General features: G+C 42.1%; 6 protein-coding genes and 1 long non-coding RNA gene across 8 annotated transcripts in view; 3 read left to right on the top strand and 4 right to left on the bottom strand.

Annotated features, from left to right (window-relative positions):
* The window catches only part of chchd7 (coiled-coil-helix-coiled-coil-helix domain containing 7), a 4,095-nt gene extending 2,096 nt beyond the window's left edge, over nucleotides 1–1,999 (top strand). For both annotated transcript variants that reach the window (XM_076158381.1, XM_076158382.1), the window contains 3 exons: nucleotides 551–610; nucleotides 690–788; nucleotides 1,622–1,999. In XM_076158381.1, the coding sequence (XP_076014496.1) occupies nucleotides 557–610; nucleotides 690–788; nucleotides 1,622–1,726 (258 nt within the window). In that variant the 5' untranslated portion in view covers nucleotides 551–556 and the 3' untranslated portion in view covers nucleotides 1,727–1,999. The remainder of the gene's footprint in view (nucleotides 1–550; nucleotides 611–689; nucleotides 789–1,621) is intronic.
* Nucleotides 2,000–34,251: 32,252 nt separating this feature from the next.
* Nucleotides 34,252–76,372, top strand: LOC143006997 (rho guanine nucleotide exchange factor 4-like). The gene is made up of 13 exons (XM_076158376.1): nucleotides 34,252–38,535; nucleotides 40,395–40,673; nucleotides 40,976–41,093; nucleotides 62,627–62,778; nucleotides 70,843–71,022; nucleotides 71,134–71,334; nucleotides 71,601–71,780; nucleotides 71,956–72,188; nucleotides 73,243–73,372; nucleotides 73,895–74,026; nucleotides 74,128–74,371; nucleotides 74,980–75,057; nucleotides 75,350–76,372. Exons 1-13 carry the CDS (start codon nucleotides 36,973–36,975, stop codon nucleotides 75,505–75,507), a joined length of 3,648 nt encoding a protein of 1,215 aa, XP_076014491.1. The 5' UTR covers nucleotides 34,252–36,972; the 3' UTR covers nucleotides 75,508–76,372.
* A 1,567-nt stretch (nucleotides 76,373–77,939) lies between these two features.
* On the bottom strand, nucleotides 77,940–81,638 carry LOC143006962 (CBY1-interacting BAR domain-containing protein 2-like). Its single transcript, XM_076158341.1, has 9 exons — nucleotides 81,616–81,638; nucleotides 80,388–80,622; nucleotides 80,248–80,316; nucleotides 79,831–79,932; nucleotides 79,433–79,438; nucleotides 79,150–79,254; nucleotides 78,946–79,059; nucleotides 78,233–78,439; nucleotides 77,940–78,110 (listed from the first exon to the last, which is right to left on the bottom strand). Exons 1-9 carry the CDS (start codon nucleotides 81,636–81,638, stop codon nucleotides 77,940–77,942), a joined length of 1,032 nt encoding a protein of 343 aa, XP_076014456.1.
* Nucleotides 81,639–104,469: 22,831 nt separating this feature from the next.
* palmdb (palmdelphin b) lies at nucleotides 104,470–114,301 on the bottom strand. The gene is made up of 6 exons (XM_076158356.1): nucleotides 114,257–114,301; nucleotides 111,386–111,466; nucleotides 110,819–110,949; nucleotides 109,506–109,620; nucleotides 108,553–108,577; nucleotides 104,470–105,689 (listed from the first exon to the last, which is right to left on the bottom strand). The coding sequence occupies exons 1-6, from the start codon at nucleotides 114,299–114,301 to the stop codon at nucleotides 104,470–104,472; spliced, it is 1,617 nt and encodes a 538-aa protein (XP_076014471.1).
* A 17,898-nt stretch (nucleotides 114,302–132,199) lies between these two features.
* Nucleotides 132,200–134,647, top strand: LOC143006900 (C-type isolectin Sp-CL4-like). The gene is made up of 6 exons (XM_076158248.1): nucleotides 132,200–132,313; nucleotides 133,059–133,155; nucleotides 133,233–133,375; nucleotides 133,499–133,630; nucleotides 133,767–133,884; nucleotides 134,507–134,647. The coding sequence occupies exons 2-6, from the start codon at nucleotides 133,095–133,097 to the stop codon at nucleotides 134,572–134,574; spliced, it is 522 nt and encodes a 173-aa protein (XP_076014363.1). The 5' UTR covers nucleotides 132,200–132,313; nucleotides 133,059–133,094; the 3' UTR covers nucleotides 134,575–134,647.
* Nucleotides 134,648–137,477: 2,830 nt separating this feature from the next.
* Nucleotides 137,478–139,787, bottom strand: LOC143006920 (C-type isolectin Sp-CL4-like). Its single transcript, XM_076158281.1, has 6 exons — nucleotides 139,681–139,787; nucleotides 138,754–138,850; nucleotides 138,534–138,676; nucleotides 138,286–138,417; nucleotides 138,034–138,142; nucleotides 137,478–137,621 (listed from the first exon to the last, which is right to left on the bottom strand). The coding sequence occupies exons 2-6, from the start codon at nucleotides 138,812–138,814 to the stop codon at nucleotides 137,554–137,556; spliced, it is 513 nt and encodes a 170-aa protein (XP_076014396.1). The 5' UTR covers nucleotides 138,815–138,850; nucleotides 139,681–139,787; the 3' UTR covers nucleotides 137,478–137,553.
* A 3,280-nt stretch (nucleotides 139,788–143,067) lies between these two features.
* LOC143007009 (uncharacterized) overlaps nucleotides 143,068–144,179 on the bottom strand; it is a 1,199-nt gene continuing 87 nt past the window's right edge. Inside the window, exons 2-3 of the long non-coding RNA XR_012964341.1 lie at nucleotides 143,283–143,379; nucleotides 143,068–143,205 (exon numbers count right to left, since the gene is read on the bottom strand). This is a non-coding gene — a long non-coding RNA (uncharacterized LOC143007009). The remainder of the gene's footprint in view (nucleotides 143,206–143,282; nucleotides 143,380–144,179) is intronic.

Below are 144,179 nucleotides of genomic sequence, written 5' to 3'. Positions count from 1 at the left end.
GCTCTCAGTGCTGAGCTGTTGACAGGCCATGCACATGGAGGTCTGGGCGGTCTTGCTCACACTGGACCCTGCAGCGTCTTGACTTCCGTGTTACTGGTTTGATACATTCTACAAATGAAAACGTGTTCTGTGCTTTCTGAAGTATTTGAATAAAACTCTCATGATGTACACATTCATGGACAAAGTTAGTTTTTCTGCAGATCTGAAGCCTTTTAGAAGAATTCCACACTAAAACTTATTCTTTGCTATTTTCATTGGTAATTTGCTGACTTGTTGAATGATTATCAGGAAAATGAAATGTGTCAGGAGCCCTTCTAACACAAACAAACTGACAGTTGGAAATGCGTGAAATGATAAGGAAAGAAAATACTGGTCCAGGTTACATGTGTCTTCCTCTTTTGTGATTGTCTCCTTGACTGATGGTGTTCAGTTACATTACAGGATTTGTCTTTTTATTTTGGGGGACATGGCTTCAATGTTCACCACATTTATGCTCATGTCTTCTTAAACCAAATAACTGATCCTGTTCATGTTGTCCATCTACCCACAGATCCACATGGCTAAAAATGCACGAAGAGTTCGGAATTTGGACACCAACCCCTGCATAGAAGTAAGCAAAACACACACCGACTGGAACATCTGCTGCTGGTGTGAAGCCTTTCTCATGTTGTTCTGCTTTTCTTCTGCAGGAAACTGACGCATCTCAGAGGTGTTTAGATGCCCACAACTATGATAAGGCCATGTGCACCGTTTATTTCCAGAACTATAAGAGCTGCAGAAAATACTGGGTGAGTGTGATCTTCATTATGTGCACTGGACTTCAATGGATCATATAGTAGATACAAAGAACAAAAGTGATGTAGCTCCAAACACACTGGCAGCTGATCCAGCACACATCCATGAGTGACGTCAGGTTTGTAAGGTTTCTGGATGTCATGTGTGTGGTTTCCATGGTTCTACGTTATTAGACATATGTGCCTTTGACTTACCAGATCTGTAGGCTTTTGGTGTGGACCCTTACTGTACTTAACATCGCTAAAAGCCACTAAAAGTTCATCTACATTGGCTTTGAATTTTAGTTAGATCCATTTCTGTTCAATGTGGCCTCAGCATGACATGTTACACCCAAAAGCCTGTATTCTTTTACTTGAAGCAGCTGAGAGAATGTTGAAATGTTAAAAACTACGTCTCCCAAAGACAATGAATTGGACAAGGCGTAACATCATTATACAGTAGCATAACACAGTTCTATGGGGCAATCCAGGATATACATCAACTTTTATTGTGGTGTTCATAACCTCTGATCTTTCCACTGTTGAAATAATTGCACATGGTTCTATAAAAGTCCATTCAAAGTCTGTAGACTTGGTAACACATACCTTCAGAAAGCTAATACTTACAAACGATGAAGAGCTGCAGCATGAACCTCAGGAGCACTGAGCTCTGCGTACTATATCTACCATCTCTCCATAGGTGTGGTCACTTGATGGAACAGTGGTACATTCCAGATCCCGACTAGTTAAACACACCTGGTTTAGCTCGTTAGGTTTGTTTCGAGCAGGAAGAGCACGAAGTATGAAATCAAATCGTGGCCTTAGTCTCCTGTATTGTCTCCTTGCAGCATAAGATCATGGTACAGAGAAGGGGAGACGGTGTGAAGCCTGACATGCCCACAGCTGCAGAGAGACAGCAAATGCTCGCTGCTGCCGGAGGGAAGCCGTACTGAGGATCAAACCGTCCAAAGAGATGCTCTGATGACGCGCAGGACAGGACACTGTTCTCTGCTTTAGACGTACAGCAGCACCTGTGCAGTCCTGATCCCAGATGATGTACACTGGAACTGGTCCTGATTGATGATGATGATGCAAACACAAATACATAGAAAGATGGACACAGTACAAACTGGGCAGTACAGTATGATGGACTTTAAGTGTTTTTATTTAATGAAATAAACGTGGATTGTTGTATTTTCTGAAATAAAAGTCATGATTGAAGATCATTATAGTGTTATCTTTTGGTTTTGTCATTCATAGTCAAAAACAAGCACAGACTGACACTCTATATCTAGAGTGACACGCAAAACAAGCTGACAGGGTTTAAACGGTCAAGATCAAAATGTATTATCTCGGTGAATGCTGCTTGTTATTGCTGCAATTACTGACATTAGGAAGTCTGTAGCAGTACAGTGCCAGACAAATTGGAGTACAGTGCCAGTGCCAGTCTTTAAAATCAAGTTTTAAAGACATAAATAACATCAATCGGTGTCTATGATTGGACTATGAACTGGTGCAGTCGAAACCAGGTCCAGATACCTGCAGGGTTAGGTGATCTTACATGGCCCTCTAGTTTCTATAGTCATCTATAAGCAGCCAGTGCATTTTCTGCTCCACAAGTATTTGCAACCAAAATTAAATCAACATGTACATCACTTACTAAGGCATCTCCCGGTGGATTGATGTCTCTCAAAACATGGTAGCCGACCCAATCTAACAACGATGAGACCAAACAAAGTGCTTGTTAATCTGTTCCAGCATGTTTCCATGTCCACTTGTAGATGGTAGCAATGTTACAACATACAAATAGGGATATGATCTGATGAGTTTGAATAGATTCTCAAAACTTGCAGCTAACCTGTGTATCTTTGTGGGAACTGCAGCTTAGAGATGTGTAGAGTTAATTGTGCAAGTGGAGGCATTTGATACTTCAAGAAAATGCAGGATTGCTGTGGCAGCCATCTGAAAGCAAAAATGTGTTGTCCGTGACGCGTGCGCAAAACTGGTTCCGGGTTTAATATCGTCCCCCCTGTAACCCCTCTGTAACCCCTCTGTAACCAGAGGGGTTACAGGGGGCGCCAGACCCACTGGTGCTTTCGGACGTTGGTCCCGGTGGCCGGAAATAATATAAAAGCAAAAACGTGTTGTCCGTGTTCCCGTCGCTCGCGCGCGCAAAACCGGTGCCGGGTTTTCTATCCCAGGGGGCACTTACACTTGCAAGTGTCCCCCCCCCCCCAGACAGCAGCTGTTTAACATGAAGTGAAGCTTTGGTTGAAGGATACATCCCTTAAGAGCAGTGGTTCTCAAACTATTTCTTTTGCGTCCCCCTTTTTTTTGTTTTAATGCATCGTTTGTTTTAATGATCAATAATCTATTGTAGTATGATCAGAGTCATTGCCAAACAGTATATTAAAAAACACATTATATAGGTAGGTACACTTTGCTTTTTATAATTGTACTAATTTCTTTATGCTCAGTTAGTTTCATGGTGTGGTCTTGTTTCCACCTCAGAGGTCTGAATGGTTGATCCAGCACAGGGTGAGTAACAAACTATTGATTCAAAACTCTTTCAACTTGTGTAAGCAAAATGAATGTCATCAATGAAAGTCATAGTTGTATGGATTAGCTAGACAGTTGTGACATTAACAAACATTTTCTCATCTGGATAATGTATTTGGATATAGATCACATATTAGCATGAGGAGTAAATATGGCCTAGTTACACACTTGCTACTGGATACCATGGATTTGATTTCTTTCGCACTGAGCTCTGCGTACTATATCTACCATCTCTCCATAGGTGTGGTCACTTGATGGAACAGTGGTACATTCCAGATCCCGACTAGTTAAACACACCTGGTTTAGCTCGTTAGGTTTGTTTCGAGCAGGAAGAGCACGAAGTATGAAATCAAATCGTGGCCTTAGTCTCCTGTATTGTCTCCTTGCAGCATAAGATCATGGTACAGAGAAGGGGAGACGGTGTGAAGCCTGACATGCCCACAGCTGCAGAGAGACAGCAAATGCTCGCTGCTGCCGGAGGGAAGCCGTACTGAGGATCAAACCGTCCAAAGAGATGCTCTGATGACGCGCAGGACAGGACACTGTTCTCTGCTTTAGACGTACAGCAGCACCTGTGCAGTCCTGATCCCAGATGATGTACACTGGAACTGGTCCTGATTGATGATGATGATGCAAACACAAATACATAGAAAGATGGACACAGTACAAACTGGGCAGTACAGTATGATGGACTTTAAGTGTCTTTATTTAATGAAATAAACGTGGATTGTTGTATTTTCTGAAATAAAAGTCATGATTGAAGATCATTATAGTGTTAACATCTCAAACTTCTGTCTCTAAAAATCCCCATGAGACAAACATCCATCTCACAGCCAGTTAATTTAGTTAATGACTCTCATGGACAAATTTTGTTTGTAGGTTCTCAGACCTGTTCACCCTCCACCATGGAGGACTATGCTGATCTGTGCAGGTCCTTTGGGTAAGATCATGCTTTTATCTTTTGATCAGTTGCAGCATTTATTCCTATATGGAGACAGACACACATCTATTATGAAAGATGCCTGAAAACTATGCTATGATGGATAACTCATGAAGTCACGTACTTAATCTCAAAAGTCCCCTGAAGAGTCAGAAATGACAAGACAACCAAGCACAGTGAAGACAGAGTTGATACCAAACTACAACTAATTGCAACTGCTAGCTAACTAGGTCGACCTTACAAATTAGAGCACACATCAAGTATGTTATGGCATTTTGGTAGCATTTGGTAGAGCAGAGCTAGCTATCAGTGACTCACTGAGGTTATTAGATTAGATTAGTACTTTATTTTCATTGTGCAGAGTACAGGTACAAGCCAATCAAATGCAGTTAGCATCCAACCAGAAGTGCAAACATTTACTATATTATACACAGACTCATCGTCACAATGCCAGGCAATTGTTTTAGTAACACATGGTTATCAGCTGAAAGATGATAGATTTTGACCTTTTCCACCTCATCATCATCATGGTTACTCTCATTGTGGACACATTTCACATTTCATTTGTTGGGTAGGGAATAGTTCCACTGATGGTACTTGAAAGATATGAATATCTCAACATATCCTCCAGGCTCACTGTTGTTTTGAACACTTATCAATGATGTCTTCATAAAATCATCCATGGGGTAAGGTGATCAGTTCACTCACTGCAAAAATGTCCCCTCCTCTTAGACTTCCTGTCTGGATAGCGTCGTTGCTCCATAGCGCCAAGCGTCTGAGGAGAGACCATGCCCGCCGCAAGAAGGTCTACAGGCTCCTGCAGAGGAAGCTGGTTGGTATATGTTTGTGTTTGTGTGTGTGAGGCACTGCATGGATTTCAATGCACACTCCTGTGTTACAACAAGAGTTTCTGTTTATTTGTGCTTTTCTCCATCTTATATTCGTGCTGCATCCACTGTCTTCTAATGTCTGGATGTAGTACAGATATATATGTTGTGCATTTCTTCAGCAACTTTAGCAACTAGACATGGGTGGTCAAATAACGTGTGAACACAGAATGGCAGAGACACATTAATTGTGACCATGCATGTACAGATGTGGCTGTATAAAAGCTGAATCATTGATGAGAAGATTAAAGACACCTGTGATACTAATTAAAGAAAAGAATCCTCTTGAAATATTGCTGCAATCCAATGATTTATTATGACTTCTAAGGGGTATCAATAATTTTGTCCAGGCCATTTTCCCTGTTTTATCATTTAAATATTCTGTATGTTACCTGGAAAATCTAAATCAAAGTGTTCTATAGCTAAGTTATATTACACTTGGAATAAAGTATGATGGATCCCAATTACTTTTGTCAGTTTCATGTAAGGGGAGAAGGAGTTGAAGGAACAGTCGTGGAAGTGTCCAAAACCTTAGAATCCTCTACATTTATATATTTTTAGTGGGATGAGTAGGAAAGCAGAGGGTTAACAAGGTGTATGTTGGCTATTCAGGTAGTGATTACTAGTGGTGTGGTTTAAATGTGGTCGCAAAATTAACTATTTAACCTAATTACTGGATAGACACAGCTCAGTGTGGTCTTTAACAGCGGATTCATGCGGGACCTGATCTGACTCAGATCTCATCTCAGCTCTTCAATCCACCCTGTGACCTTTGTTCTTTTATCTCCAGATGTTTCATCAGATTGGGGTAAAGGAGGGGAACCCGGGCTGTCCCACCTACGTTTATCCTGCTGAGGTCAAGATGCTGGTACGTTCGGTGTTCCCACAGGATGTCAGTGACCACCCGGACCCCTGCCATGAACAGGTCGGAATGTTGGTCCGGAATCAGGACAGTCAGAGTCTAAAGAGGAAGTATAAAATGTAGATAAAACTTTGTAAACACAGTTATAACTTTTTATAGCCTATTATATAGAGACCACAACATAACAAGGCCACCACAAGACACTGTAAACACCATCTCAGTATCTGGAACTGTTAAAATTATGCAGTTGTGGTGGTTTGTAGGCTCAATCCATAAAACTGGTATAAAATAGTACACAAACCAACACATACACATGGATAAACATCCCTTAAATTGTGTTTTAAATGGTGTTTTATAAAAGGGACAAATAGTTTGTAAAAATGGTCATGTGACCAGCCTGAAGGCCGGTTTTGGGGATAAGCGAACTACAAGTAGCAAAGTTGGAATAGTTCAGTTATTGTAATGTAATTGACACTGCTGAAAGAAATACACCTTTTCAGATTAATTTTAACAAAAATATTTCATAGTAGCTTCACTGTAGTTAGTAACTTGTAGCTTGACAGGCTAGTATTCCAGAGTAGCGTCCTAAACACTGCTGAAAGTTACTCTCTTCCTGATCCCTTCATGAGGCTCCTGTGTCTTTCCAGGTGGTCTACGTCACTGTGGAGGACCTGCACAGTGTTCAGCTCTCTCAATTTCCTTAATCTACATTCTCAGTGTTTGCTCACAGTTTACACTGAATTGTCTCCATAGTCTTCGTTTTTTGAAGTGATTCCTTAGCACTTTTCCAAGCTTTGTTGCCAGTTGGTTTTCCATATGTTTGACTTTTCAGGGGGCCTGTCACTTCACATGAGCAAAAAAACAAGTAGTTGTTGTACTTTGTTGTTCAGTTTGACAAGTACTGAATATTATATCATCTGACGTAAGCTTCAATATTTAATATTCACATTTATTTTCACTATATCTATCATTTATCATTGAGCTCTATTTGTAAGTGCACAGGGATCCTTTTACAGTTTTCAATAAAATGTTACATACTATGTTTCACTTTGTCTGATTTGACTTTAAGCAATGACATCATAGTAGTGCATTGAATTAGTACAAATATCAGAGAAATACTGGCCCTTAAGTAACAAGATCAAAATATCAAAGAGACCCTGATCAGATTTGATCCTACATGATAACCATGCTGGGTGTTAATTAACAACAGAGTGATTCTGGAATGATTCTGGGTGTTAATAGTAAACATACAGGAGCTGTGTGTGGGACGTGTGTCTTCCACTAGATGGAGCCAGAGGATTTGACGTCAGGAACACTTGCGTTAATTACACTTACTTTAACTTAAATTAGCTCCTTTTCAGTGTCAGCTATATCTACCACTATTATGTTATTCTGTAATAATAGTGAACAAAGCGCCACAGGAGATACACTTTAATTTATTTTCTCCCTGGTTTATATATCATAACTTCTGGCAACAAAATAAAACACCAACCAACCAGTGAAAATTGAAAACGCTTGTAGATAAAATGTACAAACATAAAACATTCACCAAAATACGGAAATTATACAGACTATGTAGTGATAAAGTAAACTGATAGACTCCCGAGGCGTTGTCTTAGAAGTGTGCCTCATTAGACTTTTATTTTGAAAAATCAAACCAGTCCACGCTGGAAGTGAGTGCGGGGCTGAGAGAAGTTTTGCGGGTCAAACCCACGGCACGCGCGTACGCACGGCAGCAGTTTATCTCGTGCTTGGAGAAAAACGCAGCTTCGCTCACTGACATCATGACAAAGCGCGGTTATAGTTCGGGGAGCCACAGGAGGAACAGGAGCCGGAGTTAGTGACAGGTGAGCGGGGGGAAGTTCCACCAGCGGCTCTCCGTGGATCATCATGGACCGCGGCGGCGCTCAGCCTGCCGGGGACAGCGACGGCTCCGGACGCACGCAGCTGCGCATGTATCTGACCTGCTTACCGGAGCGGTACCGGACCGCTAAGTTCACCCTGGCGGCCTATGTGGTGTGCTGGGCTCTGCTGCGGTGGTACCAGGTAAGAAACACCTCCGTGCCTTGTTCACATTTGACCTGAAACTTCTATTACACACACTACAAATACTACCAAAACAGATTGTTTCTGTGGAGAAACAATCTGACACAAGTGAAATCAATAGAAACTCTTATTGTCAACCAATTATTCCCCAAATAAAATATTTTTTCATGAAGAAATCTTTAGTTATCTTGTCATAATTACAGTTATTGTTGGATGTTTTGGTTCCTCAGGTCATTAACTCTCTAAGTAAATACAGACAAGTCACAAGTCAAACCTGACAAGTGTAAATCAGTCCTAAACTTTGAGCTTTGAGTCCTAAACTAGCCATAATGAGATCAATCAAACTTAATGTCATAATTTGTTAATTTAATGCATAATGTTTAATCTTTGTGGTTTAATATTATTTTTGAGTTTAAATGCTTTGCTTTACAGAATGGACACAAAATCAAACACAATAATGAAATTGCAAGTTACAATTAAGACAAATCCTGCACATTAAGGCATTCACAGTGGGTGGGCACTATGGAAGTGTTGAATGAAAAGTTGATTTATGTTTTGACTTGAGTCTTGGGAGGGTTGAGCACTTATGGAGGTGCTGGTCTAGCGCATTCCACAGGTTGGTTTCTGTGGCATTCATAGAGGACAGGGAGGTGTAGGGAACGGATTGTAGGCCAGCTTTAAAACACTGGAGTCCGAGTGAAATCACAGGTCATTGGTGTTAAGTCGTGTTAGATTGTGTCACGTAGAGTCTGGTTTGATTGTATTTATGATGATGTTGTAACCACTAGCATTGTGCAATGAGTGATAAAGTAGCACCTGTGACGTCATGTGGAAAAGGTCTTCAATCGGATTCCATCAAAAACATCTAAAACCAAGTGTAAGGCTGGAAATCTAACAGCATAAAAGATTAGAGATTTGCATGTTGACAACGGAAAGCCTTTAGATTTAATGAGATATTTCCGGAGCTGAGACTGAATAATGAGTAGGTGATGTCATTGTGGAAGGTCATGAAAAGTTTTTCTTGATTCAGGGCACAGTAGGGATCTTCTTAAAGAGAGGGCGTTCCAGGGAGAGGGGATTTCAGTTCATGGATCCCTCAGGTGAGAGTAATCCACGGTATCTGATTGTAGCCTGTCGGGCTTGCAGCCTGCAGTAACAAGAGGAGTCATGCCGTGAACCTGCCTGCAGGCTTGGCTCTGCTCAGCACATCAGGAAGTTCAGGCTCAGATCCAGCGTCTTAGGCTGCCGCGCTTACTTCATGGAAGTGGAGGCCAGCAGCTTTTATGCTCATCTGCTTTCATATTGAAGCTCGTCAGTGCAGCTGAGTGGAGCCACATGCAGCTGGACTCAACTTTACGTAAATGAGATTGTCAAGAATTATGCCGGCATGAAGCCAAACAGTAGCGTAACATAAACATGTGTGGTTATGGGCAGGTTTGCGTTCCAAGCATGTTTTCCTTTCACGGTTTCTAAGCCAACTTGTCAGGAATGTGGAATTACTATTATTCCAAATTTCAAAAATCATTTTCCAAAACAATTTCCAGGCCTGGAAAACACATTTTCATCTGCCAAATTGCTTTCCCAGCATTTTTGTGACCACAGACCCAAGCTAGACTTCCCTAAATGTTAGTGCAGGGTTAAAGATAACCTTGGGCTGTTAGAAGAGGAATGATGGAGGTCAGGCTTTGTGGGATTTACAGGCCTCAAGCTGGCCAGGGGTCAAAGTAAAACACCTAATATCATTAACAACTGCTGCTCTCATTAGGTCATTGTTTCTCCTCCCCTCACTCTCTTTCCTTCGTTTTATCACAGTTTGACTCCAGTATGGACGCTTTAGTAAACAGTAGCTTTCAGGGCGGCCTCATGTAGATGTAATTCATTTATTGGTAGTTTAACTGTTTATTTCCTGTGACTACCCTCACTTTGATGTCCTTCATGTGCAACACTGTGTGCACCACAGCACTACAAACACAATCAATCAATCAAGCTAAATAAATAATGTGCCATGGGCGAATACACATACAGTAGTTGGATAATGGAAGCACTGATCCAAACTAACCCACTGAGCATTTTCTTTGACGTGTGACCAATTTTTTGATCTGTTGATTTTCTCTTCGCAGAAACTCAGATGCCAGTCTGCTCCTCTCCAGGTAAGAACATCCATTCTCTTCACTTTTGTGTCTGTGCTTGAGAGGAAATCCAGGTGAAACTGTAATATTACCTCCTTTTCTTTGATTCTACCGTGGCGGGGAGCACACACTGTATAAACTACACTTGTAAGCCTCTATTCTTTATGAAATAACTGGTAAATCCTGTGTGAACATAGTTTAAACTTTAGAGGAACAGATCAGAAGGAATCTGTATCTGTTTAGCCAAGCCATCTGTATGTCTTCCCAAACGTGCCCAGATTACCCACAGGGTGAGTGGGGCTGCCTCTCATCAAAGCCACTTGTAGATGCATTTATAGCATTTGGCTTATTTCAGAAACAATACTTGTCAAATGGAATGAAATCCAAAATGAAATAAGGGTCAGAAACACACACACACACACACACACACACACACACACACACACACACACACACACACACTGATCCCAGTACACGTTTGTACCTGTACTCATGATATTCCTGAAGGCCCCAGTGTTCAGGGTCGGATGGGAATGTCAGAGACCTCTTGGTTTCATATTATAAAGATGTTTACTCATCAATTTAGTATGTATTATTCTATTAGTACTGTGATTCAATGTGAAGAATCAATTGTTTTGTCTTTGCCCAAGTCAAAAGTCACCAATGGCTTAAACTCTACTGACCTTTGTCCACATGTTCCCATCCTCCCTTCACTAGGCTCTTGTGCAGAGATTCTCATTGTTGTCTGTTAACACAACACAAAGCTGACTAATTAGATATATCAGTGTTTGACACAGGGACTTGCAATATGTGAAAGCTACTCAGACTGTAAAACACAATGTATTTTAGTCACATACAGCATTTAGGATGGATGAAACATCCTTGATTGCATCTCTGACAGGTTGCTACTTGCTTACCTCATAAATGTTGTGTGAGCTCCAGAGGAGGAGGAGCACGTTTGGCAGCAGATGCTAAAGCTAATGGTTTCACATGGAGTTGTGGGATTGGGCCAGACTGTGAGACTTTATTGAAGCCTTTGCTCACCTTTTACCTGCTTTAATGTGTATGGTTCGTTGCTAATACCCCCTTTATATGAGTCTTAAGGGCTCACATGACTCAAGCTACCAGCCGAGTAGTCGAAACCATATGTGGGCTTTTCATACTGTAATGGTGCTTATGGGGTTAATGTGATACTCCTACAGTAAATTAAGAGGAATTAACTGGCTTATAGCTTTCTGATGTGTGAATTAACCCTTTAAGGAGATCAGGGAAAACCAAACTTGCCTCATATTACTTGACTTCAAATGTAAAGTCGAGAGAAATTGGCTCTCTAAACCTTGACAATCCCCCGGTGACCCTTGTCTTTGTTGTCAGGGCACCTTCACAGCAACACGCACGGCAACAGAATCACTTCCAGTACCGTGACCCAAACATGACCCTGAAATCTGGTCTGTCAGCGGTCTGCCTGGTGGTTTCCCGGGGGACGGAGCTTATTGTGTCAGAAAGCGAGCCTCGTCCCTCACTGTGAAGACGCAGTGTAAGGAAATGTCCTCGCTGTAATTTACAAGGAGTTCAGTCTGGTTTACTGTGGAACTCACCAACCGCAGAACTCTGCAGTAATAGAAATGTTGGCGGCTGTGTCGACCTGCCAACAGTAACTCAATACTTTTACTCAGATACGGTGCTTGAGGGTCAGAGATGCTGATACTTTCTTATTTTCATTCTGGAGACTTCTTTACTTTTCCTTTCACCAGTAGTAGCATTGAAAGTGGTCAAAGCGGTCAGTGGGAGCAGCAATCATGGTTTCTGACTCCCTGACATGGTAGCCTGCCAGGACCTTTTACTCCCATCCATTCATGTTGGTCTGGTTCTGGGTGTTGATGTTGTCTTTGAAATCATTTGTGCCCCCCAATAGCGTGCTTTGGTAGTGTTAGGGTAATGCTCCTGCCATTGCCATTGCCCTTGACCAAGCCTGTAGACTGTAGACTGCACTGTGGCCGCCCACTGCTCCTAATAATTACAATGAGTTAAATGCGTTAAGTGATATTACCTCATGCACATGTTTCTACACATTGTCCCAAAAGTTAACCTGTTATCATCTGATGGTGAAATTCATCAGTGTGTGTCATGTGGGTGATGCTTTGCTTTTCGCGTTAATGGTCAGTACATTTGATAGCTAAGCTTTCTCAGTTGATTATTCTGCTCATTTAAATGGAATGTTTTGATCTGATCTCGCACACATTCTAGGACATGAACTGCTTCTATCTTGCTACCAAGGCACTTCCTCCAGCACCAATCATGCACATGCACACACTGCACACACTGCACACACTGCACACACTGCACACACACAAAGATCTTGCAGCTAATTGGACATACGATGCAACAAGAAATTAATGTGCATCTTCCTCATTTAGATTTCATGGGATGTAATAAAGTTCTCTTAGTTTGTTCTATACTAAATGTATTGAACACATAATAGCCTCAGTGTTTTAAGTTCACTGGAAGAAATCAGGGTGTGAGTTCCCACAGTTCTTTTTCTTTTCTTTTTTAAGAATGGCTGCTTGATGCTGAAATAGTTTGGTATGAAAGAAGCACAAACCTAGCAACTGTGCGGCCTCTCCAGAAGTCTGCTCAGTGGGTCCGCGTTCTCCTGGTGACTGTACGTCTTCTTTTCAAGCCTGTATTCAGAGCACTTGCAGGCATCTCAAAGGGTTTTTGAATCTGCCAGGACCACACAGTGCCAGCGACTAACTGCTGCCTCCTCTGTGGGCCATTTAACAGGCAAGTGCGAGCCTTTTACTGGCAGAGGAGGGACACGGTCAACATGGGCCTGTGTGCTTCCGTCTGCATCCATCCACGGCGTGTTACAGCAGCATTATAAGTGGCTGCACCAGCGTTGGATTTAGTCAGACATCTCACGTTAACGTCCATGCAACTAGCCAGTGAGGACAAGCTTCATTTAAAGAGCACGGACATTTTGTATTGGGTTGTGTAATCAAATTGTGAACGTGGACAGTACATGCTCCAAAATTTAATCCTATAAATTAGTTAAATGAATGGCTGCATGTGAAGCTTCAACCAAGATGTTATAACTCACATTTTTATTTGTTTACTAGTAGGATTCCTCATATTCACGCATAAATAGAATGAATCTTGACTTTCATTCATTTATGGTGCCAATGCAAACTTGTCCTGGAAATGAATCCTTGATGTTGGGAGGATTGCTTAATTAATTAATAAGGCCTATATTATTGATGTAATGCTGCCGTTTGCTGCACATATAAAAAAACTACTGAAGGCTGCCAAATTTTCCATTACTCACAAAATACACAAATAATAGGAACCTGGAAATGGACTGTAGCTGTCAGCATTTACCTTACAACTGATTTGCAGTCTTAACCCTTCTGCTTGGTATTCATTCTTTGAGGAGAGGTCATGACATGGCTCAGTCTGACAGTGTGAAGGCAGTTAGGAAAAACTTGCCTCTTTTTCTTTAGTTTTTTGAGGAATCTAGCACTGCAATGCTGATGATTGCGTCAAAACTGTGAAGCAACCGCTGGGTGTGTCAAAGATGAGCTCCGCAGGCCTGGATTTAATTTATAGAAAACACTCACAATGCAAATCTTAGTCAGAGTCCTGATGATATTCACCACAAGACTGTGAAGCTATGAAATGCATGTTCATGTGTTTGTAATGCATCAGCACACACGTGAAGCAGAGCTGGCCTGAATTCCACAGCCAGCTTTGTGACATGGAGTCCTGCCTCCTCCCCTCTACCCGTCCAGTTCTCCACGCCATTTCCACCTAACATTCAAATGTATCCAGATATGTGGGTTAAATGGGTTCTCCCTGCTTTCTGATTGGACCTCAGTACACAGGTTGTTATGTGGCTCATGTTTCCTCCTTGCTCCTTTGGGCGATCTTTCATTTACTTTTAATATAACAAATAAGTTTAATACTGTTGGCAACTCCTGATGCATATTGTTGGAAGTCAAGGTGGGTTGACGTTTTCTGTAGGTATCCCAGCTGTATCGATTGGATTCATACCTGCATGGGTATAGGGGCGGCAGTAGCTCAGTCCGCTGGGCCGGACAGCTGGGAACCGGAGGGTCGCCGGTTCAAGTCCCCCGTGTGGACCAAGTAAGCAGACTAGTAGCTAGTGAGTTGCCAGTTTGCCTCCAGAGCACTGCCGAGGTGCACATGAGCAAGGCACCGAACCCCCAACTGCTCCACGGGCGCCGAAAAATGGCTGCCCTGCACCCCCTCTGTAGTGCATGTGTTTGTGTGTGTGATATGTAGGGGTTGCAAGACAAATTTCAATTGTGTGTGATTGCTGTCAGTTGCATGCAAAATGACTTAAATAAACTATCTTATCTTATCTTATCTTATAGTCGTGATTGTGATCTGATTACAATGTGAGTCAGATCACACACACTTGTGCAGCATCTTTCCTGAGAATGTCGCATTCATATTTCCCACAACAGCTGTGACCTTCTTCATTTTTCTACATTCTTTCTTTCTTGTCTGTCTTCATCAAACAGCTTGTCTGCTTACACACACGCACACACTCAGTAAATCAATGTCCAGAGGCTTGGATCACATTCCTGTCATGGGGCTGGGGATGGGTGGTGGGGGCGATGGGCTACCATCCAAACTTTCACACAGAGTTGACACAAGAGAGACACTGAGGAATCCGGATGGGCTGTGGGGAGCGAACACTCTGCTGTCCCATTTCCCCCATCATCCTTACTGTGTCTACGGCTATTCTCTTTTCACTTCCTGAGTCGACATCATTTCTGCGGAATCGATAATAAAAACCTGGCCCAGATCAGTTTGGATTTTGCCCCGAGCCAAGTGTGGGTGCAGGTCAGAGGTCATAAGGACCTTATTACACAAGATTTGTAACCATCTGGCTCACCGAAGCTGGCAGTTTACAAAGCCTGTTAGTACTTACCACAGCAGTCATACATCAGCTCCTTATCAATCCTTTTATCTGACTCCTTGTCCATGAAAACCTTTTCCACAGTAACTTGGATGATCTCTCTATCTTAATTAGGTCAATGATAATCAATAATGTCTGAGCTGTTCTGGATGGAGCTCTGTAGCTATTGAAAACTGAATCGGCTCCATGTGAACTAGATGATAGTGGTAGCTGCATATTTGTAGCCCTGCTTGGCACTCAACTCTGGCTTTCTGATCCTGATCCAGATCCTACTGATCCAGATCCAGTGGTATCCAGTGTTTTGGTTTGATGGCTGGCTGTAACGACCTTAGTCTCTGCTATCATCCAGTGGTAACCTCGCCGTAACAAAGGGCCAAGCAGTCTGAATGGTTGTTTATGGCCTAAAAAGAATGGGGTAATTCGGGTCAGTACCCAGGTCAGTAATGGCAGTTGGCCCCATCTCCCATTGCTCGACTCCTAATTCTAATTTGGGCTTCACAGTCCTGTAGGTCCAGCACAAAACTGGCACCTCAAATAAGAAAAGCAGATGTGAAGGTGCAGCCAGACCACAGTTTGCCCACAGTAGCCGGCCTTTTCCTGTCTTTTGTTGTTATTTTGTGCATTTGCTATTTTAGTCGCCTGGATGTTAATGAATCCAAGCAGCAGCAGTGTAACCACAGGGCGGCACTTCCTCCGCTTAGTTCTCCCATACGACTTTAAAAAGCAATTGTCACAAATTCCTCCATTCTCCCACAACTTGCGGGGACTTAAACTCTAATAAATACAAGGCAGACAGAACCGTGACTGCTGTGTTCCGGGGTGTTTGCTGGTGTCTCTGTGTGTGGTGGGTTGTGCTTTTCCCCAGTGAGTGGGTTTGGATAGTTGACAGGATGAATTTCAACATTTCACAAGAGGAAAATCACTTCACAATCTGTCTGTTGTGTTCCATACAGTCTGGTTTGGTAGCAACGGTCATAGCACATCGTGTCAGAAGACCTATGAAGTTTTATATACAGTGTGTGTTGCAAGCCCACACCTGGACAGTTGCGACAGAAGTCCGAGCACAATGTGACCTGAACAGCTTCACTCCGTTTTCACTGAGGCTGTAATATTTAAGTTGTCTTCCTGAAAGCAGAATCCGTATAGTTGTAGCTATGCAGTGTGGCATTTTGCATCGAACCATAGCTATTTAATATTCTGCACTTCCTGGGGTTGAAGCCTTTACTCTGCAGCCCGTGGTGGAACCTGTTTAAGTGTGAGACACAGTACACCCGATCCTTGTGCCAGTGGGGGCCGAGCCTCATTGTTGAGGTTTTCAGGTTGTGTGAGAGTTTTTTCTGTGGGTGGCCTAGTTTCAGCTCAGGAGCCTTTGACTCTCTTATAGTTCCACGGATCTTTGTTCTGCAGACAGACCATAGCCAGCTTTAGGCCACAGACGTAACTGTGTTATGTCACGACACGGCAGCTGGAAACATCAGATCGAATATTCATCCATTCATCCTTTCATCTAGCCTCCATCCATTCATCCATCCATGTGATCTCCTCACAGAAATAAGCCAGGGATGGCATGGGACACGAACACAGGAACTTACATGTTTGGAGCATCAGAATTTGGTCAGTTGTACCTAGAGGTGTAAATTTGTCCGGACCAAAGACAGTGGACATCTTTTGGGTCTGTCACAATACACTCCTCAGTCTATCAGTCTATCTATTGTATGTTGAGGTATCTCTCAGCCCCGGTTGGAGGTCCTCTCTATGTAAGCCATAGACTTGGGGGGATGTCAACAGGCTGCCATGATTTTGTTTGTGTGATCCACTCAACCAAGACATTCATGACATCACTTGTTTGTGTCAGTGTAAGCTGGGGCTTCGGAGTTGGACCGGGTCACTTTGATCCTCCTCTAACCCAAATTCCTCCCCGTCCGCTGAAAATAGGGAGGAAGAGAAACTGGTCGGAAGGCCCAGTAGGCAAACAGAAAGGGGAGAGGAGGGCCAAAGAAAGCATTCCTTCCAAAACGAGCCAGAGGGACGGTAATGACTGACTGACTGCTTTTCTTTTTCTGGACTTGTGGTTTGTCTGCATGCTCATTAGGTTTCTCTGGCCTCCAGGCTGCGTGTGTGTGCGTGCGTGCGTGAGACAGCAGATGATCATCTTTTGTATTATTTTGCAAAGTTGTTCACTAGTTTTCTGAGGATGTTTCTGTGCACTGAGTCAACCGAAAGATGAGTTTAGAGACCCTTTGTCTCTTGGGGACTGAATTGAGTGGATCTTACTGTCCTTCAATGCAGTAAATGAATGTCTAAAGGCAAAATTCAAAGTTCAAATAAGGAGATTTATTCATATAAGAAGTCAAAATTAACTGTTATTTGAGTTAAATTAAATTAACTCAAATGCAGGCCCTAAGAATCTGTAGCCACTAATCAGACACATGATCTTCTACTGTGTGAGCACCTTCATCTTAGCCTGGAGAGTGTGTCCTGCCTCTAGGACAGGTTGGGGTTTTTCAGGTCTGCAGAGGCTATAAACAGACGAATACACAAAAAGATTACTTTCAGCTTTAACACACCAGCATGTATGATATGTTAAGCAGAATACGATTACCAAATATGGATTTAAACCCTTCAGGAAGCCTGTGTGGTTGCTAAATACTTGATGTGGTGAGTCCAGTAGATTTCTGGATCAGCCTCCTCAAGCAGCAGACACACTTTGGTAGGTGGGCATTAAAGAAGCATTTCCTTTGGGGTGCAAACCTCAGGTTAAGCAATGACATCCCAGCCATCCAACCTGGAGATTTCACTTCACATAGTTACTGATTCCTATTGTTATGCAAATCTGCTCATATTTTAATTGATCTAAATTGAAAGTTAATTGGCCAGAAACCCTCTGCATCATTTAAAGGCTCAGTTCGCACAATCTAGAAAGACAGTCTTACCCTGCAGACAGTATAGATTTTCTGTAGAAAGTGTTGAGATGTCACTGCTGCCTGTCAAATCATGTTCCATTGACACAAGGTTATGTGGTCACTTTAAATAGATTCACATCACTCTTTGTCCCTGACGGTGGGAAAGCAAAACATTGTCCAGTACAGTACAGTACGGTCGCTATAAAGTCTTTTTTTTGCACAGAAAGGCGGTGGAAACGTTTTGGAATTTACATTTCTGTGTCATGCAGACCCGCCGATTCTTTTCCTGTTTACGGCGCTCTGCTAGGTTGTTTAACTCTTTTCTGTCGGCTCCAGATTCTGGGAGAAATGAGCAGCATCTTGGCTCACAGTCTTGATTTGGTGTTGCCAGATTATTTGGGGGAGGAAATACAACAAGCAGCTGACAGGAAGAAAGCAGACAGAAGATATATAGGCTTTAGAAGCATCATATTCTGGAAATCATGCTACATTAGCCAACATGCAGAGTTTAGTGGAGCTGATTTGCATGTTTCTCATCAATAATTCAATCCAGGCAAACAAAGCGGAGTGTTAAGTGGCTACTTGTTTGGAGCGGAAGGGGTGGAGGGGCTACATGGCTCTTTGCATGGTGTTGGCTCGGGCCTCTGGAGCATTTGTTATGCAAATGAAGGAAAGGATGCATGATGATTTCCCCTTGTAACTGTTGGTTACCCAGGAAATATGGAGGGTCCGCTATCTTTCAGGCACTGCCATGGAGAAAACAGACTAGCACAACTGTTAAGTCTGGTGTTTATGTTCATGGCGGAGCTTTAAACAAAGTTCTTTACTCTGTTTCATGAAATCTCTGTCTCTCTCTGAGATACATGTGCTCTTATCCTGTGTGATCTCTACAAGTAGAGCCACATTATAGTCATTATCAGCAGATCTGTGACCCAAACTATTTGAAGAATTTGATTGTAAAATGCAGGGATTTTATGGTCATGAAATCCAGTGCCTCGCCTGAAGAGTCACGGCCTTTGTTTTTGACGGGGGGAGTAAAGATGAAGGTTCAAGTGTTTTTCCCAGGCTCTCTGTGCTCCACTGGGGTTCTCCTCCTCACAAGAGAGCAGCTATTGGAAGTAAAAGGCCCCATTTATACCTCACATTCAAATCTGCCTCCAGATTTGGGAAAATGCTTGTTAACCCTTTTATACCGAGTACATTGCCGACACAATTTACACATGTTTTATATCTCTGGCTCTTAAATCTAAATCATAACAGATAGGATTGTTATTTTTTTCTAATCCAAGGAAGTCAGCCTTTCTTGTTAATAGACCCAGTGTAGGACTCTCGTGCCCAGTCCTATGAGGGCCTCTATCCTGCCATTACATTAATTGCTTTCACTTTGTATACCAAGTTCTCAGGTGTGCTCTCAGGTACTTAGTATATTATAATCCAGATAATTTTTGGGATATAGAAATGACTTTTTAATGTTGTCTAATGCTGCCAAATGTCCCAGTGTGGTCTATGTCCTGCTTCACTTGTTGGGCTTTCAGCACAGAATCGTTGTACGTGTGAGCTTAGCATGTTGCAGCAGCACAGGCATTGTGATGCATATGTGGAGGCCACCATCTTGTGTGCCAATCAGAGATGTTCTAGAACCTTCCCCTCTCTCTCCCATTGGCAGGCCTTGTCAATACAGTGAAAGACACGATGGCCTCCCGAGGCCTTACAGCCTGCATGCCTGCAACAGCAAGCTATGAAGCTAAAACTATGATGGCATGTGTTTACAGTCTCCAGAGCTTTGTGTAGAGGTTCGACCTCTGACCCCAGAGGCCGGGTTGTGTTTCAGATTGCACCTTGTTAGGGAATATTTTCAGAGGAATGCCTCACAAACAGGTGGTTCTCTTTGGTCACGCAGTTTGAAGTTTAGATTTAACACCACACTGTTGTAGTTGGTGAGCAGCGTCCTCAGCATTTCATGTGTTCTCACAGGAAGCAAATAGATGAGATGAGATGAGATGAAGCTACTGCTGCTTACAATGAAGGCTAATTATTTGTGTTTGGCACGGAGGAAGCTTTCAGGCCGATTGCTCCAAAGTGAAACGAAGAAATACGCGTCTGAGTTACTCACAAATACGTGCATACGCTTTGGTAGGATATGTTAGATTAGAGCCAGCTGGCAGTGGCACTCGCTCTGGTTTTCAAAATGCTTGAAAATGTAGTTTTATTAAGGCCTGGTTATCTGCTGGAAGTATAACTGATGGATGTGCTGGGTGTAACCGGAAGTTTGTTATTCTTAAAGTTGCATTCTCTTACTTCTCTCAACTCATTCTAAGTTTGTACAACAGTTTTGAACACAACCTTGTAAGGTAAATCAAGCTCAATATTCATCAGCATGATGACAACAAGGAGTGTGGACACATGCTGAAACTTTGAAGTGACTACCAGTCACTGTTGCTCTTCTGTTTTGTCTATCTCATCCTCTTCCTCGGCTCCCGAAGCACATCAGAGTTTTTGTGCCTCTGTAATCCCGACAGCAGCCAGAGAGCAGACATTTATTTCAGGCCTTCTAGGAAGAGAGGCGCTTGCTGCCAGAGAACTGCGTGAGCCACCGCTGCTTCTCTGTGCTCACTTTGGTTTGATGAGAGACACCAAGCCGTTCTTGAACGTAGTCCATTGATGACCTGAAGCAAATCAAAGGGACGCTTTGAAAAGGAGGCGATGTACCAAGCTTGGCTAACATGTCTGAAGACAGCACATCTTCTTCACATCACACAAAGCAACATGTGGCTTTCTAGGCTTTAGGGTATATTCAGAGTTGCCAACATAAGCAGGTGGTGAAGTGGGACGGCTTGAATCAAAAGATCTGCATGGAAAGTTACACATTTTCAGAGTTGAGCTGAGTGGGCGTATAACTTTATTTCTGGGCGGAGTGTTCACAGTCCACACCTCTGAGATCTCCAGTATCGGCTTGTGTTCAGCTCTCTGGGAATGAGGTTTCCATTTGTTTTTGCTGAATATTTATATTGAAGAAAGTTATGAAAACATTTTAGTGATTGATTGTATACATAAAGAGAGAGAGAAGGGTTAAATGAATTACGTCAAAAAGGAAACCTAGCAACAGCCTGTAGAGTTTACACAGAATCATGGGAAAAACAAAAAAAAGCGGAGCTACCTTGCAGATGAGAGAGGTCAAAGGTGGATGGCAGGACTGGCTTCACGCTGACAGGAAGGCCTCAGTATCTCAGATTACCACATCCACAATCTTAGAACAACAGCAGAAGACCATATGGGATTCCTCTCCTGTCAGCCAACAGCAGAAGTCTGAGGCTGCACTGAGCACCACCAGGAAAGGATTGGAAAAACGTCACCTGGTCTGACGAATCTCCATTTCTGCTGCCAAATTCAGATAGTAGAGCCAGAATTTGCTGTCAGTTGCATGAATCCATGGGGTCAATCTGTTTGACTTGCTTACAGAGAGGTTTAGCAAATTTGCACTCTAGTTGCACTAGATTGAAGGTCCAGGTTCTCTTAAAATTGACGTATTGTGTTTGTTGTTTGGGATGTGTGTGAGTCTATCATGTTAATGCATTCTGCTTCCTCAATAAATGTTCAATTCAAGGCATCCACCTGCATGTGGCTGCACTGGGAAAGCTACCATAGACCCCCACTCCCTCCTCCCATTCCCCCTGTCTGTTCAAAAAAGCAACAGCTCTCTTCCTCTGAGAAAGCTGAGTGATGATGTTCCTTCATAAGTTTTTTAAAGGTAAAACTCAGCAGTTTCTTCTGCTCTGCTTAGTTTGACTTCACCGCATGTCAGCAAGAGTTTTTCTGTGCCGTGCAGCTGTAGCTCTCACTTAGTTTGGTTTACAGTCCACCCCGTCGTCCATCCTCAGCTGCTATTGTGGCATTTTATTTTGCCAAGGTAGACAATTGTGATGTGAGTTTCAGTAATAATTCATACGGCTGGAACTGTGTGCTGTTTTTTTCTGAGGAAGTATTGCAATGCCCAGCCACCAAGCCTCCAGCCTTTTCTGTGTCATTGGAACTTATGCAGCTCATCTCCTACACTCAGAAGCTATAAGTAGATGATGTACTCGATGATATAATACTGATTCCACGCCAAGATGAATACGATATTGCATCACTGCTTTAATCCCCACCGGCAGTGTTTTTAGATTGCGATGTTCAAGGAACCAATCAATCACACTGAGGGTAGGCGGTGCATCAACAGTGTTATGTGCTGTCATCGCATGGAGCAGGTTTATTTTTGGTTTAATATTTCTTTGTTTAATATTTTTTATTGAGCTTTGGGCTGGGTCGGGAATGTTCCTGATGTTGTTGCTCTTTAAAGTCGGTTGAGACGTTGTATGTGACATTTGGCTATACAAATAACATCGACTTGACTTAACTACATAATAAGTAGCTCGGATTTGTAGTAGACGCTCACGTCATTAGTAGAGATTAGATCGAGATGAGCAGGTTTGATCAGCCACACACACACAATATATAATTTAAGACTATCCAAGCCATTTCTGGCACCACAGTGCTATTGCGACGTCAGTTGCGTGCTGTGGCATGCAGCCAGTCTGGATAGAAAGATATGTTTTCTATTTATTTTGTGTGTGTGTGGAACAGGTGAAATTATAGGTGTATTATAAAAGTTACATTTTACAACTTTCACGCTGTTCCACACAATCCACTCTGTGTGTGTTTCAAAATTAGAAAATGACAGTGTTTAGTTTCAGCCTCTTAGGTCTGAACTGGTTTGAATGAAACTTGTGTAAATGTAGGTGTTGACTTGTGCGTCCTGTGGACACAATTGGCCATGTGCGTAGGTGGGAAGCTGGCAGAGTGATGTTCTTTTTCTTGTCAATAGGTGCAATATATTTATGGTATTATATTTCTAATCCTTATGACAAATAAAGCAGTTGGAGTCCTGTTATTCTAGTTCTTTGTGTAGTCCTGTTGGTGTGAGGTCAGGACCAACGATGCCTTGCCAAGCCTTGGTGGGGGTTTGTGCTCTAATAAGTGCCAATCTTGTTACGGATGGAAAATCTTGATAAGTGTATAAACTGGATGTTTGGGACAGTGTGACAGTATGATTCAGGCCAGAGGCATGCGAGTGGATTCCTGGGAGTGATCCACACCCTCTTCTTCAGTCCACAGGGAGCTGAGCCTTCACGCTGCAGCTCTGCTGGAGAGGAAGCACAGGGGCACACACCACTGCATCACTAACACACAACAGTACACACGTACAATAGACACAATGCAACTTCCACTTGTTTCTCTTCCTCCTCTTGACTTTATTTGTCGAGGGAAATACAGTTGTATCTAATGCTATATGTCTTTATTTACTTGTTATTGTTAGGGATCAGCTCAGTCTGCTTATCTAACAGTATCAACAGTTTGCAGAGAAGGTGGACGTTGCACATTGTTTTGGATCCGACAGGGCTGTAGCATTAATGGAACCCGTCAACATTTTGGTAAATATTCCGGTTTGGTGAGAAGACAAACACACAGTATTACACATATTTATATTTTTCAGGTGTCATATGAAGACTTAATGGGAGCAATTCTTAAACCCCCTCCCAAAACATGGAACTATTCAGCACCATGCTTAATATGTGCTATGATCTTTTCAGCTCATTCATAAAAGATTACCATTACGTTGTTGTAAGCAGAGTGAAAGTTGAAAGCCAATGAAATCAACGTGTGAACGAGCTGCTGTCAAAGCTAAATGGACAAATGTCAAATCAACAAAGGAAAGTCAAACTCGCTGCTGTAGCACTCTGAGAGACGTGGTCTGTCAGTCCTGCAGCATCTGGGCTGTGTGTGTGTCTGTGTGTATAAAACAGAGAGGTGCAGAGTGGAGAGGCAGGGAAGAGTGAAGATCTACTTAAATATGCAAGAGATCAGATCGAAATCCACCACTTGGATAAACTTATAAATCAACTGAATGGGCTGTTCTTTATTGATCGCATCATCGTAAACTTAAGAGCCAAAAACAGCTTCCAATCTTTAAATGAATGGCTTATTACTAACATTTATGTCCACATATCAAACGGGTCAGAAGCACAGTGTCTCGCTGTCGGCCAGGCTTCTCCCTTCTACTCACATTGTCCCACGGATCCATAAATGAACAAAGACTTGTTTCACAGATTAATCTGACTCCACATACTTTGCTGTAATCCGTCCTGTTCCACAACTAGGACCAGTAATCTCACAGGGAAAGAAGGCTCGTCTTCCTAATTCAGAACAGCCACAGTGGACCCCAACGCCAAAGCTGCTACCGTTTCTGGCGCCACATTCGACATGTTACAACTTTGATCAGACTCAGATTACATTACAATACTTTTATTCGATTTTTTTAAAGCTGAGAAACCATAACTCGATAGATATTGTCTGATATTGCAGCCACTATCTGCTGTAAATTGATAGGACACAATGTGACTCATGCATTAGGCTTGGCTGAGTTGCGCAATGCTTTGGCTACACACACATACACACAACAAACACTCTGAATAGCTTTAATTGCTCCTAATTGGAGGTCCGGGAAACCATCTGTGAAATGAGGGGAATAAAACTGTCCCGATCAGAGCATCAGGGAGTTTAGGTGGCATCTTTGCATTGCTAGCCGTCTCATTTATGTTCTTAATGGTTTGGCGGTGAGAGTAGGTCAGGAGGCCAGCGCTCTCTCAGACTCGCCCAGACTCAGGGCCAGCTCAGTCGTCAAGGCGACTAATTTTTCTTGACCGACATTCTGCTCTCACACCAGTTATTAAATCTTGCCTTCATTGTACTTGTCAGGAGGTGGATAATGAAACCATCAGCGTTGTGAGGTTCACACCGTCCTCATTGTTCACAGTGACTGATTAAAAACTCCCAGCAGGCTCCAGGGTGTCTAATGGTTTCTGGCAAATCTCCAGTGGTTCCTATGGTCCAGGTTTGGCTCTCAGGTTGCTTATTGTGTATCAGCGTAGCGTCTTAAACACAACTGTCCCAGAGTAACAAGTGATCTCAAAGGTCAAACTGGACCATGACCCCAAATCTGTGTGTGTTGTTTCAAAAAAGAACTTAATTTATCGTAGAGACATTTGTGTTTCTTCATTGCTCCACGGACCGTCACCTTATTTTTTTACTCGGATGCTCGATGCAAACACTGCCTGATGATGTAGTTGCACCGCCAGAGGTAGGATAGGAATCAGATCCCCCCCCGCCCCCCTCAACCAACCCACCCACCGACACTACAAGGGGTGCTGGCAGCTCCAGGGTCGTTCTCATTCTGGGTGGAACAATCGCATGGATCTGTGTTATGAAGAAGCAATTGTTAGGACAAGCAGCTGCCACAGGGTGTCACCAAATACTTCAAAAGGCTTGAAACTTAAAAAGGAAAGTCTTGACCTAATTCTAGTGCTACCACTTGGCTACTTTCACGTCAGCCTAAAATGCTGGTAAAACTAAGGAGTGTTGTACTTGGATTATGGAGTATTATTATCTTCAATGGAGTCATTGGAGGTTTTATGCATGATAAGAATATTCCCACAATAAGGGCTACATCACGTTCTTTGTACTGGAATTTGTTGATAATTAATTGTAATAGTGTACTTTTTCCACAAATGTCCATGTGAAGTGACAGTGTGTGAAGCTGTGTTGTTGGCATGTGGCAGCAGGAAACCAGCAGAGATAATGAACTCTGCAGGGAATCGCATGCAGTTATTGGATTCTTCTTTCCCACACTTGGTTATTAGTATTCCAGCCCTGATCCCTGCTCGTTTTCACTCGGCCCCTTTTGTGCTGCGTTTTCTTTGTCGCTTCATTTTCATTGGAGGGTCTTCTCTGGAGGACACACACACTGGATCAAGTGAAACAAGTGAAAGGACTGCATGTGTTTTTATCATATTTTGAATGTTTACAAAGTGTTAGAAGTATTAGATTGTTACAGAATGGGGAAGCACAAGGGAGGTGGACATGCAAATCAAAGAGGACATTATTCACTACGAGTACACACACACACACGCACACACACACACACACACACACACACGCACACTCTCACTATCTCTCTATTGCACACAAGCACACTTTATTTACACAGAAAACCAGGAGTCGTCATGATTTGTAGAATGTTTCAACATCAGCAATGTCGTCATTATGTTTCACACTCCCTTCTGATTGGTAGGCTTGCACAAGTGGGTCATCAATGCTGTCTCTCTGTGAGATTTTGGCCTCGTCACTGTCAGCATTTGGTCACAGGCATAATTTCTCCCTAAACATGTATCTTTCATGTCATTACGAAAGGAATAGAAAGTGGAAATGAGATTTGTGCGGTGCTTTCTGCTGAATGGTTTAGATGGCCAGGCTGGTTCTTCACAGAGAAATGCTGTATTCTGACATTTAGAATCACTGGCTTGCTGCTCATTAGCTATGCTTTTTGTTCGGCTCTCAAAGGGACAGAGAGAATATTGGCCCTTTAGCGTTGTGTAAGTTGTGAATGGATGTCTTTGTTAGCCGCTTGAGTGCTCTGTTTTCATTGCAAGCTGTGGAAAGTTAGCACAGCAGCCTTACTCAGGCTGATTCAATGGTAAATGTTGACCTTTTGCTGGCTGACATCAGTTCGACCCACAAATCATGAGAAAAGCCTCACTGTCTGTTTACAGATTTAAAATGAGCATTCAAGCTCATTCTCTTTTGTTGTGAAGCAAGACCAGAGTCCGTTTAAAAAGGGAGGAGGTGTAAATGTGTTCACTGTCAGAACAGTGGACATCTTAACCTGCATTAGCATCACACACATTACTGTTTGGTTGCTGGGATGTTGCTGTGAAAGAAGCTTTTCCTGTATTGTCCTGATACCTTTTTGTTTTACAATGCATCAATTTGTAGTTTTAATCATTTGAATCATACTTGCACAAGTTAAATTCAATGCAATTCAGATGTCCAGTAGCTCTAGATCTAACAGGCCAAGCACAGAGAGAAGTCCTTTGGCTTCAGTTCTGACAGCCAAATATGAAAATAACCCTCAATAAAACCGTTCTAATCAAACTTGCAGCCGCCGCTTGTGGTCTTTTTTTCTCTCTCTTGTCTGGGATGTGAGCGCCATCATTTGCGTGGTTTTCTCCTCATGAATAATTGAGCGGCTGATGTAAACAGAGACAGCTGGCTGTTGTAACTATAGACCCTATTCCCTCCATTAGGTCAGTCCTCCTTTCCTGTGTGGCACCACTTCCCTTCACTCTATGCTATCCGCCACCGCTCCGTATCTCTTTTGACACAGATCCAGTATCTGCTGGCTTCTTCCAGTGATGAGGCCCAGGCCCTGAGGGACCCTGAAATAGTGCTGCACCTTCATTTGAATGCAATGAGAAGCTGCTGCATCGAGCTGATAAAGTATAATTTGTACAAAACTGAAACATTGTGACTTTCTTGAACTATCTGACACCACTAGTAAGCCTTGTTATTGTGAAAAAGTGAATTGTCAAAGTGGATTGATTCTCTTTGGAAACCATGACGACCATCACTACTGTAAAGTATGTGCAGGTCGATCAATAGCATGAGCTGGAATCCTCTTTTTTTATTTGTTATTAGATCCATAGCAGCACAAAGCGTCGGCAGGTTTGTGTACAAATCAGCAGAACCAGTTTCACAATTAGTAAAATAAGTTTCCGAGTAATAAATACCATTGCAACTATAGACTGAACACAGAGATCTGCTTACTGTGGTAGTAGTGTCAGGTGACATTGTGATATCTGAAGTCCCCAAGCTGTTATATCAGATTAACTGTCTATAACAGTGAGCCAGACAAACTCACAGACTTCTCCAGTTTAAGTTACCTTCACCTAAGAGGCTATGTTGTTCTCATCAAAATCTGTTTGTTTGTATGTCAGCAGGATTAATGGAAAAGCCCTGAACATGATGGCACTCAGTAGCCATGCCTTAGGGAACAACTCTCCATTCTGATACAGATTCAGGAATTCAAGATCCCTTGACAGTGGGAAATGTGAGAATCAGAAGAAGATTGTTTATCATCATCTTATCTTTCTCTTCAGAACAGTTTGTTGTTAGAAAAATACACATTTAGTCTGTATTTGTGACCTTCTAGTTGAATCATAATCAGCCCTCCCACATACTGCATATATAATGTCAGTTTATCAGCAAAGAACCCTCTATCAAAGGTTCTTGATTGACCAAGACTTTCCCGTATTGGTGGAACCTTAGAGTACAATACTAGATCACGTTCGACTCCTGGGACCCCCGCCTCCCCCTTTACTCCAAGTCATTTCCACAACGAGATCAAGTTCCTCTATCTTTTTCTGCCAATATCCAGGACAGTAAGGCAGCGATTTGGGGATGACCTCAGATGATGAAGCAGACGGGGGTGGAGGCAGAGTAGGGCAGCGGTAGCGGGGGTGGGGAGGCGGGGGGGGGGGGCGTTTGTGTAGATGGAGGCGAGACAGAAGGAGAGGAAAGTGAGAAGGGAAGACGAGCGCTCAGTCTGCCTTTACAATCTCGGCACAGTGTCAGCTGCTTCTAGAGGTGAGTTCTCCTTTCAATAACCGAGGCTTAATGCATGGCAGGCACCTGCTTTGGTCTCTGCAACAGAAAGGAAACATGGAGCAGAGAGTTTGACCATTTATAGCTGCAAATGTCTGAATGTAGGATCTGCAGTTTTATCTTGCATGTGTTTGTGTTGATACTTTTATTTTGGAAAAGATTGTGTGTTCAGGGGATGTTCTTGTGATTTATAATCCAATATGTCAGCACAGTTGCATATAAGTAAGATGAACAAACACAGAACCAACATTCACTAAAGGAAGAAGAAACGACATTGGTATTTGCATGAGCAATATACAGTACGAGGTGACATTTCAGTGTGTGTGTGCGCGCCTGTGGTGGCAGAATGAAGAATATTGTATCTTGGAGCTGAAAGAGATGAGCCTTGTTCTTGTGTGTGTGTGGGTGTGGATGTGTGTGTATTCATTCATATGTATGCGGTTGTGGTGTGTGTGTGTTGGTGAGTTCGGTGTAGTCCTGCTGGTACAATAGCCAGCTGTCCCAGGAGCTCTGCCACAGCACCCGGGGCTGCAGCACCCACGTCCACATTCCCTCCATGCTGGCTGTGGGTGTCTCCGTGTGGTGACGAGGAGCTGCTGGCTCTGGGAGGCAGCAGGGTGAGGTGATCGCTCCACCGTATCTGCAAAGCTAAAGAGAAGGAGACAGAGAACAGCGGCTACAAGAGAGAAAAGCTCAAATAGATCATGTGCTCACCAAACAGCAGGTACCCTGTGCGTGTCTGTCTGTGTGTGTGTGTTGTCTTTACCCTGGCTGAGCCTGATCGGAGTTCATCCTCAGTTCATCTTAAAGGGCAATGCCACTGGTTTTCTTCTTCACATTTGATTTCTGTGGTTAAACTGAACAGTTATGATGGAAAAATGACTCCTTGTACTAAAACAAAGGGCTGTTTTTGTCTGGGGGTGGGCTGTGATACATGAACGGATGTGAACGTGAATGTCAACGATTTGCTACTCGCCCTGTATGATTTGTTCAAAACTATCAAATTATGATTATTGCAACACATAGGCGTTTGTACTGGGCTTGTTTTGTAGTAGTATCTTGCTGATAGGAGCCTTGACACAGTAAAAAGTGTGTGTCTAAAGTATATATTGTATATATTATGTTGACAGTATTGAGGTCCCTTGTGCACGGTCCCTAACTGAGACAGGCAGATTTCCAAGCCGTAGTGATACCAGTTCAGTCTGCATTCTTGTCGAACTATACTAATGAAAATGTGTCAGTGATTGTTGGTTCCATGTCAGCAGAGATAAGACGAAGACACTGCAATGATTTTAAAGGATCTGACGACTTCAGGTCAAAGGTACGCTTTCTTCAGGCGAAACACACATTTGGGAGCGACTGACTTTACTGAATTTAACTCAGCTTGAAGGGTTCAAGGGTCAGTTGCAGGCCGTACATTTTTTTGGTCACCCCCCTTCTAATGTGATGGCTGGAACTGCTTCTCGTTAGTGCGGCGTGTGATGTCAGCTGGTATTGATGAGGTTGCTGCTGCCCGCAACTGCTTTTCCAGGTTTGCGCGGGTCAGCCTGGACTCTTTGTTCAGCTCTGAGAGGTACTTGGTAAAGTCCACCATGACTGCTAGATCACACAGCCACTTAATATCGCTGCGGTCCTGGTTTTGCCGTCTTTGCCAGGTTTTGCTGCATGAGAGTGTTCCCAGGACTCGGTCACCGCATTTCCCTATGACGAGATCAATGAACTCTGAGTCAAGATCATTGAGTCACTCCTTAAGCTGGCAGCTGTTTAGCCTTCTGCTTGCATTTATGGATTTCCTGGCAGACCGGAGCAAACGGTCTGATATGGCACGTGGGCTGGACGTTCCCTCACCTCTGATTTAAATTAAAGTCCCAGAATGGAGTTTGGCTTTGAGTGGAAGCCATCTTACCTCACTGTCAAACAATACACCAGTAGTTGTAACTCTTCCCATCTGAATATGAGGAGGGTGAGCTGCAAAACATTCCCAATATCACATAGTAAATAAAGATTTTACAAAGATTTCATTTTCACAGCTGTAGATCACTGCCATCGCCTGTGACGAGCTGAATTTGATCGGCTGGTAATAAAGTGCCTCCACGCAGAATATCCGATCTTGTCAAACTGCGATGAAGGACAGTCTTTGTTCACTCTATGTTTCACAGATCGTAATGATGTGACGGCACACAGTGTGATCACCTGACGAGAGTAGTGCGAAGAATTCTCACACGTTTGTTTGTTCTGCCTCTCAGGTGACACTCGCTCCGTTGTCTCTCTCTGAGCGGCCACAAAGCACCAATACACCACTTCTCCAGTCCATTTGATTGAATTTCCATTTCCTCCTTCCATATTTTTGAGGTCCTACATGTGCATTGACCCAAAGCAGTGTTCCTGCAAATCCTCAGTGTGCCCCCTGAGTAAAGATGGGAGATTTTGTCTGACATATTTAAACCTTGAAGCGCCTGCACATTCAATTCAAGTTTGCCCCTTTGGGTGTTGTCACTGGGTATTAATGTTTGTGTCTGTCTGTGTATGTGTATGTGTCTGTGTGTGTGTGTACAGTTTCCCAGTTTCCTTAACGTGTCTGAGTCACGTCATGAAATTCACACTCGGCTGCCAGGACTCCATGGCAACCGTGTTTCACCACAAATACAGATTAAAGATGACACCCACTCTGTGTCATCTGCTGTTATGATTTTTAATAACAACACAATGCTGTGTGTGCATGCTTGTGCTCATAGAACAGTGGCTTTGCAGGCGGTCAGTTGTGTGGCATGTGTCACCACTTCTTCCTTGCGCACACACAGACACACACACACAATCACTTGCAGTCGGTCAATGCTGAGGTTATCTTCACGTCATTCTTAGCACAAACTGTTGCCATGGAGACTTGGACACATCATGGTATTGTATGATGAATCTTCTTCTACATGCAGCCTAAACATTAAAGACGAGAGGAAGAATGCAAAAATATGGAAATAGAAAGAAAATTAATTATTTAATAAAGATAACAAATATGGGTTTTTATCCTGCTTTGTAGATTTGAATTTTTTTTATTTACCCTTAATTAATACAGGTAATCTCATTGGGTCTCATTCTTAAAAGAGACCTGGTCAGATTGGAACAGCAATGCAGACAAAGTTACAACACAGACGATCAATGCCAATCAATTCATGGTGGGTGGGTGCTTGTTTTTTTAGAACCGAGCTGGTTTTCATTTTAATGCTTCATGGTCACAAGTAAGCCCTCCTCCTGCTGTGTCACCAGGGGAAATAAGCAGTGTTCTGTGTGTTTGTGTAGTTGGGGTGAAGAGTTAGGGGAGTTGTCCCTATCAGCCTGGAAGCTCTGCTAAGCTGTTAAGCTACTCTAAGACAACTCTGTGTCCAGTATGTGTGACATGGACAGTTTCTGGATTACACAATGGTTGGACTGAGAGGGTGGGGGTCGTGCTGGAGTCTGCAAATCAGCCTTTCTGAAGGGAGTATCTGGTTGTTTTATCTCCATATGAAATAGGACCTGATCATGAAAGCAGCCACCATATTATTGATTGTATCCATATTTAGAACTTTATTGTGTATTACAGTTTTTAAAAATGTAACAAACTGTAGTGTCACAGCATTTTTCAACTTCATGGTTTGTTGAAATGTGAAGCTGGAAATTGGAACATAAACTTTTAGTGTCACTTATGAAGAGCTGATGACTGTGTCGAGGCATTTTTTACAGGGTTTACTCTGTGGCGACCCAAGTTAACGTTTCTTGAAATGAGCAGATAAAAGAGAGGAGAAAATGGGAAAATACACCTTAACAACATTAACATTAATGTGTGTATTCATGTGCAATATATATACATATTTACAGTGTGCTTGTGGTCGGTACATAATCTGAGCCAACTACATGATTTAATGATTAAATTAGATGCTTATCGCATTTGCTTAGTTTAGTTTAGCAAGCCATGCAGATATTCATGAAGGTACAATTATAATTTCCCACTATTGATCCAGATCCAGATTAGAATGTATGCCGGGATATTGTTATTGTATCAAGTTACATGAACAAATAAGCAGCTACCTCCAGTTTGTAGCTAAAATAAGGATTGTAAGCGTGGCCCACCACATGGAGGTCCCACTTAAAACCGCTTTATAAAGAGCACTTGTCACAAGGGGGCAGCATTTTAAATGGTTGAATGCGTCTCTAAGCAGCGTCCCTTTGATTTAAATGGTTAATTTCCCCCACTTTTACCTGGATCAGTGCCTTCACTCACTCCCTGTGGGGGAGGAGCTCCTTGTTCGCGGCTTTGTTTGACACTGACCCCGGTAATGAAAGTCTGAACTTCTTATATAACATGTTCACGTATAAAAAAAATTTGACCCTTAAAGGCCACCAAGGAAGCTTTCTGCATGTGTGAATGGGAGCAGTTTACAGGTGTTGCTGAGGATGTTAGCTTTTTGCTATGTAATGTTGTGTTTACCTCTCCTTGGTGTGGTGCTGAAGGTGCTGCTGTGTATTTATAGCAGCGCTTCTAACACAGAGATCAGCGTGGATAGATTAAGCCTCGGCTGTGAGGAAGCAACACACTTTACGCGATCCTCTCCTCTCGCTGGGAGGCTTCAGGTGACTGCCGTTCACTCAGGGTAGACGAGGCTCCTGTGGAGAAAGGCGTGGAACTGCAATTTGATACTTTTATTACACACTACAAGCTTTCCCCCCTCATGGAGCTCTGGCTTAGCAAGGATGGCTGGTGATCATGGAAGACAAAACAAAGGGAGAAAGGAGGAAGAGTAAAGTGCAAAGTTGCGGCCACCCAGTGCCAGTGAAAGGGAGATCCCACGTCTGCGCGCAACAATGTGGTTATTTGTGTGAGAGTGTGTGTGGGGGACGCCATGGGAGTCGTGCTCAGCTGGTGTACCGGTGCCTTGATTTGGGTTAGAGGTGCTCCACTGAAACACTGCAGAGTAAGTAGGTACTGACTCTGAAGGGTTATGCTTAAGAACTGTGTGTGTGTGTTGTGTGTGTGTGTGTGTGTTAGTGTGTAAGTGTGCGTGGTTATGTGCACGTGCGTGTGTGTGTGAGAGTAAATAACCTGTTGCAGAGGGGAACATTTCTTTTAGTAATAATCATGATCTCGAAAAGTCAAGTTTAAACCTGAGAAGGGAAAACAATGAACTCCGTCTTGTGGTTCCGTCTTCTCACTCGTCACAATGCAGTTGTGTAACACTTGGTTATAACCCAAAGAGTATATATTATGGCCAACAGAAGATTGTTTTACTGATTACACCATGGAGAAGTTAATGGGAAGTTGTTGTATTTGATTAACAAATAAATGTTTAAACCCTGGTGCTCAGGACTCAGTCTGGAAATACAAACTAGCAGGAGCCAGGGTCCTGCAGCAAAGAGGCCCTGGAACCGCTTTTATCAGAGAATTATGTTTAAATGTCTTTATATATATAAAATATAAAGAAGGACAGTTGTAAAATAATTTATTGGAGTACTGAACACAACAATCACAGGAGGAAATCTCACTTTACCCAATCTGCTGACTATTCATTGTGCTTCTTATGTCACTAGTTGAGCATCAGAATCAAGCAGCAGCATTATGCAGATCTGCCCATCCCCTGTTGTTTTTTTGTCATTGATCTGTATCTCACCCTCCTCTTCCTCGCTCTCTCCACAGCCTCAGGAAGCCCTCGAAGACTCCCCCCGTGATGGATTTGTCTTAGACGAGGGGGATTTGAGTGCCGACCCCTTGGAATGGCACGAGAGAAGCACAGGTGGGGGCGACACATCCGATGAGTATTTTGACTCCTGCTCATGGAACAGTGACACCCTGTCAGATTGGAGTCCAGACAGGGGCGACTCTCCAGACATTTTGTCGGGCCTTGGGGACACCTGTGCTGCTCAGCGAGCCTCAGGGGGCTGCTTCCACACCGGGCAGAGTAAACCCAGGAGGAGGGAGGCCACAGCCGAGGAGGCCCACAGAGACACTACAGGGACGTATGTAAGACGAGGCAGCTGTAACAGGAGGAAAAGTCCAGTCAACCATGTGGATTTACTACACAGCGCTGATATCCAATCACAGAGCAGCAACGGAGAACTGTGCTCAATCAAGATCCCACCCCGCCAGAGTACAGACCACCTAAAACCAGGCTTCCACCGGGAACAGTCCGGCCTACAGGCTGGTTTCACGCAAACACAAATCGGCACAGAGACAAACTGTTTACACGCGCAAAGCCAATTCAGCACAGACATCCGTGAGACGAAGGTAAATGAGCACGCAGACACTCAGGAAGCCAAAACACAGCCCAGAGAAAATGAGGACAAAACTGTGGAGGGACATGATTGTACAAGGTCACACACAGGAAGCACAGACAGAGATATATTACAAAAATGTGGCCTTCGGGGTGTAGAAGTAGAGAATATAGGTCTGCTCAGCGTAAAACAGGGCGAGAGTTCAGAACGTCAAAATGCAATTGGTGAAAATGGGGACGTACAAGTGAGTTGTGACGACAAAACAGATTTATGCAAGAGTCTGTTTCATGATAAAACCCATCACAAAATAGAGAATAGGATATGCAGCACTAACACACATTCCTCAGATGTAATAGATACACAAACATCTAAGTCACTTTGTACACGTTTTACAAACAAGACAAAGCACACAGACTCGCATGTATTTACAGAAATTGTTGTAACAAATCCAAGTATCGCAGAAGACACTCAGACAAACAGAGTGCCACATATTTCATCAGAGGTTGGAGAGTCGTTCCATGCAGGAATAGAGGATATTTGGTGTTCAGAAAGTCAGTGTGAGGAAACCATCAGCAGAGAGGCACAAGCTCATGTCTGTACGAGTGCAACAAAGCTCCAAGAGGAGGTGTCAGGTGTCCAATCAGAGCATTGCGGGTGTGTTGGCATTAACTCACCCGGGACAGTAAATGAAATCTGGTCCTCCTCAGACAGCACAGCATGTTTCCCTCTGGATGCCTGTGGTGCTCCGACATTTCCCCCCCTTGTCTCACCTGTCCCTGAGACAGGCCCAGACAGGGAGGAGCTCACACAGAGGCAACCAGATCCAACACAACCCCACAGAGCAAGGTCACGGCCAGGTCATAGCCAGGATTTAATCCCTTATCACTTAGAGTGTGCTTGGACAGAAATACCAGGCCACAAACAGGTCCAGTCTGAGGCCAAGTCAGGTTGTTTAGAAGCAGGCCCAGTCTTAACTCAAACCTACTCTGACACTGGTAAGGGTTCTGAGGGACATCTGTCTCCTCACCCTTTCACTGCCTGTCCACTTTTTCCCCCCAACTACCCAGAAGAACAGGATTCCTCCCTTCTGTTATCAGAGAAGCTGGGAGGAGAGAGGGGGAGGGCAGGATCACCCTGCTGTCTCCCCTGGCAAAGCACAGAGCAGGAGCGGGAGGAGGGTGCCCATGTTTACCTCCACCAGAGGGAAGTAGTAGAAGTAGTAAGCAGAGTCAATCTCACAATTTCGCACACTGGCACAACACCGTCTGAGAACAGCGAGCTGAGAGTCGTTCCCAGGTCGCTCCCCAGTGATACAGATTCTTCCTCTACTCAGCGTGTGTCGGGTGAAATAGGAAAAACAACAGGCCCCACCGCTGCAAATACAATTTCCAGACTTGGTAAGGAAATCAGGCCAGAGTTGGAGATCCCTCAACCTCCCTGCGGCGTGGAGTCTCCTTCTCTGCTGTCGGACTCCAACAATAACACTAAGGCAAGTGCAGAGGGGACAGGGAGAGGACAGAGCACAGGCAGCTCACAAAGCAATGAGAAAACAATTTGCACCCCAGTTGAGACATTAACACAGACAACCTCTGACCTCTTGGATGACACAGACGGGCCTCAGGAAAATTCCCTCGACTCACTGGACTGGAGCAGTGAGGGCTCAGCTGTGTCTGGACTAGGGGACGACCTCCACAGCCACTCTCTTTCAAGCGTGGCTGAGGTGGATATTAAAGATGGTGCTTTTTGTACACAAGTTGACAAATTTTGCAAAAATGCTCAAGAAAATTATGTTTCATTTAACTCAGTCACACATAGAAATGAAGGCCTTGAACCTTTATTAACATATTTAGAGAACAAAGGCCTGTTAGTGGAGAGTGAATACAAAGAAGACAGGCAGTTAAGTAATCAGTCACATGATCACAGCACGCCTTACACAAAAAGATGCAGCTCGCACTCATTTGCAGAGCATAAAGTGTTTGAGGTGGGTAGAGAGCTCACACAGAGGTGCACAGTGAGGTGCTCACACTCTGATGTCGGCCTTCACCTGCTTTCTATAAGTAGTTTAGAGCCAATTCTGGAGGCTGAGCGTTCACAGGAAAGCCCAGGCACAGCAGAGGACGATCTAGAAATAGAGGCAAAGAAAGACCAGGAGATCATGAGGCCTTCTGTGGAAGACAGGGGTGTTGGTAACTTTTCAGGGGACATCCGTCGTTCTAAAAGTCCCAACTTCCAACCTGCGCACGAAGACGAAACACTAACCGGTGCTGAGTCAGAACCTGAGCTAAACCCAAGTTTAACAGAGTCTGTTGAATTCAGGACCCCGCCGGTGCTACGAAGCAGTTCTGACAGGCCCTGCAGGCCCATGACTGTGGCCTATGATAATGTGTCTTATGCAGTTAACAGCTCCTGTGATGAGACTGAAGAGACAAAGACTAAGAGGAGCAAAATGAAAGGCAGTCAGACAGGAAACAAAGGCTCGAAATTTTCTGTCTTTGCTAAGATGCCTTCTTTCAGGAAGGCTAAAGGTTTGAAAAGTGCCAAGGGCGAGGAGTCACCCAAGGAGTCATCTGGGAGTGAGTTCCTTCCATGCAGTTCACCTCTGCCTGAACATGGACTTCAAGGGGACAACTCAGACGATGAGGTTTTCCTCAAAAGCAACATCCTCAACCAGTTCTTTCCCTCAGAGACAGAAGAAGAGGAATATGGCTTATTCCCTTCTTCGCCACACACTCGCCATGTTTGCCAGCTCTACAGTCAAGGGGGTAGTGGGCATGGAGGACTTAGCCATGAAAACCCCCTACTTAGGCAGGTACACTTACCTGATGGACAGGCCTACAAAAGGAGCAAGAGTAATGACAGCCTGAATATACGCATGCGCTTTGCCCAAGCCCACAAGTCCCTCTCTAGCCTATTTGAGTCTCGATCTCTGGATAAGGACAATGAGGATCAGGCCAATATGGGAACTGACGGGGATTTTAGTAAAGCCAAACAGTCATGGAAGAAGTTTAAAAAGACTAAGGAGGCTGAGCTCCTCAGGAGGACTCTCTCAGTGCCTGATGAGGAATGTAGTAGTGGAACCGAGCAGGACTTCCCAACCTCTTCACTACTTAATAGACTTAGCAATCCAGGGTCACCATGTTCTCTCAGGGCCCTTCGCCACACTGATCCCATCTCCAAGCGGGGGGTTCCCCAAGGGAGTGGGACGGACAAACCTCACGGGTGCAAATCTGAGGGCCAGAGGAGGAAGCATTCACCTAATGGCCTACCTGGAACACTTCATGAGTCTGGACTGCCTTCATCCTCAGATGAATCTCTTGTCCCTCCACTCAATGACTCTAGCCCTCATTCACCTTTGAGCCCAAGTTCATTGGCCACTCATACCCATCCGCATTCACCGTCCTCAGCCAGGTCTCCTCCTGTGGTCAGTGAGGGGATTACAGAGACCCCTCTACGTCCAATGAGCCCCAAGCCCAACAGCCCGAGGCCCGCTGCACAACGCAAGGTTTTCCGCTACCCTCACTCAATAAGGTCCGGTTCTCTCTCTCTCCTGGGCCAGTCGGTCAGTGTGGAGGGGTTGACAGACCCCCCAGAGAGGCCTAAGACCCTGAAGCCCTCAGCTAGCCCTCTGGCCCTCAGCCCTCTGGAAGCAGCTGACAGCCGGCTTGATAGCCAGTCACACATCAGCCTGTATGCTATCGGCTCCGTCAGTGAATTGGAGGTAAGAATGAATCACCTTGTGTTTTCACAGTGAAAACTGTTCAAAATTGCAGAAAGGTTTCATGTGTAGATTTGAGAAAGTGCGTTAATTCAGAATTCTGCAGTGTTTGCATGATTGTCCTGAATAAAGTCTCTGTCTGTGGAACTTTATTATGGATGGTGGATAAAAAAGGCTTTGTTCAGCCCTCAATCAACATGCCAATAGAGTTCCAGCTCCCTGGGAAAAGTGTTTACTCCCCGCCTCCAACACACACACACACACAGTTGATCTCGCCTGTGTGTGTGTGTGTTAGTGCACGGGCGTATGCCAGTGTATCTATATCTGTCAGTGTCCGGGTTTGGGAGAGAGAACAAGTCCCTCTTTATTTGCGGCTCAGTGTGACAGGGATGAGGAAGAAGAGGAGGAAAACAGCAGAGTCAGCTCTTCCCTCCTCCAGCCCCTGTGTAGCAGTGAGCTGGCTGCCCTCATTCTACCTCCTTGCCAGCTCCACCAGTAGTCAACACAAAGCCAGAGCTGGATCATTTGAGAAGTAGCGCCATCTAGTGGCTACACCACATGCTACATAATAGCATGTTTGTTCTATGACCTTTATGTTGACAGTTAATTAATATATTCTGAGTCTTTTATATATCAAACTCTGAGGTGTTAGGTTTTCTTAATCATCTCCTCATATGATCACATAATGACCTCACACATCTCATCATTACCTTCCAATATGCCTCACCTCCACTGCCAAATAGCTACAAATTAAAGCTTTCTCGCTTTTCAGTGGTAGTGAAGTTTGATGGGATAAATCAGGTCAGTTAGTGTGACTTGGTGCCCACATGCTGGACTGTGGCTGCCCACTGCGCCTCATAGTTTGGAGATGCAGAGAACACATTTAGTTGTACTTGACAATGGCAATAAAGGTTTCTTTCATAACTTTCTCAAAGGTTCTTGGAAACGTGAAGGAATGTTTGACAATGGTTGTAATCTTGGCAAGGCGAGCTGAAACCTGAGATGGGTACAAATTTTATTCCCTGTGTAATTTTCCTCAAATGTCATCGCTGACATAATCTTGCATGTCTGTACCAAAGTTGAGGAAAAAGTCATGGAAATATTTTTAAATTGAATCAGCAAAAAAGTTGCTTTACCTTCATTAGCAACTCCAGACATGTCGCATAATTACCACATACTCTGATCGAGATGTCTGAATATATCCATAAAAAATCTCACAATCATTGTCTATTACTCAGGCTAAGCATACGTTGATTGGTGCCAATTTCAACTTCATTCAGGTGTATACATGATATTTGACAGAAAGTATTCATTGCCTTAATAAGTGCAGTGCTTGATCTCTCTTTAACCATTGAGGAATAATTGCAGTGAAATTATAGAGGCTGTGAATTTAGGACCACATATGAAGTCACAGACAAACCCAGCTCTCCATGTTTTTTTGGCAAAATAGGCAGAAACCCAGATGAATATGTAGAGATTGATTGAGGTTTATGCCCTAAAATATGGATGGTTCTTTCTCCAGCTTGACATGAATTTCCTTACAGCCCTCAAACTGACAGTGAAACCCATTTGTTAATGAATGCTCGTTGGCAGCACTCTCACATTGCCACATGTAAAGCATTGACCAATTGAACCACAGCTGGGGACAGGCCAACAAAAACATTTACATGTGCTCACCTCAGTGTTTATATTTTCGGTTCATGCGTGTAACATTGAAGAAAAAATACCTACCAGCATACTAGTTGTGACACAGTTCAAGTACCAACGTAGCCACAGTACCACACTCCATCTGGGGAACCGTTATGGAGTATCTTTGGTGTTGAAGGTCATTGTGACTAACCAGGTGACTGTGCACTCAAAAGGGCCCACAAAACTGTGGTCGACCTGCCAGCCAGTCCAGACCGAGAAGACTGTTGGAGCCGGCAGCCGTCGACGGGAAGGTGTCTGTGGTTGTTAGCGAGCTAGGGCCTGGATCCTGGGCGGATACTGGCCGCGAGGGAGGCCGACGACGACGGCGGCGGCGTCTGTGCTCTGATGACCTCTGGATTGAAGAGGAAAAGAAGTACAAGCGCAAACTGTCCAGGGTGATAAGAGGGAGCCTGGGACAACTCGACACACTGTTACCTGCAGACATGGACAAAGTAAGAAGTCATCAAAGATTGCGACAAAACTCAAAAGCTTGGAGGTCCTTGGTATCCTCCTCTTCTTCTTCCTCTGCCTTCCTTCCGTTCACCTGTATCTCTCCTTCGTGGGCATTCTGTTTGTCTCTCATGACATCAGTGTCACTGTCTGTCACTGTTGACGTCTGTCTTGACTTTTCAGTTCATGCATGCACGTTCTTGTTGTGTATTTTCCGAGTCTCTCTTATCTATCCAGTTCCTCCCGAGCACAATAAAGTGTGTCCTGTATGGTATTTGAAACTAATCCTTTTCCATCTCCACAGACACATGTGGGGCTCATGGAGGCATTTCAGGGCATGCCACTCAAAGCCCACAGCTTCTCACAGAGTACCCCCATCGGCCTGGACTGCCTGGGCTGGAGAAGACGCATCTCCTGCACGAGTAAGTGTCAACTCTTGTTTCAGTTTACAATTATTCTGCTTGTAGTTCTGGTCTGATAATATTGTACTTCAGTTTTGAACCAGACCACCTATTGAGTGTGTGGATTTTATAGTACACATGACACAATTTTGGGAGTACATTTGAGCTCACACTGTGCTGAAATGTGTTATGTCTTCCCTGTGTCTTAAATGTTGGCCTCAGTGACTCTGTACTCACATTGTTTGCACATTCAAAGCTTCAATCTAAAATGTCTTTGATTGGGTGTTTGGAACTGTAGATTCATGACAGTAACAGCAGTTCCAGTGTAGTTCTTTTTTCTACCTACAGATGTCAGCAAAGTGTTAATTTAACACAAACCACAACGCAAAGCAAAACAAATGGATTTTCAGGCGTCTGATAGAAATAACCACAGTGAATGATGAAAATTAAAAAAAAGAATGCAGCTGTGGGTTTCATAAATAAAGGTGGTGCAGCCATCTTTCGGGAAACGAGCTGCTGGAGGGATCTGGATAGTTTAGCAGTAGGGACACTTTTTTTCACTTTGGCAAAATACATTTTTTTCAATTTATCATGCATTCACAGACACACACACACAGCCACACTTTGTGAGGTTAGTGATCTTGCTCTAGATGAGTTTTAATATTATTAAACTAGAGCTGAATTGTAATGATTTATATTAACATTATGAATCCAAACAGAAAGGGAGGTTAGTTTTTGCAATAATATATCTATTTGCTCATATAATCACCTTAGATGCATGCATTAAGTTGAGATGTCTTAGTCATGGTGGTCAGATGTTAAAGGCTCTATTTCCACCCCATCTTGAAATGTGATCTATGATCCTTTTTTAACAGTTTGGAGGTGCAGGTTCTCTTTTTACAGCAAGTCACAACTCCTGATTCAGTATGACTTTATGAATGTGATACGAGTAGGAACATGAGGCAGGGTGACGTCTGTATATGACCCGAAACATTGGATAGCCTTCTGTCCTCTCCGTTGATACAATATCATGCAACTTTCTAAGGCACAGATTTTTTTTGTGTGGATCTGTGGACCATTTATATAACAACACATAACGACACATCTCACTAAATAATTGTGTAAATCTGTAAAATCAGTCTGAATCAACGCACATACATCTTTTCAAAATTCCATACAAATCTTGATATTCACAGACAAGAATTAGGAATTTTCCAAAAATCATGGAGACCATTAGTTAGTCAGTATTGTTTGGCACTATTTATTTAGAAGCAGATTGAGATGCAGATTGAAACATTTAAAATAATAAATTCAGAGGTTTGTGAATCCTTGGCTTTGATTTCTAGTTTGAATGTGCTACATAGGTGCAACAATGTATTGAGTGACACAGGCATATTATTACGTATGGCATGAATATAGTGTTACAGAAAGCATGTTGGGGCATTTTCACACTGGTCTTGTTCAATCAATGTGTGTGACCACAGTAATCACACGCAAGCATTTACATAGATATGCGTTACGCTCTACAGTATAGTCTACAGACATCTTGCAATTTTTGGAATATGCTTTCGGATTCCAACTAGTGTGATATGCTCTCGCTGTGTGAAAGATGCCATCACTCAGCTCATGCAGTGTGTGCTTTATGCGCTCCGTTATCTTCACCTCTATGACAAAACCAGCCTTTTGGTTTTCCCTCCATCTGCTACTTTTCCATCACTCTGACATTTTCATCCTTGGCACGACATCAGCTGTATCACTTCCAGCCTGTGCTGTGTGTGGGCTGGTGGAGCGAAACACTCACACACTCACAAGCACACCAGTGCCATCTGAAAACGTGGTGTATTCATAGTGTAGTGTAAGCTACAGTGCGGATTACAGCGCAAACTCTGTTTCCTGTCTACTGCAACTTTACCGTTATCGTGTTTGTGATGAATTTCATAGCCAGTACAGACTAAAGCCATGGTAGAAGCTAGCAGCCAGATGGACGTGGAGTCATGTGACGTTGTGACGTAGGTGAAAATGATCTATTGATGATCTATTGAAGTGTGCGTAAACTTTGTATTGTCTACACAACAACAAAAAGGAGAAGTTGACGTCTGATGAACAGCAGGGGGTTTCAGCTAACAAGGTTAATATTGAACATCATGGTTAGAGCCATGGCAGTAAAGGAAAGTAAGAGTTGTCCTCCAGCCAATCACGACTAAGGATATAGTCCATATGATGAATAAATGAAAAGAGCTTTTATGTTTACTCTATCATGAGAGGTAAAAGGGTTAGGTAAAGATAACAAACCACACATTTAATTTGAAAACCTGCGTATAATTTAATTGGAATTTGATTATATTAAACCAGCATAGAGAGTATTGTGTGTATTGGGGGGTGGAGTGAGGTTGGAAGGGGGCCTCGCTGTTTTCATCGTCTGCTTTAATGGATACTGCACCATTAGTGAGTCCATGCTGTCGACGTCGGGCAAGAGAACCCCCCCACAGGTCCCCCACTGATGACAGAATGAAGAGAGAGCAAGAGAGAGAGCGAGAGAGGGAGGCAGAGAGAGAGCGAGAGAGGGAGGGAGGAGAGAGAGAGAGAGAGAGAGAGAGAGAGAGAGAGAGAGGCTGTATCCAGATCGCAGAGCTGAAGGGAGGTGAGAAGCGCTGCTACAGCTCTCCCAGTCTGTGGATGGGAGGAGGCAGCAGCGAGTTGACAGCTGGAGCTTACCTCAGCGAATAGTGTAGCAGATATCAGCCAGGAGACCACCTCCTCTTCCTCACTCACTAACTCCCTTCCAGGGGAATAAACCACCTGCTCAGCCTGCTTCTCTCTTCTGCCGGTACTCACCCCTCTACCTGCCCTCTGTTATCTGTCTGGATCTGGATGCGGACCCAGCAGGGCTCAGAGGGGGGCGTGCCCCTGCCTGGGGGCAGTTGTGGGAGCAGTGGCAGTGGCAGCTTGGGGCTGTCACCGGGGTCCGACTCGGATGGCGGGAGCCCTACAGGAGGAGGTGTGGACAGGGTGGTGGACGGAGGTCTCGGGGTGGGTGGATGCATGGGGGGAGGCGGAGGTGGAGGTAGCCTGGGTGGCACTCTGAGGGGGGTCCTGTCTCACTATTGGAGCTTAGAGAGTCTGCACTCCACTACAGGTAAGAGCCCCTTACACACACACACAATTTGTACACACATGCTGCATCACTGCGCAAGTCTGTGGAGATTGCCCCTTAAAAATAATATATACAAATCTAACACACGTGTGCATAGAATGTATGTGCACACACCAGCAGGCTGACACGCTGCCATGAGCTTGTTGTGTTTTTCTGGGTTGGGTTGAATGTGTGTGTGTGTGTGTGTCTCAGCTGAGGAAGATGTTTTGTTGATGTGCTTGGGTGGGCCGTCTGCTTGGCTTCCTAGTCATGCAGAAAGAGCCAGAAAATACCACCAGCTTCAATGACACTCCTATGTACAGTGATACATACATGATATGTGTTTGACATATTGTACTGTGCTCGTGCTCATTTTGGTCTCTACGGTGCTGGACGGGAAAATCCAAAAGTTATTTCCCTTTAGGTGTCATCTCCTCCAGATTTACCACATGAATGTGAATGCGAGCGTCATTATCAGCAGAACAATCATTTACGCAAATATATGATGATCAAAATAACTTTTCCATGCTACATCAGTCATCATTGGAGATCTCGTTCCGACACAACACTGGTACGCTAGTTTCGGCTGTCAGCATCACAGAAATAGCTCGGAACTAAGTCTCTAAAATGTCTGACGAGTCATTGTTGAAGTGGACCCATACTCGTTGGAAAACACCACGGCACTGCTACGCTCAGTGAGGTATCCACATGTGGTTCAATAATATCAGCTGCCAACCCCCCCTTCCCCTTTTTTTGCAGTTATGGCTTCCTACAGTAACGCAAGTAGTCAGCATGATTGTACACAAATCATTTATCACAGTCATCACAATCTGCCCACCACAGAAGAAATGACACGTGAAATTGTGACGCAGTTGAAAATGGTCGAGGCTGCTATGTAAATGTAAACAAGTGCAAAATATGCCTAAGTATCGAAAGTAGAAAGTGATCAATATGGCAGATGACCCTGTTGTCATCAAGTATTGATACCTTAAAACAGTCGGTGATCTCAGTGTAGAATAAATGAAAAAAAGGAAAACAACTGGAACTCGTGTAAGAAGTACTTCAAATTGTACCTATAACTTAAGGTTCTAACAGAGGAAAGGAACAGCAAAATAGCCGACCGCTGACACCTTGACACTCTTGCCTCTCATTCTTTCCTCGTCTTTGCAGAACTTTTTCTTGAATATTTACTCATGTGGCCTTGCAGAGATCTGAATCGTTGACCTCTGACTCCTGGGAGATTTCTAGCTAAATAGCTTCACTTTGGAGGGCCCAACACAAAGATCACACAAAGAACCTGTTTCACTATGTCTTCAACCTGGTGAGACCATCCTTATTGCCTTTGAAAGTTCTTCCTAAAATGATGTACACTGGGACTGTTGATTAGTTCTCCCCTCCGGTTGCTATGGTAAAGAACAGTGTGCCGTAGCTTTGTGTCTAATTGATAGTTTCCACTCATCAGCCCTACCTGTCAGCTAATTTATAGCTCTCTTCTGGTTGTCACTGGAGTGTGTTCACTGAGGCTTTCTAAAGAGCTCGGGAGAGCAGCCAGCCCTCCTCAGGAATACTGACACTGCAAAATGCAAAGCTTTAGGCAGGAAAGAAAACACTGCAGGGAGGCATATTGGCTAATAAGACCGTAGCATTTTGATGAAATGACATCGCATCAGCTTCATTGTGACTCCCAGTTGTTGGTGTTCAGTCAGGCTGTGTGTGGCTTTGCGCTGGGAAAGGAGAGTGTGTACGTTAAGTGTGTGTGGGGGGATGGGAAGGGCTGATCATGTACAGCATAGTCAGGGGAGGGTCTGACAGAAGGCCAGATATTCTCATTGGAACATTAGAGGAAGTGTTTGTTGCTTAGCAGTTGGAGGTGGACAGAGAAGCATATGCGCAGGCATGCTGTTGCGTTCATATATTCTAGCTATACACACACACACGGCAACACAGTCTGTCACAAAATGCAGGTTTTTCCCTATCAGTTTTCGTCAGTCACGGCTGTGTTTCTCTCTCTCTCACACAGATACCAACCCACAAGTACATGTTAGAAAGGCTTTAAACGCTGGCTTTAACTTCTCTTTAAGGACATCTTTGTGATCTGTGTGAGGCTAATGCTGTTTTATAAATCATTATAAATCAACAAACATTTCTCCTACAAAACTGATTCACTTCGTCATTTCAGGGATTTCTTTGCAGGTCATAAGACATCTCTGTTGGGTTAAGGGTTGGACTCTGAATATGTTAGTGGATTAATTTGTGTTTTGTCATCTGATGTCTATTAACCTTCAGATGACCTCTACTCTGAAATTTGTTATTCATTGTTCCCTCAAAGACTTTCCTGGCCTTGAAGTGGCAAGGCAGCTCCAAACCCTGATGCCCCTGCTTTGTACACTGCCCCTACGAGGGTCCTATAGGGTCAGTTGGTTATGTCATTGAATGATGGTGCGGATGTCTGCCTACCACCCAGTAGACGTGTGGGATGTGATGGAAATATGTGCAGGCAGCAGTGGTGGTGATGTCAGTTGGTTGTTTCCATGCGCTCTTGCTCTCCGGCTCCATTTAACACCGAGACACATTTTGATTCCTCCCCATGCTCTGGTGGTACTTCCTACGGGATGATTCCATAATGGTCCTGCCAGTTGGAGACTGGAAGCACAGGAGGCTCCCACAATCCAAACACATGCAGATTCGAGTGAACTGGAAACTCTAAACGACCTGAATTTGTGTGTGTGTGTCTGTCTGTGTGTGAAGGGCCGTTAGTGATCAAGTAAATGGTCGGCTCCATCTTTCCATGACCCGTCTCTGTATATACCGTCTGTGAGGAGCCAAAATGTAGTATAAACACAACAGATTTCACGGTCAGCAGACAGTTTGAAGTTTTAGTTTGGACTTAAATTCCCCATCTTTAGACACTTTAGCTCACTATGGAGCGGTGAACACGCAGATCTTTAGAAGCTTTTGGAGGTTTTGGAGCTGGCCTAGTTCATCGCTGCAATTCTTCTCGGAAATTAGGCTTTGTGTGTGTTTGTGTATGCGCAGCTCCTATCCAACCCACATCTCCCACTGTATACAGGTCTGTCAGCAATGTTGTGATTTTCAGAATCCAACATTCAACACCATCTTGCCAAGCAGCATTACAGCATGTGTGGCTCATTTACAGTATGTGTTATATGTTGATTCAATGCCCCGAGCTGACACAGAAAAACAAACTGCAGACAGTCTGGATCCATGCTGCACAGCTTTTCCTGACAGGCTCTGACATGTGCGGGATGATCAATATGCTCCAGTGCTAAAAATTGTCCCTGTAGTGAATCAAAATTGTCAAAACAGCAGGAGGATCAAAAGCACCAGGAGCAATTAAATGGCTTAATGGGACTGTTGTCTCCAAACAACCCTTACATCATGTGACACATGGCTGCATTATACTAGAGATGTAATGTGCTGGTTGTTGTTAGAGGAGCGTTTGGCGAGCCATGATGTCATACAGGAACGGATGTGGGATATTTTTCCACAAATCAATAGGAGGCAGTGTTTTTTTTAACCCCACTCTGATTGATTACACAGTAAATTTGACCCGGAATTATCCGTCGTTGCTTCTTTGGTGAGCAGGTCATTCCAACACAAAGCTGAATCTGTTTGCATTTGGTGTGATTTATGATTGCTAATGCTATTCTAGTTTCTATGTTTGGCTGATTTCCCTCTTCACTGTTTGGATGTCAGGATACATTTAGAGTCGCTTTTCATGAACACATTTCTGGACCCATCTGGCTTGGGGAATCAATTCAGTAAACATGCATATCTTTACCTTGTGGGTCTTCCTGCTATCGATCGGTGTCCACATATTTACGACAAGTCACATTTCTTGATTCAAAACAACAACAAATTCCCATTTATTGAGGTGAGGTGATGTTTTCATCTCTGGGCAGTTTTATGTACATTTGTATTCACACGTTGCTGATCTGTCGCCTGTGTCTGTTGGAGTGTTTGTTTGTTACATCCGCTTTGTTTTTGCCAGGGTTTGTGTGTGTGTGTGGGTTGCTTTACAAAATTTTGTGGAGCAGAGTTAAGTAAAACATTAATTTACCCCACAGAGAACAATTGAAACTGTGTGAACACTAAGTTACCCCTTGTTGGTAGCAGAGACTAAGGATGGTTAAGCTATCCTTCAAACTAAAACGGTTGGACAGCACTTTGGCATTTATCTATGCATAAATATATAGTCTAATTGTTGTCCAAACTAAAAGGTGGTACGGAGGGTTAAATAACCTTTAGAACATCACAGTTCTTTACAGCTTTTACAGCTTTTACAGCTTTTACACCTTGCATCAGCATATGTTGCTTTACGCACATCCCATTTTAATTCATGTAAATGAGGCCATAAAGTCAGAGCTTTGGTTATATTTTTAGACTGTTAACAATCCTTTATGTCCTTTTGTTGTTCTCAGAGCATTATTCAGCAAGAAGCGCACATACAACAGGCACCATAAAACTAATCTGGCCAACCAAAGCAGCATTATTAACACACCTCATTTTACAGAGAGTGTGTAATGGACCTCCTCCCCTGGCAGCTCTCCAAGTGTGTAGAAAGCTAAAATCATTCCTCTCTGTCTTCGGTGGGGGGAAGAAAAGAAAAGAGCACTTTGTTTCCGTCTTTGCTCTCTTAATGACAAGAATGAAGTGAGGAGTCTTTCCTCCTTTAAACAGATTTCTGTTTAGAGATGACCTGAGACAGGAATGTTCTCGTCTTTCTCGCTCTGCATCCATTTCTCTCTCTGCTCTTGTCATTGTTTCCTTGTTTCCCTCTGGCTTGTCACTGCTGGGAAGAGCACGGCAGAGCAGAGGCAATGATGCAGTTTGATGATTGCATGCAAAGTGGTCATTCTTAGGTTGATTGACAGGCTGGCACAATGGGGGGAGGGGAGGCTTTAGCTGGTGTTACAAAATGTGTTTATTGTCCCTAGGATCATTCACATTTTGTAATTACCCTCCTTCATTTTACTGTGCTGTTGTGTACAGGCTACAGCTGAAGTACAGGAATCTATAAATCTAAATAATATTCACTCTTTTCATTTTTATCTTTACTTGTATTTTAAATTTAATAGTTACAATCCTCTCTTTTTGCTTAAATCACCTCTGCCCAGTACTACGTTTTTTATCAACAATGTTTGATGGATTTGCAATATAAAAACAGATTTAAATCAGACACACATTTCCACATTCAGTTTTGTGTCATATACGCTTTCATCTGACATTTTAGAGACTTCTGAGAGTTCTGAAGTGGCGTTGGAACAAGATAATACATGACCTGTGATGTCACATGAAAATAGTCTACATCACAGGCCTCAAGACAATCTGATAAGACTAAATATCATCAGGTTAGGTCTCTGTCTTCTTGTTGTCTTCTAAGCTGTCCTTGCGGGTCAGATTTTCATTCCGTTTGCCTTCTCATCATTTGTCATCTCTCTGTGTATCTCAGGGTGTTCGTCCTTCTCGTCCTTAGCTGTCTGACCCCTGCAGACCCTGTCTCAGTGCTGAAACCCTCTTCAGTTACAGCAGTATTGATATAACCTGATCTGATTTGTCTCAGGACATCACTCAGCTGACGTGAGTGACTTCTTAAGAAGAACAGATCAATATATCAGTATCAGGCTAAGATAGTTCGTGTTTCTATTGCTTGCTCTGTTTTTTTTATCTTCCACAGTACTCTTGCCTGGTCCTACACGTCTGCAGTTGTTGACTTCTGCTCATGCAAGCTCAATGCTATTTTTGATTTGTCATGATGGGAATACCTACCATCCGTCTTTATGGAAGGTACTCTGTCTTTATGGAAGATAATAGGAGTAACTGTGGAGAAAGTAGACTTGCACAGAACAGCGCCAAGTCTCTATTTGGCCAATGATTTGTTTACTCTCTGACTCCAATTATTCTGAATGATTCTAAAGGAGTCTCCTTTAGGACAAATGACCCCCATTGGGTTAGGGCCGTAGTAGGTCTTAGTTTTCAGACTATTTACGATCCGAATCAGACTGGAAACAACAATAAGGGGAACACGGGAGCAAACAGAACACAACTAGGAGCACACATAGGAAACAACCTACAGGAAAACTACAGAAGAACATGCAGGAGAACTAGAGCACACGCAGGAAAACAGGCAGGGACAAAACAAGGAAACAAGCATGACAAAACCTTCAAGAGGTGAGGGAAAAGAGACTGAAGTCCAGACTAGTCCACACAGGTTTGATGACAACTGGGAACAGGTGAGAAGAATCACACAGGAGGAAACAATCGGATAACATCAGACTAGAAACACAATGGGAGGAAGTACAGCAAAATACACAACAGACAATACTACAAAATAAAACAGGAAATAACAACCAAAACACAGGATTATGACAGTATGTAAGATAAATCCTGCTCCTGCCAGACTCCAGAGGATCACACCTGCAGCTGCTGATGATGCTGAGATGCAGCTGCCTTACTGAAGGATCCATGAGTCCCTGAACTCAGAAACTAGCGATTGCATGCTAATTGCATCATATATCTGTTTTAGAGGACATTTCCTTTCATGTAGATTTGGACATTGTGACAGTGTGTGTTTGGATGCAGCTGTGTCTAATTGCCATGGCTGGTTTATCACTATCATGCAGTAAAGCTTTTCATGCTCAATTTTTGAGAGACTGCAGTGCTGCCTGCCATATGCTTGCTGAGAGACAAATCAGAAAACTTAGTTTAGTTAGGAAAGCCGGCATTCCTGTGTAACCAGAGGCAGAAGTGTGAGGTCACCAATGTCCCATGTCAACTAAGAATTTTACTTAAAGAATGGCCGCCTGGGCAGCCTTTCCCTGTGTGTCTATGGTAAAGGTTTTTGTCCCCCAAAACTGTTGATATCCATTGACATCCAATAATATGTCATAGTTGAATCAGTTTTCAGTATGTCCACACTTTTCTGTGTAGTATTGGATTTTCTTTACAATGGATTTAACAAGGAGCGCCACTCCAGAGGGCCAGTGGCATCTGTTCATGTTTCTTTGGCCCACGAAACACAAGCTGTGATAACACGCTAACACATCACTCACAAGGGGCTCCAGCCAATCACAGGCCACTTCACTAGAGTCTTTCCTCAGCTGATAGTACACAGCGGTTAACTTACTAAGGCTGTTACTCATACATACTTCTAGCTTTATAGTAGGTCAACCCACATCTGAATGTAACAAATAAGTATTTAGAGTGGGAGTGGGAGTGGGAGGAAGAGTCGGGGTTCTATTGATCGATTCATCTGATATGAAAATGGCAACAATAAAAACAGAATCACTGGCTGCTAGAAGAAAGAACACGGGGCTGCTTTACTAGAGAAACACAGGAGCATCAGCTGACCAAAATAAAGGGACAGAAGCAGGTGAGCTGGTGACCATCTGTCAGTCCCCTCCTCCTCCTCTTCCTCTTCCTCTTCCTCCCCTGGTTTAGCAAACCCTTTCTGTTTTGTTGTCTCTATCTTCCCTTCGTATTCTGCTTCATTCCTCTCATCCCTGCCCTTCACCCAGGGATTTTCTTCGTCTACCTCGTCTTCCTCCTGTCCTCCTTCATTTGCCTGCCCATCCCCCACTTTGACTCTCCTTCCTCTTCACAGCTCCCCCTCCATCTCTCTAGTAATAAGTGCAGGCAAAGGTGTATAGTGATGGAGAGGGGAGGTACTCTGTGTTTGTGTGGAGGAATTCAGCTCAGTCTGCTTCCTTGCATGCACTCCTCCCATCCGTGTCATATTATTTAATTCTTTGGTTAGAAGCCATACAATAAGAGGGATGACATATGGTCAGAGGGTGGTTATTGTGCAGTAAACTCCTGATTGCCCTTCATTCCACCATAATCACCTGCTGACAATACGGTATGACTAACATATCTCTGCTCATTTGTGGGTAATTATGCATTTTAAGGTGCGAATGTAGCTGTAACTCCAATTTCATTTGTTTGCAATAGAAATACAAGACTGATACAGACTTAATCTGTAAACAGGGATTAGTTTGTTCGAGCATAAATATCCAGTCAAGACCCCAATGCACAAATTCCTGCACAGCATCATTTGACTGTAAAATTGCTTTGAACTAATCCAACATGAATGCACGTGCTGGAGGCAAAATGGAGGCTTGGTGCTGCTGCTGGAGTGAAAGGAATGAGGGAAATGCTGCAAGTAAGGCTGGGGATGGGAGAGACAGCAGAGGGGACAAATGACTTGATTATGAATAAGAAACTCGTCGAGGTGGGACGGCGTTTTCACCAAGCGGGTGTCCTCTTAGGGAGATTTGTCTCGACAGCTTAACAAAATTGCCTCGTCATGTAGTCATATACAGCATAATCACAAAGTACACACAGCATGTATCGCACACAAACACACGCACATGGGCACACCAGCGTCATCTGTCACTGATGGCGAGGCTGTAGGAGAGTATTGTGTGTATTCGGCGAACACATCATGCAGTTTCTAGATAATGTAATTCTCTCTCTGTGTTGACTCTTTGCCCTGTTAATCCCACTGCACGTGTGTATCTGTTCTGCACAATATTCGAGAGGTTAAGATTCATGTTGCTGAAATCCCCCTCACTCAGATAAGCGTTCTCTGAGTTGGCAGCAGGTCTGACACAATAGCTGAGATGAACACAAGGTGAGTTTGAGTATCATCCACTCACATAATAAATGCAAACAGTCCGATAGAGCTTCTTATTCCTCTGTACGTCCATAGAAGTTGTTTTCCTCCATACAGCAGCCTTATATCACGGGCCTCTTGACCCACATTTGCCTAAGGAAGCTTTTGTTTGTGGCTCTTTCAGGTCCACTGAACAGACCATTGGCACTTTGACGTTAATGGAAGTTATTTAGATTATCCATCAGAAGTGCAACATAAAGCTGAAAACTGGGTTAGTGGTTTATGAGTAGGCTTACTTTCATAGCATAGTGTGTACTGCTGCTTTAAGGTAATTACCGGTCCGTTCCAGTTACCGTTTTTTGTATTGCAGCTTTCTCTTCCATCGAAATGGGTTTAAAGGAACGCGAGTGAAACTTTATTAGCAGGTTTGACAGAATGAACATTGGCTGAAGATGACTTGTTTGTACTTTTGTGACAATGGAAGCACACAAACAGCACTTTCATTCGTTTTTCAATTCAGGCATTCATGTTTTGTCATGTTGCAGTCATGATGCAGTGTTTGTACAAATAGCTGCACAGATGTCATTATATGGACCTTTGTCTCATAGTTTTCATCCATTGGGACAACAACAGAAAAATGTATAAATCCTTGGGATGATTACCTGACCTAAGGGTCGGCAGCATGTCAGAGGTCATCCTCAGCTTTCATTTCCCACCATTCCGGAGTCCCCAGCTGGATTCTTCAGAAGCTGACAAAGAGGGAGTCAGGGGCTCTCTCTCTCACTTCTGGAGGACAATTTGTCCCACTGTTTCTATTTATAAAAGCTTTAATAACACAACGCACCAGAAACCACTTCCTCCCACCAGCACGCATCTGTGGCCCTGGAAATGGACTCAGCACTTCACTGTCTGTGCGTGTGTGTGTGTGTGCGTGCTTGCGGGTGTGTGTATGTGTGTTAGGCATGTAAAGTCTTAGTTTCCTTAACTGATTTTCTGATCACCTTAACAATCAATAATTTTTGGCCCGGCAACAGTGGCCAGCTCAGGCACTTGGTAGGGGATGTACAAAGTAGCTTCACCTATATTGGACCAAGATGTGCAGTAGGTAGAAGTAATATATAAGTTACTGCCACATGGTGGGAAGAACTGAGTCTTGAGAACACTAAAGTAGAAAACAGAAAGAAGACATATCTGAGAAACTTTACTTCACCTAATTCCGCAGAGTGATTTTGTAGGAGTGGCCTAGTTTCCTCTGGCTAAGGGTGTTGTGACATCTATGTGGTTCGATCTGGTTCATACTGTCCAGGTTTTGTTTCTCTCCTACAATTAGTTTGTACAGGGTTGAAAACGGTAATCACACCTTATTGATGAAAACAACCTAACAACCTAACTCAAGAGACCTCTGTGAGGAGGCTTGTTTGGACATGATCAGCATTAGTTCTGCACCAACGATGGAGCATTCTGTCGATCTAGAACAGTAGAGGGTTATGTTTGGTTACTCCAACTACAACTGGAGCAAAGTTTGGTTTAGATTGGACTATTAGAGGAAATGATTATAGAGAAATAGCAACACTTCAGCAAATGGAATGGATGCTATGAAAAGCTGGTAACATATCAATCTTACCTAACATGTCTTCAGCATGTTGAAGGTTAGCATGTGTTGTCCATGTCCATGTCTTCCTTCTTTTGCTGCCACAACAAGACATCTCCATGGCCCTGAGTGTTCTCCCTTTTGTTTGATAAATGGTAACTAATGTCCCTGGATTTATGTGAGGTGTATAGTGTGTATTAAGGCTTTGGTTCAGGGTCAGTAAATGAGTCATGTAATGCAGTATTGTGTAATCACTGTCCATTCATTAAAGTGGTTTCTGTGTGTTTGGACGGCATGTGCTCAGACCTGGAAATCATCACTTGTCAGTCTTATCACTAACACAGCTCTGGACTGCCAGGAACTCAACTCACCTCTTTGCCTCTTTGAGTGATGGAAAGCTCAGCTCTGTTATGTCACAGACGATCCGGCAGGTTGGATAGTCGGTGTGGTATTCCTGAATTGTACTGCTGATGGCTTACAAAGGCCACTTTCAATAGGCTGACAGACGAGGCAGCTGATGGTGGTTTGGTGGGGACTCAGGGGGGAAGGGGTTGGTACATCCTGGCACCGGGAATGTTTCCTCTCCTCTAGGACATAAGCAGGGCTGACACTTTGTTAAACAACTGCCTGTGTGTAATGTAACTAAGATTTATGTCTGTCCACACCAAGCATTCAGCTCAGACTGGCTTCTATGTTTCCAGCTATCAAAAGATAGATAGCAAACAATAGACACATTATTTTTGAATTGTGATGCGAAAATGCGTGAACAAATAGCAATCGCAGCTCACGCAAGGCCAACAAAAACAAGGACTACGGTCTACTGTCCTCACCTTCATTCATGTGTGGAACCGGTGTTATACTTGCCTTACACTTACATAAGTTCAATTTGGAATGACAAAGTAATTGCTTAAGTTATCACACAGTAATGGAAAGATCGGAATGTCAACAGGTGTAGAAACGATGGAGAGCTGCTTATTGTGACCATTTCTTTACCATATGTGGCTTTGCCCACTTTGTACATATCGTTGACCTCTTATTCCTTATTACTAGCCAAGGTAAGTGAAGGGGGAATAAGCATTCTGTAAGATACATATGGGTACATGTGAGTGAGTCAGACAACAGTGATGCCTCCTCTCACAGGGATCTGGATATGAGCAATCACATGGGTATGTGGTAAGTCCAGAGCCACTAAGACGGGCTTCAGTACGAGACGCCCATATATGGGCAGGAGCTGCTGGAAGCTCATTATCTGTACAGCAGAGGAAACAAGCACCGACTCTTCTTGACCGACAGATAGAAATTGTTGCAGTTTGGGTTAAGTCAGATTGTCAATCATGTTTGACCTGTCAAACACAAGTCTACAAGACTACAAGCATAACAATGGCTGCATCACATTCATGCTACTCAGATACAATATACCACTATACTGCTACTAGAAACAGATAAGAGTACATTTACATGCACATTAAAACTTTGATTACACTGCCACTGATGAAGACAAGAAATCTATTCTATCAAATGTCATGAAAACACCATAATTAGATTCAGATCAGCATAAATAAATCTAATCTTACTGAAGCTGCTTTTCCATCAGTTCCATTCAGCACATCAACAGGATTGTGATTGGATCTCAGTGGGTCGGCCGTTTGTGTTTCCTCTTTGCTCTTCGAAATAACTAATCGCTTTTCCCCCCCACATGCAGATACACATTTACAGTAGTTTGCAGCTCCTGACTCAGAATGATGTTATTAATGAGAGTGATCGGGAACACAAGGCACGGTGATGGTGGTTGGTGGATTTTATCTCATGACTGTGTGCTCACAGTGCAACTAAATGAGCCCAGAGTGGCCAGAGTGCAGCCAAAAGTTGTTTTAGTGCAGATCAATAGATCCATATCGATGCATCTGTCCTTGATCCATGATTTGCTTGATGTTGGCAGACACAACTAGGCACGCTAAACTGCTCCCCAGACGGCCAGTGCTGAAACTGTGACAACCATACAGTGATCAATAATCAATTAATTGTTTTAGTCATTTATTAACTAAGAGAACCTAACACTTGCTAAACATTTCTTCTCGTGAGGATTTCTGTTTCACATCATTACATTTTCAGTCTACACGTCTGTCTCATTTTCTCTCTCTCTCTCTCTCTCTCTCTCTCTCTCACCTCTCTCTCTCTCTCTCTCTCTCTCTCTCTCTCTCTCTCTCTCTCTCTGTCTCTCTGTCTCTGGACTTTTCTTTATTTTGACATTTCTGGAAAGATAAGATATCAATCCTTATGGTTCTGTCATTCGTCTGTCATTTCCAACGATGGAAAATCGAAATCGAGTGTGGTAGCTGGCTTGCAGCGTAGCACACCTCCCATGGAAGAGTGCAGAAAACAGCAGCCACCACAAGGGGGCGACATTTCACAGTCTTCAGTTCCTCTCAGCAGCTGTTGATTTGGATATTATCGTTCTTTCTTTTTCACTTTTCGGGGTCGCTGTTGGCTTCTGACTCCTTGAGGCGGGGCTTTGTTTTTGTGGAAAAAGCCTGCTCACTTAGCAAGGCGCATTTGAACCCTGACCCTGAGCTCGCTGTTCATGTCAAGCAGCCAGATATCAGTGGTTGGAGATTCATCACAGAGGAGGGCAGAGTGAGCTGTCATTTGCGAGCTTTTTTGTCAACATTAGATGAGGTTCTCAAACGGAGGTTGTTGAATTGGCTAGCCAGTGGTCCAGGATGATGCAGAGCCAATAGGGGGTTTAATCAGTCAGAGATTGTGTCATTGTATCATCCTACATGGAGCCAGAGACAGTCCATGACAATACTGGACTGAGTATCTGCATTATGTTCAGATAAGCCCTGGCTCTGATGTAGCGTCAGAGCCGGAAGGATTCTGTCTTCAGCTGTTACTAGGCTACAGCTTCTCCTGCTGCTTGGAGCATTAACGTCAGATAATAGCACATCTCACCCTGTATTGGAGGTTAGATACACACCTCAGTCAAGGATCCATTAGAATGCACAGTATATGACAGAGAGAGAGAGAGAGGAAACCAGTTTATACACAGACGGTATATTTGTCAGGGATACTAGAAATGTAAAAGCTGCCTCATCATCTCTGTTAAATCAATGAGGTTCTAGTATAAAGGATGGACGTTCATTAGGGAGAGACCGCAAACACACAAAAGCTGAGTACATTCAGCCAAACCCAAGCTGACTGCAGCAGTGATGACGGGAACATGGAGGAGAGGAGAGGAGAGGAGAGGAGGAGGATGCGACGGGAGGAGAGCTGTGGCGGAGTGAGAAACTCTCCACATTCACTCCTTCACCCCCCTTTGCCTTATCTCTTTCATAATTATCACCTCCAGACCTGATTCCATATGACAGCTGATAGTTTCATCACCATCAACTGGGTGACGGCCTGCGTGTTCAGACAGCCCCCAGGGGTTCACTGTGTGTGTCTGTGTGTGTGTGTGTGTGAGAAAGACCGAAAATTAGGATGATACTTCTTAGGTGGTTGCTTTAGTCTTATGCTTCTCCAGGGGATTGGTAGGGTGGCTGTGTGTGATTGCTGTCAAGTTCTGAGCTGTTGCTATGTGGTTATGTCTTATGCAGGGGGGGGGGGGGCAGGCAATGTGTGTGTTGTTGATATGTGGCTGTCGTGGTTGGCTTAGGGGTGGCTTGGGTGTTACTAGGTTGTTGATACACTGTTCTGCAGTATAAAGATGTTAAATACAATGATTCTGATGTTATATAAGGTCCCAGTAATGTTTAATTAATGGAGATTACAGTGTAAAGAGGTGGAATTGATCTGCCGACATTGCAGCAACATGTCACTAATGTCACAAGACTCTTAAATCCATTGGCTTTCAGAGGAGTGACCCTCTCCTTTAACATGTCAGCCCTGTTGAGACTTTCTGCAAGGTCACCCTGGAGGACTCTGTAGAGGTTTGGGTGTGTGTGTGTGTGTGTGTGTGTGTGTGTGTGTGTGTGTGTGTGTGTGTGTGTGTGTGTGTGTGTGTGTGTGTAGATTCAGTGTGTCTGCACAGGTGTTCAGGCTGCTCACCACAGGAACTGCATGACTTCATCACCTTTTCAAACAAAATGAAGCCAACTATTTCCAGTGCACCAACATTTATGCACTGTTGTACAAGTATATGAATTCAATAGAGAAGCTTAAAGTCACCATTCAATTAGCTGCCTGCATATTAATAACTGGATGTGTTTCATTTCTCATATCAGCATTTCTTTTTACACACACACACAGGTCAGCAAGACTAAATATGTTACACACATACATGAAAATCATTACTCCAGATAGCAACATACACACACCAATTACACGCGGTCAATCAGTTGAGGGTTTGCGCAATTCACATCCTGTTTTGAACAGGAAACACACATATTCAGCGATTTTGACTATGAAAATGTTTGAAATTATTGGAATCATACAGAAATTGTGTTCCATTCCATTTTGTACTTCGTGTTTCTTCTTGCTAATACTGTATTGTTTGTTTTTTTGTCAAACAGTACAATTACTTTGTCATTTCACTTTGTTGTTTATTGGAATTTGCCTTGTACAAATTGCCTTTTGTCTGCCTACACTATATTTGGACAAAACTGATCAAAGTTTTCCTTTAAAATGATGTTTTAAAGTCTTAAATGTAACTTCCTTAAACCTGCAGATACCCTGTCATCCTCACACCATAGCTTTAGCTCTTAATTAAAACCCAGAGGCATCAAAGAAACCTCTTCTTCCTTCTCCGGATAGAAGGACTTGCTCTTTGTGTGTGTCTATGTGTGTGTGTGTGTGTGTGTGTGTGTTTGAATGTACACATGCAGACAGATCCAGCCCACTGAGCTGTGGGGGAATCTGCAGCTGAGACGTTGGCTAACACGTGACCCTGTCACCTTGAAGGAACGTTAGGCGAGTTGCCCAACTCCAATGAGTCGCATCCTATTAGAGAGAGGTGGACACGACACATTAAGCACTTCAGCCTGCGTCCCACTGAACTCTTTCCAGAACAACAAAGCACTCAGAGAGCTGCACAGTCTTACATTGTTAAGATAACATTTTTGGAACATTATCTGAGGTCACGCCACTCTGCTGGGAAACATTGTCTTGTCCGTCCAGATGAGAGTGAGTTACCGCCCTGAGTGAAGCAGTTCAAGTGTCTCAGGATAATGTTCATGAGTGAGGGTAAGATGGAGTCAGAGATCGATCCCTGTGGCGTCTGCTGTGATGTGGAGGCTGTATTCAACTGTCATGGTGAACAGAGAGCTCAACCTAAAGGCAAATCTCTCATTTTAAGCGTGGAGCTACATTACCTTCGTGCTAATACCCTGAACTCCGTCCAAAATGTGTTTCCTCCGCATTCTTTCCAGTCTCACCCTTGGGGACATCATGATGATGGAGCTCACAGCAGAACAGCTGCTCCTTTGCATTTTAAAGGAGCCAGGTGATGGTGGTTGATGCTGTAATCAGGATGCCTCCTGGAACACCTGCCTGGAGTTGAGTTGGAGTGGAGGAATAATTTAGTGTATCACACGGAGCCTGGGAATGACTCGGGATCCCCTCATAAGAACTTGAGGACGTGGAGAGAGGGACATCTGATCTACTGTGCTCGCAGAAGAGTGTGAATATGAATACAATCCATTTAGTGAGAGTGACTTAAGTGCTGATTGGTCGTTGAACTAAATCGTTGTGTCTACTTACACTTCTGTCTTTGCTGCAGAGATATGAAAGCAGATAAGTAAAGTACTTTAGGAGAGTATCACCCCCCCCCCCCCCTTCTACTTCCCCCTGTCCCAGTTAGTGGGTCAAGTCAGCGAGGACAACAGCCCGCTGCCCAGTCACATGGACAAGTCAGGCACGTGCCGCACTGCTCCCTGCTACACAACCCCATCTCACGAACATGCAGCTATCACGCTAACATTCCTCTGCTGCACACATACACACACACGCACACACACACACACACACACACACACACACACACACACACACACACACACACACACAAACACACGCACACACACGAGTGTGTATTGAGTGTTCTCTGTGCAGACAAATTGGATCCTCTAATATGGCTAACCCACATCCAGAGGCTGTGTTATGATTAAATGCTACAGCACCAAACTCACACACTAACACACTTTTCCACACACACACACACACACACACGTGAACACAGGGCCCAGATGCACACAAACATGTGCAATTTCAGTTCTATTCCTGTTCTCTGTATTATCAGGAACATATTGAACCTGGCTTAAATTTAAGATTCAATCAGGATCGTGGTCACAACACCACTCAGCCACACGTGAATGCAGACACACACACACACACACACACACACACAAGTCTGGAGGACATGCTGTCCAGCCGAGCGTGAGACCGCGTTATAAAGTCATTTCCCCGTGCATCCCTGCTGTGATTGTATGAGAGTGCACTGTTACAGAGGTGACACTGATTGCTTTTGTTCTCTCCTTCTATTTGTCACTTCTACATTCGGTTTACCAGTCAACTTCTATCCAGGCAGAAAATAGATTCAGTCAAACATGGCTGTGGTGTGTACCGACAAATTCACCTTTAACAGAAGAAGAACCCAGGAACGACACATTTGTTCTGCAGCATCTTCTTTAGCATGTACAACTTGGTTCCTTTGCTGTGCTTTGCCCTGCTATCACACAAAAACAAGAGCGGATGTAAACAAAATCATTCCTCTACCACGACCGGTAAGAGATTCCACTCAGATGTGAAAATAACAGAACGTCATATGGATTCTGAGCCGGAGCTGAGCTGGGTTTTGATGTTGACATGTGTTTCGGCTGCCTGCCTGCCTGCCTGCGTTGTGTTTTAGTAGAGCTAGAACATCCTGGCAGGCCTGTCCACACCCTCAGCCCCGCCGTGCCTCCACAGTAACACACTCCACCAGTTAGGGTCCTACACTGCCCCCATGAGGGCAACACTCGCAACTTCCACAGTCCTGATAATGGTTGTGCTGTGTCACACTGAAAACAACTCATAGTTAAGGTTAAGGTTCCAGTCTCCACTGTGTGTTTTCAGGACAAACATAAAGATTTGTCTTAAGATTTTGGTGTACATGATGCTACTGTACTGCACTTTGTGTGGGAAAAGCTCAGTTCTGAGTGTGGCAGTGTTTGTAGAGGGAGAATGTATCCTGTTTGCTGGAAAATCTTCCTCTTCATCACTCTTCCACAGCGGCGTCGTCCCTTTTTTTTTTTTTAGAGCCGGCTCTCGTTTTCAAATGCATCTTTCATCCATCACCTTTAAGGGGCTCGGCTACGTCTTTCATTAGATCCGCCGTTCTCTGTCTCCACGGTGATTTGTCACCACAGATACGTTTTTTCCTTGGCAACAGCTGTCAAGTGAGGCAGGCGAGGGTGTGACGAGGCGTGACACCCAGGGTATTTTTAGCTGGTGAGCAGGTGAGTTCAGACATTTCACAGGTTCTTCTTTTTAAATGATGGCAGATGATGAGACAAACTGAGTCCCGCTACATTTTGGACTGATTTGTTAATTAGTAAGGGTATTTTTGTGCGTGTATTATCTTTGCATTGGACCATGAAAAAATGAACTCTAGCACTATTGTCACTTTTGTCATTTTCCTACGTTTGTAAGACCTGCAATGATTCTGTTCCTGCTGACAAAAGTAGAAATATTTCATTCCTTCCAATAGCTCTTCTTTGTGTTAGTGCCCCCTGTTGGTCCTATACGATAGAACACAACAAGAGAAATGATTGTTTAGCAAAATCTGTGTTTAATCCAGCAAAAAGTAGAGCTCCAATACGCAAATACACTTTGTTTTTAGCTCCATACCCCTATACATAGTTTAAACCAACAGACTGGTTGACTGAAGCTAGACTGCTACTCTCCCTGGCTGACTTCCTAATTGAATTTGTCTGTTTGGAATTCCTGTGACTGTGGTTTAGAGGCTTTTTACCTTCATCTACTGAGACCCACCCATACAACAAGTCCAGTTGCCATGGACTTCTGATATTACTGATTCAATGACCTAATGACTGGGAACCGTTGAAGACATATTTGAAATATATCTATATACCCCTCCGAAATGTGTATAGGTTAAATGTTAGTACATTTTATGGCACAGAACACTCCATTGTGCTAAATGCAGACTTTTGTCTTCGCCCTCTCCCTCCCCTCCCTCCTTTCCTCCCTGTCTCCTACAGCGGTGGTTCACCCTGATGGCGGGGCAGAGAAGGCCGGGTTTGGGGACGAGCTGGGAAGCGAAGAGGATTTGTTGTATGAAGAGTTTCGTAGCTCCGGACATCGGTTTGGACACCCAGGGGGAGGAGGAGGGGAGCAGCTGGCTATTAATGAGGTAAGGAAGGGCATGTGCTTGTAACAGTTGTTTTTTTTTTTAAGGACACCCAGGTTGTCAGGCAGAGTTGCTGAGACAGAAATGAAAAACTATGTCACCAAACCAAGAAAGCAAACTTCAGAGAACTAAATGAAGTGTTTGTTGTTGTGGCTGAATGTTGTGAAGCCCTTTATGCGTCCTCTAACATGTATGTCCTTGAGCATTTGTACATCGGTTGTGTTAATAATGTAAAAAGATATTGATTTATTCATCCAACCCACATAGGTCTTACTGACCTTGGTCAATAGGGCCTAACAAGCTGTGGCCCCAGCATCTAGATCAGGGGTTCTCAAACATGAGGTCAGAGGTTCAGAACAATGCAGCAAGATGCACCAACGTACACAAAGGCATCTAATCCATTACACAATGCAATACATTCAGCAGCTTATCACTAATAAATTATATGTATTTATTTAATGTATTTATTTATGTTATTGATTGATTGGTTGCCAAACCACTAAACCATGAATCCCCCCCTCTCTCACTCTCTGTCTCTCTTTCTCTTTCTCTTTCTCTCTGTCTCTGTCTCTGTCTCTGTCTTTCTCTCCCTCTCTCTGTCTCTCTCTCTGTGTCTGTATCTCTCTCTGTCTTTCTCTTAGTCTATTTCTCTGTCTCTCTGTCTCCCTCACTCTCTCTCTGTCTTTCTGTCTGTTTGTCTCTCTCTGTCTCTCTCACTCGCTCTCTCTCTGTCTGTCTCTTGCACTCTCCCTCTCTGTCTCTGTCTCTGTCTGTCTTTCAGTCTCTCACTCGCGCTCTCTCTGTGTTTCTCTCAGTCCACTTGTCTCTCTCTCTCCCTCCCTCTCGCTCTCTCTCTGTCCCTCTCTCTCTCTCAAACATTGCAACTGCTTCTCTAGTAAACAGACTCATTTTTCTCTCCCTCAGCACTCAAACAACACAGATAAATCAATCAGCCCTTCAGTCCACTTGAATGACTCCTCATTTCCTCCCATATGCATTAACCCAAACACACAGTTTAACAGCAGTGCAGCTTTTCTGGCATTTTATAGCTTAAATCCGGAGTGTGTCCCCGTGTTAAATACAGTATTTAACTTGCAACACGAGATGTGATTGGTTTTGGCTTATTGTTTCTGGATATCTATACTTTCTTTCACGCATGAATGTCTGGTGTATTCATATATTTGTATATGAATTCATAGGCTTATAAAAAAAACCCTGAACAGACCAAAAAACACAGATGCAGCATCATTGATATTTTGGAAGCGTATCTCCTTTTTGCAACGGCCAAATGGAAACAAACTGCAGCCTCGGCAGCAGATAGAAATGGAGGTAAATACCAGCATCCAGGCTGCTGGGTTATTTGGTTGCCATGGATACAACTCTAGATTCTGCTGATGCACGAGCCTAATACAGTGACTTACAGAGTAGATACATGTTCTCCACCAGCACCTCGCTCTGTCTACTAATTCAGTGTAAAACAGCATCAGAGGGACTTATGATTGACAGTTAGTTGTCTGTTGCATCACAGATCTGAGCTTCTGTTCGATCCTCATCACAGCTGTCAGGTTTTGTTTGTTTTCGTTTGGGCCTTTTTGTTCACGGTTTGATGCCATATTTGTCTGTGTCGACCTTCTCCCACACTTCTACACCTGAAGCCTTCCAGATGAATGTTCACATGTTTTCGATGTCATTTGCTGGTCCAGTTATTGCATTTCACTTTACTCTAGATATCAAAAGCTGCAGATTGGTACAGATCTGGACAGAGGACACATTAGGGCTCCACCTCCCAAGGGGTACATTAACTGATCAATTTTGGAGGAAATTAATCAAACCCAATTTTATTCAATTCAGACAATTCAATCAAATCATTCTCACAACAATTTAGCATGTAATGAACTTTGAAGCCTTAATTATATTGAAAATGGAGACGGTAAATGATGGAAGCTTGGGATCTGTGGAATTCTGACTGACGAGTTATAGAAGTGCCAGATAATAATGTACAAACTGGTTTTTGCAACATTTTAACTGAAATTTCGAAGAACAAGCTCACTGGCCTCACAAATCTAGACTTTAAGTTCTCAATTGATTGAGACAGGAGAGTCATACCACGACCAGTCACTGGGGGGCACTGTTGTTGCACAAAAAACAGGATAGTCATTTGTTAATATCGTATTTTGTCAGATTTCCATGGTACAGAAACTAAAATAGGATGCCTGGAATGGTCATGAGCTGCTGATTAAGAATACGTAAGTTGTATGATAGTTGGGTCATTATTATTACTTTTAGGGAAGTGTGATGTAGATAGTTGAGATAGAGTGATGTGGTTGTTGGCCTTTATGTGCTGAAACCAGGAGGTTACATGTCCAAGTCCATAATTTTACCAGAGTCTTTGATACAGAATGGAAGAGGTCTATTGGTTTGTTTTCCTGTGTGGCGTTTGTGTGTAAATCCAGAAGTGAAAAAGAGGATGAGGGCCTGCAAAGTGTTGCATTGACTCTTTAACTGCGAGTCTGCGATAGTGGATTTCCCACCTGTGTAAATGTGATTTCCATCTAAGAGACAGTTCTTGAGCTAACCATTTGTTTTCTGGCTGTCCAACCTATCGGTGTGATTTGCAACACTCCAAAGGAAGAACTGAGGGTCGATCTCTGTCCAAGACCATAAAGTGATTTGCCACCCCTTCACAGGAGATTACATTCAAAATGATTCTCCTGCAATCGCTTTGGTCCCTTTAGGACAGTTTATCAGAAGAACAAGACATGCGTAGTCTGGGCTTCTTCAGCCTGGTCGGCGGTATGATCTGTGGTGAGTGAGTCCTGTGTGCTGATGTCATACAGTTTGAGTTGTGTATTCAGACTCGTTCATGTGCACATTTCATGCTCTCCTGGGTTCCTGTTGAGTTAACAACGGCTGATCTAATGTGGATGTGTTGTGTTTGTTCCGCCTGCATATGGAGGTCAGTGTCGTGCAGAGGAGGCGGGGAATGGCTCCGCATGCACACCAGGTCAGCCGCTACACACTGAGAGGCTGAAATAGAGGCACTATAGGAAAGATGCCAATGCTGTGTAAGAGCTTTATTCTGTAGCTGAAGTGATAAATTGGACACAGCGAGCATAAAACCGCAAAAAATAAAACTCACATACACACATGCATTAATCATGAACACACACCTCCCTGAAAGGGATGGCTGCAGGCACTCACATGTGCACACGCACACACGCACACACACCCACTTGTAATTTCCCTGGAGATTAGTCCATTATTCTGCATGGCCTCCATCGCACCCCCTTCCTCTCTTCCTCTCACTCCATCCACCACCCCACCCTGCTCGGGGTTGCTATGGCCCAGCCTCAACCACTGTGGTATCCAGGATACGCTCACACACTCTCCGTTCTGATTGGCCGCTGACTGTGTAAGGGTGGGCACGCAAACAAGAAAGAGGGCGATCCTTGTGGTGAGATGGATGGCTGAGACAGCACAGCTCCATTTTAGCAGGACCGAGAGAGCAGAGGAAAGAGAAAGAAAAGGAAGAAGGAGCAGAGTGACTGTAGGCGAGAGCGAGAGGACGAAAGAGAAGAAACGAGCTGGAGAACGAGAGGACGGAGGGATAGAAAAGAAGAGGAAGACAAAGAGGAGGCATGAGCATGAAGGATAAAACAGGAGCAACGCAGCATCCTGTCCTCTGCCTTTCATCCTGACATCCTGACCGAGAGAAACGGCAACCAGCAGTAAAATAGCCAAAGAAAAGACTGGATAACCACAGTGGGAGATCGAGAGAAGAGAGGAGGCTCCTGTTTGTCAAAAGGAAGAAAAGGAGCCCAGAAGGAGTCAGCGAGGCACATAACACACAAAGAGCAACACACAACATCAGGCACACGCAGATTCGCACACGCTGACACGAATAGGCGACCCAGCCTCCACAGGCAGGCCGGGGAAACACAGGGGTCGGCAAAGTGGCAGGAGAAGGAGAGGAGGCGGCTGCCGGAGCCGAGCGGAGGAAAGGAACGCCAGAGGACGACGGCAGTCAAGGAGGAGGCGGACGAGGAGACGTGGTGTGGTGTGGAGGCTCGACGTTGAGGGAAAGGCGGCGGGGGAGGGGCGGCGGTGCTGAGGAGGAGGAAGAGGAGGAGGCGACGGGACTGATGGCTCGCGGCAGCGGCTCGGGGAGGTGGAACAGGAATCGAATGGGATTTTTGAGCACCCTGCTACGCTGCAACCTCCCCCCAGAAACACAGAAAGTGGTGGTCTTCCTCATTATGATGCTGCTCATCATCATCAATGTTGTGCTCATGTTCCTGCTGGCCTTCCAGTAGAGCAACACACATACAGAGAGAGGGAGGGAGAGGGAGAGGGAGAGGGAGAGAGAGAGAGAGACACTGGCCTGTAGAAGGAGGAGCAGGGCAGACAGACTGACACACAGACAGAGGCGGAGCAGAGGAAGAGGAAGAGGATCTGATGGGAGTCCAAGATGCCAGAACACAAACACAGGTACAACCAAGAGGAGAGAGAGGGAACATGATTGTGTAGCAGAATGTTAGTGTGGACATGTGTGTGGACATGGACACAGGTTGTGAAGGGTCTGTAAACACACGCTAGAGCCGTCTGTCAGATTTCACTGGAAAACAACTAAAAACAGCTACTTTTCCTCAACCAGCATTACTGATTTGATTTGATTTATTTAACCTTTATTTATGAGACCTCATTCTCAACAGAGACCTGGTCCTGGGCTGGTTTATCTTCTTTGAAAAATCAGTTCTAAGTCAATCAAGGTATAAAAAGTCCCTCAATAAGTGTGGAACTAAGATGGCCGCCACACCACTCTGTGTGTGTGTGAAGCTTCGGTTCATCCTCGAGATTCAGCACTCAAGTTTGGTGACAATAACATGGTGATCTGCTGAGAATGATAAAAGGATGCTCTCTGGCCATAACTACAACACTTTTAGTTTAAACATAGTAGCTGTAAAGGTTACTTATTACACTTTGGGAAAATGATGGAAACAATTTGGAATTCAACTGGCAAAAGAGTGCAGGAAAGTATATAAAGCTGATGTCACATCTTTGTTCACCCTGTTGAGTGAAATCTGAAGAAGCACTTAAGGTGATCAGTGTTGCTGCTAGCTTTGTAAGTCCTCCACATCCACAAAGTACTCAAGCGACTGTGATGGGACACAATTTCTGTGCTAGTCAGACATGATTACTTCTTAATTAATTTAGTCATCAGACGATGTCAGCTTGGTTGTGAACCTCAGTAGCAGCTGGTGTAGAGGACCTGCACTTTAACATTTGGTGTTTTTGCTTAATGGTTCCATTATTCTGCTGAGGTTACATACAGTACATCAAGCCAACCTGAGTCGACTCATTCCAGGCTGCAGTGCAGAAAAACAGACCAGAGAACTGAGCCGAGTTCACCTTCACCCCACTAAACTCAACACGGATGCCTGATTTACGACCTCACATTAAAGTGTGATGGCAAAGATGCATGTTACTGCAGTGTGTAAGGGGGTGCACACGTCCAACCAAAAGCATTGTGATTGTAAATGCTACCTGAGCTGCCAGACCAAACACTGACTGGCATCGTCATCAGATCTCTGTCCAAGCTCTCCAGGTGTCGATATGATCAGCACACCTGGGACACATTCAAGAGATGAGATCCAGCCACCAGTTACAAACATCGACCTTTTCTTTGCCTGCACGCTTTTGTTAATAAAGTTATTCTGTATCAGGAGTTGTGACTTTGCTCCTAAGTGTGTCAATCTGGCATCGGGAACATGGAAAGTGACAGCCCATGCAAAACCTACACACACGACTGAGATCCAATCACAATGCTGCAGAATTCAGATTACAAGATGCTTTTAAACACAACATGCAAATCAAAGAGGTCACAGTTTAAAGAAATGAGCCTTTTCTTCCTGTCTGTGTTTGATTTAAGCTTATTTCCCAGTTGAGTTGCACTAAGTTCCTGTATCTAACTTAAAATACATTTCTAAATGATGAATCTGTATTTGGTGTTTGTCAACTGATAATAAATGTTAATCTAATATTTATCTATCATACCAAATGTGAACAGCATCAAGAAGCATCATTCCCTTTTCCTGTGGGCGTTCCTCATCTGGGTTCCCTGCGTTAATGAGCCGTCATCACTCTGAGAGTGTGTGTGCAGGTTCCACTCTCGACGCGTTGGGATCTTTAATCCCAGATCCCAAATGTGGATTTAACAGTATTGAGGCAATTGCTCCGAATTAAAGCTTCAACTGACCCATCCTGTGTTTATGCAGCTATACAGTACATGTTGTCTTTGTTCTTTGCCTTTTCTGAAGCTGTTGATGAGCATGATAGAGGGAAATTACTTGCTTGACAAATAACACCTGTGTTTCCAAACAACTAACTTCCAGAGTTAAGTCCAATAAACATTTTCAAATAAGCGCCGTCTCAAAATACAACCACGAAGCTCACAGTGTGTCACACCAATGTGCTATGCTCCAACTGTACACAGTGTGTGTGTGTGTGTATGACTGGATATCTACATTTCTTTCATGCATAATTTACTACACGCCATTACATACATATAGTGTATCCATTGGAATGCGTCGCTACAGGCTCCTACAGACTTTGAGATCAAATGCTGATGAAACTCCAGAGTTGTGAGACGCAGGCGGACAATTCTGCGTGTAGAGTTCTTTCTTGCTTGTCGTAGCGCTGTGATTCACCTGATCAGACAATCTTTAAGATCATTATCAATTGCAAGCGTTCTTAAGTCGCCTCTCTCTGTCTGTAGAAGCAAAGGAGAAGGCTTTGTGTCTGCTTATCTCCTCTATAACGCAGCCGTCTATATCACTGTGATAGTTCAGATCTAAGTGTCCAAAAGACCAATGAGGAAGGAGGAGTTCTGTTTGAGAGATGAAACTAAAACCTTTTGTATTCCTTGAGCTGTCAGCCATTATTATAATTAGAATGTTCACATATGTATGTTTATGTATGTATATGCGTTCTACTGACTTAGTTGTAATTCGTAATAATAAGATAGAACAAAATAATCCTTTATTAGTCCCCAGAGGGAGAAATGGCTGCAGCTGATGATAAAGGGGAGTACCCGGCAAACAAAACAATATTATATAATATCAAACAAGTAATAATAGTAATAGCCACAGTAGTAGGCAGAAAAAAGAATGATTGCATTGTTGCACATGTTAAAAACACTACAGCATAGTACTGCACATATGATGCCATTATGTCACTGTTGCATGAAAGGATTATTGATGAGGCAGTGCTGTTGCCAAAGTGATGGACTGATGTCATGATGGCCGTCTACATGGTTTACTTTCCAGGGTGTCCTTATGTACTACGGTAACATTTCCAAAGTGAATTGCGGTCTCATGTGGGGACGGTTGAATCTGGAAGAGGAGGGCAGCCGAGAGGCAAAATGGTGTGGGTGTATTGCTTAGCAACAGCCACATCGTCTGTTTCTCTCATCGCCATGATGGATCGATGGCAGCGAGACCCAGATTACAGAGAACGTTTAGATGATAAAAAACAGACGGAGCTGACCTGGTGTTTGTACCTGCAGACAGGCAGAGAGACAGACAGGCTGGTGTGCTTCTCCTGCAGGAGTCAGCTGTGTAACGGAGGGCCTCCGCAGGGCCCTGGGGCCATGTTAACGCAGTGTTTTTGCCTCTGCGTGCGAGTCAGTGTGAAATATGACCACTGCAGTGTCTCCATCAATAACACCGTCTCCCACTCCGGCTCCTCCTCTGCCTTTTCGCCCTTTCCTCCTCTCCATCTAGTCCTTCTTATCCTCACATATCTCTCTCTCGCTTGCTTTCTCTCTCTCACGCTGTTTGTCAGCTCCTAAGTGTGTACAACAAAAATGATCTATCTGTAATCATGGTGCAGATGCAGACACGAGGTGTTACGCTAGCATGGAAGGTGATCAAGGTGTGATAAGAATATTCGGACTTAAGTTTGACATCAAATTCAGTTTCTAAGTCTTGGGGAAACGACGTCATCATAAGGGTTACTGTAAAGAGAGTAAGATCTGAATGTCTCCCTCTTGTGGTGTGTTCTGTACAGCTGATCAGCGATGGCAGCGTGGTTTACGCAGAGGCCCTCTGGGACCACGTTACCATGGATGACCAGGAGCTGGGCTTTAAGGCTGGTGACGTCATCGAAGTAGTGGATGCCACCAATAAAGAGTGGTGGTGGGGTCGCATCATGGACAGCGAGGGCTGGTTCCCTGCCAGCTTTGTACGGGTGAGGAACTAACTGCTTCTACAGACTGAAACATCTTGATTACCATGTGATTAATGACTGCAGCACATATGAGGTTTGAAACTGTCTCCTGTGTCTTGGGTGGCGCCTCAGTTGCGTGTGAACCAGGATGAGCCAATGGAGGAGTACCTGGCCCAGCTGGAGGAGGCACAGGCTGGGGAGGAGGAGCGAGCGGGCCTGGGGCTGCTGCTGGGTCCAGGTTTACCCTGCAAAGAGCAGATGAGGACCAACGTCATCAACGAGATTATGAGCACAGAGAGAGATTACATCAAGCACCTGAAAGACATCTGTGAGGTCTGACAATCAAAGCTCCTCAGCATAAACTCACTATAGACACACATAAACACACTGTTAAGCATGAGCTACTCACTTGCAACACAAACATAACTCACTGCTTTGATAAACACATTGATCTGCATCCATCCATCCATTCTCCATACCTGCTTATCGCTATGCCTTCATACTATTATGGTCTATATGACGGTCATTCAGAGGAAGAACACGTCATCCTTCATCATGACCACACTAAGCTGATTCTCCTCTCTCTCTTCTTCCTTCAGGGTTACATCAAACAGTGTCGCAAGAGGACAGACATGTTCACCGAGGAGCAGCTCCGGACCATCTTCGGCAACATCGAGGACATCTACCGGTTCCAGAGGAAGTTCCTCAAAGGCTTGGAGAAGAAGTTCAACAAGGAGCAGCCACATCTCAGCGAGATTGGCTGCTGCTTCCTGGAACATGTAAGCCGAAACAGAAAAGACGGTGCATGAGAAGTCTAATTCCAACGTTTGGTTGTCAGTTTGAAACTACATGAGGGACTTTGTGACATATTATAGTCTCTCTTCTAAAATATTATTAAGCCTCAAACCATCAGTCTATACAATCTGTTCTCATGCTTCTAACCTCTTACCACAGCAAACAGATTTCCAGATTTACTCGGAGTACTGCAACAACCATCCCAACGCCTGCGTCCAGCTCTCCAAGCTCATGAAGGTCAACAAGTACGTGTTCTTCTTTGAGGCTTGCCGACTTCTCCAGAAGATGATCGACATCTCCTTAGACGGCTTCCTGTTGACGCCGGTGCAGAAGATCTGCAAGTACCCACTGCAACTGGCTGAGCTGCTCAAATACACCAACCCACAGCACAGGTGAGGCGGAGCTGCTTTCATGCTGTCGTGGAAGCCTGTATTGACCATCTTGTAAAAATATGTTACTTATATTTTGATAAATTATCATTCACAATGTGGCCTCCTGACATCTTCCACTTATCAAACATTGATATCTGATTTTTTTCTTCTGTCAAAGCTTTTGTCAGGTAGTCAATGATTCGGTACCAACTGTATTCCGTTGTTTGGGTTCAAACAAAAGTGCTCAGTTAATTCAGTCAGTCTGCCTCCAGGGCAGCAACACTGGCATGAAAGAAACAACCCGGTTGGCTACCATCCCTGTTTTCCAGACACGTTTACTAGCCTATCACAGCACAGAAACATAAGGGAGCCCATTGGCCCTCTGACTGTAACCTCAGGGCTGGTCAAAGGAAAATCCAATCTACACTGGAAAATCAGGACACATTGAAAACTACAGTGCTTATTATTAGTATTATTATTATTATTCTTGTTTATCTGACAGTTATGGAGGCCGCATATTGAAATCCATGTTTGTTCAGCGCAGACCCTGCAAATGAAAGAGCTTGTGCTGTTGCTGTGCAGTGTTAGTTTGTTCATCCTGTGTGTTCATTATCATGTCTCACTCCTGTCAGTCTTGGTATGACATTTGGATACAGAATGTGGTTTTATTATTTTTCTTAATCTTTCTGTTTTCATCATCATTTAGGACAATTTCACCCCATTATTACTGAACACATTATGGAATCATAATGTGTGTATGTATGTCATGAATATATTTAATATGAGGAGTGACAGAAATATACACAAGTCATCTAGCGGTTAAGAGATAAACATCCATGTCACCATGCACCTGGATCGATCATCAGCCATGTTTGGTGAGGCTGATAGGACGTTCTTGTGCAGGGTGACCTAGCCTGGGATGTCGTGTTCAGGTGGCACTACCTCACCCACGGGTCCTCTCCTGATCCACAACCATCTGGAAGGGCCTACTGCACCTTGCTTGCCACCTTGGTGTCTTTCTTTCGTTGGTGTCAATCAATTTCACACAAACTTAATGCAACTGTTTGATATTCAGGGACTACAAAGACGTGGAGGCTGCCTTAAACGCCATGAAGAACGTAGCCAGGCTCATCAATGAGAGGAAACGCCGCCTGGAGAACATTGATAAGATCGCCCAGTGGCAGAGCTCCATAGAGGACTGGGAGGTAAGGAGCCATCTCATCTCAAGCTACTACATTCACAGGCTGAAGTGTCCCAGATCTGATGTCTGTGCCTCCATGTTCACTGATAACAAGGAAACTGAACAGGGAAAGTTTCTTCAGATTTTCTTCCCAGCAGATTTGGGTCACCTTCATGCAGTATGTGGTCTTTGATCTGATTTACATATCATTGTTGCCATCAATCAGAGTGTGCACCTCACTGCTGGGTAAAAATAACTGCAAGCAATCAGTGGAGAAATGAGGAGGATTGTAAAATTTGCTACTTTTATATGGAGATGCTTCCATCCTAGGCTGCTTGGAACCCAGCAGCTTCACGAAAGATGAGGGGAACGTTTTTTATTGTTGTTGTTGTGCATGTGTGTGTGCTTGACCTTTAAGTACGCAGCTGTATCACACTGGTGTCAGATGCAGGTTCCATACTAACATGAATGTGAACATGAAGGACAAAAACATCAGATCAGAGCCTAGCCTGGTTTCACACTGATTGGTACAACTGTGTGTGCACAGGGTGAAGACATTCTCAGCAGGAGCTCTGATCTCATCTTCTCTGGGGAGTTGACCAAACTGTCACAGCCTCAAGGCAAAAGTCAGCAGCGAATGTTTTTCCTCTTCGACCATCAGATGGTTTTCTGCAAAAAGGTAAAGCGCTAAAAACAATTTACAGATCGATTGATGATTGAGTGCTGGGGTGTTGTTGTGTTGTTGTGTTGTTGTTAATTGTCCCATCCTCACCGCTTCAGGACCTCCTCCGTCGTGACATGTTATACTACAAGGGACGGATGGACATGGACCACATCGAGGTCATGGACGTGGAGGACGGCAAGGAGAAGGACTTCAACATCAGTGTGAAGAACGCCCTGAAGCTGCGATCACTGGATGGGGATGAGGTCCATCTGCTGTGCGCCAAGAAGCCCGAGCAGAAGCAACGCTGGCTCAGAGCCTTTACTGACGAGAGGAGACAGGTCCAACATGACCGCGAGACAGGTCAGATATGATATGAGGACACCACACAGGCACAGGCACACACTACACACTGTGCTCGCTCCATGGATCCATCCTTTTGTACCCAGGAGGTCTGGATCTTAGGGGCGTTAAGAATTTAGCACTCAGGGCTCAATGACATTTTGATTAAATGGTTAATTTGACAGACAGGATGATGATGATTAAATATTAGTCTAATTATCACAGTTTTATTCTGATCAATATGAGTTACAAAACTCAGGATTTAACCTTGATCAAACCCTACCTCCAAACTGTTTGGATCTGATCTCAAATAGACCCAAAAAAGAAAAATGAGCCAAAAGCATCCTGGGATGAATCGATTCCAACATCCTTTCATCTTGTTCCCCGTGTGGGAAAAGAATGCCTCCATTCTTCCTGCACTTCAGTTCACTATCACCTCAAATAGCTCGCATGATAACGATGCATCATGCGAGCAGAGCTGATAGAGACTCAGGGATAAGATAACATTCACCGACCAGAGACCTGAGGCAATATTACATGACAACCAACAGGGAATGAGTGAACCCATGAGGACGTCTAAAAGTCTGAAGGAAGAACAGCAGACTGATTGTGTCGCGTTGTCTCCTCAGGTTTCTCTCTCACTGAGGTGCAGAAGAAACAGGCCATGCTGAATGCATGTAAAAGCCATCCTGCTGGGAAACCCAAAGGTACACACACACAAGCTCACACACAAACACACACACACAAGATACAAAATATATATTAGCAATAATTTCAAACACACTAGATTGAAAGACCAGATTCTCCAAAAGATAATGTTTTGTATGACGGATTGAGCTCGGTGTAACAACATGTTGCAGTCACAGCGGTGGCATGGTTGAACTCAAAGGGTCGTGTCCCTCTTTGCCACTTTGTCCTCAACCCTGAAGTTCTCTGCTTTTGTATCCATTAGTTCCAGTTCCCTCCTCTCACATCAGCTCCGTTTGTCTCTGTCCACAGCTGTGACCAGACCTTACTACGACTTCCTGCTGCGACAGAAGCACCCCACCCTGCCCACAGCGTTGCCCCAGCAACAGGTCTTCATGCTGGCCGAGCCCAAGCGCAAAACTTCCACCTTCTGGCACAACATCGGCAGACTGACGCCATTCAAGAAGTGAAAGGGCGGAGGGAGGAGCGATGGAAAAGAAAGAACAGAGGAGGAGGGGAGTGAGGAAAGAAGAGGGCCGCGTGCTCGTGCCTGAAAAGACCCCTTTCATTCTTCCTCTCTTTTCTTTCCCACTCGTAATGTTGCCCTAACTGAGGCACTGATAATTGTAAAGATGGAGATGATTATGATGAGGATATTCTTTTTTGAAAGCACTTTAAAGGTTGGTTAACAATCAGACTGAAATGGTGTCTTGCGGATGAGGGAGGACTGTTGCTTACCTTAAACTAGTACACCTTCAATCCAGCACCGATTGGTACTAATACTACTACTGTACTGCTGCGAGCGAGCGTGGGACTCAGACTGAGCTGCCTCTGTGAAAGACGTGGCCTCTCGTTTAGTTCCACTGTTCTGTTGTTTTATGATTTGACAGATGCCAATTGTTCACAGTGCCAGATTTTTTTTATATTTGTTATGTGTCTGCTTATGAAGAAAAGGGAAAAAAGTCGGTCGGAATGCCGAGTGAGCTGCCTGCATAGTCAGTTTTTAAGACTTTGTGAATCTAGAACACATATTTTAAAATCCCCAAATCCATTACTTTTACTGTTATAAGCTATGCCGTTTTAAATTTCCCTTACAAGTCTGTTTATCGGAGATATGTTATACAGATTTCCCTGGAATGCATCATCCTATATTTGGTGTCTTTGACAACACTGGTCACATCTTAATAATCTTAAATAACATTTTATAAAGAAGGAACCAATGATGTTTCCCTCAGTTTAAGTGGGAAGTTTTACACAATAATTGATAATAATAATAACTAACCTATAGTTTACAAAGTGCTTTTGCATACAAGCCAAACAGGAACGAGGCAATTTTTAAGTATAACACATAACATTAAAGTCTTAAATGTCTAAATGAGCGTTTATACAGCTCTTTTACAAATTCATCACAATTTCGTGTAACTATTTATGACAAAATTAATCCAAAATCCCTGCAGTAGTTGAAATAACTCCACTCTTGCCTGCTTCCACCATTGTGAATTGAAATCCTTCACCAGAGGCTCTAACATCATAGCCCAATGACTTACAATTCGGTCAAAAGAAGGCATCTAAGCAGACAGCACCGGGACATCCTCACGTACAGGATCACTTCAAATGCTGACTATGTATGCAGCTCACTCGGTATTGTGACAGACCCATAATAGTGTGTGTGTGGAGAGGGAGGGATGGGGGGGCTGTGCAAATTTTCTGGGCAAATCTATAATTTCAGCATTATTTCACTTCAACTTCAAATGTTTTGTGATATCATCCACATGGATTGGGTTCAGTGTTTCGTGCATTTGTGGTGTTGTGCAAACACTTGATAAAAGTCATGAAATACTGCCCAAAGATTGAGTTCCTCACAGATGTGCAGCTTTGTTAAGGTTCTTTTCATGTCCAGACAAACCGCAACGAGCCACACGCTGTCGCTGTCACGTTCCTCGAGTCTGATCCTCAACGACACGCTTACAATGTCAACAAAAAGTAAACAGCGTTTCTTGTAGAAGTGCCATTTGAAGTGTGTCATGCTGACTTACAGTGACATGCATGGATGTGATGAAAAAAGTACTGTGAAGAATATTTTTTTATCTCTGAAGATCCCCCCGCGCTATATTTAACAGCTGAACACATCAAACGCAGATGTTATTTTATCTCCGTGTGGATATGATCTCCAGTTTTCCTGCTCTGTATTTGCCCTCCAGCCATCTCATTTCAGATCCATGCAGCCCTGTGGTATCCATCTGTAAGTGCATTCAGTGAAATGTACTCCTACACCTTTATGTTCAAGTGTTTTAGCCTATGAGGTTATGGAATATTAAACATTCCCAAGCTGACAAATGTGGCCATCAGTTGGGGGATGGGGGGGGGGGGGGGAGTGTAAGTGTTCAACCTTTCTTTAAACTAAGATCTCAGTACACGATATCTGGATAGTGACGTGACGGTGGAACCTGCATGAACACATTGTGTCAACATGCTGGCTCCTTTTCTGGATGCTGCCTCAAACAAGGTCTCATCTTTCCTTCTCCAGTCCATATCTGTTCATTTCTGGTCGGGCAGATGGGAAAGTGTTCCTGTCACACTTTATTCTGCAAGCATCTACAGTGCACCTTGCATTAACAGGTGATCTCTGTATCTGCATGCATCTGGAGAGGTCGCAGTTTAATGCAAGCCGGAAGTGGAGCCTTCGATTAGTTCAAACATGAGACAACAAAATATATTAGATTTGTCCACATTTATTTCATTGCAACAATTTTCTATTTCGTTTAGTTTCTAGTCAATTAATAATTAGTGTATAATATCAAACATGTTTTATCTTCCTGTTCAGTCATCAGGGAGGGAACTGCATCACAGAAACATCATGGATTAGTAATGGATAAGTTTATCTGGAGTCTCCAGATAAAAGTTACTTTTGCCATCTCCGCATCTGAACATACTGAGAAGCGTAAGACCGCCTGTTGTTATGTGAGGCTTCTTCCCTCTCTGATTCATACATCTCCTCTTCCTCCTCCTCCTCCTCCTCCTCTGCTTCCTCCTCCTCCTCTACTTCTTTCTGGCGTTGCAGAATGCTACGGGACTGCAAATGAAAAGGTAAGAGGTGAGTTCATGGCCTCAAGCAGTAATACCTAACCCTAAGTCCCTCTTTACTTATTCAACATTTTTAAGATATCCTCCTTTCAAGCAAACATGGGAGCTCACCCTGCTGGCTGTTTGTGGGTAATGCCTGCCCTGGATTCTGTGATTGTGATTTGTGGTGGAGGCCAGAGTTGACCTGAGGGTTTGAGCCCTGGGGGAGGTGAGAGTGGGGCTGGTATGGTGGCTCACGAGGGAGGCAGAGTGGCTGCTGAGAGGAGAGTCCAGAAGTCCAGGCAGAGAGTCTGACATCCTAATCCGCCCACTGAACTGCTGCGGAGACAGGAAGAGAGGGTGAGAGACACGTCCTCACAAAGAGCTTTGCTTCCAATGACGATTCTGCAGGAAAACATACATTTACAATGCTCAAAGCAGAAGCCACGAAAGGTACGAGACTAAGATCAAATTCTATGGTAACACTACCCATACTTAACACTGCACTCTTAACACTGTAACTTGAAGTGACTCTGGTGCCGCCCTGCTGCCACAAGCTGAATTGATATCCTCATTCTCTAAGTTATTAAGGCTGAAACCACCGTACAAAGCTAAATCCAGGGTGTGACCCTTAAGAGCCAAAGGGACAAAAGATAAAAATCAGTGACAGAAGTCTCAGAAGAAGAGCAAACATGTATATGTGTGTTTAAATCAGCTCGTCTTCAGATGACCTGTTGGACCTGAGGGTTCTGCACTTTTCAGTTTGTTGGCCAAATATTTGAAGGACTTGTTGTTCAATCAATACATTACTCTGGGACAGGCAGAGATTGTTGTTGTACTTGTACCTCGAGGTCCTTCTCTATGTCCACCGCCTCCATGTTCTGGAAGGTGTGTGTAAACACCTCCAGCGCTTTGGCGTGAAAAATCATCTCCACTCGAATGAAATCTGTGAAAATCCTCTGCAAGGAAACAACGAGGCCGTCAGTGTGACTGATACTCCACATGGTTATGTATATGCTTGTGTGTGTGTGTGTGTGTGTGTGACTTACTTTAACATCCTGCAATTTCTGTCTTTGGAAGTCGATGATCGTCTCCTCCAGTTGTCTGGTGCTGCGATTGGCATTGTTAGAAGCCTTCTGAGCATTCACCTCTGCCTGTCACACACACACGCGCGCACACACACACACACACACACACACACACACACACACACAGGCAGCTGGGTGCACGCGGCTTTATATTTACATTTAGTCTTTTTTTTTTACCTCACACTCTGGATGAAGGAGTGCTGTGATGATTTTCATACAGACATCATCAGAGAGTTCAGTTTACCTGAGACTGAGAGGTCGTGTCAAGAAAAGGTTTGTAGTTCATCTAGTTGTGAACATTTTCATCAGAACTATTTTGATCATGTGACTGAGTGTGAGTGACAATCATTTTAACCCTTTCTTCTAAGTCCAGGAGCTAACTAGCAGTGACTTGCTTGAGGCTTCATCACAATGTAGACAAATGTAGTAATGGTAAAATACACATTCTGGCAAGAATTTGAAAACTGATCTGAGTGTATGTAGATCTTAGTTTGTGATTGTTCTAGTTGTATTCCACACATATCCTCATGTAAATGCTGCTTTACTTACTTTTATACCATGAAAAAAGGTTTGGAATTCATTGGAAAAAGTGAAGAGTCCTGGGTTGTCAGACTGCAGCGTGCACGTACATGAGAAGGATACAATGCTCTGACGATCTGCTGGGTTCCTCAAGCGGATCTTCTCCAGTTTCTGTAGTTCCTTAATCTCTCTGTTCCGGTCAGTGCTGAACGTCTTCAGATCTGCCTGGAAAATGAAAGACACTGATTGTAAATATGCTCAGTAAGTGTTGCAATAACTAAAGCTCTTTCATTCAAAGCTAAATTCTCTGCTCTCTGCATTTAAACTGCATCCAGGCACCCCTAGACGGGAGTGGTGTGTGTGTGTGTGTGTGTGCAAGAGAAAGAGCGAGAGAGAGCTTGAGGAAGAGGCTCAATGCCACTAAAATTTGTGAGAGATCCAATCAAAACTTAGCATTTAAATAAATTGACTAATCAACTTATTACCTAGGCAAACAGCACTTCATATGAAATCACACAGAGAATTTGTTCCACTACTCACCCTTTTACTTTTGATGATGTCTCCATAAGCTTTTAGAGGAGCAACCACTCTGGTCTCCAGTCTCTCCACCTGTGAGGGACAAAGATGTTCATCTCAATAGCCACTGAATGCTGGATAAAGAGAAGCACTGATCTCCTGACCTGAGCCTGCCGGTAGTCCTGAGCCATGGCGAGGTCTTCAGCCAGGTTTTTCAAGCCAACCTGGAGCTCAGCGTCCTCAGTTCTGGAGAAGTCCATGATCTGAGCCACCAACAAGTCTGCTTTGTCTCTCAGCTTGGCCGTCTTCCTGGTGTAGGACGCCAGCAAGGAGCACATAGGGCCAAGGTACTTCTCAGCGTGATCCACTGTCTGCTCCATGCTCTTCACCTGGACATCCCTGAGGACACGTGACAGGAAACAACAAAGAACACGACTATACATCCGTCTTTTTCTGTGTAGTGCTGGAGTCAGAGCCCAGGGTTTCCAACAAGCACCTCCAGCCCAGAGGGGCCAGTGGTCTCTGTTTAAGCTGGTCTATGAGAGGCCAGCACACACATCACTCACAGCTATGATCGACTGATGCCACCGGTTCATGTGGTAAATGTGGAGCAACAGTAATCGTAATCATGACGAGGGAAGCCACAACCTGAGATGGGAAGCTAGGGATTTATTTCCTGGAAAATCAATGTTGCTCCTAAGACTGAGAGTGCCAGTAAACACAAATAACCAACAAGCACTACAGCTGAAGGTCTACATGTTAATGATTCACATTATTCTTTTGATTTGTGCCCACTTGTGTGACAAGTTTGGAATTAGACTGTCAAATGGAGGTTTCACTCACTCCAATTTATACAAATTCCAAACCAAGTTGTAAACAAATGACCTTTAATCACAGTGGCAGAGCTGAAGGACACCTCAACCTTCTACCCTTTTCATTTCTCCTCAACATTCATTTTACTGCCTTACAAAACCGAGCAACCGGGAGACTTACACAGTCTCTATTATTGAAAGAATGTATAGATTATTATTATTTTTTTATCTCTAAGTGCAGCTCTATTTAGCTAGAAGTTAGTTATTCTTCTTCTTCTTCTTCTAGCTGCTAGCTGCTCAATAACAGCATCCTAGTACATACACTAATTTATTTAGAACCATATGATGGATTAATAATCAAACATAAAAACATATTATCTGTTTCTAAGGCTCTTAAAGTGCCTTAGAGTGCAACACAGTGCGCTTTATCGCTCCACAGCCTCGTTTAAACGCGACTCGATGCAATAACCGTAAAGTTGAGAGGAAGTGCGCATTTTTGTTTTGACATGCATGTAGTTCCGGCCGGTTTGACCGCAGGCATGTTGTGTGGTTTTATTGTAATAAATGAAAGGTGCCGCACCTGGACATGAGCAGACTGTTCATGATTCTTCTGTTGATTTTCGCACGGATCCTCTGCTCTTCCGCCTCTTGCCTGAACCGTGTAACCGAGAGACTATTGCCATGGCAACGCTTGACACGGGCTCCAAACCGAGCCCTCCCCATAAGAAGTACACTCTGTCAGCCTGTAGAGGGCGATATGGATCAAACTCTCCTCTCGCAAACACAAACAGGAACAATCTGAACATTGGTACTTATATTATTATTGTCATCATGATTTTGTGTTGAAAGAGGAGGAAACCGTTTGTTGTCCCAAGCTGCTTTAGGTGGAGCCTTCGTTGCACGGAGTGGGGGAGGGGAGAGTGGAGCGAAGTAGCTGATGGTGGAGATGTAGTTGATACTACTGGACACGTGGGGGCAGCAGAGGGGCAGAAAACGCACTTTAAAAATACCCGGTTTCATCATGTATATTTTATTTTATTTTCTTTTATTTTCTTTTATTTTATTTTATTTTATTCATTTTATTCATTTTATTCATTTTATTCATTTTATTTATTTCCTATTCTATATAACTTATTGTGTTTGTGAATTTGAAATCAGCAGTTTTGCTGGTGGTTGAGTTTAAGTGATAAATGTAATTCACAAAATTCAGTCAGTAAATAAAAGCAGAGGACAAGTGAGTTCTGACCTCAGACAGTACATTTATTAAAGCTAGGCCAAGAACATTTTCCTTGACTTGGATAATGAAGTCTTTCAGGGCCTTGTGGAGCTTCTGCAGGTGTTTCTGCCTGATATATTCTCAGAGGTCTTGGGTGAAAAACCCTGGCAATTGCCACTTTACACATGGAGCAATTTCCTCCTGTGCTGATGTTGTTTACTGTGTGGATAGGGCCATACTACACTACTGGGGCCCTGCTTCAGAGGTTAAAATGGCTGTAAGAGCTCATTGTATCTGGTGTGATTCATTGTTCCTCCTCCGTTTAGCTCAGCAGTCTGAGGCAACACCAAATCCTGCCTCCATGATCCATCTGGCTACCGTCCACAGTCTGATCCCCAGAGCTTCTTTCTATCTTTGGTCACAGAGGATGGCGGGACTAGTGTGATGTCTGAACTCAGCTGCCCTGCTGTCCATGTCCACATGTTTCATTTACATGGTTATTACGTGGTTTATGACTTTAACAGGACTTTGTTCTAATGTTACATTTTTACGACATTGACCTGTAACTCTGAACTTCAAGTCAAGTCGAGTAGACTTTACAATTTTCTTAATTATTGAGCTGCGTTAACACTGTTTTCATTTGTTGTACTTACATCTGCTTCAACTAAAAATACACCTAACATCAAAACAAAACAGTCACCTGCTGCTCATACAGTTATTCACTTCCATATTTAGTTGTTTATAAGAGTTCCTCATCGATCAGCTGGTGCTTGCTGGGTGTTTGTTGGGTTTCACTTGAACGTTGAATCGACGGAAAAAAAACGAGGCTGATGTGACTTTGCAGGTTCACACTTGGGATCAGGTGAATTTAAATCTGTCTAGGCACAGCGTCAGTGAGAATCCCTGCATGAGTCACACTGCAGGAAATATCCCACACAGAAAAGCAATGACAATGAGCTGAAATGTCCTGTTGTTGAGCTTGAATCTGAGTGTTTTAAGGTATAAGGCTTCTACAGTCCCTCAGCAGCAGCATTGGAGGAATATTCCACATGTCTTACCTCTGATATTGCACAGAAGTTAATCAGTCTGCATGTATGAAAGCTTCCAGCGTCTTCTTCTCTCCTGCTGAGACCTTGTCTGTTTGCCTCTATTCAGCTCCATCGATCCAGGATGGTTCTGGCAGTAATTCTAGCTGCTGTGGCCTTCATCCTGCCTTTCATATACAGGGGTGGATGGAGAAAGGTAGATGTGTGTGTGTGTGTGTGTGTGTGTGTGTGTGTGTGTGAGATATCCATTCAGCCCCCCACGCTTCTCCATCTGTCCTTCCACCTGTCCTGCAAGCTCTCAGCATCTGTGTGCAGCTCGGTGTCCAACCCACACTCTCCGTCCCCATCTCCACTCATTGTGTTACCATGGCGTCTTCTGTGTCATCAGACCTCAGGCGCGCGCGTGTGTGTGTGTGTGTGTGTGTGTGTGTGTCAGGCTGGGTTGCAGTTTCAATGCAATTTTCCCTTTCCACAATAATGCTGCATCTCTAAACTAGTAGTACCTCAAAAATATACTTTTAAAGAAGAAAAGAAAGAAGCTAAATGAGTTTGTGACCCCTGAACTGGCCCCTAAACAACGAGAGTGGAGTATTTCCCCTCAACGTGTGTCTGCTGTGTGAAATAAATAATTTACAGTGTTAAGCACAATAGAAAAGTGTTTCATAATCACTGAAATGCTTTGAGGAAAACAGTGCCAGTCTTCTCTCTGTCCACTGGACTCTTCTCCTCCAACTATGTACTGTGTTCAATATTTCCTACTGCTACATACTTGTAGGTTCACTGTAGGTCTATACTAACCCTTACAACTAATCCAGCAGTATCCTAACACGTGATTAATTCCATTTTGAAAATATCACAAATAGAAAATCACATCATTACATAAAGGCTACAGAGCAGTGACAGTAAGTTTCATAAGTAGAAATCTGCATATTTTAAAACAAACTTTTTCTACTACTTATCTAGCCGATGAAATCTTCAAAACTTCAGGTTCTCAAGAATACGATGCTCTGTTACATCTACTAATCAAAGGAACTGTGATAAGGGCTCTTTATATAGTTAAAGCAAGCAGAGCCTTGATTGACTGGTCCTGCTCAGCACATTGATTATGAATATTTATGATCCAGCCATGCACACACTGTCAGGACAAAGTAATGCCACAGCGCTGATTTCTTGGACATGTCTTCATTAGTGCTCCACCGGACTTGGCTCTACCCTCCATTTATTAGTGATCGCAGAAATATCCGTATCACCACAGGTTCTAGTATAAGCTGTTGTTCTTTTCTAGCATTGTAACACTGTAGCTCCTTTTCCTCCCTTTTCTCCCAGTATTCCCTGTAACCTCACACGTATCTCCTTCCATTTGTCAGCATGCAGAATCTCATTGTTTTGTCATGGCTCTGTCTGTCATCTGGTTCATTGTGGCGGCACTCAGACTGGCCCCAGATCCCCTGCGGTAAGACCTCAAACCAGATTTTAATAACTCCACAGCAGCTCATTACTTTCTTACACATGGAAGTTATGCTTAGTCAGGTATGTGAGGAGCAGTGTCAGGGTTTTTGAATTCACGCTGTCAGCTGAATTCAATCTAGTTTCTCTGCAGGAGGATCTACTTCAACTGGATGCATTTAGTAGCAGGGACTGCCGGGCAGATACTGGCTGGTAAAATGCTTTTAAGAAGAAATTACGTGTTATTGGTACAGAGAGACGTGTGTGTTTACATGAAAATGTGTCTGTAAGTCATTTAAACAAAATATACATTTCCATTTGAGGCCTTCAAGCTCAACTCAGATTTTTTTAATCTTTGTATCTTGATGGTTTACACTGTTGTCTGCCATAGCTGTGAACACAACACACCTCTAAAAACCACACACATGCTCACATTCAACAGAAAATGTGGACCACAAAAATATATTATTTGTGCGACAGTCAAATAATGAATTTTGGAAACCTGCTCAACCATTTCTCGCCCCGTTTCTAGGAGAACTGCCGGCTCTCTCACCATGTTTATTTTTACTGGGACTGGGCTGCAAGGCACCAGCACTGAACGATGATGACAGTGGCTCACAGAGAGTTCTCTCATAGTGGTCAGCCAGAGATTGGATATGGAACCAATATAGGAGCACATACGCAAGGAGGAGAAATAAAAATTGTATATCTAATATCTTTGTCATTGCATTTTTGATGTTTGACATAAGCGATGGTTCGACTGTTTTTACATTTGATCTACAATATTCAGGTTAAGAGGTTGTTGCTTCTTACTTATGAGGTTTTTAGTACATTGCACAAAAAAAATCTTATTTGTTTGTGGCAATGAAGTGCCAACAAACAGGTGTAAGTGATTAGGGAACCTTCACTGTTAGTCCTGAAAACTTACTAAGCATACAGTATGTAAACACAGTGTATTCTGTATAATTTCATTTTGATGGTTTAGCTTTTATGCAATGACATGTGACGGTGCTGTTCCATGCTAAAGACAATACTTTAATACTAGAACACTAGAAACCATATAACACATGTAGTATTTCAGCGACAGCACCCTCTCCATCTGTCATCAGTTTAAGTTTTAAATATCCTTCTGTTCGATTAGTGGTTAATATCTGAAGTGACCAGCTGCCTGCAGAGTCATTTGTTTTTTTTTACAAAGAGAGATTCATGTTCCTGCTGCCTAAAATGGATCAGTCTTTCTCAGAGCTGTGTGTATTTGCCTGTCTGTGTGTGAATACTAAGCATCTTGTAAATGTCAGCCTTCTATGCGCACCTTTTAATGACAAACCTTTCGTGAACTCTTTCATCACAGCAGCAGAAGGAAAGTAATACACTCCTGCACTTTGTCACTAGATTTTGAAATGTCTTTTCTGTATTTCATTTTCTTTATTTAATGTTGTACTTAAAGGCTGCGTAATTGTCTTGTAATTGTTTGGAGAACCAGACCGAAGGCAAAAAGATTATTTTTGTGGACTTTGTTAAACAACCTGTCAACAAGCTGGTAATGGAGGTGTTTCTGAAAGGAAACACAGGATCTTGGCTCCTCTTGTTGCAAGCATACAGTATAATGTGCCTCTCTGATGAGTCATGATAACCTGGAACTACGTCTGTAATTGTTTGACTGTATTAAAGTCATGTATCAACAGAGAAATGCACACAGTTCACATTACACTCTCATTATTATCTCCTACCTTTACGCTCCTGCCTCCAGCCATCCTAAAAACCATGAAATAGCTGCAGGTTATTCATCTAATCTTTGTTTTCCAGGCCTGCAAATGTTTGGAAAATTATGAAACATTTCTAAAACTTTCAGACAGACATGGAGCTTTTTTTTGTTATCATAATTGGAATCTTGACAAGTTAAGATTGACTCTGAGAAGACAAAGAAAACATTTTTTTCCTGGAAATCTGATCAGCAGCCATTGATGGTTGCTGAGCAGATTCGCTATTCGTGCACTTGACTAATTAGACAGGCACTAGACTGCCATGTAAAACACCTGATTACCTGCCGAACTACTCAATTTACAGCTAAAAAAGTGGAAAACACTAATCTATAGTTTTGTAATTTATATTTTTGTAATACATTGTCTTATTGTGTCATAGCTGCATAAGGTTGCAGACTCTAGCCTAATAATCATCATTTACTCACTTTTGATGCACTCTGTCACCACGGTAACTCTACAATGGAGACCTGACCATCTCACCAATCACATCGCACCATTCAGACCCCCTCTCCTGGCCAATTGGCAACAAACAGCACCGGTACACATTGATACACAGCCTTGATTTTTCATATATATCTTTTTATTGTTGCACTAACTTCATGAGTACAAAGTGAAAGGCCCCTCCATTATTATCATAAAGAGCCAATTAAACAAAAACTCTCCTGGCAGCAATTTTCAGAGAATACTGTATTTGGCAAGCAGTTCATGTAATGTGTAAGCTACTACCAATCATCCAAACATGACATGACAAACAGCTGTTTATCAGAGTGCCAACCGCTTATTAGCTGCTTTCCAAACAAGGCCCTTAGTAAGTATTATTGAAACATTGCTTTGTTTTATTTAGCTGATATTATTGAATACAATGAAATTCACAATAAACCTTGAAGAGCAGTGCTGTGAAATGAAAGAGAAGACAAATCGTAAAACTTTGTAATTCACAAAACACAGACAGAATTTGATTTAATATTAAGAATATCTATGATTTTCAAATGTAAACGGCAATTTTTAATCTGTACAAGTGCACATTCGTGGTTTTAGAATGGTATAAATTCGAGTTTCAACTACTTCCATTGACAATGACATTTGCAGTTTTGTTAAAGCCCCAGTATACTTCAGAAGACATAAGATGAACAGAGGAGAGAACAAGCCGATGAACACGTCTAGAACACCATAGACACTCCTATTGGTGGAAAGAGAATCTCTCATGGAATTGCCTCTCCTGAGGTTTCTTCCTTTTTTCCTTATCCAATCAGGTTTTCTCAAGAGTTTTTCCACGTCTTCCTAGAGAGCTTTTGGCCTGGGTCTGGAATTTACCTGATGTTGTGTGTTGAGTTGGAATAAACATCATGACTTATTGTGTCACCAGTGAGAGGCGAGTGGGCAGAGCTCAACCACTCGAGATATTTAGACCACTTTTGTCTGGTGGCAGGTATCAGTAGACACACACAGAACACCCAAAGAACCCAAATCACCACATGTTGTAGCATTGACGTCTTTTTGCTCTGAAAGTTCCACTTCTTATGATGTATACTGAGACCTTGATTTGGAACTGCACATCAGTCCACATTCTCTAAGTGGACTGATGATAAACATCCTCTCTCATTTGTCCTCTATTTTGAACACTAACAGAAGCATTAGTCACATACTTATTGGATTGTCATAGGTTGTAGAAGTAGAGGCCCTGAATGTCCAAGCATTCAAATATATCATACATAAATTATAACTGCGTTTGTTAGAGAGAAGACATGTCCAGGAAATCAGCTGTATGGCCACACGGTCCACTGACCCACAATAAGAAAAAAGCTCTGTGCAAAATATGTTAGAGTTGATATACAGTGGCACAACAAATTCAGTTATCATCTCAAATAAATACGAGGCTCCACCCGAGCAAGCCAAATATTTGAATTCTTAGAATAAAATACAGGGAGCAGTTGGAGCCTAGGAACTATACTTGGGGCCAGCCCTACTTTTTATTATTAATAAAAAAGTAAATTCTCTTTATAAGAGTCATCTGCCTAAATTGAACTTATGGTGAGACATATCGGTTTCATTATGAATTGTATATTGTGCCGTTCATCCTCTACATGAAATATAATCTTCAGCAAAAAGCACAATAAGAAGATACAGTCAATATACAATACATACAGAGCAAAGCAGCCTTCGACATAGAGCTACACCAAAATATGCTCAATCAAATCTCATTTACATGTCAAAAATGTTTGACTCAACAATAAATCTCTATCTATCAATCAATCAATCAATCAATCAATCAATCAATCTATCTATCTATCTATCTATCTATCTATCTATCTATCTATCTATCTATATATCTATCTCCCTCTCTCTGTGTGTTGTAGGAGATTTTGTGCTTCTCAGCCGTGCTAATACAGTAAATGAGCCATGTCTATATTTAAAACAGTACATAATGTAGAATCTAATGTTGGTTGGAGTCCATTGAATCACTTTTCCCATAGCCAAAGATCAAGATATATATGTAAATCAATGCGTATATATAAATATATATATATATACATCTTGTATCTTGATCTTTGGCTGTGGGAAAAGTTTGCTATGGTTAATACTCTCTTTAAACCCTCTAGTCGGGGGGTCTTCAACGTTTTTCAGGCCAAGGACCCCCAAACTGATGGAGAGATGGAGCAGGGACCCCCTACTATATATATATATATTGTATAAAATTGTGATTTATATCAAACTGGGCCTAGTGCCATGTATAAACATAGCTATCCTGTTATTGTGCATTCAATTCTAAGCTATTCAGTGACGTGCGGTGAGGTTTGCGGTGAGGTTCGTTGCTGGGGAGGCACTAACTCTTTCAAAGTCAGATTTAGAAATTTATGAATTCAACAGAGAGAATTCCAAACGAAAAAAAATTGCGACCCCCCTGCAGTACCTCTGTGGACCCCTTGTTGAAGACCTCTGCTCTAGTCTAAAGTCATTTTTGCCATTTTATTTTTTCATTAAATTTGTTTTATTTTGACATATGTTCCGACCAAAGCAATAAAAACTAATTTGTTGTTGTCTGTTGGATAAATAAAAATAAAATCTTGATTCTAAGAAATATATATGAGAGAAGAAATTGTACAAATTATGATTTAAACAGCTATCTAAAAAAATATCGAAAATCAAATGTCTTTCCTCAAAAAAAAGTTTCAAAAGAATTCTTTCTACAAAATGTTCAAAAAGAAAATGAATTCTACTTAATTCTTTTACACATGACTGTGATCGGAAAATCTTTTGATTGGATTCTTCACACACAGAAACTGTGTGAAATCTGTGATTGCTTTGGAAAAGTGAAATTACAAAAATGAATTTAGAAGATAAAGGTTCTACAAAAGTGTTGTGTTGGCTTTGGATAAACCTGTTTTCAAGAAGAAGAAGAAGAAGAAGAAGAAGCAGTAACCCACTGAGAGCTCAAAGCAGCACAACACAGAGAACCAAACCTCAGAGCAGAGCAGTTATGTAAACAATCATAATCAAGTAGAGAGTTTTAGCACCTGACAGCATGTATGTGGAAGGAGCCCAGCATGAATCTATTACATATGGAGGTTTTAACCCATTCATGCCAATTATCTTGTCAGAATATGACATATGTTCTCAGAATGACCCGATTTTATATTTTAAAAGTCAAAAAGTGCTATTGTAAGTTATTTCATTTTTCTTAATTTGGTAATGCCTTCCACACATGCATGATCAGGTGTTAAAGCATGCAGCAGCTGACCCTTATTAGCAAATAATTATTGAAATTATCTGACCTGCAGCTGTGACGCAAAACTCAGCGTCCATGGCAGTAATTTGAAGGGATTTTCTTAAATATGCCCCTTTGTTCTCAAATGATTTAGACAGCAAACAAAGAGCGTCATCAAACAGCAGATAAGCCAGCGCTAGATTACGAGTGTGGGCCAGAATAAGACATCACATAATGCCTACTGACTAAACAAGTAACTTTGACAAGCAGCGAAACACAGTGTTACCTGACATTGTGATGTTGATGAAAGTTATATAGTGCTGAAAGTATCACACAGCTCTATGTGTGACCAAAGACATTCTAATCATTTTCGTTGAAAGCATCAAAGAAGCGAGTTTACAAAATGCCAAAACATGAAACAAACAATGGAACTGCTGTGTCTCAGGAAAAACACCCCCCCCCCCTCGGCTTCTGCTGCTTCAGTTGTTTTTGGTGAACTCGCCCGCCTCCCACCGCAGAGCCATGGCACTCTTGCGTCTTCCTCCACTGAAGACCTCTGAAAACTAAGAGAGACACAGGTTGTTTGGCTGCTTTCAAAGCCCTTCCTCCACCTCCCCCTCCTCTCACGGCTGATGCCAGGGACGCTCAGGATCATTGAGCTGATTGCCCCCAACAATCCTATTTTTTAATAGTAATAATGTTTATCTTTTCAAGTTTTCAAATTGGTGGCCGCACAGACTTCAAAAAACAAATATTATACAGGTTCAGTATGAATATATATTTGTTTACTCTTAGACATTTAATGACTTTGGCAGTTTGAAGAATGTGTGCTTGCCAATATGTTTACATGCACAGATTTATATTGAAATCAACATAGATCCACTGGGAGATCAATTCACTCAATCATGTGATGATGAGAGTAAGACATCTCCACATTTAGTTCCTCACCTTACAGAATCTCTTCATACTCCAAAAATGCATCATATTTATATGTGAAGACCGGTGGACTCCTTTTAAGTCCACCTATAGGGTATACGTATGTCTTACTCACACTGTTCCCATAGGGGCAGTACAGACAGTAAATTGGAGAATTATCTGGATGTTAACATAGTGACAGTGAATTTCTATGCCTGACAAGATTTGAAACATTAGATTACAGTAAATTCTCACTCACTCTGTGATCACAGGACAAAGCAGAGCGATCCATCCTGTACGCCGTTTTCATGGGTGATGATGGCGACGACTTACACTTCAGTGGCACGTCAACTAATACCAGACAGAAGATTAAGATAAGATTAAAATAGTCAAATAAAATGGAAATCTCTGCGTTAATCTGATGTTCTGTCTTACAATCGGTTTTAAGCATACCTGAATTGTCAAAGGTTAGACTGTCCATGTGGTTTGGCAACACCGTGTCTTTTCGGTCGGCCTGCTCTTTCTTGAGCTCTTCCTCCCTTTGCTTCACTAGCTTAATCTCTTCATCCACCAATGACACTGAGCTTCTTGAACGCAGTTTAAAAAAGGGATTGTTCAGGAACATCTTCTCCTGGGGCTGCTCACAAGCTTTGTTGAGGGAGAACTCGGAGGCACTGCGAATAATCAGGTTGGATGTCTCCAGGATGATGAGGCTCGAGCTGTTGTCCTCAGAGCACCACTGAGCTGACCCTGCCTCTATGCCATTTCTAAGGCCAGAGGTGAAATCATTACTAGGTTCCAGAATGATAACATTATTTGCTGACACCTCATGTGTCAGTGGCTCCTTCGTTGGTGATGAAGTGATGATGAATGATGGTGTCAGGGGCGTACTGATTGATCTTGGCATACCTCGTGATGGGTTGCAATCTGTTGATTTGCCCATTTTGGAGAGGCTCCTCTCTCTCCTGTAGTTCTCATCTCTCTCCATAGCGATACGAATCTCCTTCTCAACAGGTGTTTCCGGGTCGTCATAAGTGGACCTGTAACTGGAATCATCCAGACCAGAATCTTCTGAGCAAGGGCTGAATTGTGTGTGGGCATAGTCCCCCAACAGATTCAAGTTCTCCAACTCATACGCTCTCTTTTGAGGTCTTTCGATGTTGCGGACTGGTGTGTACATGAAGCTGTGGCTGCCATGGAAACTGGACTGCTTGGTTGTAGGTGAAAAAACCTTGTTCTTGGTTTGTTCCTCCATTTGACGCCACTGTTGACGAGCCAGCTGGAAGTCCACATGCTCTGTGCTCACGTTCTCACTCTTGGTCTCCTGTATCACACAGAAGTCTTTTGGTAGCTTCTTGCTGGGATCAGAGTGCTGGTGATGCTCTTGATGGGTGTCGTGATTGTTATCTTTCCCATTTTGACTCTCGTCTTCGGAAAGTTTTGGCAAACCCTGAAAGACTACAGGTTCAGCTGTGACTTCCTGCGGTGGGATGGTGAAAGAAATAATATCATCAGGTTCTTCCAGCACCTCTTCCACTTGCGGAACCTCAAATCGTACTTCCTCAAAATGATTGTCTTGTTGCTCCTCACCGTCTGTCATCTCAATTTTCTGCACAAAGAGTTCCTGTGCGCTCAGCTGGAGATCGTCCAAATATGAGTCATCATCTTCTTTATTTATAGAGGAAGAGAAAATTGATCTCCATTTGTCATCTGTGTCACTGTCAGAGGAAACCGCCGCAATCTCAACTCTCAGGCATTCGTCAATGTCATCAGGGTCATGGCAGGATTCATTGGAAACGTCTGACATTGCCTCCTCTCTAATATTCTGCTCTAATATAGACTCATCTGTAATGGTTGGTTCAAATAGGATTTCATGGGCAATAGGTTCCTCTTCTGTGTCTATTTCCAGATTTAGATAGCCATCATATGCAGGATCTGGCTCATTATCATCAGCCTCTGGCTCTGGCTCTGGTTGAGGCTCTGGCTCTGGCTCGGGCTCGGGTGTGTCCTGCCTCTTACGATGTGCCTCATTCTCATAAACACTGTCAGCACTGGACAATGTGTCAGACACAGATGAAGTGACAGATTCATTCCTGTTGAGCTCCTCATGCTGTGGTTCTATTATCAGAGCTTCCTTTTGATCCTGACAGGGTATTTCTGTGCAAGCACTGCTCTCTAAGCAATCTGGCTCGTCAATTTCAACTGTGCCGGCTGGCAAGTCGGTTAATAATGTGCCGAGCATCACGTTTCCCCCAAAGGCTTCTGACGAATCTGTCTCTAAACAAACTTGTTCTCCGTCTGCACCGAAATTCCCCTCCTGCTCAGGTGAATCAGCCACAGCGACCTCCACTTCACAGTCCATCAGCGACTCTGATTGTTCAGTGGTTTCCATGGGAACAGTGAAGGAGTTGTGATTTTCAGTTCTGATGCAACCTTTGTTGAATTCTTTTTCATGCGACTCTCTCTCCGCAGTGAAAGCTTTCTGAGGAAAGGAGAAAAATGTAGAGGTAGGTGTGGAGACTGACAGAGAGGGACAAAGGGAAGGAAAGAGTTTGCTTATACCGCTGCAAAATAATGGTGTTGCTCAGCTGGGGAAGCAGTCGCTCCATTTTGTAAACCATTCCTCATTTTCACATTCTTGAACATCTTTAGCTTTCTGACACCATTGTATCCATTAATTAGCGATTTCCTATTATTCCATTATTAACAACTCCATAATTGCATTATGCCATGTGCCAAGTCAAAGAAGGCAATTGATTTCCTTTAATCACTGAAGCTAAATCATCTCTTCTGATAAACTACAGTCTATGTAACACTTCCTGTGAGCACAATCCAACATGACTCACTTATGATTCAAATTAATTCTGTACGGTGCTAACATTATCAAATTTGCAGTAGTTTTCAATCTGATTTGCTTGTTGATATTGAAAAATTAAATGAATTGAACATTTCGGGATACATACAGACATCGATCTTGCAGTACTCATTTCTGTGGACAGAAAAGAAATCATAGCCATGATGATAATGCTCATTATCATGATTGACACCGCAGATGAGGACACTGAAGTGTTTGAGTAGCGTGGCAGAAAGTCATTGTGAATGTAATCGCACAGTATCACTCTGACAAACAGCTCAGCTCCCTCTTCACGTTCAGTTAAGGTGTCTGCTGATGGTACTCAGAGCAGACAAACACTTCAGCGTGTATCTGTGGAAGACACAGGAGGGGATGGTGTTCTCTGCTGTTGCTGTGCTGATGGAGACACATAACTGATTTGATGAAATTGGCCCTGAAGATTCCCCAGCGCCCCCCCTCAGCCCACCACCACCCACCCACACACACACACACACACACACCATCACACACAATGTGCAACTAGGCCACTAATTTGAGCTCATTTGTCACAAGACGAGACAAAATGGGGGTACTTCATAAAAATTAAAAAAACGACACGACAGAATGCTGCAACTGCGAGTGTTTGTACGTGTGTGTCGGTGGGTTTAAGTGGACAGACAGGTGGACTGTGACAGACAGAGCACAGACCTTGATGCTTAAGATCAGATCAAAATTTAGATTACTTAGAAAAACTAGTTAATCAATTGTGTGGCCTTATCTATAGAATTGAATGATCACCAACACATGCAATCCAAATACAGCTTCAAACATCACCCAGACTTCATACTGACGAAATGTACAGTCAGTGTGAAACAGGTCCTATTGTATTCTGGTTCACTGTGTTGACTGTTAAGCGTCTCTCAAGGTGAAAGCAGAGAGGCCGGTGGACGGACGTGCCAGCAGCTCCCAGGGCTTCAGTCAGAGCTCAGTTTTAATCTCTTGGACTTCATCTTTGTGTCACAGTTAGCACATTCCTGTTATGAAGCCTGGCCAACACCACACACACACACACACACAGCCATGTACCCCTCGCTGTGACAGTATGTGAATCATCCAGAAAACATGAGAAGAATCTAAGCCAGTGAGTATGAATTACTGACAAACAGCATGAACCACCACCCTCAGCGACTGACCTAGCAGACTGACTGCTGTCTGACCCAGCTGTAAACACTGTGTGAGTGTGTGTGTGGATTACTGATATGGATACCCACAAGAGCACATCATCACTCTCAACACCTTCAATACCAGCATAGTGAGTAACAGTGATGGAGGCGAAATTCTGAATGCTCTCTCTCTCTCTCTCTCTCTCTCTCTCTCTCTCTCTCTCTCTGAGATAATGTCAGATTCTTAATGACTAGTTACTTGAACATGTTTTGCCAATGGGGGAATTTTGCTCTACTTCTACTAAAGCTCAGCATGGTGGAGACCACGGAGAACAATTCCAAACGATGTGCAGAGCCTCACTGCTGCCGCTCATGCAGTGAACAAGTCACTTTAGATCATTCTCGCCAAATATCTGCAATTATATCAGTCACATTTCATTTTTGATGTATATGTAATGATAACATTGTCTCCATAACAGAAACAAACCCAAGGAAAAGTCAAAGGAAACATTCAATACATGTTATTGTTATTTATTCCCGAATTTTAGCTCCTGTCTGTTCATGTTTCTTTGTCAGACTCAAATATTGATGTTTATTCATTTATAAAGCAGGCGTAAGGCTACATGTCGTGTCAGAGCCGTATTCAGTTTGTTATTGTCACTCATACAACTCATCACACACACACAAACACGCGCACACACATGGTGCAACAGATTCAACACCATGGTAACCTTTAACAGAACTGACAGCGGAGCAATCAGCTCTCTCCTCCTCCTCCTCCTCCTCCTCCTCCTCATCAGCAGACTGTGAAATGTTAGGGGAGGTAATGCTGCATTCAATTCTCATGGGAAAAGTGCCAAATAAAAAGTTCCTCATGGAAAGTACAGCTTTCACTCTGGGAATATAAAAATTAAAAATGTGCGCTGAATAGAACAGGCACATATACTGCATTATTATATTTATTTATCAGTATAGAATCAAAATCCCGACTCTTTTGTGTGTGTGAATTGAACTGATGATTGCTGGACTCAGTGCCAGGCTGTAAATCTTTGTTTTAGTTTGAGAAGTGGGAGACAGAATGTGTGATTTTAAGCAGAAGCAGATCATTAGTGTCATCATGGATCACCCTGCCAATACACAAGGAAGACAGACGTGGAGGTGCTATGAAGTGATGTAATACATTCGGAATATACCTTTAAGCTGAATGGTCTGAATACTTAAATAAAAGCAATAACATGTCACTAATCCAGTCATCATAGGCGCAGTGCTTCCAGGGTACCTGTGAACTAAACACAGCTGGACTTTTACGCTCTGTTTCCTCCTTTCATATTTAATTTGAAAGTAGCCTGGTTCTAGCAAGGTTAGCTTTTTACGCTGAATAATGGATAACATATGTTTAGATTAGTAGTACGTGTGAATGTGAGCATGCAGGACAGAAGTGTGAAAACACTCATTTTAGCTTTCTGTTTAAACATATTTACAGACACAGCCAGGCCGTACGTACCGCCAGCATGCAGAACATCATCCAGACAGAAATCATTTCTTCAGGATGACTCCCTAACATCAGACAGGCACGGGCACAGAATTCAATCCACACACACTGAGTAAAAACAGGATACTGATGGGTCTGTGTGAGTGTGAGCAGCTCTGACGAACGAGTATCGACAGAAATGCCATTTGTACGAGGCAGAGAGCATAGACGAAGCTCCCTCAGGCTGTTTTCTAACCGCACACAGTGTCAGTCACACACTCACAGACTGACTGAGAACAGAGAACAGTTTGTTATTTGTCCGGCAAGTTTCAAAACCTCTATGGTGCTAAAATAAAAAGAATGAATGTACCTTTAATATCAGTTTTGGTCAAATCTGGCTGTGATGATGCAATAATACACAGCAGCATCCATTTGCGCTCTAAATCTATTACCAATAAGACGTGAGTGACTGAAGGTGTTCAATTCGATTCCACTTTTGGTGCCCCTCTTCTTCTTCTCTCTTCTTTTTTTCTTAAAATTCACCTGTGCACTTAACCTTCCTGATATGTAAAACAGAAACGTTGCCTCAATTCATTCCAACCTGGCAGTACTCAGTGTCCCAAAAGACCAGGGACATACATTTTAACAACCTCACCCACTCACACACACACACACACACACACACACACACACACACTCCTCGAGTCATTATGTCTTCAGTTTAAGCCCACAGCTGAATATTTTGTTTTCACCTATCACATTTTTGACACAAGGACTGAATGCTGATCAATACACACTTAGCTCACTGTGCGTTTGTGTGTGTGTGTGTGTATGCGTGCGTGTACGTGTGTGAGAGCAAGTTTGATTGTACCCGGCGACATATAACAAGCTTAAATGTGAGACAGTTATTCCCTCAGTGAGATGCGGTGCTATATGTTGTTAACTCCACCTGTGTGTGTGTGTGTGTGTATTATGATTTCATCTGTTTGATTGATTGACTTCAGATCTCATTTACACATACAGCTTGCGTGTCTGTCTCCAGATACTTAATAAAGTGCAAAAGAACACACTCCAAATGCTGCGATGTGCCAGATCTGCCAGGTGTGACTCATATTGTCTCCAGGTGTAAATATAAACCATACAGCTAGAACACATTCAAGAGGGAAAAAATCCATCTTGCCTCATCTTCCTGCTTTCCAATAAAGTCATTTTGAATCAGGAGTTGTGTCTTGCTGTAAATCTCTACCTGGAAGCTCCTAAAAGTTCATTATCATTGTAGAAACAAATAACAAAGATCTTCTATAGAGCAAAGAGGAAACAAGATCCACTAGACAGCCCACCTGCTGAGATCCACTCCTGAGAGAAAAAGTGAAATAAATTACATCTAAAGTGAGATTCAAACTCGTCTAAAAAATTAAATAAAGCCTCAAATTGCAGGGAAATGTTCAATTAGTAAGCAGATGGCAGAGGGATCCACTGAGCCCTGCAACTTGACACACCCAACGTCCCTCTGGGCAAGAAGCTGTCTCATGTTGGGACGGCTCAGGAGCCACAGAGCTGGAAAACAGCTAACCATAGCACAGGGAAATGGTCACCGAGTAAGAGGATATAATATTAAGGGATCAAAGAAGGATAGAGAGGGAGAATCAGCTGCTTCATCCTCTCACTATATCACAATATCACTAACCAAGAGTAGACAAAGTCTCCCTGCCCTGAACTAAACCTGGGTTGTGCTTATAGTGGGTGTGGCACTCCATTCACCCTCCCTGTTCTCTGATTGCTGTTCATCTCATTGACCTGCTCCAAGCTATTCACCTGCTATCAATCATCCCATCAACTCTGCAGTAGGTCCACCACATGTCTTAATTCACTCTTTGCCAGATCATCTCCTGTTGCTTCAATTGAGTATTAACGTTATTCTCTTGTGCATAGTTTTTGGATTGTCTCAACTTGGTATAGCTGTGTCGCAGGATCATTGCCTGCCCGCTTGTTCATTCCTCCCTTGCCGACATCCTCCCTCATCCATCCTCAACATTCACTTGTCAGAATGTCAAATGTTTTTTTTTACAGTGCAGCTTTTTTTGATGGTAAATACAAGATGAGAATAATATCTATCATCTTGAACACAAAATGAATTTGCTTACCTACCTACACTAGTGATGTTTACAAAACATGAACGCTTTTGAAGGCAGAGTTGCCGAGCTCATTTGTGGATATCCACACCTTGAACAGATTTCAAAGACTCTGAAATGAATCTCCAGGAAGTGAGACTTTAATGATGGAGACCTCTTGGAAGAGAAATCACAGAACAAAACGACATCTTCATCATGCAAACAGTGTCACTGTTAGCCTGGAGGGCTGCAAGCGAGTGGTGTTGGTGGTGATTAAGGTGCTGTGAAGAAACTCATGATGCAGTGGGACAAATCTGTGTGTGTGCGTGCATGCAAGTAGAATTTATTCTATTTTGTGTGTGTGTAGGCCCTGAACACACTGGCATTATTCCTGTTGGTTCTCTCTGCAGAATTTACCTGCAGCGAGAGCGCAGATGAGAAAACAGACTTTCTAATGAATTTATTTTCTATTTACTGAGCAGCAAACAAGGATGAAATCAAAGTAATCAACGTGTCAATGAAGTGTTAAGTACTAGATTAAAGAGAGAAGACTTTTTTGGAAGGTCTGGCTGACTGATTAATATTCTGTGCCAATATTGTCTGCCAGTGCTGATTAATGTCCTTCCATCTGTTCTTTGTTTTGTCGTTTCACTAAATTTGTTTTGGATTTATTGTTTTTGAGTGTTTAAGAAAGCACAATATAGACAAATGCTTTTATTAATACTAACTGACAGTCTCCGACTTAGAGCACTCTAGGGCTAGGCTCAGAACTTATCAGTCAACTCTTGTCCAGTGATGTTGAATTATGACAAAGTTCGCACCAAGCTAGATCTATGTCAGAACGATGTCTGAACTGAAAGCAGAAGGACGGAGGAGATACTGGTCTTATATGAGTGAATTTCCAAAAATGCTGGACGTGAAAGCACCAAATAATATTTCAACAAATCAGCGGACTGAGCCTGATGCTGTAAGTAAATGGAACTGAGCTGACAATGGGACAATTCTTTCACTGCAGTTGTTCAAATCTACATCAGAGCCATTAAATAAACGAGAAACACTCAAGGACATTTCAAACTCAGCATGTATTCATAAACACAGACACACACGCACACACACCCACACACACGCACACACACCAATACATAAACTGCAGCTTGTCAGTACACAGCATCTTATGAACTCCACATTCCGCATCAATATTAATCATGCTGTGTGAATCTATCATCTTGAAACTAAGGAAAATCTTTGTAAACTTCTGTGTGGGTGTGGGTGTGTGTGTGTCTGAGAGAGAGAGAGAGAGCGAGAGAGAGAGAGAGAGGGAGAGCGCGGGATGGACGTACCTGTGTCAGTATGTTGGTCTAATGCAGCGACTCTGAGCTGTTTCTGTCTCTGTGTGTATGCCTCATTCTGCAGCTCTGCCTAGCTGCTGCGCTCTCTGATTGGACAAAAGGTGGTGGGGGGGTTGCAGAGCCAGCCAATAGCTGAGGTTTCTCTGACCAACGCACGCTTATTCTCATGCACCAGACTCATTGTATCCTACTGATTCTTTTCTACTCTTTAAGATCATTCTAAAGGCACCATCAACAACATATATATTAATGATGAGTTATCAATGCATTATCAAAATATCAGCCTGTTTTCCGGCTGTGCTGATGTAAACAAACCTCCAGAAGCATCAGAAACTATAACTGATGCACTTGACACTCTATTATTACCTGTGGATGTCAGATTTTTCAGTAATTACCACACAAAAGGAGGTTCTGTTTGGATATGTTCAATATCTCTCAAACTCTCACAAGTATCCAGCGATTGGTTGCAGACTGCCGTGTGGGTGGTAGTGTTGGTGGAAGCAGCCTGCAGCCTACACTTTAGAAGTGATATAATTGTTTTAAAGGGATATGATAACATAATTTTCAGGAAGTTTACATCCAAGGGCCACTGACGTTGTTTTCTTGTAAGATGGAGCATTTTGTAGATATTTGCCATTGTACAATATAACAGCGGCACACACAAAAAACCAACGACATGGCAACCGTCATGGAAAAGACATTACAGCCTCCTGCAAACTGTGATAGCAGTCATCTGGATAAGGATAACATAGGTAAAATGATCTGACTATGTTAAAGAGTTTGATGCATCTCAAATGGTGCAATGGATGCCTGGTGAATTATAGCAAAAAGCAAGTTTCATCTACGGCAGCCCATAATCCCACAGCGAGAGCTACATGTACAAAGGACTTCACTCCTTGCTCCCATTTTTCATTGCTATGCAGATGATACCCGACTTTACCTATCAATGAAATCAGATGAGTCAAGTAGGTATAATAAAGTCCAAGCATACTTTGAGGACATAAAGACCAGGATGACCTACATACTGTATCTCTCCTACTTAACTAAGGCAAAACCAAAGTTATTGTGCACATTATCTAATGATATAGCCACTGTGGATGACATTACTCTGGCCTCCAGCACCACCATAAGGAATTTAGGAGTTATCTTTGATCAGCATATGTCCTTCAACTCCCACAAAAAACACATTTCAAGGACTGCCTTTTTCACTTTGGTAATATTGCAAAAATCAGGTGCTTTTTGTCTCAAAATGGTGCAGAAAAACCTGTCCACGCATTTGTTACCTCTAGGCTGGATTGCTGTAAATCATTCATTTCAGGCTGCCCTAATAAGTCTCTAAAGAGTCTCCAGCTGGTCCAGAATGCAGCTGCAAAATTAGGAAAACAGATCCCATTACCCCTATTTCAGCTTTGCAGCACTGGCTTATTGTAAAGTCCAGAATAGAATTTAAAATCCTTCTCATTACTTCCAAAGCTGTTCATAATCATAATATAAATAATAATAATTGGTAATAAACATAATAATACTAAATTAGGTTTCACCATAAGCGTAGTCATTAAATTGACTATTGGCTTCAGTGTGTTGAGGACTGCATTGTAATTCTTCATTTATCAGTAGCGACTTTATGCCATTTTCTTTCTACAATGATTTGATGGGTAACTTTAATCAGTTCAATCACACCAGAATGTATTTTATTAACAACAAAATGGAAAAAATGTCACGTTGACTTGAATGAAAGACTTCTTGTAGCTTGAACCATGATAGCAGTGACATAGTCACTAAAAATCGGTTGCTAGCCAATCATGAACTGAGATGTCAAATTGTCTTCCTGTGATATCAAAATGATTTCCTTTGGTATTATGATGTGTGTGTGTGAGTTTGATGGTGCGTGTGCGTGTGGGCATGATGGTGCGTGTATGAGAGCTTCATGGTGCATGTGTGAGTTTTATGGTCAGTGTGTGAGCTTTATGGTTCTGGTCTGTGAGTGTGATAGTGCGTGTGTGTCTCATACGGCCTTCCATAGTAAAGTGCTTTGAGATAAACTTTGTTGTGATTTGGTGCGAGATAAATAAAATCGAATTGGATTGAATTTAATCCGCAAACCATCAACAGATGTAACGCATGACACACACACATTTATTAGGCCTATTGCATTTATTTTCTGGATTAAAATGTGCATGGTTTCGGAAGCACATTGCCTTTGTTTACCATTTTTTACATCTTGTTGTCACATGGCAACAAAAGTTTCTCCCCAACTCCAGGCCCCAGACACTCTTGCTTCCCCTCTCCTGCTTCTCATTTAGATGAAAATTCTCCACATTCTGCTCTTGTTCCATAAAGTCCAGACTTCCCTGAGTGTACCTAATGTGCTCCCTCAGCTCGCCCAAGTGTGGAGTCAGTGAGTCCGAGGCCTTCAGCCAGTGACTCCAAGGAATACTGACTTTCTCATCTCACAGTATCTCCCGAAGCTCTTCAGGTATAACAGACACTGTTTATTATGTAGTAACTGCGTCTTTCACCTCAAGGGTACCACATTCCCTCAAAAGACTAAGAAATTCTTCTGAGGATTACATCACTACAGATGCAGAGACAATGTTCAACAACTTCCCGCCATGCCTTCACCACTCAGTATAGCAATGCCAATGATTAGCCTCCACTCAGAAATTGTTGTTCCAGTGATCACAGAAACAACAAGTCCCCAGAAACTATTGGAATAACTGCTCAAAATAATAATTAGAGGTAGTTAAATGTTCACAATGGCCATTTAGTTCATCTGGTAACTTAATCAAACAATTAGAATATAATTGGTAACAAAGACAAAGGGCAAAATGAAAAACAAGTTCCCAATAAACCATAAATATCAATTTCCATGATCAGAACATACCTGAAAGGTTATCACACAGCATATGTACACACAACATGTGGAGATTACACAAAGCATAGTGCCCCTGTTCACAGAATGCTCAATAGGCTATTTGCAGATCTCCCTTAAATATCCAAATCAATCAGCATCTTGAAGTAATTCCCTGCTCTGGTCACAGGAAATCGGTGACATCACAGGATGGGTCACTCACAGAGGAATGGGATATCATTACCTTGTACTGGCTTTATCTGAGTTAATTTTACCAATCGCTCTGAAATCACATAGAAGAATCTACAGAATTAAGTATAAGATAAGTCCCCCCACACATTTGGTCGCAAGGTGTGTTGGTGTGTTTGTTAACTAGATGTGGCTTACCGTTAAGAGATATGTTCATTTGGTTTCAAAATACATTCTCCCAGCATTTGGCAGCAATTTTTACATTTTGTGTGAATTTGGTGCATAATGAATGGCTCTGGGTTTCTCTGCTTTCACATTTTCGCCTTGCATAAGAAACTGCAGTTATGTAACTGCAGCCTTTAAGCATTAAATCGAAGGTGCTCTCTTGTTATTTCCACCCCCCACACACTTTTCATAATGGCAGGAGAGATGCAGAGAGGAGGAGAAGGCCACCAAGGCAAGAAAAGAAGCACTCTCACACAGCTATTGGTCCTTGGAGCTGCTGTTATACAAACGTGAATGTGAGGGCAAATCTGATGTCTGAAACATCATTTTATACAGACTGTATAAATAAAACAACACATCTATAGCACATATATATTTATCTGTGTCGCAGCATCACTTTGTCATGAAAATGACCTTATTTGGTTGTATGTCTAATGTTAATATCAGCCTTGTTCTGAGTTTCAATATATCTTTTAATTGATATATATTTATAAGCCATTTCACATCTACACACATCATCATCATCATCATCATCACACATTCACATCATGTATTTCTTGGCTCTGGCGTTAAATACAGACCACAGTGAATATGTGAGGAGCCTCTTTTATTATAGAGAAGATAGCAGCATATTACACAACTATGAGTACAGAGAAATCAGATCAGGTTTTGTTCAACACTTCCATTTGAAAACGTAAATGTTATATTATACTTTACATTTGACATACTCTGACTGGATCATCTTGTAATATGAAACACACACATTGGCCAGAAGGTGGCATTAAAACTTTCTGAATAACCGAAACACTGACTGACAAACAAAGTATCTGAGGACTCACAGGGAGACATTGGAGCTGAAGCAAATTGCTGAGGACTAACAAGGACTACTGTGGACATGTTAGAATGTATTGCAATTCATGAGAGTTTATGAGAAATATTTGAGACAAAGGAGGACTAAAAAGATAAATGGGACAAATTAGGAATAATGAGGATTATGGGTATGTGTGGTAGAAGGTTAGACATCTACAAACAATGCAAACATTGTGAGGAAGTAATGAAAGACAGAGAAAAACAAAGAAAGAAATTATGTATTAATTCTGCTAAATTATATTATTATTTTCTTCTGCAGAGGCTTAGTTTCTTTTTGGTTTTATCTTCCTGTTGTACAGAGCTTCATCTCTTCCAGGTTGATGCTGCTGGTGCTTGTGGACTCGTCCATCCCTCGTCCCTGAAGACAGGGACTGCGCTCCCCAGGTTTGTGGATGAATGTTGGTTTATGAGGCAATACATCATCACATTTTGTGCCTTCAATAAGGTCTCTGCAGCTGGTTACCTTGGCTACACCAACTTTGGGTTGGAAGACTTTACTCTTGTATCCCTCTGGATGGTATGAAAGAGGCTCTGACCTGTTTTCAGTTTTTAGGTCTTCTCCTTCAACATCGTCGTCGCTGTAGCCTACGATCACTAACTCAGCATGAATATCTTCTTCCTCCTCATCCTCAGCATTTTGGTATCCCATGAATATCATGGTGACAGGCTCTGTTTCTAGATCCTCTTGAAGATTGTTGATGGGGTTCAGCGATGCTGTGCTCTCCGGGTAGAAGGGTGAGTATCTGGGACAAGTCGAGGCAGGCGAGGCAGCATTATCACTGTGGAATAATTGTGAAGGACTATGGCTATCTGGACTCACATAGACTGGCTGAATAGGGGTCAGCATTCCCTCAGACCTGGCTTTTACAGAGACGAGAGCTGCTGGGCTGGGACTGCTCATGTCTGTACATTGGTTGGCGAGACCTTGCAAGTTTCCAACACCAAACGGAAAGAATCGTTGCTTGGTCTGGTTGGGAAAGTGGGACTTGGTTTCAATTCTTTGAGCTCCACCGTTTGCCGTGGTGTCTTGCTGGAAGAAGCAAGGGCTAGGGGATTTATTCAGGGTTTCCTGTCCTTCCAGCTCTTGGCTGAACTGGCTTTCGACTCTGAGTATTTGAGATTCATCACTGGATGAGCTCTTGGTCTCTAAAGGGCTGCAGCAGGGAGTTGGTGTCTGCCTTGCTGTCCTGGGTGTTGAAGGCCTACTACTTCCCGTGTAGGGTGCAGAATATACTGGCTGATGGTAGAGCACCTCACTTGGTACCTTCTTATCTGTGGCCTGACGTAGCAGCTCGTCTACATCTCTGGGTGTCATCCCAGCAGATCCACTCTGCATTTTGTGTCCATCTGGGTGTAATGCATAGACTGACTTCCGTCCATCATCATACACCTTCACTCCCCTCTCCTTGGCTGTTTCTGGGGTGACTGTTGCTGTAGAAACAACCTGATTTTTTCCTGTACGGATATCATGTTCTACACTGATCTCCATGGCAAATGTGGCTGGAATGTAGAAGAGACTTCGGTGAAGGACAATGAAGGAAAATTTAAATAGTGGAATTACTTTTTCAAAGTAGATTAATATTGAAAAAATGGATAATGCACAATGCTGCTTCACCATCATCCAAGATGGCGTCATATCTTTTATGTGTCTCCTATAACACAAGCTTTCTTTCAAAAATGGAAATTAAGTGTCACTGAATGACACTAAATGAAAATTACAGCTTTTATAACAGAAATGCGTGAAGAGGTAGCTTTTCAGTCCCAAGCAGGGAGGCAGCATGCTTGAAATAAAATGATTTTTGAACCACTTAATAACATGCTGTGAACAGGGAATTGCTGGTGCATATATAAAATCTTCTGTGTTCAAATTAGGGTGTACTTCCACGATAGTTTCTACAGAATGTATATATAGAAGTATATTAGAAGTCCGTCAATCAGCAAGCAGCGCAGGAAATCATTTCCAAGATGTTCAGAAGGACTGTTTGTACCTTTTTTTGCATCTCCACCACCGGCCTCTTGTAATGGAAGGGTTTTAGCTGGTGTTGCATGGGTGGTTAATGGGATTTCTGTGAGCGGTGAGGGAACATGATGTGCCACATCTAAGGAGCAAAATGTGTTCAGTGAAATACAGGAAAATACGACGGAGGTATCAAACCTATTCATAACCTCATTATGTGGTGGTCTAGAGATACCGAATTAATTTCAACATTTGATAATTAGTCTGGTTGACAGCAATTAAGTAACTTTACCAAATTTAAATTGTGAACTTGAATCAAGCATACTGGCACATTATTGTTGCTGCATGGTCTATTGGCAGAAGGTTTTACTACAGCTTTTATAAATGTGTTAAAGTAAAAGTGAGAACAAAATAGGCATGATCATTGCAACACAATAACAGATTGCTGTCTTATTATTTTGATTTTTAGTCTTACTTTAAGTAGATGATGATGAATATGTAGATTTAAAATACAAATAACTTCCTCTTATGTATTTCACTAAGTTACACTTCAGAAAATGACATTAGTTAAGTGTATTGTTAGTAAAATGATCCTTTAGTTTCAAACCATTTGTCTGTCATACACTTCACACACTGTTATAGTTTCATTCTACTGTAATATGATGGAAATGATTGATACACAATTCCAAGGTTTGAAACTGCTGAACCAGGAGTTGATGATGTTTGAAATCAATCAGGCGGCAAACATTTCTCAAAGCAGTTGTAGAGCCTGTATTGCAGCCCAGAGTGTCAAATGTGTTCAGAATGGATAGATCTTGGGTGTTGAGATTGCAATCTTTAGTTATATGTATATGTTGCAGGGTCATTTGCCAATGAAACTCCAAAACTTTTCCTAAAGGCATTGTAAACTATACTTGCTTAGTGTGGACTGCAGCCAAAACAATCACAGATTGTCTAACTGTTGTTTAGTATTCTTACGACGACTCCAGTAAGTCCCTACCAGCCAGCTCTAGTCTGCCAAATGTAGAGAATAGCTTTTCCAAATCTTTAAGGACATTGCATCAAACTATTGGCCATCAGTGGGCCAACAACTGTCCAGAGGTGATCAACAACCTGCCCAATGAGGCCAAGTCTAACGATAGTGAAAGATGGGTTTCAAAAGCCTACTGGGAAGCCCAAGACGCTACACTAAGCCTCAATTGGCAGTTTATGGGGGACACGCTCCACTACAGACATCGACCTGCCAAACCAGACAACCATAAAGGAGCCGCAGGTTTTTCCCCACCTCCACTGCCCTCCTGTGGCTTTGACAAATACTCCATCCGACAAATCCTATCAAGTAGCTCCTCCTGTCCAGACCCAGGTCATGGGTAAAATATACGGCCCTTACTGCAAGTGAAAACATTACCTCAACCAATGTGAGAGCTAGGCTGGGCTCACCAAAGGGGAAATAAGACAAGGTGCTGGACATGCGGTCATTACCCCCTAGTCTAGACGTAGAGAAGCCATATCATATTTGTAAGTCAAAGAAACACCATCTACATGAGGTCAACTAGAGGAGAGATAATAGATCCACCATCGCTTCAACAGCAGAGACTAACTACTTGGAAGGGCCAAAGGATACTGATACTTATACTGAGAGATGCTTAAGATTGTCAGAGTCAATCCCAAGGTGTTCAACATGTATGCAGTGACCACCAAGCGTGAACATCTAAATGTGCTGTACAATATGGACACAGACCCATTCCTTATGACGGTTTGTGACACGACAAGAACTTCCCTTCCGAGATTCTTTCCGACTGGGGTATCAACTTCCGTGAAAGAGACTGTGAGCTCCGAGCAAATTTCCATTATATGAGTACAGAGTTGTAAGCCCAGCTAGCAAAGCAACAGATCCAGGAACTGATTTATGTTGTGAATCAGTGTACATAGCTCACGTGGAGGAGTGAAATTGTTTTGTCACGCTCAGACGGCTTAAATAGACAATTTATACTCAAGTTCGGTTTCTCCAATGTATGCGTATGTGACCACTAATGAGTCTTAATATGTGCATTGTTAAGGATTTTTGGTTGCTGGTGACAATTTAAACTGCTTACATGCATTACACTGAATGGTGAATAAAAGAAGATCAATATGTTAATACAGTAGATAAATTAACTAGTCATGAGTTGCTACAGAAAGCTATTGATTGTTTTAGGTCAGAAACAAACATTAATCTTCAGCAGAGACCCAATATAAGTACAGTTAATAAAGTGGTTGAATTGTTAGCACTCTCAGAAATTAATTTATTATTGAAAATTAAGGAAGGCATCAGGCAGGCTCTAAAAACAAGCTATATTCCAAAATGAGTGAGAAAGGTTAGTGAAGAATTGACAATAGAGCAAAGTGAAAGATATATGTATTTACCAATCTGTAGGTCTGCATTTAGCTCCTGTACGTGAAGACACAGTGGTTCAAGGTGAAAGTGTTGAATCAAAATCAGCATCAGCAGGCATTTCACCATGAAATCGGAATTCAGCAAACAAACCATGCATGTAAGTCTTCCTCCACACGCCCACCATGAGTGGATGTCTCATTGTACCTGCCGATGTGTTCACAATCACAGCAGCCTCGTCTGAACCACAGCCTGACTACACACAGCACATCTTGTTAGGAACATGCAGAGATTAGAGGCAGTATGTTGTGTGTGGGGGAAAAAAGCCACATTATCATAGAAAACCTTATTCAGCTGGTATTGAACACACCAAAAGTGATTGCAGTGAAAGCATCTATTGAAAGCTGTGATCTGTGCAGATCACAATGTTTTCCGCAAGCATCTACACCTTGCATTAACATGCGATATCTGTACAACCCAGATTGCTTGTTAATGCAAGATGAAAATGGGGCCTAAATGTCAAAAGTTGCTGCTTCTCTTGACTAACCACGCCGAAGAGTAATGTGCATCAGGGCAACATTTAAATGCCCAGAGGAAAAGGATAAATGGTGTGCTCAGGAATGAAAGAGAGAAAATGAAGATGATAATAGATCGGAAGCCATAAGTATACTAGTTTACTTAGGTGTTCAGTGTGAAAGGATTACATGCCATACACACCTGTGTACCAAACACAATTAATTTAAAATTACAGTGTGAGCAAGCTAGCATATTGGTCACATGGCATGTCCAGCAGTGCTAATACAAAACTTCAACGAAAGGAATTCAGCAATTAAATCCGTTTTGATGCCCTGATGTCAGATGTTGGTCATGATGTATTGCAACTTTAATAGCTCCCAAGATTAATTAGTAAGCAGCACACAGCAGTGTAACAGCCACAGTCCAATAGCAAACAAATAGCACACAGTAGCGTAGTGTATTAGCGTACCTTGATAATGTCCTCAGGTGTCCTTTCCACCTCCTTCAACCGTTTCAGAACAACTTCCTCATTGGCTGAGATCTTGAGCTCTTCTGTCTCCAAGGTTTCAACCTCTTTCTCTATTCTGTGCAGCAGAGGAATATGGAATGGAATATGATGACAGTAAGGATAAGGATGTAGATATTTGCAACACTTTCAGCCATTTTAAGCAATTAATGGATACTAATGGAAGGAATTAATGTTCAAGAGCAACAGTTCATGTTGTCAAACATCAGAATGAAGAAAGCAATGCAAAGGTGTGTTTGAATCTAGAGTGTTCAGTTATTTAAGTACCTCCAAATAAGACACATTTCTTCTAAATTCAAAATTCTTCCCATTGTAAAAACGTCCCTTTCCGTCCTCCTCAATTGATGTGGGAGGACCTGCCTACGATCAGGACACCACTCAGATTAATAATAATAATTTCTCTCTCACCCCAACCCATGATGCGCTTTGCAGCTTCCCCCCTCGCTCTGTTTGTTATAGATTTGTTTCAATTTACATGAACATTACACAGCCTGGTTCACTTTTTGTTTTTTGTTCTCTTGTTCTCTTGTTCTCTTTCTATTTCTTTTCTCTGTCTCTCTGTCTCTCTCTGTCTCTCTCTCTCTCTCTCTCCCCCCCCCCCCCCTTTGTGTACAACAAACAATCTACAAAATGTCTCATAACTGCATGCTCATTGTCAAGTCAAATGCATTCTTCTTAAAAAAGAAAGAAAAAAGAATCTAGAGTGTGAGCCATATGTATGTGTGAGTGTGTAAAGACAATAAGCCTTGGCTAAGTATCAGCTTATGTAATGCAGGCTTGGTAAACTGTCTGCAGTTTGACCCACAGAACTGACAGGGAGGTAAGTGGGTGAAAGTTGTGGACAGTCTTAGTCTGTCTTAAGCCAACAGGTGCTTCCATCTGTGGAGCAATGCACAGTAAGAAGTAAACAATTCCCAGTGGTGACCTGAAGGTTACATAAACACCAGTCATTATCATTAAATGTTTCATCTCATTCTAGTGACAGGGACTTGATGAGTTACCTTGCAGCAAGAACATTGTGGTTGTGAATGCTGCTGTCCTGGTCTGATCAATTGAATAATGATTGAAAGACACAGGACAAATTTAGTCCGGGTTTGTTTCTTTCTTGGTGGAAGTATGAACTCTAATGAGCACCTGTCTGGTTTTCTCCAGTTTTCAGTTGAGATCATGACACGTAAGTGGTGCTCACGTCTGCAGCACGGAGGCAGACAAAGGTGATTTGAGACATGAGTGCAGCATGGATGCAGGAAGGTTACCTGTGGATTTTGCTCTGCAGCTCATCACTCTGCTGCTGTTCGTCCAGAGCCTGTAGCCTCATGGCCTCCTGCTCCTCCTCTGACTGCTGACTCAGACCCTCCATCAGCCACTGCTCCCTCAGAGCCTTTTTCTGTCAATCACACACATTTGAAAAATATATCTTTATCTAAATCCACACCAAGAAAGTGAACAGGGTGGGGGGACAAATTAATTTCAATATTGTTGTTGGTTGCCCACTATGTATCACCTATGGTGTTGTGGTGAAAATCTAAATCATAAAGTTATAAAATATGATACACCATGTTACAGGTACTGCAGGGCCTCCATTTAATATCTGTGAAAATAAGGTCTGGCCTTGCTCCATAATCAGTAGATGGAAACTGTTATGCACCTGAGTTGACACAGGAATGAAATTGAGGTTATTGCACTGTATTATTAGTTTGGGCACAGTAAATAAAAAAACTAATTATTAAGTGTCTGTGCAGCATTTCTCTTACGGATATCATTATTCATCATTCATATGTATATGTAGCAGAATTGTGGTTCTGTCTTTTTTTGTGTCGTACCTTTATGTACTGGAGCTTCAGTTTCTCTTCTTCAATCTGCCTCCTTTTCTTGGCAATATCCTCCTGGATTCTCCTTTTGTCCTGCAATTAAAAAACACGTTATCTGTGTGATCACAGATTTTACAGCGTGAAACATCTTGCAGCTGTCAAAGTTTTGTGTCTCAACCTTCAGATGACAGCTGGACACAAACAGACAGAAATAGCAAAAGAGCAACATGACCTTCAAGGCCTGACCTATTGTAGCTTTGCATGTGTCGTTGTGTCACTGACTCAACTTATTGTATGTAATGTACTGCATGATAAGGTTAACTTTCAATAACAAAAAGCCTTTGCTGCTTCTACCTATCTCTATATTGCATGTGTATATATTGCGTAAAAACATATTACATACATATCTTCTTATTTATTTTCCAATCTAATCTAATGTAATGGTTTTCTTTAAAAACATTCTATTATATATATTTACATTACTTAGAACAACTTAAAACAATGGGCCGTTACCTATAAGCATGTATTCTGACAGCATCACAATAAGAACACATACTAAGCAGGCCCTTCTTATCTGGATGAACACTGTACTGCCCAAAATTGAGTGTATTCACAGCCAGCTCTTCACCACTGTCACTGTGTCTGATACCTCTATCCGGTTGAACAGCCTGGTCACTCCACCCACCACCCCCTTCTCTACCTTCAGTTTTCCCCCTAAAACCAAGATCACTGATCTAAGCCCACCACCTGCAAACTCCAACCCTGTATCGGTACCCACATCTGGATTGGTACCCCAGGCACTGAAAACTGCAGCAGTCACACCCTGTCTCAAAAAAGCTGGTACGTTCTGATCCATACACAGGTAACATCAAAGATTTGACGACTGTAACGCTGTCCTTTTCAGGTATGCCAAATATATTATGAACATCCGTTTTACGAACACCCGTGCTTATGTACCCACCTTTGTAGAATTTGTGTGTGCTGCATTTGACTAATCGACACTTGATGTGAACTCTTCATCACTGTTTGGACACAAATTTGAAGAGTCACAGACCCCCAAAGGATAGATCCAAACAAAGGATTAAAGTACAACCCTTGATTTTGGATTTTTAAATAAAAAAATGATCACATACAAACACAGCTAATGTATGTGATCATTAGATTAGGATTAAAACACGAGTGTCATGCAACAGGATGTCATCCTGAGGGGTGAGAGAGGTAAAATTAGCTCAGTCCTGGGCGCCTGTGACTCTGTGAAAGGGGATCGCCCAGATGACGTCTGCTGCTATTCAGGCTCTCGTCTGCCTGATACTATCTGATGTCAGCTGAACTGTCTGGACAAGGAAAACTATGTGTCACCAACTAGGATTTTTGCCACCAGCATAATTAAATAGCAGAGGCACCCAAATAAAATTTTGTAAACAGTACATCAGTAATGGTGATTGGTTTGTGTTGCTTGAGAGGATTATTAGAACCAGTTGTGTGCAGTTATCTTTCAAGAGACATCCCTCCTGTGTGTGGCAGGACACAGAAAATGTTGTTTTTGATTATTAACCATGACAACTAAAAGCAAAATGCTGTTAAAATAGTTAAAAACAAAGTGTCATGGCTTCGATCAAAGCTTGGATGCTCCCTGTGAGTTTGCAATGATGGAAACATTGATTACATTTACACACATTAAAACTTATAAACTGATTAAGACAATAAGTTTTAAGTAAACACCATCATCATATTGAAATCAGTTCAAATCAGTGTTGTTGTTCTCTCAATAACAGATCTATATTATGTGACTAGGAGTGGATTTGCTGAAGCGTGTAAATACTGAACTGATTAGCAATCACACTAAACATGCTCATGCATTTCCTCCCTGGCTCTCATAAATGACTCGTGTGTATTCTGGGAATGACAGAATCGTTATAATTCCTATTAAGATGAAGACTGATAAGTAAATTTGTGAAAAACAGAATTACCAGGCGATATTAATCCAGGTCCAACATGTCTGTGTTTATCATGAATCCAACCACACAAATGACCTACTAATATTGATTAATACTGATTTATACGGTATCGTCTTGCCCCAAAATAATAAACAATCTTTGACACATCCAAACACATCCAAACACTTCCATCTGTTACTTTCATAGCGACTTCAAATTCCATCCTAATGAGTATATAAAATCCAAGACGTCCTATGTCAGTAATTAAAATTTAAACATTGCTTCAGAAACCAATTTTGTCCAAATTGAGCTTTTCACTCCTTTCTTCCTTGATTGCAGTGCAGATGGTCTGCAATGGTCCCTAGTCTAAGTAGCAGGAGATGATGTCATAGTTGTTAATGACATCATTGACATGCACTACTTTGAGAATCCTTAATGATGTCACAGGGTAATGGGTAGGGCTGGGGTGACGGGGGTTAAATTATGAGGAAGCATCTGAAGGGTCTAGTCAAATACTAACATTTACAGCAGTGATGTCATCTAAACTAACAAAACTTGCAACTATACTTCTTCCTCTTCTTTGATTCTTCACACGGTAGAAATGATTATAGTCTAATTTTTACTATTCTTCAAAACAAGCAACCCATCCCATCCCATCCCAGCCAAAGCCTGCTTTGGTGAACGAGAAAACATTTATTCATACAGCAAACAGAGTTTATGACACTGAAATAATATGTTTTCTTCTCAGTCCCTGGCACTGTGCAGCAGGCTTGGTAATATACTGAAGCAGTGAGTAGGCAGGCAAACACAAGCGCTGCTGTCAGACTGAGAGTGGGCTGAATCTATTTACTAGAGGCAGAATAAATTAATTTAAAAAGAGAAAAGAGCCATTTTAACATCTCTGCTGTGTAGCTCCCCACTGTTAGTAGCAATCATGGGTGCTTACTGTGATGGCCTGGAGTCTCTCCTTCAGCAGGTCAGCCTCCTCCATGATGGGCCTACAGGCAGAACACAAGACAGTAATTCAATTTGATGTGAAACGTGACAAATCTTAACACTACTCTGAATGGACTGAAATGTGTGAAAACAGCTCAGACTATAGCTAATGATGCAAAAAAGGCCAAATGCAATAGATGGAGGAAGACGTTGGGTATGATGGAAATCGCTAAATGACATTGGGACATTTCTATCATTTGGTCAACAACGACAAACTGTGCAGATGGTGACTTTCAGCGTGTGGAATACAACATGCTGACACCTTCAACATGTTTATCTGAAAATGTGCTGGCTAAGATAGAAATCTTAACACATGTATCTCTGTAATCTCTGTAATTGGAGAGTGCGTGTCTGTACGTACGTCAATACAACGAGCACCATTCCTTCCATCGCCTCCAGACTTGCCAACAACATTGTTTAAGGGTCCGGCTTTTGCATCCGGTGCTTTTCATTTCATGTACATTTATTTTCTACTTGCATTACCAGGTTATAGTAGTGGAAGATGAGAGGCATGAATGGAATCAGTTGTTAATGACATCATGACAGTTGACACACACAGCACCAGTAGCGCCCTGATTCCAAGACGAGCACTCTGCCGTGCACGCCTTGTCTCACATTACATGTTTGAACTGCACCTTCTGCATAGAAAAAGCCTACAGTTTCTATAGTCACACAACACTGTCAGTGCTAAGATGAGGAACACTTGCATAGTACCTCTGAACAGTTTTATTCACTGTCATTTCTGCTATAAATGGGTCTACAGGGTTTGTTGGACACCTTTATTCACACTAGTCAGTCTGTACTGTCTTATACATACACTAGCACCAAAGACTCCCATAAACAGGTCCAGAGCATCTCTCGTTCTCTCTCTCTCTCTCTCTCTCTGATCACACCCAGATGGTTGAACATTCAGGCAACTTATCTGACTAGAGCATGGGGCACTTTCCTCATCACCTGCAATGAAATCTCTCGCTGCATGAGTGTCAAAGTTGTCATTCATGATTACGTTCATGTCTCCCATCTCTCACTACTATAATTTGGTGATAATGCCAATAAAAAATTAAATAAGATGTAAATGAAATGAAAAGCACCATATACAAATACCAGACGGCTGAACAATGTTTCTGGAAAGTTTAGAGGCGCTTTGAGGGATATTGCTCATTGTATTGACGCACATACATGTACATACATACACACACGAGTGCCCCAATTAGTAGTACATAAGATATTAGATAAGATATTCTTCCCTGCACAGAGAACAACTTCGATCATTCTGAAATCAATTTCAACCGACATTAAATTCAATCAATACTTATTATTTACTTTACTGTTGTACAACTTTGAATGCCATACTGGTGATGGGCAGGGATTGTCTGTGATGTTTGACAGAAAGTTAAAATGAGAGATGTGTCATGTCTGTGTGATGTCTATCTAGATGATTAATGACTGAGGAGTGGCACAGTGCCTTTAGGGAATCTAACATGCATGTGTTAGTGAACAGCATTCTAGCACACAGCAGTAAAAGAGTGAAGAGGAACATGCACACAGTGACACTGAAGGTTAAGAGGACAGCTGGGTTATCATAAAAAGAAAACGCTAATCCACATCTGCTCGTTTCTGTTGCAGCACACAGAAACTAATGTTATGTTCATGTCACAGTGTAAAGTGTGGACAGGATGTTGTGTTCAGGTTCATGTCCTGTCTCATACGGAAAGTGACTGATAGTCATCCACAACCGCAATATTTATTTTTATTTATTCAACCAACTAGATTACATATAACCCCCAACTTTTGGAAAAGTCATGGTATTTGTTACTGATGGTTGTAATCTTGATTGATTGATCAGTATCTGATTGGAACAGTTATTCTTTAATGAGCCACAACAATGAGTTTGATGGTAAATATGTTGTTGTCACCAAGGAACATGTCCGATGTTTCAGAGGTGAATATAAACCCTTTAACCCTGTGGAGCTAACAGAAGTGGCATCCCATTTCCTGACGTGCTTTCAAAACAGGATTGAAAACAGATGCTCCTGGGAAGACTTAGCAGTACGTACTGTCTGTAACCTGACTGCAGGTACTTTCCCTGCTGGTGATGACGGTAATCAAGGCCTATAAAGCTGAGGCATTAATTGGACAGAACTCAGTGCCAGCAGCAGCTACTTATTAATACACTGACTTAATGTTTTTAGGTTATACATAAAACAGGCAGGCGATTCCTTTAACTGCCTCGTTAACAAATCAGCATCTTAGATTGATTTTCCCTGCAGCAGGGTACACCAACAAGGTCAGAGGTTAACTAAATAGGAAGCCATTGTCCCACTGTATGTGTGTTAAGAGGCCCCCCTGACCACATGATCATCCCCCAGACCCTCAGGATATAAATAATCCATGAGCTGACTTCACAGGGTGATATGGGGGAAGCACAACACACTTGCACGTTTCCGAGTCCATTTCTGTAACATACGTACGTGTTCAATTTTTTTTTTTTAATCCTTACAATCCTGTAAATCCATGGTGATGCTGGTTCAGTAAGTTGCAAACAATCTAGATCAAAAGGACTTTTAGAAGGACAACTTAGGCTCCCTGTGTTTTAGATAGGTGCTGCACGTCTCTCGTGAAATAGAGGTTATTAATCTCAGTGAGACTTCTGGTAAAGTAGACATTAATAAATCAATGTGTTGGTTTGTGTGTGTGTGTGTGTGTGTGTGTGTGTGGGGGGGGTCTGTTTTGATTCATCATTGACAGACAGAGCTATTTGGGGGGCTGCTGGGCCTTAGAGGTATGCAGTCAATGAGAGCCCCTCTGGTTTACGGTTATGTCATCATGCAGCAACACAATCATGGCCATAGCATTACATTACATTACGATCATTTGGCAGACGCTTTTATCCAAAGCGACCTACATTACATTACCACCCTTCGCAGAGGGGGAGCAATTGAGGGTTCGGTGCCTTGCTGAGGCACCTCAAACCGGCGACCCTCCGGTTCCCAAGCGGAAGCTCTACCCACTGAGCTACTGCCTCCCAGCTGCCTCCCATAGCAGCTACGAGTTCACCAAGGTAATCAGCTATGTGACTGTTAGGGTTGAAAATGTCTCCTTCGAGTGTGTGATTGTCCTGTGTGTGTGTGTGTGTGTGTTGTAATTAATTGTGGGCCCCTGGTTCTGCTGAAAAGGGTCTTTCTGCGACACAGCTTTAGGACAGAGGGAAGGAGGGAAGAGGAGGAGGACAACACTGAAGGTCGTACTGCTGGTCCACCTGTTGCCACCACAGAGGCCTGATCCTGCACTGCTGAAAATAGAGATGCCACCGGGCTCACAGCTGTGTGTGCGCGCACGTGTGCTCGCAGCAGGTGACATTCATGCTGAACGAGCTGATGATGTGAACAAAACACACAACAGCTGTCAGTCAGGTTCAGTACATTTGCATTTTGTCACATATTTTGGCTGGTGATTAAATAGTTAATCCATGTTTTTTTCTGAATTGTTTTTGTTTTGTTCATTTCATATTTCACAAATTCTTTAATTGTGATTTATTCTACATCTGTCATCCATTTCATAATTTTTTTTTTAATACAGTAAATTTAAGATTTGTAGAGAGAAATAGTTCTCTAAACTAAATTCATCTCATAGGTGAAAAACCAAAATGTACAAAGCATTTTCAACAAAACATAAAAATACAAGGCAACATTTCAAAAGTAAAAGTGTCTAAGCTTGTAAATGGTGTGAATGTTTTATTTGACAACAAATTATTAAAGATTTTAATATGGCAGAAATGTATGTGGACACATTTGTCTGAATCCCAAAATTTGATGAGTTTGATTGACGGTCAGATGTCACGTCTGTTGTCTGTGTCTTTATCAAATCTTGGAGGTAATTCATGAACTCGCTGAATAATAGCCTTAATACCTGAAGCTCATTCATAAAGCTTCTCTTTCATGGTTTGGTTCACCAGTGTCCCTTGTTGTAAAAGTCCAAGGTACAAATCATTGAAAATCAACATGTTTATGAGCACGAATTTGATAATTGATAATAACAAAATTCTATATATAGTGTATATACCTGCTTCAGTAAGATAAAGTTCTGGCTAGACGCTAACGCTAACGCTCTGTGGTCAGATCATGAACAATCCAGACTGGAGTCCCAGTGACATAACCCTAATCCTGCCTTCACACAAATTCCTACCAACATCTAATCCTTGCTCTTGTAATCTCAACTCTGGTGGATTAACAAACCACAACATAATCCGCACACAACTTCACCTGTTTAAGGCATGACCGCTTCTGAGCTGATAATAGCCATGCATTCAACATCTAATTTAAAGTCTATTCAGTGTTCCAATAGCTGACATGTTTTGTAATCGTTTAGGATTTGTGATTCATGAGTTTGCACCGGGTTAGGAATAGATGTTTTAGGGAAGTTGGAATACTAATTGTTTGTCAGGTCATGGCTAAATGATGAATGGAATGCTGTTAAGAACATTATTGCCTTTTCCTCTCTTGACAGCGCATGATTTGTGTGATGTAATTAGCACATTTTTCAAACAAAATGGTATACTCAGCAGTTCGTTTGATGATTGTTGGCCACTAGAGGCTTACAAGATAACTGGAGTTAGCAGGATTGTTACTCATAGTTATACTTCCTTTCGTTATGTTTCTTTGTGTTGTTTTTGACAGATTCCCACAGTTCTGACAGACATTCTTACTGGGGTACATTAAATGAAGACTGATGTGGTTTAAGAAAATCCCTTCTCTGTTTCATTACAGTTTCCTCCCCAGTGCTGCTGTCATGTTTATCCTGATCTGACTGGGATGAGTGGGAGGGAAAGGCTAGAGGCTGATGATTGCTCATCACAAAGCTTCAGCGCAGCAGCATGTGCAATTTTCATGTGCAGTATTTTCCTGTCAGTTTTTTATCTAATTGAAATAGGGATAAAAAATGTGCCTGTTTAGCCTGTAGCATATAAAATCCCAAATGACCAAGAACACAGGAATGTTCCTCAGTGTAGCAGCAAGGACAAATACCTTAACCATTTTAGCTCATATTCAAGGGTGAGTACTCTGTGATACCTCATGGCGTTCACAAGGCAGACAGCCTCCATTTTGAAATCTGAAATTGAGCCTGTTTGGTGTTACACGCCAGAAAGAAGACCTTGCTGAGTTTATCACAACCTGTAATCATTATATTATATATAAGCAGCACAAACAAAGACTACAAGCTTCCCTTCAGGCCAACAACCACCATTTTTTTTAAATGCTTGCATTTGGCTAATTTCTGCACAAAGCAGAACAAAAATCTCTCTAAACCAAAACGTCATGTCAACAAGACGCAATGAGTTCTATTGTGAGACACCAACCAGCATACCCTGATATCATTAATTAGAGAGACTTAGCAATTTTTCTTTTTTGTTATGCTGGAAGTTATATTTTCAATGACAGAATAACAGCAATGTTTGTCCCAACCACTTGCCACAGCTGCAAAGATGAACCGGAAATGACACAACATACATGTCACTTGTTGTTATTTCCATTCTCTTCAGGTTTGGGGAAATGCAAGTAAGGAATTTTCTGAAAGAACCTATTCCTACTCAATAAGTTTCTAATTTAGTTCCTAATATTAGCACCTCATGACGATAACATGACAACTGACACCTCTCTGACAGGTCCCACATTTATTCCAGAGTTGTATTAGACTGCATTTCCTCAGATAAATGTACCTAATAAAGTGGCCAGAGTGTCATCTTCTCAGTCACTCCTTGTCTAAGAGACGATCTGTGAGTAAAAGTCCTTGGTAGGTAGAGTCAGATGCCTTTAAATGAGCTGAACTTCAGCGCCACTGAAGCGGCTTCAAGAAATTAAGAGATCATGGAATTAAGTAAACAAAGTTGCTGAATTTATCCCCTTGCAAACAACAATATGTTACATCTTCGTTCTTGATTTATGATGGAAACACAACACTGTCATCTCTGTACATCTCTGAAGTCACACTGAAAAAGTTCATGGCAACATACAATAAGGCAGTCATGTCAGTATGTGAGTGAGGACATGGAGAGGTACTCACCCTTTGTGTAAAGACACACAACAAGGAGTTGATGGCAGAGCGTGTGCAGGGTGTGTGGAAGGAAGAGCTCAGTCTCTCTATCGTGTGGTCGTATCCAACATTACTGGGCTGAGCTTCTGTCAGGAGAGCTGAGCAGAGCGCGTGGGCACAGGTTTACACAGGCTCTCTCTCTCTCTCTCTCTCTCTCTCTCTCTCTATCTCTCTCACTCTGACACTCTTGCTCTCTCTCTCTCTCTCTCTCTCTCTCTCTCTCTCTCTCTCTCGCTCTCTCTCGCTCTCTCTACCCCCCTCTCTCTGTGTGAGAATGTGTCTCTCTCACCCGCTCTCTCTGTACCCACTCTCTCTCTACCCCCCCAACCCCCCCATCTGTGTATGAGTGTTTTCTTCTCTCTCTTAATGAGTATATCACCCCCCCCCACCTCTCTGTGTTTATTTCTCACTCATATTGGAATTCATGCGGGCCGAGAAGGGTTCAGATTTCATTATTTGGCTGTCGCTCAAAAGCTTTACTGTATCTTAGCATCTGTGCTTCAATCGGTGGAACAACACAGCACTGATGAGATTACATGTTCTTGTAACATCGTTCATTTCAATGCATCTTTCTTCAATTATTTTTGAATTGTGGGTAGCTGAGCCCCTGAGCTTTCACAACGTCTGTGCTAAGAAATAATCTACACAATGTCTCCTCAAATTCATGTGGTTTAGTATGGTTTAACTGGTCTTGGAGTCTTAACCGATCAAGAAAGCTAGTAGTTCTGGACCTTTTCAATGTGATATCACAGCTCATGTCATATGCTGTTCGGGCGCCCCAGTGCTTGGATCATTCTGGTTGTTGCTATGTATATCATGGTAGTCGGCATGGTAGTTAGAAGTTCCGTGTGTTTGATCCCAGCACAACACACCCTCAAACATCAACATTGCAACTACCGTTACAGTCTTTATTATATAAGGTACTGTATATTTAATAATCAATAAAGCAGCCTGCAGCAGCCTGTCTTATATCGTTGCTGATACTGCAGAACAAAATGACACAATATATTTTGTATCATATTTCTGCATACTGCTTATTCACTGACATTTCAAGTGTCCGTTAAAGTATGTAGGTCTCCATGACGATCACTGAGGATTTCTAACAATCCTCCTGTCAGTTGGTCTGATGCGTTTCTCAGTTTGCCTTTCTGTCATCCTGGATTTTGAGAGACTAAAGGCAGGTGCTTGTGTTTAAAGGGTCAATCTTGCCAACTTTAGAGGTGTCAGAGGCACAGACCACTGATTTGGTTTTCAAGGGTGAAAATTGTAGATATACTATCCGTGACCTTTTAATATTTAGCCCACATAGATTCAAAAATCAAGTGTGTGTAGGCGTGTAGCTGCATATCATCCCACACAGCGTTACAGCTGAAAACATTCCATGTTTTAACAGTGTGAGGCAGGAGCGTCATGGTGTGACTGTTAGGTTCCTCTGATTTAAATTTCACTCTCAGGAGATGGTTTTAGTCTTGAAATCTTTCCTCGTAACATCCTTCTCCTTTCAAGGTTTACCAGGAGAGGATGCTGTTACCATAGCAACATTATCTGCTCCAAATTTGTAAGTGATCAGAAGCCAGACCAGAGTGAGATGAATCTGTTTCAATGATTGTCTATCGGTATAAATGCTTTACCTAGATGATGCCTATTACATGTCACTAGTATATAGTCATATAATTAATTATATCACTTGATGAATGAAAGGCACCTCCTGACATGACATTACTGATGGGATCAGAAATTAGTTCACATTTTCAAAGATAGAAAAAAAGCCTTTTATCTTTCAAAGGATTTCAAAAGGAGTGGACAGGCCAAAACTAAATCTGAAATTGTTATATATGATTGGATTTTGATGACTGGAAATGGGAAACACACTGAAATCCTTAAGCCCTGCATAATAACTTTTTACATCAAAGTCAGTGTCACTGATTCTTCAGGAAAATTCAGATTCAAATTCAGTTCCAGACGTTGAATGAGTGTGTTTTAATTCATCATAAAAAGTTTGCAGTCGAGGGGCAAGCAGGGATTGCAACCAGAAAAAAGAACAAAGGAAGCAAGGAGCCCAAAAGACAATACAGAGGTACTTGTGATACTAAAGAAAATAGTCATCTTGAAATATTACTAAAACCCACCTATTAATTGTCACACTAACAAGTGTTAGTTCTATTAAATATGGAATAAAGGATTGTGGGTGCCAATTACTTTTGTCTCAGAATGTTTCATAATTTTCATTTTATTTCAAGGGTACCAATACTTTTAGTCACATCTGTACCGTATCCTGTTTTAATATATGGCTGTCTGTCATTTAGCAGATATATCACCCCTGATTGTTGATCTGTTCATAAGATAAACCTTTCTATGAGTTCTTTAAAAAAAGAGGAAACTATAAAACAACAACAAAGATTTTATGCATCACATGTTTCTAAATGTTATTCTATTATCTGATTATGAATTTCCAATGTTTAAATATTGAAAATAACTATGAAAATATTTAGAAATTTTCTTTGATTTAATTTTTACTATTTTCCCAGTAACAATTAAAATTATCCACCGCAAAACCATTTTTGTCATTATTTTTCTTATTACTTTTAAATCCTCATCTTTATCGTCATCGTCATCGCTCTAGTGCTGCTGGGCAGGCATCACTGTTTCCATGGCAGCAACTGGTGCGGAGTGTTTTAGCTGCTCTAGTCTAAACATAGAGTCCCAACAAATACACCAGCCCACCACTGTGATCATCTTCAACAAAGACAGAGTGAGAGGACAGACTCTTCATGGACGGATACAACCCTGAAAAAACAACCAAGTGCAGTTCTTTCCCTTATGGGCAAAATGGGAAGCCAAGGAACAAAGGCCGGCAAAATAGTGATATGATTGTTGATGATATTTTCTATTCACATATTTCTTCGCGTGACATTTTAAGCATCACTCTGCCATCTGCACAATATTACAGTTATAACACTAAGCAACCGCAACCTTCTAACGTAACCCATCCCTCAGCGGGATCTGCCAGTGTGCAACTGTGGATTTGCCTGGTTTAATGCCTTGTGCAATATAATTCATCAAAAAGCTTCTTGTGGTAAGGTAAATATTCTAAAGCCAGTGTTGTATTGCTTACATTATATGATTCTATAATATTATATTAAGTTGGTCAGAGTCACTATGAACATAAGACATCTTAAAACACAGACTACACCTGTTTAAGAGTTTTCACTCAAACATAGTTTGGTCCAGTTCAATAGGACGGAGGGCTGTTCCCTACCTTTGTGCAATCCTTTTGGACAACATTTGTCATGGTCTGTCTTGTGTACTTCCGGTTTTATTTTGAAACTCTGTCTTGTCCACGTACCTGGTGTCTTTACTTCCGACCCCCATGTGTTTCCCGTCATTGTGATTACCTGTCTTCCATAATGTGATTCACCTGTGTTTCTTTGTCTGCTCCCCTTCTGGTATGTATATGTACCCCTGTGTTACATGTGTGCAGGGAAAATCCAAACTAAAATGATATGTATACATGCTAACCACTTCGGTCTACTGTCTTTCGATCTCTCTTCCTCTTTTTCCTAATTCCTATTTTTGGTTTGTTTCCTTTGCTTTTATTTTTTTCTGTTATTCCCCCCCCCCCCCCCCCCCCCCCCCTTACTTTGTCTCTTTCCTTGTTTCATACCTTTTGATTAACAGACTACAAAATACTAAAAGCAATGGATAGGATTTTTACCTCCATGAAAAGTCACTAGTAATCATCTGCATCTTGTCTTGTCTGTTATCCAGATACACCAAGTTTGGTTTGATCACAATCAACTTTTCATTAGTTTTGTGTTTCCTCTTTGCTCTGTTTCCGTTTCTTGATAGTAACTTCCTGGTGATCTTGCTACAGTATCTGGCACACGTTAACAGCAATAAGAAGCCAAAAATAACATGAGGATGAGATATGCTGTATATCTAATAACTGTGACAGATGAACTACACTCAACCATCCAGTCATCCATCAAACTTTCTTCTCACACAACTGTGAGACATTATGCTCTGAACACATTACAGTATTAACACACTGCCCTTTAAACACACTGATATGCCATGACAGAAATATCATGCTGCAGTGATATAGCACAATATCATTATTTATAAGATGATAATGGATAAAATACTAATATTTAAATGTTTTTCATATTTCACTTTAAGTTCTAAAATACTACTTTATCTTTTAATGTGTGGACAAATTAGCCTTGACCTACTTTGGGCCAAGCAGTACGTTGAAATCATGACTATATTGTAACTTAGCCTTGATTAATGCAAAAGTTGTTACACACACACACACAAGTTCTGTACAATCAGTGCACAGTTCATGTTGGGCAGAACCAAGTCCAATGGAGCACTAAAGAGCAAAGAAAACGTGTGCAAACAATAATTTTCATTCAAATTTGCACCCCAGAAGGTTGATGGTGTACCTATTGAAATAATTTACAGATATTCTTAAAGTTGGGTTTGTGTAATAAAGATGTTTAGATGACACCATTTTTCTATGTATATAATCACACACAAGACATGTAGTTCATTCTACCATAGGTGTTTAGTTCTATATTATTATAATGGTGCAGCTTGACTGACAAATTGAAAACAAAAAACCTTAACTTGGGGCAAGCCCTTCTGTCCCAAGAAGTCTAAAGATCTTGGTGTTGGCAGTTTTGTGCGTGTCCATCCAGCACACAGGTAGCAGAATTTGAAATTCCGTGTGAATGCGAGCAAAGAGATGCTACAATGCAAAACCCACTAAAATGTGGACTGATACTAACGTTGAAAGTTTTTGTTTTTACAAGGAAGTGAAACGCAAACCAACTGCAATTTTTTCACATTTGAAAATTTGCAACGCTCCTCAGACAATGTGGAATGTGGCACAAGACACAAGAGTCTCACCAAATGATCTTTGGAATCGCTGGATTATACATAGAGCACAGATTGGCCCTGAATTGTATCTGAATAGTCATTGTCATTAAAACAAAACCGCTGAGAGCTTAACTGTTATCACTTGCTTTTTAAAAACTTCATGGTTTATTGAAAGCCTCCCTAAGCAGCTCTGCTTTGTTATGCCTCAACTGCAGATCTAATTTCTCTCTGGGACAGAATGTGAGTAGGCGGGTGGCTATGGATGTGTTGTGAAGACAGCTTCGCTGTAGACCAACCAATGCCAGCACAGATGCTCTATACATTTTCATTAATTAGAGAGATGGTGGAGAATGTGGCATGTCCATGTGGCAAGGGTGGCATGCTGTTAGGTGGTAAAGTCAACTCTTCCTGTTGGGATTCCATGATTTACAATTGGTCTTATTTTTGTAAATTCTTGGTGATTTAAAATGAGGGAAAATATAGGTGAGAGACTACATTAATGCATTGGACACATGGACTAAAACCAGAGTTTTCTATTACAGTGAAGTGAAAACTGCATTAAGAAATATATTGAACATCAAAAGAAAAGACTGAAAGGGTCATTAAATGGCCATGGAAAACAAATGGTTCCCCTGGGAGTAATTCCTATTCATACCAACCTACAAAGTGTGGTTCTGGTGATTACAGTCCCCACCCCATTGACCATATTAGGCCTGGTGTTAACTGTTTAAGGTTTGTCACTGTCACTTGTATTTAGACTCAGTTCACATTAATCTTCTTTCCTTATCTTGTATACTGAACTTATTCTCTCACTGGGCATCAAACACAATATATCCTTTTTTTTTTGAAGAAGAAGAAGAACCTGAGCTTTCAATGTACATGTGTCACAAACTCAGTGATACCTTTTGCCAAAATGTGCCAAATTAAAGATAAAACCATTTGTAATTAAGAATCCTTCTCACTGCTGCAGGAGACATGTTGCTCTGGCATTGGCCAAAAAGACCAACTGAGTTACATCATTAGTGGGAGGACCTGTGTATTATGTTGTTAGGCCAAGAGCAGAATCCAGTCCGCTGTGGAATATCTCCGAATAACCAATCTGGAGCTTTTAACTGTCAATCTATTCAGCCGCCCACATGTACATGCCTAGGCCGTCATACCCTCCCACACACCTCTCACTGTCACACACATGCTTATTCACACACAGGCATAAAGTGCACTTGTGTGAGGCAAACACATCCACACGAGTGCTTGCATGAACATATTGTAAAAGCTATGTAGCTGTTGTTGAAGTGCCACATTGCTGGATAGCTGTTGGGTATTTGTTCTGTACCCAAAAACAGCAGCAAGCCATCAATTGAAATTGGTTCTCATAATATGTAATGATTGCAGGGTTTTCCCTTCCGTTATACAGCTGACGCCTTTCTTTTCAGTACCAAAGCAAAATGAACGAGAAAAACCACATACTGTTTAAAAAAAAAAAAATCTGTGTAGATAAGAAAATATTCACGTCCTCCCCAAGTCATTTATCATATCATAAATCATATATATACTATTCTTTTTTAATCCACTGTGTGATGGAGTCACTGTAACGCTGGAAAAGTACAACATATACAGCACACCCATATGTAACATATAGTGGGTTTATATCATAAGTCCCAGATATTGTAATGCTAATGGTCCAAAATTGCATGAAAATGCACAGTTTTCAGTTTTGGCTACCAATTTGACCAATGAAATCATTGCTGTCTTCTGTTCAGGATTTCTTCACCGATTTCATTCATCTGAACCTTTTTAGAACATCGATCACCTAAGTCATAATCTTCATTTTCTGCAGTGTTGTAATTTCTAAAAATTGTATTTATTACTCTACACCAGATGTCCCAATGCTGAGCACACAGCTGCCAGCATGCCTGGAGAAATTAATGATAATTCAATTGGTCAAAGCTGTTGCCCGAGCCTATTGGTGGAGAACAGGGTTGTAACGCTGCATGTTCCGGGTGCCAGCAGAGCTTTGAGCGAGTGGAGGCGATCCAAGCGAGCAGAAAGATCTGTATGCAAGCAGAGAAGATCTGTGTGGGAATCACACTCTCAAACTGCCACAGGATGCTCACGAATTATGGCAGGAAAATTACGTCATACGTTATATGGCAGCAAAAGGTTCTCACAAGAGATGGTACCAAGTCACTGTTTTGGGTTTCAAGACCTGAACATTTCATGAACTGTGGATAGGAATTGAGGAGAAAAAGTTGTAGAAAAACTATTAAATACACTAACAATGAGGCATTTACCAAAACATTTGCTCTCTCCTGTTGTAAGAAGTGTGTTATGAAATAGTAATTTTTATTATGTGGCAAAACATCAAGTGATTGGATGTTTATCCAGGAAATGACGCAAATGAAGAGCTGACTCATTGCATACTTTTTAACTGTATAATTTTGGGTTTGTGTAAATAGCTCAAGTTCAATTTAAGTCACAAGTCAATAGTGTCAAATTCAAGAGACAAGTCAACAAATTTTAGTTGACTTGAGTCAAGTCCACAGCATACATAAATATGTTTAAATACTCTACATGCTGTAGAAGTACAGGCCAACATTCAAGTGAAAACCCTCAAAGCCAAACAGTGCCCTCTACTGGCACTGAAGGTAACTTTCACTGTGTTATAAAAAATGCTTATTGATCTTATACCAGGGGTCTTCAACGTTTTTCAGGCCAAGGACCCCCAAACTGATAGAGAGATGGCGCAGGAACCCCCCTACTATATATATTGTATAAAATTGTGATTTATATCAGACTGGGCCTAGTATATAACATAGCTACCCTGTTATGGTGCATTCAATTCTAAGCTATTCAAGCCAGTGACGTGCGGTGAGGTTCGGGGCTGGGGAGGCACTGACTCTTTCAAAATCAGATTTACAAATATATGAATTCAACAGAGTAGCATAAATTCACACCATTCAACTGGCTGCTTGCACATTGACTACTCGTTATGTGTCATGTCTCGCCATGTTATAGTTTAGTTCAGTGTTTAATGTTATGTCCTTAAATCATAGTCACGCCATGTTAGTTTAGTCCATGTTCAGTGTTTAATGTCTCGTCCTTGTCCCACATTATGTTAAGTACCGTCACTCGTCTTGTGATCGCGCCCTTGATTGTTGTCACCTGTGTCTCATTACCTCATGTATAAGTACTCCATGTCTCCGTTTGTCTTGTAACGTCTTGTCATGTTGAGTGTTCAAGTCCATGTATTTGTGTCTAGTCTAGTTTTTGGCCTCATGTTTTTTCTTGTAAAGTCATGTTAAGTGAGAGTCAAGTCCAAGTATCATGTCAAGTCTAGTTTTTGGCCTCATGCATATTTTTGTAAAGCCTTGTTTATCAAGAATAAAGTATTTTTGCTATTTGAACCCGTTCGTGAGTCGTGCATTTGGATCCTGCGCCTTTTGTGCCGTGGCACCTTGACATTATGTTTCATATCTCATATCAGCATTCTTTACACACATAGGTACATATTTGGCCAAAGAAGAACAAACATTTATAATGGCTCAGAGAGAGAGCATTTGCTCTGCTGCACCCTCCGTGTGTTCTTCATTTGCCATCACAATTCCACAATGCATACTCATTCAATACAAATGGAAGTATATACAGTCCGCAACAAAAAGAACAATACAGTTTTATTCTTGAAAATAACTTCATCAAACTATATATTTTTCTTATCTTGTTTTATATTAATTTTTTCTATTATTAAAAAAGAGCTGGTCTTTCATTTTTATGGTGGACTGTACAGCAGTGAGTGTATGCATGTCTTACCTTTACTTGTAAATGAAGTCCATTCGCCTTTCCTTCTGGACAAACATCTCTATGACTTTGGTGTCAAAGTCCTCTTTATCTTCTTTTAGTTTTAAAAGTCTCTCTGTCTCAATAGAGATTCCTGCTAGGGATGAAAGTCATGATGCGGTGCACTTGACTTTCTCTACCTGACTTTTTTAGCTACCCACAATGCCATTTGTCTGTAACACCTGAAGAAGAACAATAGTAGAACAAGCCTGTGTGCTCACACACACACACACACACACACACACACACACACACACACACACACACACACACACACACACACACACACACACACACACACACACGCCTCCCCCCCTCAGTGAGGCAGATGTAATGGCTGCCTCCCCTCCTGCTTTTTCACTGCAGCGTTATGTCAGATAAGCAAGACCAGTTACAAGACAGTAACAACTTTTATGCATTTTTTCACTTTCAAAACCGGTTTTGGCCAGTTTGTGAGGGATTGCACAATCCGAGAGGAGGCCCAGTCTGTCGCTGCCTCCTTTCCGTCCCCCGTATTTGAACAAGAAATTACACAAATTCAGCAATATTGACTATAAAAATGATTGGAATGTTTGGAATCATACAATAATTACATTTCTATCACAGATCAGTGGACAAATATGGAATATGTCAAGTAGCTTCATCCTCAAAAATTATAGTGCGTGAAAACATTTAAGATAAGATAAAACTTTATTATCCCGAGGGATATTGCTGCTCTCTGAGAGAGAGAGAGAGAGAGAGAGAGAGAGAGAGAGAGAGAGAGAGAGAGAGAGAGAGAGAGAGAGAGAGAGAGAGAGAGAGAGAGAGAGAGAGAGAGAGAGAGAGAGAGAGAGAGAGAGAGAGAGAGAGAGAGAGAGAGAGAGAGAGAGAGAGAGAGAGAGAGAGAGAGCGCAATGCCTCAAGTCTGTTTGCAGTCATTCCTTCATTCAGGATGTTTAATCCGTTGTTCAAATATGCAAATATTAATGAGACCGAGGAATCACATTGGACTAGATGCAAAGCAATGGTGACTTGAGCTGGTGACTTGTGTGATGGGATTTTACAGGTTGTGAATAATAGCCTTGATTTCTGTGTGTAGACCTAGTTTTTGTCCTTGACCTCAAGCTTTTCCCGACTTCCCTATTTTGGCATTTTAACACATTCCCTGTAGCTGCTAACTTAGAAAGTTTCAAATGATGATTGAAAAGTGAAGATAAAGTATTATTGTTTGTTGCATAAGGCTATAAAATGCTTACCTGAGCCATCTAGGATAGATTGGATTAAAAGAAAGTGGTGAGACTTGTTTTTGTATTTCCCAAATACACAAGAGAGAGAGAGAGAGAGAAAGAGTGAGAGAGACAGACAGCAATGCCTCAAGTCTGTTTGCATTCATTCCCTCATTCAGGGTGTGTTAAATCAGGTGTTCAATAGCATCCTCACTCTTTGATCAGAAAACACACAGCCAACCACTTACCTTCATGTTGGCTTTTAATTCAAATCAACTTTATGCATATAGCATATAGCTTTTATTCTTAAAAGCAAAGATGCCTTTCAAACCTGCCGACAACTTGTGAATTACAGACAATCATCACTTATTAAGGAGCACAACAATTTCAACTTCAAATACACAAATGAGGTCGCTTATTTTCAAGCAATTTCAAAGATTCATATAAAAAAAATCTGATATGTATATGGACAAATCATATTTCAAATTAATTCTAATTCTAATTCTAAGAATCATTTAAAGGAATGATGTGGGAAAAAATATTTAAAATCGTAAATATTGTCTGACAAAAGTTTGGATCCCCATAATTCTAAAACTTTTTGGGATGATTTTTCAACAGGACATTCCAAAGAATCGTTTGACAACAATTACAGGTCTCCGGGTCAAAAATGTCTCAAGTCTGAACAACAACAATGCCTCAAGTCTGTTTGCAGACATTTTGTTCAGCCAACCCATATAGTTTTTTTATAAGTAATTGAGGTCAATGTTAAGTCAATACAATGTTAGCAGAGACTCTGTGTACTGAGGGGTTTACAGGGAAAAAGTATTTGTCCCCTTACAGATTTATTCTGTTTTTGCTTTTTTGTCAAGCTTACATTTTTCAGATCATCAAAAAAAATATTAATAAAGATAACCTGAGTGAATACAAAATGCCGTTTTTAAATGATGATTTTTTCATTAAGGGGAAATAAAGCTATCCAAACCAACCTGGTTTTATGTGAAAAAGTAACTGATCCCTAAACCTAATAACTGGTTGTGCCATCCTTGGCGGCAACAACTGCAATCAAGAGTTTGCGGTAACTAGAGGATGTGGAGGATTTGCAGAATTGTTTCCATTCAGCCATATTGGAGGGTTTTCGAGCATAAATCGCCTGTTCAAGGTGATCCCTCAGTATCTCAAGCGGATTTAAGTCCAGACTTTGACTAGGCCACCCTGAAACCTTCATTTTTTTATGTTCCTTCTGATTGTTATAAGTCATCGAGACACTCAAATCAAAGAGTGGAATCCTGCTGTCTAAAGAGAGATGTCCAGGTGGCTGCGGGGTGATGGAGAGGTACCGACCCCTCTGTAAAGCATGTGTGTGTGTGTAAGAGGGGCACGCAAGACACATTTCAGATTACCGTGTTTGCATGGTGATGTGTTTGCATGTCTGATTTGACCAAATAAAGCTTCTATTATTTTCTATTATATTTGAGTAAAAGTACAGATATGGCTTCATGGAGTAAAACTCACTCATTAGATCAAATCTGCTTGAGTAAAACTCATTTAGCTGCTGATGTTTATTGTACTGAAGTATCAGATGTATTTTTTAACAACTATTTTTCAGTATTCAATATTGGAGCTTAATGTCTTATTCTCGTATTGACATTAGGTTAGCGATGGTAAACCAAAGTAAGAATCTTCTTCACAGTATAGTCTCCATTACAAACGCCCACCCAGGTTTGCTGGTCGAATCCCCCAAAACACACATTGAAAAGCACATTTGGACTTTCTCACAATCAACATGACTGTCCTTCTTGCTTTGTCTCCTCCTTTAACACTGATGCTGATGAAATTATGCATTTATTAACTGAATGAGTGGTGAGACCGGTTTTAGCCTTTGCAAAGAAAGAGTTACACAACTAACTAAATATCCCTCAGGGCTCCAGGTTAGTATTAAAGTGTGACGGGGGATCATTGAAAACACAGGTGGAGGAGGAAGAAAGGAATCGACTTTGGTAAGCCCTCTTTCTCTCTTAATGTTTATTAAACGTCTTTCTGAATAAGAAATTCGAAATACGAATATTCATTGTTGCTTAAGACAAAGTAAGTTCAAAGTAAGTTCAATGTTTTCAATCTAATCACTTTGAAGGCAAGCAGAACATACAGTAGTTTCACTCTTGGGTTAACACCTTGTATATCCAATGTTAGGCTCTTTTATACAGCTGAAGAAAGAAAAGAAAAGAAGTATCCAACATGGAAATACTCCAACCTAGCAAGATAACCTGAACTTGTACTGTAAATGAGTAAATGTACACTTTAAACATTCTGTTGTCGTTGTTTATAATCTTAATTCTTCCAAAATTGTAATACAGAGAGTCCAAATCAGACTGTTTGCGTTTCAATCTGACTGCGTAACGCTGACACATGAGCCACAAAACCCTGAAATGACATCACAGATCCAAAAATGCTACTTAACATCGCAAATCATTAATCTGGAAATAGCTCTCAGAGTTCAGGGTTACATCTTCAAACTCTTTCTCTTATTTTACTGTGATACAACACAGCACCAAATAGTCACTTTTGAAGGTTTGGTCCCAGTGAATGTTTTGGAAGGACCACATGCAGAAGCTGAAGTACAACACTTGAGTTAATGTGCTGAGTTACATCCAAACTCTTTTTTTCATGACAAATGAAATGGTGGATTGATGGATGGAGTTTGGCTGTTGTTGCTAACAGAGATGAACTGTGTAATGTTTCCAGTTGTGTCTTACTGTGAGAGTCAGTTAACCCAGAGCCATGCGTCTCGCCGTGTTGACTGGCATTCTTCTTCTGGTGGTAGTGCAGTACGCTGGAGTCGGTAAGAACCACACAGACACAAATACACCAGAATGAAAACAGGAACCCAAAACTGACAAACTTGTTTCTACATCACAGGAAATGCAAATCTGCACAGGATCAAATGGATGTGCAATGCCCAATATCCAGTAACACGATGCAACGAACACGGATGGTTCCGCTTGGACTCTGACCACTGTATGAGGGTGTACAACTCTCTGAAAACCTTTCACAGAGCAACTGTAATACAAACCCACTCTCAAATCAGATTATTACTATTACTACTATAATACCTTGACCAATACCTCATCGTGTTCAGACAGCTATGTTGAGGAAGAGTAACTGTTTATTACTGTCAATTTCAGCGGTACTGTGGCAAACAAGGTGGCCAACTGGTATCCATTCACAGCCTCACAGATTTTAATAAAGTGCTGTGCTTGACAATCAGGAAGTCCAGCTTTAGGCACTTCTACTGGATTGGGGCAAAGAGGTCGGATGTAAGTAGCAAATTCAACAGATTTATCAGAATACAGCAGTGGATGTGTAAGAAATGTGGATGACCATTAGAACATTTTATCAGCTATGTTAAACAATCAATACATTAACATTCTTAACTCACTGCTTGCTCTGAAGCATAACCGGAGTCTGTGGAAGTGGCAAGATAAAGAAACGATGACGTTCAGTAGATGGGCGAAAGGCCAGCCAAACAACAGGTTTGGCAAAGAGAGCTGCTTGCAAATGAATTATGGAGGTAAGTCACAAGAAAACATATAAGAGGAGTTAGATTTCCTAGCAGAGGATGAAGAAGGTGAAGATGATTAAAGGAGTGTCCGGATATAATTTAAAGGTGATGGGCTTTAAAGGCCACTGTCACTGCTCCGAGCCTCTGGTTGTTGTTTTTGAATGAATTTAATTTTGACTTTAAAAAAAAAAAAGAGACACATGACTTTGAATGACAAACCCATCAACCACTGGTTCGTCTCATAAGTCAGACAATGAAACTTGGTGGGAGGAAATTCTAAAGATATTTCTTGAGTGACTTCAGCCCCACAGAATTCAAATCCTAAACAATTGTCTTGAGTCTTGGGAACTCCTCTCCACTGTATTGTTTGTTTCAGAGTTTCACAAAAACTTTTTCCGAACAACCAAAAGGAAAAAGGAAATTTGTGGGGTCTTTTTGGAATTTAAAGGCAGAAATGTTCAGATTTTCCCAAGATAAACTTTGACATCCTCTCTAATCATGGATTTTTGAAGGCATTAAGGAACAAATTAAAATCAAACTCTGTGAAACATTGTTTTAGGAAAGTGTTTTAAAGGAAATATGACTTTCTGCGATTCTAACATCCCTGAATGTGATGTGTTCTGTTTTCCAGGGTGGGGAAAATGGAACGACGTATTCTGTTGGAGGTGGAGTCGCTTTGTGTGCTCCAAGAGGATGTAAACGGCATCATAATGTTCACATTTTAGTTCAGTGTTGACATAATGACAAGCAATAAAGCTTCAGCATCAGCAAACATGTTCTCAGTTCTTCTTTGATGGTGGAGGTTGCTACTGTACATGTCCTCACAAAACACAAACTTCAATGATCAGGGTTTGTTATTTGTACAATATAGTGGGCCACAGCTTCGTAGTGCAAAAGACAAGAAGAGACAATTTAAGTAACAAATTACAAGTTCAGCATCTGCCTTCGATTATCAAGCACAGATATCCCTCAATTTGATGAGCATGCATCAAGTCTTTGTCACATACTGTACATATTCTCACTGATGGTGCCACCAGCTAATATAGCATAACTGAATCTAAATGTAAAAAACATTAGCTAATACTAGTAACAATTAATGAGAACGTACATGTGAATAACAGTAACTACTACTACTATTAAATAATGGAAGAAGACAATCACAGTAATGGAAAGACAGTAAAGACACCACACCAAACACCGCCCCAAGGGATTATGGGAAGTTCCTAACCACCCATAATCCCCAAACACGCTTCAATATATATATATGTTGCTGTTTGTCCATTAATAATCAAGAAGCAAAAGAGTGATCCTTTAAATGTCTAATATTAGTAAAATTTTCTTAGAATGATGTCACAGAGGCTCAAACTGGTGCTACTCGTTATTCCCCTCGTAACGCCCATCCACTCGTTAAGCCATACTGACACCTACTGGCTATTTGCAGATATTGCTGCATAGTAATCACTGGTGATCAAAACACTGTTAAACCCACATAATACATGTGGTGTTCAGAGTACTTCTTCAGGCCGGCAAGAAGGATACAGTATTGACTGTGTAGGAGCCGAATGGTTCTTTTTTGGTTCATGTTTCAGTTTGAGTTTATGTACAGCCATGATATATTTCCTTTGTAGTGATCGGCATTTGAAGTGGAACGTTTTGGTGTCTTTTTTGAGTGTTTACGCCCTCTACATTACATTACATTACATTACGATCATTATCCAAAGCGACTTACATTACATTACCACCCTTCGCAGAGGGGGGAGCAATTGAGGGTTCGGTGCTTTGCTCAGGGGCACCTCGGCAGGGGCTCGAACCGGCGATCCTCCGGTTCCCAAGCGGAAGCACTACCCACTGAGCCACTGCCTCCCGATGCCTCTATAGGTCATGGGGGCATGAGCATAAAGGTGTGCCAAGCCGAGAACAGAGGGAAGGGGTTCCGGTGATGCGCACACCATCATTGACGTATCCGTATCCGCACGTGGCCGGGACGCTGAACGAGACGATAGCAACTGGAACAGTGCTAACTGTATAGAACAAACCGTTTTCATGTCATTTGGGCCTTTTTCATTTGTGACAATAAATAACGTCAACTTTACTGCAGATACGCTTTACTGTACCGTCTGATACGCAAGAGACCGCAACTCCAAAAGTGGTTAGAACTATCAAAGTTGTGTCAATGGGAAACAGCAAAACAACAAGGTTTTGCCGCTACAGACTGACTCAGCTGAGATGTCATGTTCTCAGCCGAGGTCTCATGTGCTTCAGTGGTCCACAGACTGCAACCAGTTAGCTATCTACACATCCATACATGAGCCCCGAACCTTGGGTTTCCCTTCAATATATACTGTTCAATGTGTGTGTCCCCTCCTAGCACACCCAGTCTAATGATCTCCAGTGGAATATCCCCAATGTGCAATATATAGTATTCAGTCATTCATTCACTCATTGTCCCGGAAAACTTCCCTCTTAGTACAGGTGTCCCCTTGACAGGCTTTTTACTTTGCCAGGCTCCCATCCCATCACAATGCTCTTTATCGCCTTGCACGATCCACCCTGCCATTGCAACAGGTGAACCTCCCCGCTGTGGGACGAACAAAGGATCATCTTATCCGATCTTGTAAGTTAAACATTAGCCCTGTTGGAGCCCCTCACTGAGCCTTCTGCTCTGAGCCCTCCCTGTGAACATCATCATAGTTTACACATAGACAAATCTTCATGAGCAAGCACAGTTGAATAGAAATGAATATAATCATGCCCATCACACATGAGAAAACCCCTATTATTGACATTATGTTGAAGGAAATACATTTCCTACTCTAAACGTGACATCTGCACCTCACAAGCAGGCTGCAATAGTTTTCTTTAATGATGAAACTAAAGAAAACAATAATACAACTCAACTCCTCATGACCACTTTCTTCTAACTGAGTTAAATGTGGAAACTGGTTGCACGCATGCATGTTATATGTATTGCACATGCGTCTGCTGCATTACAGTGGGGCATCACTGTGTCCAAACACACACACACACACACACACAAACACACATCATCATCATTCTACATCTGATGAGCTCACAGGGATTAAATTCAAACGACTCATCAAAAAATATTGACACTTCTCCACATCCCAACCTCTCAAACCTCAAATGTAAAATGGATATTTGGATTTAGTGTCATTTCATATTAGTTTCTTATTTCTGAATCGCGGAAACAAAACTTTGAGTTGTTTTTCACCGCTGCCATTATACTGCAAAAAACAACGAGACAAAGCTGTATCTGAACTTTCTCTTCCAAACACTCAAGTTCACTGTCATATTCAGGATTGTTTGATTCTAATGCACTGTATGTTTGTTTTCAGCTGGGGTGACAGCAACACCATACTTAAAGGATTTGTGTATATTTTGTGATGTAGATATAAAAATGTTGTAGACTAAATATTCTGATATTTTTGGAAAATGGTTGCACATAAAGGCAAATATTTGAGCTGCTTTTTCTGAGTAAATTGGTAATCTGTAGAAAACCCCTAATCCCATTCACACCCTGTCCACCATTTTGGCACATGTACAGTAAGAACCTCCACCATCAAAAAAGAACTGAGAACATGTTTGCTGATGCTGAAGCTTTATTGCTTGTCAACTGCTTGTCAACACTGAATTAAAATGTCGACATTCTGATGACGTTTACATCCTCTTGGAACACAGAAAGCGCCTCCGACTGCCACAGTTTTCGTCGTTCCATCTTCCCCACCCTGGAAAACAGAACACATCACATTCAGGAATGTTAGAATCGCAGGAAGTCATATTTCCTTTGGAACATTTTCCTAAAACAATGTTTCACAGAGTTTGATTTTAATTTGTTCCTTAATGCCTTCAAAAATCCATGATTAGAGAGGATGTCAAAGTTTATCTTGGGAAAATCTGAACATTTCTGCCATGACTTATAACTCCAAAAAGATCACAAAAAATGGTTTGCTTTTGGTTGTTTGGCAAAAGTCTTTGTGAAACTCTGAAACAAACGATAACAACACAACACTGGAGAGGAGTTTCAAAGACTCAAGAGCGTTTTTCAGGATCTGAATTCTGTGGGGGTGAAGTCACTCAAAAATATCTTTGGAGGAATTTCCTCCCACCAAGTCTCATATATCTTTTCTGGTGACTTACATTTATAATTCATTTCCATGCAGTTCTCCCTGAACATCCAGTTGTCTGGCTGGCCCCACGCCCATCTTCTGAAGATCACATGTTTTTTATCTTGCCACCTCCACCAACGCTGCAGATTAAGAAGTGAGTTAAGAATGTTAATGTAGTGATTGTTTACCATAGCTGATATAATCAGCAAATTTGTAATGATCACTCAAATTTCTTTCACATCCACTGCTGTATTCTGATTAATCTGATGAGTTTGCTACTTACTTTTCTCTTCATTGCCCCCAACCAGTAGTGGTGCATAGTACGGGAGTTCCTGACCAGCCTGCACAGCACTCTATCATATTCTTTGATGTTATGAATTGATACCATTTGGGCACCTAGTTGGCTACAGAACCCCTGAAATTGACAGAATGAACACAATTACTTTTCATCAACACGATGAACACGATGAGGTGATATTCAAAGTATTATAGTAGTAATTGTAATCTGATTTGAGAGTGGGTTTTGATTACATGGGCACTGCGAAAGGTTCTCGCAAAGTTGAACACCTTCATACAGCGTTTGGAATTCAAGCGGTACCATCCATGTACTTTACATGGTGTGACTGGATACTTGGAACGGCAGACGTTTCTAATCCTGTTCAGATTCGCATTTCCTGTGATGTAGAAACGAGTTTGTCAGTTTTGGGTTCCTGCTTTCATTCTGGTGTATTTGTGTCTGTGTGGTTCTTACCGACTCCAGCGTACTGCACTACCACCAGAAGAAGAATGCCAGTCAACACGGCGAGACGCATGGCTCTGGGTTAACTGACTCTCACAGTAAGACACAACTGGAAACATCACACAGTTCATCTCTGTTAGCAACAACAGCCAAACTCCATCCATCAATCCACCATTTCATTTGTCATGAAAAAAAGAGTTTGGATGTAACTCAGCACATTAACTCAAGTGTTGTACTTCAGCTTCTGCATGTGGTCCTTCCAAAACATTCACTGGGACCAAACCTTCAAAAGTGACTATTTGGTGCTGTGTTGTATCACAGTAAAATAAGAGAAAGAGTTTGAAGATGTAACCCTGAACTCTGAGAGCTATTTCCAGATTAATGATTTGCGATGTTAAGTAGCATTTTTGGATCTGTGATGTCATTTCAGGGTTTTGTAGCACATGTGTCAGCGTTACGAAGTCAGATTGAAATGCAAACAGTCTGATTTGGACTCTCTGCATTACAATTTTGGATAAATTAAGATTATAAACAAGGACAACAGAACTGTTTATAGTATACATTTACACATTTACAGTACAAGTTCAGGTTATCTTGCTAGATTGGAGTATTTCCATGTTGGATACTTCTTTTCTTTTCTTTCTTCAGCTGTATAAAAAAGCCTAACATTGGATATACAAGGTGTTTACCCAAGAGTGAAACTATATTCTACTTTTCTTTTAAAGTGATAAGAGTTCATATGCTTGCTGGATGATCACTGATCATTGTTGAATAATTTACTTTTATTTATGTGACAGATAAACAAAAAGATTGAAGCTTCTCCACAGACATAAAAAATTGAAGTCTTAGCAGCAAAATCATCTTACTGTGTTTCAAGCAACATTGAATTATTATTATTTCTAATTTCTCCTAAAACATTTAGAGAGCAAGAGGTCTTACCACAGTCGATCCCTTTCTTCTTTCTCCACCTGTGTCTTAGATGATCCTCTGTCACACTTTTATGCTAGCCTGGAGCCCTGAGGGATATTTAGTTAGTTATATAAGTCTTTCTTTGCAAATACTAAAACCGGTCTCGACACCCTTTTTGTAAATGAAGTCATAATTTCATCAGCATCAGTGTTGAAGGAGGAGACAAAGCAAAAAGACATTAATGCTGATTGTGAGAATGTCCAAATGTGTCCCCACGGCGCGTGTGTGTTTTGGGGGGATTTGACCAGCAAACCTGGGTGAGCGTTTGTATTGGAGGCTATACCATGAAGATGATTAGTACTTTAGTTAAGCATCCCTTAAGATCACTCGATGCATATGGAGACGAAGCAACGGTGACTTGAGCTCGTGACTTGTCCAATGGGGTTTTACAGGTGGGGAATAATAGCCTTGATTTCTGTGTGTCGACCTTGTTTTTGTTCTTGATCTCGAGCTTTTCACTTGATCTTTTTAAAGCATTGCCTTATTCCCTGACTTCCCCATTTTGGCTCTCACTGACTAGAACACATTCCCTGTAGCTGCTAACTTAAAAAGTTTCAAATGATGATGAGCATATAGAATCATTGTTAGTGGCATAATGCTCCTATAAATGTTTGTTTTTTTGTATATGCATGGAAAGACTACACAACGTTAACAACAAAAATGCCTTTCCAACCCGCTGAGACGTTGTGAATTACAGACAACACATCTCTTATTGAGGAACACAACAACTTTAACTTAAAAAAACAAACAAATAAGGTCATAACCATCAAACTAGCTGGTTAAAAGCAATTTCAAAGATTCGTATGAAAAAAACTCAAATATTTATATGGACAAATTTCTAGGCCCTGTCCCACATACACGATAGACAGGGCGAGAGAGAAAGAGAGAGAGAGAGACAACAATGCCTCAAGTCTGTTTGCAGACATTTTGTTCAGACAACACACAGCCAACCACCCATATTGCTTGAAGTTAATGAGGTCAATGTTAAGTCAATACAATGTTAGCTGAGTCACTCTGTGTACTGAAAAACAGGGTTTAGTCATCGTGTCATTGAGACACTCTACCACTCTACCACTCAAACTCAGAGGGGAATCCTGCTGTCTGGGTACCAAATAAGTATTAACAGAGGGTCGACAGCGAGCCGGCGTGTTAGAGGGGCAGCAGCATTCGACCACAGCTGTTTGAACATGCAAGAAGACATTGTTCTGTGTTGCTCTTTCTCTTGAATATTATCGTTTTGTATTTAAATGAAATAAAATGACAACAAAATGAATCAAGTCATATATACTCTAATTGTAATAACTCCAACAGGTCGCTCAGGAGCTACCAGTAGCTCGCCACCCGTTTCAGGGTAGCCTGCAAAAGGTTCGGAGAATACATACATTTGACAACACAACGTCACTTGGTAAAGCTGTTTAAATTTCTATCCAATCCAATCTACAGACATCCAACCCCTTTTGTCACAAAACGCTGATAAGCCAATCAACTGTCAGTCCAACAAATGCCACTGCTGCCATGTTTGGTTACATGACACTGTAACATTCAGCCATGTTAACAGAACATGCTAGATGACCGCGTAAAATAGCCCCGTTCAAAGGCAAGAAATATACTATTTTCATGAGGAATTGAAAACATTTACGAATGTGAATGACAAGTGTGTGCGTGTCTCATTTGCGGTGCAAACGCATCTGTTGAGCGCCACTTCACCACAGTGAAGGTCCATAAAGTGTTAGAATGTGCAGCTTACACATATTGCTGTTATGCCATAGAAATTAATAAATAGATAAATAATAAACATCAGCAGCTAAATGAGTTTCACTCAAGTAGTTTTTATCTAATGGGCGAGTTTTACTCCATGAAGCGATGTCTGTACTTTTACTCAAATGCGGCTTCAAGGTACTTTATCCACCACTGGGAGAGAAGTACCTCTCCATCCCCCCCGCAGCCACTTGCACATCTCTCTTTTGTGGTTATTACAATTTGAGATTATGTGATTAATTTTGTTGTCATTGCTTCTCATTTAGATACAAAGCTTTAATATTCAAGAGAAAGAGCAACACAGAACAATATCTTCTTGCATGTCCAAACAGCTGTGGTCGAATGCTGCTGCACCTCTAACACGCCGGCTCGCTGTCGACCCTCTGTTAATACTTATTTGGTACCCAGACAGCAGGATTCCCCTCTGAGTTTGAGTGGTAGAGTGGTAGAGTGTCTCAATGTCACAATGACTAAACCCTGTTTCTCCGCTAACGTTGTATTGACTTTACATTGACGTCATTAACTTAAACCGATATGGGTGGTTAGCTGTGTGTTGTCTGAACAGACTGTCTGCAAAAAAGACCTGCTACTCGTTATTCCCTCGTAACGCCCATCCACTCGTGAAGCCATACTGACACCTACTGGCGATTTGCAGATATTGCTGCATAGTAATCACTGGTGATCAAAACACTGTTAAACCCACATAATACATGTGGTGTTCAGAGTACTTCTTCAGGCCGGCAAGAAGGACTTCAAGTAGTGAGGTCGAGTGAGTAGAGAGGTCACACTTAAGCTGTTTATTAAGCAGTAGAGGTTAAAGTTGTGATACAGTATTGACTGACTCAGCTGAGATGTCATGTTCTCAGCCGAGGTCTCATGTGCTTCAGTGGTCCACAGACTGCAACCAGTTAGCTATCTACACATCCATACATGAGCCCCGAACCTTGGGTTTCCCTTCAATATATACTGTTCAATGTGTGTGTCCCCTCCTTTGTGTTGGTGTCTGGTTGGTGCACAGGCCAGTTCACTCCTCCAGGAAGATCTTCTTGTACTTTTTCCTTGAAGGCGAAGTTGAGGGCCTGGGTGGGGAAGGATCTAATGACAGTGGCAAGGTTTCCTCTCCTAGCACACCCAGTCTAATGATCTCCAGTGGAATATCCCCAATGTGCAATATATAGTATTCAGTCATTCATTCACTCATTGTCCCGGAAAACTTCCCTCTTAGTACAGGTGTCCCCTTGACAGGCTTTTTACTTTGCCAGGCTCCCATCCCATCACAATGCTCTTTATCGCCTTGCACGATCCACCCTGCCATTGCAACAGGTGAACCTCCCCGCTGTGGGACGAACAAAGGATCATCTTATCCGATCTTGTAAGTTAAACATTAGCCCTGTTGGAGCCCCTCACTGAGCCTTCTGCTCTGAGCCCTCCCTGTGAACATCATCATAGTTTACACATAGACAAATCTTCATGAGCAAGCACAGTTGCATAGAAATGAATATAATCATGCCCATCACACATGAGAAAACCCCTATTATTGACATTATGTTGAAGGAAGTAATTGTAATCTGATTTGAGAGTGGGTTTTGATTACATGGGCACTGCGAAAGGTTCTCGCAGAGTTGAACACCTTCATACAGCGTTTGGAATTCAAGCGGTACCATCCATGTACTTTACATGGTGTGACTGGATACTTGGAACGGCAGATGTTTCTAATCCTGTTCAGATTTGCATTTCCTGTGATGTAGAAACGAGTTTGTCAGTTTTGGGTTCCTGCTTTCATTCTGGTGTATTTGTGTCTGTGTGGTTCTTACCGACTCCAGCGTACTGCACTACCACCAGAAGAAGAATGCCAGTCAACACGGCGAGACGCATGGCTCTGGGTTAACTGACTCTCACAGTAAGACACAACTGGAAACATCACACAGTTCATCTCTGTTAGCAACAACAGCCAAACTCCATCCATCAATCCACCATTTCATTTGTCATGAAAAAAAGAGTTTGGATGTAACTCAACACATTAACTCAAGTGTTGTACTTCAGCTTCTGCATGTGGTCCTTCCAAAACATTCACTGGGACCAAACCTTCAAAAGTGACTATTTGGTGCTGTGTTGTATCACAGTAAAATAAGAGAAAGAGTTTGAAGATGTAACCCTGAACTCTGAGAGCTATTTCCAGATTAATGATTTGCGATGTTAAGTAGCATTTTTGGATCTGTGATGTCATTTCAGGGTTTTGTAGCACATGTGTCAGCGTTACGAAGTCAGATTGAAATGCAAACAGTCTGATTTGGACTCTCTGCATTACAATTTTGGATAAATTAAGATTATAAACAAGGACAACAGAACTGTTTATAGTATACATTTACACATTTACAGTACAAGTTCAGGTTATCTTGCTAGATTGGAGTATTTCCATGTTGGATACTTCTTTTCTTTCTTCAGCTGTATAAAAAAGCCTAACATTGGATATACAAGGTGTTTACCCAAGAGTGAAACTATATTCTACTTTTCTTTTAAAGTGATTAGAGTTCATATGCTTGCTGGATGATCACTGATCATTGTTGAATAATTTACTTTTATTTATGTGACAGATAAACAAAAAGATTGAAGCTTCTCCACAGACATAAAAAATTGAAGTCTTAGCAGCAAAATCATCTTACTGTGTTTCAAGCAACACTGAATTATTATTATTTCTAATTTCTCCTAAA

This window comes from Genypterus blacodes, unplaced genomic scaffold, assembly GCF_046128005.1.
Source record: "Genypterus blacodes isolate CSIRO-AG114 ecotype Tasmania unplaced genomic scaffold, CSIRO-AGI_Gbla_v1 ptg000076l_1, whole genome shotgun sequence".
Taxonomy (NCBI): Eukaryota; Metazoa; Chordata; class Actinopteri; order Ophidiiformes; family Ophidiidae; genus Genypterus; species Genypterus blacodes.
The sequence above is the reverse complement of the archived record's forward strand: the minus strand, read 5'-3'. Positions and strand labels throughout refer to the sequence as shown.

Excerpts from the sequence above, each read along its gene's own strand:
- LOC143006997 (XM_076158376.1), top strand. The coding sequence starts at position 36,973 with ATGAGGCCTTCTGTGGAAGACAGGGGTGTTGGTAACTTTTCAGGGGAC. Across the intron at positions 40,674-40,975 it reads TACCTGCAGACATGGACAAA|ACACATGTGGGGCTCATGGA; the intron begins GTAAGAAGTCAT and ends CCATCTCCACAG. Across the intron at positions 71,023-71,133 it reads TCCCTGCCAGCTTTGTACGG|TTGCGTGTGAACCAGGATGA; the intron begins GTGAGGAACTAA and ends GTGGCGCCTCAG.
- LOC143006962 (XM_076158341.1), bottom strand. The coding sequence starts at position 81,638 with ATGAACAGTCTGCTCATGTCCAG. Across the intron at positions 80,317-80,387 it reads AGGACTACCGGCAGGCTCAG|GTGGAGAGACTGGAGACCAG; the intron begins GTCAGGAGATCA and ends TGTCCCTCACAG. Across the intron at positions 79,933-80,247 it reads ACATCATCAAAAGTAAAAGG|GCAGATCTGAAGACGTTCAG; the intron begins GTGAGTAGTGGA and ends TTCATTTTCCAG.
- LOC143006900 (XM_076158248.1), top strand. The coding sequence starts at position 133,095 with ATGCGTCTCGCCGTGTTGACTGGCATTCTTCTTCTGGTGGTAGTGCAG. Across the intron at positions 133,156-133,232 it reads AGTGCAGTACGCTGGAGTCG|GAAATGCAAATCTGCACAGG; the intron begins GTAAGAACCACA and ends TCTACATCACAG. Across the intron at positions 133,376-133,498 it reads AAACCTTTCACAGAGCAACT|CGGTACTGTGGCAAACAAGG; the intron begins GTAATACAAACC and ends TGTCAATTTCAG.
- LOC143006920 (XM_076158281.1), bottom strand. The coding sequence starts at position 138,814 with ATGCGTCTCGCCGTGTTGACTGGCATTCTTCTTCTGGTGGTAGTGCAG. Across the intron at positions 138,677-138,753 it reads AGTGCAGTACGCTGGAGTCG|GAAATGCGAATCTGAACAGG; the intron begins GTAAGAACCACA and ends TCTACATCACAG. Across the intron at positions 138,418-138,533 it reads GAACCTTTCGCAGTGCCCAT|GGGTTCTGTAGCCAACTAGG; the intron begins GTAATCAAAACC and ends TGTCAATTTCAG.
- palmdb (XM_076158356.1), bottom strand. The coding sequence starts at position 114,301 with ATGGAGGAGGCTGACCTGCTGAAGGAGAGACTCCAGGCCATCACA. Across the intron at positions 110,950-111,385 it reads TGAAGCTCCAGTACATAAAG|AAAAAGGCTCTGAGGGAGCA; the intron begins GTACGACACAAA and ends TGTGATTGACAG. Across the intron at positions 109,621-110,818 it reads CTGCAGAGCAAAATCCACAG|AATAGAGAAAGAGGTTGAAA; the intron begins GTAACCTTCCTG and ends TCTGCTGCACAG.